At 45.5% G+C, this 144,179-nt stretch overlaps 1 protein-coding gene across 1 annotated transcript; it reads left to right on the top strand.

The window, feature by feature from the left end:
* The first annotated feature begins 35,530 nt into the window (after positions 1-35,530).
* Positions 35,531-114,334, top strand: MPZL2 (myelin protein zero like 2). The gene is made up of 6 exons (XM_078682256.1): positions 35,531-35,688; positions 37,327-37,493; positions 78,659-78,869; positions 84,430-84,571; positions 85,274-85,334; positions 111,571-114,334. Exons 1-5 carry the CDS (start codon positions 35,643-35,645, stop codon positions 85,329-85,331), a joined length of 624 nt encoding a protein of 207 aa, XP_078538382.1. The 5' UTR covers positions 35,531-35,642; the 3' UTR covers positions 85,332-85,334; positions 111,571-114,334.
* The last annotated feature ends 29,845 nt before the right edge of the window (positions 114,335-144,179 follow it).

The raw sequence follows: 144,179 nt of genomic DNA on the forward strand, positions 1-144,179 counted from the left end.
TTCTGCTTTACCTTTAGATAGTTGGCCAGCAATTTCCCAGCCTTGTTCTGTCCACCATAAAACTTGGCGCTAGATTTTAAGAGGAAATTGGAGGCATTGTACGTGGAATCTTTATTAAATTGAATTTTGTTGGCGATAAGATCATTTAAACAATCCTTTGATTTGGAAGTGTAATATAAGTGCTCTAATTTTTTAATTTTAGAAAGGAGGTCATTGGTGGCTTGTTGGGCTTTCTTCCGTTTGCGAGAAACATAGTGAATGATGAAATCTCTAGCTGATGCTTTGAAAGCATCCCAAACTACAGGGAATGGAACTTCATCCGTGTGATTGAACAAAAAATATTCATGAAAAAAGGATGTGAAAGAAGAAACAAACTGTGCATCGAGAAGGAGAGCATTATTGAAACGCCATTTTTTAATAGAAGTAGGTTTTTGTAATACATCTAAAACAATGGAGACTGGGGCATGATCAGAAATTAAGATGGAGCCAATGTCAGAAGAAATAAGGGATTGGGTAAGTTGATGAGAGATAAAAAAATAATCCAAGCGTGATTGAGTTTGATGAGGGGGTGAAAAGAAGGTGTATTCTCGCAAAGTGGGATTGCAGAGTCTCCATGCGTCAGTAAGTTTGTATTGTGTAATGAGTTGTGTAAAAGATTTTTGTGACTTATGAGGAATGTATGCACTAACTGAATGTCTATCCAAAAATGGGTCAAAAACTTCATTGCAGTCACCCACAAGGATGAAATTATCAACTTAGTATTGAGTGATAAGCGGTGCAAGGGAGGTCCAAAAAGTGGCGTCGCCACTCGTAGGAGCATAAACATTCAAAATAGAAATAGGGACGTTATCTAGAGTGAGATTCACTAGCACCCATCTACCTGAAGTGTCTGCAGAATGTGTTACTACTTTAATTGGAAGAGATTTTCGAAACGAAATCAAGACTCCATTACGCTTACCATCACCTGGGGAAAAATAAACTTCGCCTACCCAACCCCTCTTCAATTTAGCAGATTCATCAGCCGACAAATGTGATTCCTGTATACAAGCTATATCTGTGTTGAGCTTGGCCAGGTGTCTTTTGATTGGTGAATGTAAACCTCTAACATTCCAAGATAATATTTTCAAAGGCATAACATAATTTTAGAAAAGCATATCAAAAAACCAGTTGAGGGACAATTCCAATAAGAATGACATGTGAAATCAATAAAAATACAAGCAATATCAAAACAACTGCACAAAAAGTAAGAGATCTGAACTAGATATGAGAAACAAGAAAGAAAGGAAGCAAAGCGAAAATGCAACCTCTGTAAGAGAAAGGAAGATTGCAGGGTATAAAAAGGAAATGTGGAAGACCAATGAGAGAAGAGAATATGCAAAAGGAGAAAGAAAAGAAAAAGAAGAAAGAGAGCATGAAGAGAATAGAGAATAATGAAGAAAGAAAACTTACAAACAGTCCAAGACATACGAAGGGTGGAGGGATGGAAGGCCACACGGAATAATGACGTGTCCAGGACCCACAAGGGAAGGCGGAGGGAAGGGCATAACGAACATACTCTAACATGGGTATGAGAAGACACGCTACCGAAACCTGTGAAGGAAGAAAGAATGATTAGATATATTGCAAACAATGACAACGCATAGTAACTGCTGCAAACGTTTCAAGAAATAGCAAATGGAATAAAAACCAAAAGAGAAAACATGTGAATACTGCAACCAGAAACAGAGTTAAAGCAAACTAGCTGGAACTAAATGATGAAGTTGTCTCCATTGTGTCAATGTGATGAGAGTACAGGAAGCTCTTCAACTTAATTGGATCCTCATATGTGGTAGTTTTATTATTGAATGCCACTTTAAACAAGCAAGGGTGAAAAAGACCATATCTTGCACCCAACGAGCGTAATTGCGGCCGCAATGCTAAACATTCTTTGCGTCGATCAGCCGTCGATTTGGCGTAATCCTGAGAAAAGAACAAAGAATTTCCTGACCAAATTATACGATTCATAGCCCTAGCTGCTGATAGAGTCTTTAAGAGGTCAGTATATTCCAAAAAGTACAAGATCACTCCTCTCGGTTTGTGTGGCGGCGAAGAAGAAGTTTGACGCATTGGTGGGCCTAATCTGTGAGCTCTCTGTATATTTAACATGGTGCCTTCAGGTAGCTTAAGGAGCGTTGGAAGAAAGGATTTAAAGAAAGTTGGTGGATCCGAGCCTTCTGTCCCTTCAGGAAGACCATAAATTCTAAGGTTATTCCGCCTATTTCTGTTTTCCAACTGCTCAACTTGTTTGTGAAGTATGGAGACCTGTGAACAAAGAGAGTCTACTTTGGAAGTAGATGAAGATAAAGAGCCAAAGTTCTGCTCTATTGTGTTGACTCGGTGATCCATTGCTGACCATTTGTCAGAGAGCATCTGAAGTGTGGATTTGGTTTCTTCCATGAACGGACGTAGAGCTCTAATCTCCTCCAGTATTAGATCCATTGTGACAGAAGCAGTCTGTTTAGGTGGAGAGGGAGGATTTTTTTTCAATCTTTTTGTAGAAGCTTTGGAAACAGTAGAAACCGAGGCAATCTGTGAAGGCAATGCACCTTTGGACGATGAAGCAACTGAATCCTCCATGGATAAACAATTATAGCGTGAGCTGAGATGAATCAAACATTTCCGGGGAGAAGGTGTAGATATCTGTAAAGTTCTAGATGTCCTGCCCATAGACTTGAGAAAAACAATCCAAAGACATAAAACAGCAATGTGCAGGAGAAGAAATGTCGTATTAAGAGCAAAAATAATGTGAACTCAACACTAGGTCAAACTGCTCTCACTGTAGGCATAGCAATATTAAAACAATAATAACAACAAAAAAAATACTGTAAAGAATTAGCACAACGTTATGAAAATGTAGTAGAGAGTAATAAAAGCGACCAATATATTTAATGTGAGTAACTTAATAAGTAAACATACATTAAGCTAAAAGTCTTTACAGCAATGAAGTAAAACAGTATAGGAATTCATACATCTATCAGCACATAGAAATAGGGTTGCAGGAATGCCCATTCAAAACCTATTAATACAAGTACATGAAAGTAAAGTCCAAAATTACTTTCCTATATGACATCTATGATGAAACATCCATAGTCCGTGAATCAGGGACAATGAATAGAACATTACTCCTTTTGAGGAAACTCAGCACACAATGAAAATAATCTCCTATCTGTAATTAAATGAGTAAGTCACTGTCACTTTAGAAAGACACAGTGCGCAGTGAAATAATCTCCTCAGTATGCAGGCTAATGTTGTGGGATGAAATAAAAGCCAAAAGTTACTTAATGCCTTACCTTTCAAATTCGAACTTCACTGCGCTAGTTTCTTGTCACTAATGCTTCATTGCAGACTTCGAAGAAACACAGAAAAAACACAGCCAAGTTGTGAAAATAAATTCTCTAGCACTGACAACTTTAAATTAAATGCTTCTGTTGAGCTTGTTCAAAGTGTAAGGAAGAGCAGAGAGGGGTCGCTGTGTGCTAAAACAAAGTCATGACGCACTTCATTATTGTGCTTTCAAGTGGTAGCCTTTTCACGTACCGATGAAAGAATATATTTATGTGCAGCTCGATGAAATCCCTGTGCACTAAAAAAAAAGGCTAGGTTTCACTTTCCTACTTAACATCTAGTGCCAGGCAGCAATAGACATTCATCTGCGAGCAGTAAATAAATCATTGCCTCCTTTGCGCAGCTTTGAAGTGATAGTTGCTCTTATATTTAGTTAGGAAATTTCAGAGGACCAGAAAGGGGCATTGCAGGTCAAAGAGAGGCAATAAATCCTTGCAGAACATACCTTGTTAACTCTGATATTATTTCCTCGTCTTATTTCCTCGTCGAAAACTCATGCCGGCAGCAGAGACATACTGCGCAATTAAGGCTCCCTCAGCTCGAGCCACAATGGGTTAACAGCAGGCAATACCTCAGCTGTGAGCGGGAAGCGCTTTTGAAGTAAAAATCTTGTCAGAAATGAGGCGAGAGACCTTCTATTTGAAAGCGCTCATATTCCGACTTCCTTGCAGTGAAAATGCCATACATTCAGATGCGGTTGGTGCGCGAAACTTCCTCAAAGAGCCCTGACGCCCCAGGCGAGTCACGGGAGTGCCGCCATCTTCCTCGGGCGCTAGCCACGCCCCCCGTACAGTGCTTTTCTAAACAATGCTGGGAGACAGATTTAAAATATAAAAAGAACCTCCACAAGTTGCAGGTAATCATTTTAAACATGCTCAGAGAAAAAAAAACAGAAAACACAAGGTCTTGGAGAAAAGAAGGCAGCTATTTTCCAACTAATCTCCTTAAGAGAATAGCAGCAGAAATACACCTATATATCATTACGCAAATATATTTTAATTGAAGCAGTCGGTGATACAACAAAGATGGTCTACATTTACTGCTGTTCAAAACCCTTAAGAGTGGTAACTTGAATTCCCTGCGTGGTTTACTGTATAACTCACAAAAAAAGAAGAAATGCAGCATGTTCTGGCTTGAATTACAGTTGCAGGGGCAAGAATATATAAAAGGGCATCATGATATGTGTGGGCCGGATACAACACTAATAAACGGGTGATACCAAATCTGAATCTAGTGAGATAAAATGTATTGAAATGGCTAAAAGGATACAAAAGATATGGCTCAAGTTCTTCAATGGTAACCAGGGGTAAGTAGTCGGCTACCTGTTTTTTACCGCACTCCGCATATTCTCTGCGTTCACTTAAAATATTTTAAAAAATCTCTTTTTAATTGTAGTTTTGTGATAGAGATAATGTGAGAAGGGTTTGTAAAGAAATCCTGCCTCCCCATGTGAGCCAACTGGGTCTTTACATAACGAGCCATGGAATATTGTGTGCATGGTCACAGTTTAAACATTCTTGAATTACTGTTACCCAGATCAAGCGCCATAGCATGATTGGGGTACTTTGTGTTCGATCCGCAAAAGGGGATTAACCCCAATTCCTGATGGCGTATGATAGAAGGTAAGCTGGGGGGTATACAATAATCTTCTCAGGAATACATTTTCCGTGGTATGTGAGATAGATGAATAACAAAATCCCCAAACCCTAGCTCAGTGCAGGATCACAGCACAGCATCGGGTAGTATAGATGTTAATGAGGGACTTGGTTGGTCTACAGCCAAGTTGTCTAGAGAACCTGAATAGGGCTTGAAGCATTCTATCAAAGCTCCTTTTCTTGACCTCTAAGAGATGGTCCCAGGAGCCTTTTTGGTCAAATGGGATGCCTAGATAGCAAACATTTGAAACCTGGGATCATTTTTCATTATTGATGAAACAAGGTCTCATTTTACGATAAACTTTCCCCACCAACTTGACCTGTGATTTGGCGATATTGGTCTTTGGACCCAACTCACTCACTCATGAATTAAATCTGTTGACAAGGGTTTGCAGCCCCACACCTGTTCTTGAGATAATGCGCAATCATAGGCATATAACAATGCAGGGGGTTTCTCTGCCGCACCCTTGGCACATCATTTGCCCCTTCATTCAAAAAAACTCTCCAAATCATTCACATATAAACAAAACAGAAAAGGGGCTAACAAGCACCCCTGTCGAACATCACTGTTCATTTTAATCTGGGTGATAGTTCTCCATCCGCCCCGTATCTCACTCTGCACAAGACATCCCAATGTAACTGCGCTAAAAAATGAACCAGGGGAGCCTCTATGTCCATACCTAACATATTTTGACATCATTTCCCTCTCATCACACAATCAAAGGCCGATGTACGGTCCATAAAGCCCAGATATAGATTAGTGTTTTTTGCCAAAGTATATTTGCTAATTACCAGATGCAGATTGAGGCATTGCCCCACCGTGCCCAAGCCCCTTCTAAAACCATATAGCTACAGTTTCAAGCTCTATGTGCATGTGGCTTCTTTTATTAGCAAGCACAAGTTAACTAAATATCCAGCAAGTCACCCCATCTCTGTTTTTTCTACAACGGGAGGAACAGGCTGGTTAGACATTGAATTCCTAAGACAATATTGTTGTTGCAAGAACATTCTAGATATAAGCACGAACATGCATTAGCAAAGCCAATAGGTCTCACCTAAGCAAGAGCTATTGGTCTTGCCAATGTGTTTTAGATGTATTGTACACCAGCGCGGCTGCCGTTCAGCATGGCTAAAGGTTAGTGGCGTAGAGAAGTGTGCAGTGGAGTGGAGTAAAGTGAAGGGTCATTGCTTAGATTGGAGTGTTGTGTAGTATCACAGAGTGGAGTGACATGGGGTAAAGTGGTAAAGAGGTGAGTAGAGGAGTGTAGAATGACGGAGCATAGAGTGGAGTAGAGTTTCAGAGAGTGGAGTGGCATAGAGTGTTGTAGACTGGTGGCATAAAGTGACGTAGAGTGGGCTTGTGTAGAGTGATGTAGTGGAGTGGAGTAGTATGTTGTAGTGTTGTATAGCATTTTAGGACCCTAGTGTAATTTTCCTTATTCATGCCCTTATATAGGTATAAATCACTATATCCTTATATAGGCATAGAAATCATAACCATATTTAGACATAGCTCATGCAGTCCAAATACGGCAGGGCTACTTCCACTAGTTCTGAACATCCACAAAGATTTCTTGGAAAACTCGGCTTCAGCAGCTAGGGACTTCCCCTTGCTTGAATACTGACGTGTCCAAGAACTCATGGAGTTTTAAAAAAACGGAGATTCTTTGATGACGTTATTATGTCCACCTTTACGTCAATCTCGGCACCTTCCAGGTATAAATATGCCCACACTTGCTATAGCAAACACACGATGGTTTGGAGCAGTTCGACTATCTACGTGCCCGACGCATCCTGCTACAGCAAGTGCTGAAGGAAGCCGACCTTCCAGGAGACTGACTGAGAGAGACGCTGTCTTTTCTCTTGCTGAGAAATCCAGCTCCAGTGTTTCCAAGCTACCCTTGCGGGTTGTTGGGAAATCGAGTCCGGAGACAGAGAGATACCAGACCTTCATTCTAAACCAAGGTACGGAGCTGATTAGACCCTACTAGAAATCTTGGATAGATTCTTGGCAAAGAATACTAAATTTATGCTACACCTCACTTACTTCTTCCCTTGTACTAGACTTAGGTTAGGTACTTTGGGGTAGGCGTATTTTAGAAGCACCAGTTGAGTACTTTTTAGCCTTTGTTATTTATGTATGTATTTATCCATGGTCTAGGAACCATACAATGCTTTTACAGTATTATTTCATAATACTCTTCTTACTGTACGCATTATACTTTGCAACCAGTATTACGATTGTAGCAGTTCATTTCTTTTGCATGAGAAAGAAGACTGTTCAATAAATACTCTTTTATTGAAAACGCCCGTCTCTCTATTTCTCTGCACCTCTGGTGAAACGAAGCATGCACGAATGACTGAGTAAAATATCTATCTATTGTTTCCACGACTCTGAAGATCAGTTTTATCTTGGGGAAACAAAGTTGTCATGTTTATGCGGTTGTCAGAAACTAAATCCTTTCTTGTGAACTCAAGAAAGTTTCTAGTGACCTCTGAGCTAGCTGGCTCTCACAATTAAGTCCAATATATTCGATATATTCGATAGTGACCTAGTAGTCAAGTCAAGTCAAGAAACTTTATTCGGTTGTTCTTATTGACAACCATAAAAGCATTTACATTATACAATTATTAACACAATTTATCATTAAAAGAAGAAATCAATTAAAAATAGAGTCATAAACAAGACAGATCTACATTAAGCATTCAGAATATTTAAAAAAAAGTCCTTAAAAGAAACAGGGAATATCATTTCATGTATCAATACTTTTAACCTTCCATACTGTTTCTTAATTTCATTGCCAATTTTAAAAAACTACATATATACAGGGTGTATTCACTTCTTAGCAGCTGAAGGAAGTGTAGAGCAGGGCGAAATTGTAGAAAATTCAATTTTTTCAAGCAGGGTTTTAAATATAACTTCCTCGGTATAACATAATAGGGACAGAAAAACAAAAAGTGTGCCAGGTCTTGCGCAGACTTATCGTCGCAGCCGCAAGCCGGCAACACTTGCCCACGATGAGATCCCCTAGGGACAGCCAACAGTAAATGAAACAGGTTAAACCTGAACCTTGTCAATAGAAAACGGTCATAACTAGATATTTGCCATGTTAGGTATGGTTCCAAAAGCAATGTACTTTTTATTAGTACGTGATTTCGTACACTATCTTTTTTTAATTCACATGACTCCCTATCCTGGTATCTAGAATCAATAAAAGCCTTCTTGACCGCAATAACATCCGATTTAGTAATAGATTCAGGAAATAAGAAAAGTTCAGGGCGACCTAAATCAGTAAAGCACTTATGCAAGTACTTTAACCAGGGAACCTTCATCCTGTTATCCCATGTGAGTGCTTCTCTTAATATAAGCTGGGTGAGTGGTATGTTGTTATTTAGCCAACAATTCATCCAGCATATTAGAGGATTTACTGCAATTTTGTCACATATGAAGGGGACCCCCAATTCCTCGTGCACAGAGAAATTTGCTGTACCCCTGGGAACCCTTAATAATTGTTTTAGAAAGTTATTGTAAGGATTTTCAGGCAGGTTCCGCAGGAGCGTCAAGAATCCGAAGATAATTCCACAGCCTTCCCCTGCGGCCTTCCGACTCTATCAAACACTAGAGTATCGAGAGGCTCGCCAAGGGAAAACAGGGAGACAAAACAAGGAAAGGTTGGGAAGGTACAAAGAAAGCTTGACTGTAATCTTCAGTTTGGTTCCGCCACACACTGTATGGAACGTCTGGTGGTTGAAGAGCTGAAATAAATGTACACGTTATGTAACACAAGCGTCTATACTCATGTGTCTCTAATTTCCCTCTGTACCAATAGTACATACCATCAATGTTTTGTCTATGCTCCAGAACAGAGGGATGAGAGATGTGGAAGTCTTCATGAACTATATGTGGATTGACAGAACAAAGTTATAGACATCTCTGTTCGAGTAAATACTGGTGATGCAAGCACCTAAACACAATATCCTTACTTGGATTGACGTATAAGACTATCCAATGAATGTAGTAATCCAACCATATACTTGACAGTATTCCAATGCCACTCCAATACTGTGAGCTAACATCTACAATATGAAAACACATAAATTAGATTCTACACTTCTCCAATACTGTAAATAATCAAGTGGGCAGCGCATAGCGCTGTTACCATATTTCTTCTATATGAAGTATCCGGAATCCTGCACCTCGGTTGGAGTCCACACAAGTATCCCGAAACACTGAAGAATGTTGGTACCGGAAAATGGAAGGTGAAAGGACCAACCAATATACAGCCAAGTGGGAAGGGAATAATTGGGCTGAGCAAGAAGGCGGAGCACAAGCCCAACCAAAGGAAGTGTGTCAGTATGCACAAAAATAAACCTAAATACCTAATTAAGAAGGGGAAAACACACACCACCCGGCCCAATGGCGGAGAACCAATCCCGGCCGTTAGGCGGAGCAGGGGACAGGAACGAGGGCAGGGAAAACACAATGCCCGGCCGGACGACGGAGAAACAATCCCGGTCGTCGGGCGGAGCAGAGGACTGTGAGGGAGAGGGCAGGTATGTAAATCCCGGCCGGACGGCGGAGAAGCAATCCCGGCCGTCGGGCGGAGCAAGGGATAGGAGCGGGAGAAAGGACAAAAGTGCCCGGCCGGTCAGCGGAGAAACAATCCCGGCTGACAGGCGGAGCAGAGGAAGGAAGAACAATTATCTGCACCGAAACGTTTAAGCAAAAGACGAGGGTGCAATGGATGTTTGAAAAGGACAGAGAAATCCGCTCTGTCGCCGAACAGACAAACGAGATCAGAAGGTCAGGAGCCAAGAACAGGGCGGAACTCGGAGAAACGGAGCTTGACGCAAGAACGTAAAGCGTCGCTCCCAGGGTTCCGTGAAGATTTGTAGAGTGACTCTTAAAGGGGCAGTACATCTATAAACTCGGGGCATGACAGTTATTTTCAACTATCTCTAGGGCTTCCAAGGGGGATATCCCCATATTTCACTACCGTAGCATGCTATAGTAACACTTTTGGCCTGGTAAAGTTGGAGTAATGCAGCAACTGGGCTGTTTCCCATTTTCCTGGAAAAGTCCATTATAGCCGCATTTGCCCTGATAACCTCTCCCTTCTTTTTTTGAATCACGGGTCCCCAATTTAATTGAGTGTCAAAAAGGACCCCAAGGTAAGAGAATGTGTTTGTTACAGGGATTTGTACTCCATTTACATTTAGGCGATTTGGTTTTTTGCTTCCTTGGCCAACTTTCATTATGTAGGATTTAGAATTGTTAATGCTTAGATCTCTATTTTTCATAAAAGAAAAAAAAGAGTCTAATAAAATTTGAAGTCCGTTGGCGGTCCTAGATAAAAGGACTGCGTCATTCGCATATAGCAGAACCGGCAGTCCCTTTCGGCCAATGTACGGGTAGTCTGTCATAGTGCTTAAAAGGTGCTCTTCCAGATCATTTATGTAGAGGTTAAAAAGGAACGGGGCCAGGATGCATCCTTGTCGAACACCCCGATACACTCCAAAGTCTTTTGTCACATTTAGATCTTGTGTGTATCTGACATTCGCTTTAGTATCAGAATGCATATCTTCTAGCAAATTAACTAAGTTCTTGTCCACGCCCATTTTTGCCATGGCGCCCCAGAGCTTCCCGCGACTCACACAATCGAAAGCCGAGGAAAGATCCATGAACGCCATGTGGATCGTTCCTTGCCGGGCCTTAGTATACTTCCCAATGATAAGGTATAAATTTAAGCATTGAGAAATCGTAGAATGCCCAGGCCTAAATCCGTATTGGATTGAGGATATTATTTTGTTTTCCTCCGACCACCTGACCAATCTATTCAAAATTACTCTTCCCACGACTTTAACCACGGAGTTTATTAGAGATATTGGTCTATAGCAAAGAGGACTATTACGGTCTCCTTTCTTGAATACGGGCACGATAGTAGATACCCCCCAAGATTTTGGGCATCCACAAGACACGGCCGCATTAAGTACTGCTGTAAGGACCGGTGCCCAAAGTACTATACGAGATTTAAAAAGGTCGGGAGGTAGACCATCAGGTCCTGGGGCCTTGTTGTTTGTTAGCCCTTCAATTCCCTTTATTACCTCATCAATTGAGAAGAGCAATAAATTTTCACTACTTTCATTTAATCTGTTTTCTGCTTGTGACTCATTGTTTTTAAAAATAGAGCTGAAGTGGATAATCCATTCTTCCTCTGGGATGTTAGTGCCCACATTGGAAATGCTAGTGTGATCATATATAGGCTTATTAATAATCTCCCAGAACTTCGAGCTGTTTTTCAAGGTCTCGGGGTCTAACAAAGACTCCCATAGACTTTTTTTTACCGCTCGCTTGCGATTAGCACATGATTTCTTATACCTAACCCGCAGGTCCCTGACAAGCATTAGGTCTCTAGGTTTTATTTTTAGGGCTTTTTTAAGTTCACGACTGGCCTTCGAACAATCACTGTCAAACCATTTTGGATTACTGTTTGGGTTGACTTTCCCTTTGGTAGGTACCGTTAAAATTGACTCCACCTTTTTGGCAATCTCTTTGAAAGATGCTAAGATTTGTACTGGTGCTGATACAGGAGATGTACATACTGACAGTTCGTAATTACACACATTATTAATAGAGGAGTAAAACTGTTCACAATCCACCATTGACCATTTTAAGCGTCGTTTACCGTTAATACATTTTATGAGACCTCGATCCTCACGGGGATTGCGTTTTTCAAATGTATTCTCACCCATTTTAATGCATATAGGGTTATGGTCGCTATAAATGCTCAATTGAATCGAGAAATCCTGAACAATATTAGCAAGGTCTGCCGAAAGTAAAATATGGTCTATGTATGTCCCTGTCGCATGACCTTTGAATGTGGGAGTAGGGAAAACAGTTAGCTCCGATACTATTGACATTGCTATAAAGAAATTATTTTCATTCAACAGATCATTTAGTTCTGTTCCCCTCCGTGAGTGATCAAAATGTATTCCTTCCGTACTATTACAACCCATTTGACCAACAGTTATCATACTAGGGTTCCCACATAAATGTGTGTTAAAATCACCGACTATTATCTTTTGGCGAGGCAAAGAACCGACATTTGCCCTTAGGAATTCACGCAAAGACTCAATATTACAATCACCGGACTGATTCACTGCGTTGTAAAAGTTGATCAATACAAGTTTTGTTTTACCCCTCCTGAACTCTAAAACCTGAATATTACTGTTACCAGAGTGGTGTTCAACTTTATGGCATACAAGTGTCAAGCTAACAAAAATTGCCAAACCCCCTTTTGCTCTTCCACTAGCTGAAGGAACTGCAGGAATAATGAAACTCTGGTAGCCTTCAATATGTACATTTTTTCCTGCTACCCAAGTTTCTTGGAGACATATTATCGGATATTCTTTGACAAAAGACAGCCATCCTTTATCACTCAGTTTATCATGGAGTCCTGCTATGTTCCACGATAATACCCTCTCCTTGCATTTTTGCAGTTCACATTGTGTTGTATCAGCTTTCTTGTATACATCTAAACTAGTGGATATTGGACCTGTACTGCAACAAACCCGTTCTAACACAGAATTGGCCATAGTATGTACTGAGAAGGGGACTGGATTTATATCATTATGTGGTCTAGTTATATCAGTTAACTGATTCGCAACTCCCAACATCGCAACATTACTACCTTGCAATTCTAGGATTTGATTGTCATTTCCTAAACCTACATCGTCTGACAGGCAATCATTGTGGTCAGGATTAAGAGGTGTATCAGGTAGTCATTCCACCCCTTCCAGCCCACCCTCATCAAGAAAAACATCATACATGTTGGAAATGGGGATGTTAAATCGGTTATTGAAGTGGCTAGAATGTTGATGATCTTGTTGATAAGTCCGTATTGGACGTTCCCTTCTGTCCAAACTATAACCCCAGTTGTTAGTTGGTATATCAAAACCCCAGCCATTAATTGTTTCTGGCCAAATTGGCCTAATATGGGTATGACTTGGCTTAGGGTATGTCATACTCCGTTGTTTTTTGCCAAAAAATTCTAGGGTGAGAGGAATGATGGTCCCTCTCCTGCGCTGTGGCGGTAGGATGTTTGGTAGAATGTTTGGTAAAACAGCAGAGTTTACAAAATTTATAATTATACAGTCCCCTTTAAATTTTTTGGGGTTTTGCCCTATCCACGGAACCCTTCTGGCTGACTTAATGTCTCCAGCTAGCTGTTGTTTCCCCCATGGGGCCAACTGCATGTTTCCAGATAACCAATGCAGGGCCTTACTTGTTAACGCCATGGGGGATTCTGATTGATCTGTTGCTAGTGGGGGGGCATTTGCCAGTACCAGCACTAATGGTGCCGCATCTTCTATAAAGTGTAGTGTATCTTCTTCTACTCCTGGTGCGGACAGTACAGGGGGGTTTAGGGGCTGAACCTCTATTGACAATGAATGATTAGACACGGTATTTGGGGTCTGTTCCAATAAAATTGCTTGTGTAGTATTGGAATTTATGCCTCCCTCTATTCCAAGTCCAAGAGCCTCTTTTACGGGTGAAGCCAACTTTGTGACTATTACAGATATGTTTAACACCTCTTCTACTATCTTTTTCTGATCTGCGCCTAATTTCTTTACATCCGCAGATAACTTATCCAGTTTAGCCACTACTGGTTTAATTAAAGCTTTAAATTTAATATCAATTAGTTCTGCTATCCTGGATAATATCTCTTCATCCACGTTTAACTTCTCAGCATCTTCTCCTTTCCCCCTACCTTTCTCCTTGCTTCTCACGGGTGACACAGCCCTCTTCCTCCCAGAGTGAGCTCCACCACGATGTATTTGTGGTTTTCTACACTTTCTGATAGCACGAGTAGCAGGGACTTGAGCTGGGGGATCAGCGTCGCTATTTATCTGTTCACTCTCCAGCGCATTTGAATCTTGTTCAGTATCAACTAACTGGGGATCAGAGTCATTTTCCAGAGCTGAGTCTTGTCCTTGTGTTATATGAACACTCTGGTTTAAGGTACCATTATCGTGTGTATCAGTATCTAGGATTACACTTCCCTCGACCTGAGAAGGTATGTCAATCCACGGTGAGTCTGGAGATGGGCTTAGGGGGGATAGAATAGGGGATTGACTAAGGCCTAAGGATTGTCTCCTTTCGTTATTAATCTTTGACACTACATGGACCATATAATTGTCCATGGTATTACCCCCCACCACAGGAGTCTTTTTTGGCATTCTTGTTTATATTAATTATTGTTACCCACTCTATATCAATCGGAAAATAAGAGAGGGCATACGTGATACAATGCAAGTATATCCAGGATTTAAATTATAAACAGGGGTACAGAGTCTTACTGCAACCAAACGAATCCGGGTCAGCAGGGGCAGAGTGGCGCGCCCAGTCCAGTCTCAGTCTGTCTCGGACTGTCTAAGACTGTCCGCCCTTAGTCCGGGCTTTGTCCCGGGATAAGTCCCGCACACGCGTCCCGCTAACGCGTGGTCTGCCCAAGTTAAATACGAATCCTGATTTAGGGGGCGGAGACACGGGAAGAGGCAACAGGTGTGCTCGCTGGAACACGCACAGCCTGATGGGCCTCGCAGTCCCGTCCTCCAGCGCCTACACACTCCCACGCAGCTTCAATGCCCTAAGGGGCTCCTGGCAGGCAAAAACGAGGCACAGAGTTCCCAGGCGTCGGACTTCACAAATTCCTCAGCGAGCGGCACCCGCGGAGCGGGGGCCGCGAGGAGTATAAGGGCACAGGCAGGGGGGCGGAGACACGGGAAGAGGCAACAGGTGTGCTCGCTGGAACACGCACAGCCTGATGGGTCTCGCAGTCCCGTCCTCCAGCGCCTACACACTCCCACGCAGCTTCAATGCCCTACGGGGCTCCTGGCAGGCAAAAACGAGGCACAGAGTTCCCAGGCGTCGGACTTCACAAATTCCTCAGCGAGCGGCTCCCGCGGAGCGGGGGCCGCGAGGAGTATAAGGGCACAGGCAGGGGGGCGGAGACACGGGAAGAGGCAACAGGTGTGCTCGCTGGAACACGCACAGCCTGATGGGCCTCGCAGTCCCGTCCTCCAGCGCCTACACACTCCCACGCAGCTTCAATGCCCTACGGGGCTCCTGGCAGGCAAAAACGAGGCACAGAGTTCCCAGGCGTCGGACTTCACAAATTCCTCAGCGAGCGGCACCTAGTGACCTAGTAGACATAAGTTCTACGTCACTTCTATAGGATATATTATTCCAATGCGCAGAGCCTATTGGGAATATAGGAACTACACTACAGTAGAGTAGAGTAGAGTGGAGTATCGTGGAGTGGAGTAGCGTAGAGTGGAACAAAGTGGTGTGGAGTGGTATAGAGGGAGTTGCACTGAGTAGAGTAGAGTGTCGTAGATTGGCATGGAGTGGAGTAGAGTGTGCACAGAAAAGGGGAATGGAGTGGAGGATTGTAGAGTGGAGTAGAACATTGAAGAGTGGAGTGGCTTAGAGGTGAAGAAGAGTGTTGTAGAGAGTGTAGAGTGAAGTGGTGCAGAGTGGAGGGTCGTAGAATACAGTGGTATGGACTGGAGTAGATTGGCATACAGTGGAGCAGAGTGACATGGAGTTGAGTTGATTAGAGTGGCCTAGAGTGGAGTAGAGTGGCATAGAGTGATGAAGAGTGGAGTAAAGTGGCATAGACTGGAAAGAAGTAGAGTAGGGTGGCATGGAGAGGAGCAGAATGGCGTAGAGTAGCACAGACTGGAGTGTTTAAGAGAGGAGTGTCATAGAGTAGAGTGTCATGGAGCGTTGAAGAGTAGAGTGGTGTAAAGTGGAGTGGCTAGAGTGGAGTGGTGTAGAGTAGTGTGGGATAGAGTTAAGTGTCACAGAGGGGAGTGAAGTGGCGCAGAGTAGAGTGGCACAGAGTTGAGTGGCGTAGAGTGCTGTGCAGTGTGGTAGACTAGTGTGGAGTGTCGTAGAATGGCATGTAGTAGAGTGGCATAGAGCAGAGTATCGTAGAGCGGTGTGGAGTGTAGTAGAGTGAAGTGTTGTAGAGAGGAAGGTTGTAGAGTGGAGAGGAGTAGAGTAAAGGGACTTAAATAGTAGAGAGCTGTAGTAGAGTGCTGTAGAGTGGAATAGAGGGTCGTAGAATGGTGCGTCATAGAGTGGATAGGCATGAGGTGGAATTTGTGGAGCAGAGGCTTGTAAAGTGGAGTGGTGTAAAGTGGAGGGTCATAGAGTGGAGGGGCCTAGAGTGGAGAGGCCTTGAGTGGAGTAAAGTGCTGTAGAGTAGAGTGGCATAGAATAGAGTAAGGTTGGCATAGATTGGAGTGGCATAGAGTGATGTGGAGTGTCATAGAGTGGAGTGGTGTAGAGTGGAGTAAAGTGGCATAGATTGGGATGGCATAGAGTGATTTGGAGTGTGAGAGTGGAGGGTCACAGAGTGGGGTGTCTTATAGTGGAGTGTCATAGATGGAGTAGAGTAGAGTAGCCTAGAGTTAGGTGGCATAGAGTGGTGAGAGTAGTATAAAGTGTTGTAGAGTGGTGTAGAGTGTCATAGAGTGGAGTGACATAGAGTGGAGAGGAGTAGAGTGGAGAGGCGTACCGTCAGGGCTGGACTAAGGAACACAAAGCAGCCTTGGCAATTCTATCAGACCGGCCCTATGGGGTGGGGGTCATGGAGGGTCAGGGGGTGGGCGAGGGTGCTAGTGTGAAGCACTGCTGCTTAACTAAACCGACCCCCAGCACGGCTTCTTTTGTTACTGGTGGCCAAAATTGCAGGAATGTTCCAAATCCAGCACCCAGTAACAAAAACTGCCCCAAAACTCCAAAACTGGCCCCCACTCTTCCAGCCCATCAGGAAAAAACGTCCAAACTAAGTGGAATGGAGTAGAGTGGAGTAAAGTGTCAGAGTGGTGACGTGGCATGGGGCGTAGTAGATGTGAGAAGTTGGCCTGATATATGATGCTCACTAGTTCTAGTGATCACCTTGTATCAGTCTAAACAACCCTTATGGTGATTGGTTGTAAGTCAACCTTATAGACCAGCTATCCTAATGGTAGCATGGACAAAGCAGTCTTAGGCTAAACTCTTTTGGCATGTGAAGCCAGCTGTTTTACCACAATATAACCCCTTGAATACCAAGTGAAAGGACACCACACAGGTTGTTATGAAAATAAACAGTATATTTATTAATAACAACACCTCTGAACTCTTTATGAGGTCAGAGGGCTAAGCACATGACAATCTCTTACGAAAAACACTACAAGTTGCACAAAATTACAATGGTGCCCTAGGGGCACGACAAACCATATACTAAGTAAGTGGAATGTGAGAATCGATAAAAGGAATGGAGCTGTCCAGAGGCTGTAGGATCGATGGGACCACGCTATACTAACTTCAGGTAAGTAGTAGGAGGCCGACGGAACGCGTGTGCAAAGTGTGAACTCACACGCAAGATGCGTAACAACGTCTATGGACAGTACAGTTCAAGTAAAAGGTGAGTACGGACAATCTTGACTAGGTAGGACTAAAACGACTGTGGAACTGGACACTAGGACAGTTAAACTACCCTTGAGCACCAAAATGCTCTTGTTACCTCACCCACGGGCCGCGGGTGCATAGGTGTCAAAGTGCGTCGGGTTCTCGCGTTGAAGTCAATGGAGCCTGAAAGAAAAGATGCTGCAGGCGACCAGGAGGAAGATGTCCGGTGCAATCCAAGGGTGGATTGTTGAAGAAGGAGACCTGAAAGCAGAGGGGACAATGTTCACAGTCACTAGCCAGTGACTGGAGTGGAACCAGGAAGGAACCAGATGTCGTCGTCGCGATCAGGTGAAGAGTGGACGCTTGACTCTGCAGCCACGTGGACCAGGAGGTGTCTTCGACGACCAGGATGGAGGCACGAGCTGTCCCACGCAGGCTCTCGCTGCCAGCGGCGTCGGATCTGGGATTGGACTCAACAGGCCTTGGCAAAGGCAAACCACGCGGTGAGTGAAGAAAGCGTCTGGTGCGGACTAGGAGAGTCCGGGGTGCCCCTCTTTTGGAAGGGAGCAAGGGCCAATCCTCCCCAATACACAAAATCCTGTCTGGGGTGGTGCTAGCACCTCCCAAGGCAGGAAACCCTTTGTCCAAGCCATCCTCGCTGGAAGGACTCCCAGCAGCAGGAGGTCAGACTTGTGTCTGTGGTGGCAGCATCCATTTTGTGATGCTAAGGCTCGAGTTAACTTTAACCGGGGTTCACAGTTATATACATGTCGTGTCCCTTTAGAAGGGTGGAATGCTACCCCCGTCGCCAGAATTGGCGAGGGGGTAGTATTCCAAATCGTATGACACCTTACTCGACATGTTTTGATAATGTTATACCAGAGTTAGCATTTAACCGCGAGGTTGATAATGCACTTAAGAGTATATGGTATAGCGTTATCATGGAACAGCTATTAGGACTTGGTTCCGCAAGCTGCAAACGGGCTCAGCTCATGCCAGAGCACCATCTCACATAATTCCAAGCACTCTGCCTCCAGGATTGATAAGGCCTTCCATAGGAGTGACTGATAGGAATATATGTGTCCATTTTAGGGTTAGATATAGGTATACTATATCTACAGCAAAGGGTGTTTATACCACCTTGCCCCAGCTGTCATGCAGCCAGTTGTGTCAGATTTAGATGGCCAGCCAGGGGTGGCATAATACATGCTTCAGCCCCTGGTAGGCCCTGGGTACACCTATGCCCTGAGTACAGGGACTGATAAGGTGGCCCAGTACCAATTGGTAAATGCACCTAAAGTACATGGTTGTGAATTTAGAGAGAGAACAGCTAGGCTGTGGGTCTGATTAGCAGGCCCACAGCCAGGGAAAGTCGTAAACCAGTGAAGCAAAAAGCAAAAATCTGGGGTGACCATAGGATTGCAGACCCCACTCTCCTACATAACCCCCCCCCCCAAACTTAGGGACATTAAACTAACCTTGACCAGGTGAGTCTTCCTGTTCTAAGTGGAAATACCTGGAGAGACCATCTGCATTGCCATGGTTAGTCCCTGGTCTGTGCTCCACTGTAAAGTCCATCCCCTGTAGGGAAATGGACCACCTAAGAAGTTTGGGGTTTTCACCCTTCATCTGATTTAGCCATAAGAGGGGCTTATGGTCGGTCTGAATCTTGATGTGAGTTCCAAACAAGTATGGCCTCAACTTCTTCAGGGCCCAAACCACAGCAAAGGCCTCCCTCTCAATAGCTGACCAACGTTTCTCTCTAGGGGTCAGCCTTCTGCTTATAAAAGCAATGGGCTGGTCATGACCATCAATATTCAGTTGAGATAGAACAGCTCCCACACCCAACTCAGATGCATCTGTTTGGACAATGAAGGTTTTGGAGTAGTCAGGACTCTTGAGAATAGGTGCAGTACACATGGCCTGCTTTAGGTCATCAAATGCCTTCTGACAGCTAACTGTCCACTGAACTTTCTTTGGCATTTTCTTGCTTGTCAAGTCATTAAGTGGTGTCACAATGGACCCATAATTTTTGACAAACTTTCTATAGTAACCAGACAGGCCCAAGAAAGCTCTGACCTGTGTCTGGGTGGTTGGAGGAGCCCAGTCCTTTATGGCATGTATCTTGCTCTCCAGTGGTTGAACCTGGTCTCCACCTACAAGGTGGCCCAGGTATACAACCTGACTCTGCCCTATCTGGCACTTAGTAGCCTTGAAAGTGAGGCCTGCCTTTTGTAGGGCCTCCAAAACTTTCCTCAGGTGGATCAGGTGATCCTCCCAGGTGGAGCTAAAGACAGCAATATCATCTAGATATGCTGCACAGAAGTCATCACACCCAGTGAGAACTTGGTTCACCAACCTTTGAAAAGTGGCAGGTGCATTTTTCAAACCAAAGGGCATCACCACAAATTGGTAATGACCTCCTGGGGTAGAAAATGCTGTTTTGGTCTTGGCATCCTCAGCTAACCTGATCTGCCAATAACCAGCTGTTAGGTCAAATGTACTTAAGAAAGTTGCAGAAGCCAACTTATCTATCAGTTCATCTGCCCTAGGTATTGGATAGGCATCTGTCTTAGTGACAGCATTGAGACCCCTGTAGTCTACACAAAACCTCATCTCTCTCTTACCATCCTGGGTGTGAGGTTTAGGCACTAGAACTACAGGACTAGCCCAAGGGCTCTCTGAGGGTTCAATGACTCCCAATTCCAACATCTTTTGGACTTCTTTCTTAATGCAGTCCCTGACGTGGTCAGGTTGCCTGTAGATTTTACTCTTGACAGGCAGACTGTCACCAGTGTCCACCTCATGGGTGCACCAGTTTGTCTGACTGGGGGTCAGTGAAAACATTTGCCTGAAGGATTGAAGAACCTGTTTACAATCCTCTTGTTGATGGGCAGAGAGGCTGTCAGAAAAGACTACACCATCTACTGACCCATCATCAGGGTTCTGAGTGAGCAGGTCTGGGAGAGGGTCACTCTCTTCCTCCTGCCCCTCATCTGTGGCCATGAGCAAGCCCATGTCCTCCCTGTTGACAAATGCTTTGAGCCTGTTTATATGAAGCACCCTGTGGGGGCTCCTGGGAGTTCCCATGTCCACCAAGTAGGTGACTTCTCCCTTTTGCTCAATGATGGTATGGGGTCCAGACCATTTGTCTTGGAGAGCTGCTGGGGCCACTGGCTCCAACACCCACACCTTCTGTCCTGCATCGTAAACAGTTAGGATAGCCTTTTGGTCATGCCAAGCTTTTTGGAGTGTGGCTGGCCTCAAGGTTTTTAGATGCCTTCTCCATGTACTCTGCCATCCTGGAGCGGAGACCAAGTACATAGTCCACTATGTCAAGCTTAGGCTTTTTGAGAGGTAACTCCCATCCTTCATTCACAAGACATAGGGGTCCTCTTACAGGATGCCCAAACAGAAGCTCAAAAGGGCTGTAACCAACCCCCTTCTGTGGGACCTCTCTGTAAGCAAACAGGAGGCAGGGTAAAAGGATGTCCCATCTTCGCCTGAGCTTTTCAGGTAACCCTTTTATCATCCCTTTGAGGGTCTTGTTGAATCTCTCAACAAGCCCATTGCATTGTGGGTGATACGGTGTGGTAAATGTGTAATTTACTCCACACTCCTTCCACATAGCAGTCAAGTATCCTGACATGAAGTTTGCACCTCTGTCAGAGACAACCTCCTTAGGAAACCCCACTCTGGAGAAAACTCCAAGTAGGGCCCTGGCCACAACAGGAGCTGTAGTGGTCCTAAGGGGAATAGCTTCTGGATACCTGGTGGCATGATCCACTACCACCAGTATAAATCTGTGCCCAGATGCTGTTGGGGGGTCCATTGGTCCAACAATGTCTATCCCCACTCTTTCAAAGGGTACCCCCACCACAGGTAGTAGTATAAGGGGGGGCCTTTGTTGTGCCACCTGATTTGCCACTGGCTTGGCAGGTGATACATGAGCGACAAAACTCTTTGGTGTCTTCAGACATATGAGGCCAGTGAAAGTGTGGGGCAAGCCTGTCCCAAGTCTTGTTCTGGCCTAAGTGACCTGCAAGGGGAATCTCATGGGCTAAGGTGAGAAGGAAACCTCTAAGAAACAAGGGGATGACCAGCCTCCTAGTAGCACCAGGCTTGGGGTCTCTTGCCTCAGAGTATAGGAGTCCATCTTCCCAATATACCTTATGGGCACCTGTAGTATTCCCTGCAGCCTCAGCAGCAGCCTGCTGTCTGAGGGGTTCAAGAGAGGAACAATCTAATTGGGCCTGCCTCAAGTCTGCCCTGGAAGGTCCCCCTGTCCCAAGAAACTCAACCTGATCAGGTTCAAGCTCTTCTAGGACAGTTCCTTCTGGGGTCTCTGGGTCAGCCTCCTGAGAGGGCTGATCCTCAACCTGAGGCAGGGGGGAAGGCTCTGCCTTAACCCTACCATTCCTTCTCTTGGGTAGTGTCTGGTCCATTCTTCCAGGATCCAGCACTTGTTCAGCTGGGCATTTCTTGGCCTGTGACCTAGTCACAGCAAGGACATGTGAGGAGAGACCTAGCATTTCTACATGAGTCCTGTACTCCACATCTGACCACAGTGAGGATTCCAAATCATTGCCCAAAAGACAATCTACTGGGAGGTCTGAACTAACTACAACCCTTTTGAGGCCAGTTACCCCTCCCCAGGAGAAATTAACAACTGCCATACTGTGATTGGTAGTGACATTGCTAGCATTGGTCACTAGGTAATCTGAACCTAGCATGATCTGGTCAGGGTCCACAAATGTTGGTGTCACCATGGTGACACTGGCACATGTGTCCCTGTAGGCCTGAGCCATCTTTCCATTAATTAAAGGTGTTTGTCTGTATTTGCCCAGAGTACTAGGACTTACAGTAGGGGTCATATCCATGTCCCCAGTACAAACAAGAACTGCCTGAGTAGGAATTCTAACTAAGTCAGAACCCACCTCAGTTCCCAGGGTTAACCCAACTATAGCCTTGGGAGGTACACTACCACTACTAACTGTACTAGGGGGTGCATGTGTCTTAGGGACAGTAGTGGTAGGAGTTTGGCCTTTCTTGGTGCACTCACTAAACCAGTGAGTTTTACTTTTACAGTATTGGCACCATGGTTTCTTAGGACCATCATTCTTCTTCTTTTGGGAAGTTTGGGACCCACCCTCCTTAGGTTGTTGGGGCCCTGTTGAAGACTTCTGGTCATTTTGCTTATTCTCATTACCCTTCTGGTCTGCTTTCTTCTGGCCACCACCCTGGTTCTGGTTCTGCTGCTTGACCCTTGTCCTGACCCATCTGTCTGCCTTCTTTCCCAATTCTTGGGGAGATGTCAGATCTGAGTCAATCAAGTGCTGATGCAACAACTGGTTCTGACAATTATTTAAGATTTGCTCTCTCATAATTTGATTATACAATCCTGTGTAATCAGTAACTTTACTTCCCAGTAACCAGCCCTCCAGAGCCTTAGTGGCACAATCCACAAAGTCAGTCCAATCTTGAGCTTGAGTTTTTTGGGTATCCCTGAACATCAACCTGTACTGTTCAGTGGTTAAGCCAAACCCATCAATCAGAGCAGTTTTCAAGACTTGGTAATCATTTGCATCCTCATCTCTAACAGTGAGGAGCTTGTCTCTACCTTTACCTTCAAAGGAGAGCCACAATATAGCTGCCCACTGACTCTGGGGTACCTGCTGTACTTTGCAGGCTCTCTACAAAGCAGGTATCCACTTGTGGGTATCATCCCCTGTCTTATAGGGGGCACTATTTTACTCAGGTGTCTATTATCAAAACTCCTGTCTCTATCCCTAGGGATATTGCTGCCACCAGTGGGAAGTACCCCACTCAACTGTTGCTCTCTAGCAAAGGCAAGCTTCTCTTTGGCAAGGGCAAGTTCTTCCCTCTGGATCCTCAGATTAGCCTGCTTCATCCTTGCCTCATGCTCTCTCCTCTGAGGGGAAGTCATTCTCCTCTGAGCAGAGGCATGAGAGTGCACAGATCTATTGGAGTCGCTAGAATGAGACCTATCTCTTCTAACTCCAAAGTTAGGCCTGCTCAGAGTCAGTACTGGGGGTCCCCCAGATCCTTCCCTATGTAGGTCTAAGTTGGCCCTTGTGAGTCTGCTGACTATCACAGAGCCATTGTCTGCCTCATCCCCAGATGGTTCTTCTTCTTCCTCCTCCTCTTCTACATTCTCTGTTTCAGGGAGGTCTGGATCTCCAAAAGTACCTTCTAAGGCTGGCATGCTCCCATCTGTGTTAGAAGCCTTTCTAGCATCATATGTCTCTAAGAGACCTAACAGAAAGGGAGTGGTAGGGTTAGACCCCTGTTTCAATTTCCTGGAGGTACACAATTGTCTCATCTCCTGGACACTGAGAGCTGCATATCTGGAAAGGACCTGTGGAGCGTCACTAACCACAAGGGGAGTCACTGAGGTCTCTCCTGTGGTAGACATGCTTTCTAGTGAGGTGTAAGTGGTGCACTTACCTACACTATGGGTTTTCCTACTGATCCCTTGCTAAGAGTTGTAGTCAGGGTGTGCTAGGCCCTTTCTACTACAACAGCTGGTTCAGTAGAACTCAGAGTACTTCTAAGCTTGTTATATGTACCTAGGTACCTTATGTGATCTTTCAAATGATATTTCAAGATTATATGTGGTAAAAACAACAGCAAGCTCAAATCCCAACCGCTGCACACCAATGTGAGAAGTTGGCCTGATATATGATGCTCACTAGTTCTAGTGATCACCTTGTATCAGTCCAAACAACCCTTATGGTGATTGGATGTAAGTCAACCTTATAGACCAGCTATCCTAATGGTAGCATGGACAAAGCAGTCTTAGGCTAAACTCTTTTGGCATGTGAAGCCAGCTGTTTTACCACAATATAACCCCTTGAATACCAAGTGAAAGGACACCACACAGGTTGTTATGAAAATAAACAGTATATTTATTAATAACAACACCTCTGAACTCTTTATGAGGTCAGAGGGCTAAGCACACGACAATCTCTTACGAAAAACACTACAAGTTGCACAAAATTACAATGGTGCCCTAGGGGCACGACAAACCATATACTAAGTAAGTGGAATGTGAGAGTCGATAAAAGGAATGGAGCTGTCCAGAGGCTGTAGGATTGATGGGACCATGCTATACTAACTTCAGGTAAGTAGAAGGAGGCCGACGGAACGCGTGTGCAGAGTGTGAACTAACACGCGAGATGCGTAACAACGTCTATGGACAGTACAGTTCAAGTAAAAGGTGAGTACGGACAATCTTGACTAGGTAGGACTAAAACGACTGTGGAACTGGACACTAGGACAATTAAACTACCCTTGAGCACCAAAATGCTCTTGTTACCTCACCCACGGGCCGCGGGTGCATAGGTGTCAAAGTGCGTTGGGTTCTCGCGTTGAAGTCAATGGAGCCTGAAAGAAAAGATGCTGCAGGCGACCAGGAGGAAGATGTCCGGTGCAATCCAAGGGTGGATTGTTGAAGAAGGAGACCTGAAAGCAGAGGGGACAATGTTCACAGTCACTAGCCAGTGACTGGAGTGGAACCAGGAAGGAACCAGATGTTGTCGTCGCGATCAGGTGAAGAGTGGACGCTTGACTATGCAGCCACGTGGACCAGGAGGTGTCTTCGACGACCAGGATGGAGGCAAGAGCTGTCCCTCGCTGTCGGCGGCGTCGGATCCGGGATTGGACTCAACAGGCCTTGGCAAAGGCAACCCACGCAGTGAGTGAAAAAAGCGTCTGGTGCGGACTAGGAGAGTCCGGGGTGCCCCTCTTTTGGAAGGGAGCAAGGGCCAGTCTGGAGCAACCAGACCAGCAGCAAAGATTCAAAGGTTCGTCGTCTAGGAGGTCACTAGCCAGCCGGCAAGTGACCAGACAACGTGTCGAGCAACAAACAAGCAGAAGGGCCCCACGCAGATCTCGTGGAGGCTGGAGGGCTGATCTTCGGTGCAGGAGCTGCTCGGGGTTGGGGCTTCTCAGTCCCCAAAGCACTTGGTCGAGTTTACCTCGGGAGTTGTGCTAGAAGCGAAGTGCAGTTTCTTCCAAGATGGCCTGTCCCACGTGTCTCGTCGCACCCACGGGTCTCAGCTTTGCTGTAGATGTGAGTTGAGGTCGGAGAGGTCTGGGAATCCGGGTCTCGTCGGGCTCTGAAGTCTGGATCCTTGAGGGAAGACGACAAAGGGAAGCCGGTGGACGCTTGATGGTGCCTGCAGTTGCAGGGTGGACACTCCTTGTCCACAAGGGAGATTCTTCAGTCTTCTGTGGAGCAGAACGTCGAAGGACAGAGTTTCTTCTTGTTGAATAGTTCAGGATAATCTAATTTGGAATGGGACCAGCTCCTACCTTTATTCTCCTACAGGGGGCTGCACTACTGACTAGGTCCCTCCCCTGGGTGGGACCAGGAAGGGGGATGGTTACACCGCCTATCCTTTGTCCGGTTTCCCGCCAGAGCTGGGGCTGGGATGCCCCAGCAACTGGTTTGAACCGGTGTATGCACAGGACACCTTGTGTGCCCCAGGCATGTCTCATTCCTTTCAGGCCTATCCTCCCCAATACACAAAATCCTGTCTGGGGTGGTGCTAGCACCTCCCAAGGCAGGAAACCCTTTGTCCAAGCCATCCTTGCTGGAAGGACTCCCAGCAGCAGGAGGTCAGACTTGTGTCTGTGGTAGCAGCATCCATTTTGTGATGCTGAGGCTCGAGTTAACTTTAACCGGGGTTCACAGTTACATACATGTCGTGTCCCTCTAGAAGGGTGGAATGCTACCCCTGTCGCCAGAATTGGTGAGGGGGTAGTATTCCAAATAGTATGACACCTTACTCGACATGTTTTGATAATGTTATACCAGAGTTAGCATTTAACCGCGAGGTTGATAATGCACTTAAGAGTATATGGTATAGCGTTATCATGGAACAGCTATTAGGACTTGGTTCCGCAAGCTGCAAACGGGCTCAGCTCATGCCAGAGTACCATCTCACATAATTCCAAGCACTCTGCCTTCAGGATTGATAAGGCCTTCCATAGGAGTGACTGATAGGAATATATGTGTCCATTTTAGGGTTAGATATAGGTATACTACATCTACAGCAAAGGGTGTTTACACCACCTTGCCCCAGCTGTCATGCAGCCAGTTGTGTCAGATTTAGATGGCCAGCCAGGGGTGGCATAATACATGCTTCAGCCCCTGGTAGGCCCTGGGTACACCTATGCCCTGAGTACAGGGATTGATAAGGTGGCCCAGTACCAATTGGTAAATGCACCTAAAGTACATGGTTGTGAATTTAGAGAGAGAACAGCTAGGCTGTGGGTCTGATTAGCAGGCCCACAGCCAGGGAAAGTCGTAAACCAGTGAAGCAAAAAGCAAAAAGCAAAAAGCAAAAATCTGGGGTGACCATAGGATTGCAGACCCCACTCTCCTACAGTAGAGACATCAAGTGTCGTAGAGTGGCCTAGAGTGAAGTGGCATAGTGTGTCATGGAGTGGCATAAAGAACAAGTCTTTAGCAACCAGACAGCGCAGGCTTCAACCTGAAAACGAAACCGCTTTATCCAGCTTTTTGGTACTATGTGGCTGTTGGTCACTAGAGCTTTTTTTTTTGCAGAGTTTTATATAGCGCGAACTATTTCTTATTTCTGACAGTTACACATAAAATAATTCAATATTATCTGGCATTACAAGGGCTTGGATTAGCTGAAAAACTGATTTTTTGTTTAGGGCCCAAAAAATGGTTCATCCCAAGTCCCCTAAAATCCTTAAGATAGCACTGAACACTCAAAGAAGCACTCTTCGTCAGAGTCTGATTTTATCAACAGCTGTAATAAATATCACACCAATTACCGTAAAAAGAGCACGAGGCGGAACACCTACCCTTCAAGTAACAAACAGAATGAACACGTTACACCGACATTTGTTATTACATAGGCAGGGAAGGGTGTTTCTTTGGAGAAGTACTGAAAATGCACCGTTCTGGTATTTTATTTTATTTACTTATTTATTTTATGCGTTTTTATATAGCGCAGACTTTACCCAAAGGTGTCAGAGCGCTTCACAATAGGAACAGCAGCGTTACATGAGGAGAAAATTACAAGTGGGCATGTTACAAAAGCAAGCGTCACATTACATGAGGCAAAGGTAACAATAGTGCATGTATCAAAACTACGCCTGGACGCCGCGCACCGCGCATTGACCGCTCATCTCCGGACACAGCTTTCCTTCAGCCTTCCTTCAGCCTCCACGCCTCGCCGGACCCGCTCCGCGGGTCCCGCTTCGTGGCTTGAGGCTCTGTGCAGCTTGGGGGATTTATTTTACTAACACTGACACCGGCAGGGCTGCGAGGGTAGGGCGGAGGACTCCATTGTCCAGGAGTCTCCGCGCGCCCATCTCCAGCTGGGCTCCTCTCCCTGCCGGCCGCGCCCCCAACAAGCAGGATTTAACGAGCCTCAGCAGGCTGATCTGTGGATTCTACGCCTGGACGCCGCGCACCGCGCATTGACCGCTCATCTCCGGACACAGCTTTCCTTCAGCCTTCCTTCAGCCTCCACGCCTCGCCGGACCCGCTCCGCGGGTCCCGCTTCGTGGCTTGAGGCTCTGTGCAGCTTGGGGGATTTATTTTACTAACACTGACACCGGCAGGGCTGCGAGGGTAGGGCGGAGGACTCCATTGTCCAGGAGTCTCCGCGCGCCCATCTCCAGCTGGGCTCCTCTCCCTGCCGGCCGCGCCCCCAACAAGCAGGATTTAACGAGCCTCAGCAGGCTGATCTGTGGATTCTACGCCTGGACGCCGCGCACCGCGCATTGACCGCTCATCTCCGGACACAGCTTTCCTTCAGCCTTCCTTCAGCCTCCACGCCTCGCCGGACCCGCTCCGCGGGTCCCGCTTCGTGGCTTGAGGCTCTGTGCAGCTTGGGGGATTTATTTTACTAACACTGACACCGGCAGGGCTGCGAGGGTAGGGCGGAGGACTCCATTGTCCAGGAGTCTCCGCGCGCCTATCTCCAGCTGGGCTCCTCTCCCTGCCGGCCGCGCCCCCAACAAGCAGGATTTAACGAGCCTCAGCAGGCTGATCTGTGGATTCTACGCCTGGACGCCGCGCACCGCGCATTGACCGCTCATCTCCGGACACAGCTTTCCTTCAGCCTTCCTTCAGCCTCCACGCCTCGCCGGACCCGCTCCGCGGGTCCCGCTTCGTGGCTTGAGGCTCTGTGCAGCTTGGGGGATTTATTTTACTAACACTGACACCGGCAGGGCTGCGAGGGTAGGGCGGAGGACTCCATTGTCCAGGAGTCTCCGCGCGCCCATCTCCAGCTGGGCTCCTCTCCCTGCCGGCCGCGCCCCCAACAAGCAGGATTTAACGAGCCTCAGCAGGCTGATCTGTGGATTCTACGCCTGGACGCCGCGCACCGCGCATTGACCGCTCATCTCCGGACACAGCTTTCCTTCAGCCTTCCTTCAGCCTCCACGCCTCGCCGGACCCGCTCCGCGGGTCCCGCTTCGTGGCTTGAGGCTCTGTGCAGCTTGGGGGATTTATTTTACTAACACTGACACCGGCAGGGCTGCGAGGGTAGGGCGGAGGACTCCATTGTCCAGGAGTCTCCGCGCGCCCATCTCCAGCTGGGCTCCTCTCCCTGCCGGCCACGCCCCCTCGGTGCAACCCTTAAAAAGAACTATTACTCCCGCGGCGCGGGAGCGCGCGGGAGAAGCCCGGGAGAAGCCCGGGACAAGGGCGGGACCGTCTGTGGCCGTCCGGGGCCGAGGAGGCCGGGCTGGGCCAGGTTATTTTTATTTCATCTTACAATTTATAACGGTTCGGGGTACTGTGTTGTGACTTTGCTACCGTTTACTACTTGTTTTGTAGCTTTAACACTTATTGATTGGAACCGTCATGAGTCACTCCGCCCCTCCTGGTGTAGGAACTTCTGCTTTGGGTCCTTTGGATAAATTCTTTAAAAAAACCTTAAAGGATTTAGATAGGGACTTACTCCTAGCGGAAAGAAGGGCAGAACGTCGCCGCTCCGTTGAGCAGTTAAAGAAAATCTCACTGCACTCACATTCAGTCCTAAATTCCACCCATGAGACTGTCGCCCAAGGGCTGAGCACAACTGAGGACGACACCACTGACATTATCCAATCTCCAAACATTTTCAGATTTCCAAGTATCTCCCCGCTTTGTGCCGCCGATAACAGTGGTGGAAACTCTAGTCATTTGCCAATGGATCACTCGAGCCTTTTGGTATTAAATTCTCCAACTGGCAATGTAATTGGTCTAGATCCATGTCCTACGCTGCCCAATTGCCAATCAGGGGGCACATATCCTTGTGTGCCCACAGCCTCAACGAGTAAATGTAATAGTAGTCTTAAGCCTGAAGAGGCTAAAAGGATTGTGCACTCCCCTCCAAGGAAAAGACGAAGGAAGGGTGGGGTCAAAAGGAAAGGTCATAATGCCCTGATCTCTTCACCTGCCCTGCATAAGTCTAATATTGAGCTGGGGCCCTCACTAATTGTAGCCTCAGAGGTCTCAGACACACAGGTGACGGTAACTCCGGAGTCACCCAGAGAAGAGGTTCATGAGCTGTCCTACGCCAACATTGAGAAGCTAATTAAATCTTACATGCTTCCTGTGTTGGAACGTGTTAGGCTACTGGGTGATAAGTTAGATCGTATATTGGCTAATACCGACCCTGTCCATGCATCTAGTGGGGTCATGGCTATTGGCCCGTCGTCCAGTCGTCCTGGTTTACCTCAGGGTAATGGTACCTTGACTACCACTTCTAGTGTACCAACCAAGAGCGCTTCAAAAAAGGCTACTGTAAACACCAATATAGTACCAGCTATAGCTACTACAACTTCTGTAGTGGTGAATAGTGTGAAAGAAAAGCCCAGGGTGGTTCTGAATAAACCTGTTGAGAAGGGTATGGCACAATATACAAGGAAAGGGATGGGTAAAACAGTCAACCCCTCTGGTCCATCTAATAAACCCCAATCCCTTCCCCAAAAGATCAATGTTGACTTGCCACCGGATTCTTCTAACTATGTGATTGTTATGACGGATGTGCCTCCGGTTGCGGAAGGGGACAGGGAAAATAATGATAGTTTAAAAAACAAAGTCATTTTCTGGCTGAAAACAAATAGGCCCCTCCCCTCACATCTTAATGGGGACATTGTTACAGTCAGAAGATGCAGGTGGGTAGGGATCCGCCCCAAGGACATAGAGGGGGATATAATTATTATTAATTTTAGGGATCATAAGGTTGTTTCCCATCTGTCCGACTGGTATGTAGGTAGTAATGAGGGAGGGATTTCTACAAAGAACCTTACATACTTTTATCCTGAAACCCTGATTAATCCGACAGACCAACCATCTGGAAACAATCCTATCAAAACTAAAAACCCTCTCAGATGGACCAACTTTTCCAATAATTATCACGGATTCCAATTTAACCCCGAGGTGCAGTATCGCTCTTATATGCAATCCAATTACAACTGTCCTGTTCAGACTCCAGGCTGGGCTAAGATCACCACCCAGTTAAGGGGCCCCCCACCTCCACCGGACCAAATATTTCTCAACCACATCCAACAACCACCTGCCTTTATGCCTTTTGCTCCGACAATGCCACAACAGCAGTTAAGTTCCTTGTCAGTTTATCCCCCCCCAAATAGGCCTACCCGGCCCCATGAATTCTGGAATATCCCTCTAAAAAACTTGTATGATCCGTTGTCCTGGTTATCGACAAACGATTGACCAGCACGCTTATCTCGGGTTGAAGTTCCTGAATCTGTGGGATTTGGGGGCGGTAATGTATGCTGCACATTAACCAGCATACCCGGAAATATGGTAGTCCATCCTCAACCTCCCACGGAGGACTGTTCCAACTATAGTGGTGAGCGAGAAACATCAACTCCTGTATCTCCTCCTGTGTTGGTTGATGATGTGGATATTGTAAATGTTGGTTCCGGCTCTCTGTGTCATGTAGGGCCTAAGTGTTTGTCAAATGGTGGTCAGGCTATAGTTACATCGGGGCACGTTATTTCCACTCCTTTGTCTGATGTGTTCACACCTAACGTTGTAACTGAAACGAGTGATATTTTATGTAAAAAGGGTACCACCCTGGGTTGCTGGAATGTTGCGGGTATTGCATCTTGTATTAGTGTTCCTGATTGGGTGGACTTTATTCGACGGGGTGATGTCTGGTCATTTCAGGAGACCTGGGCAACTGAAGCTGTGTACTTCCCAGGCTTCCTGAATTTTAATAAACTAGCAGTCAGAGGCCACAGAGGTAGGGCTATAGGGGGGCTTATTATATGGGTTCGTCAGGTAGCAGGTGTGTCTGTGAAGGAAGTCTTTATAGACTGTCCAGATATCCTGATAATCACTGTGAAATCTAGTAGTGGGTTGGATTTACTGCTTATTAATGTATATGTTAGAGGGCTATCTGGTGGCAGAGTTTCTTTGACACTTACCTGCTTGGATGGCTTCTTGGGTTCCATACAACTAGCGGGTTATGTGGTCGTTATGGGGGATCTTAATACTTGTTTTGAACCCCTAGGTTTAGAGGATGGCATATTGACCGAGGAGGAGGATCAGACTTGGGGGATTCCCCAACTCGACCTACCCCCTATTGTCAAATGGACCCAGGCAGCTACATTTATAAAAGGTCTTTGTTTAAATTGGGGCCTGCGTGCCCTTAATGGGCGAGTCAACTCCGATAGGGAGGGAAACAAAACGTTTTTTAATGGCAGACACGCTAGCCGCATCGATTATATCCTAGTTGATATTAAAATGTGGCACGTAGTCCAGGATATGTCCATCAAACCGCGTCCAGAAAGTGACCATGAACCACTCATAGCGGAACTGAAGGATTCCAGCTTTGAAGGGCCGGTTGATCCACAGCTTAACCCTGTACAAGAGGCAGTGGTATTAACAAATGACCTAAGGAGGGTGCGCTGGCCAAAGGTTGCTGTAGATATTGATGCACGAGCTAAAATTAGGTCTTTGGTTTCAAACTCACTAATGGAAATTGATATCTGTGAAAAGCAGGATTCGACACTTTCAAAAGTCACAGATATTCATGCTGGTTTATTTCTCTCCCTAAAAACCTTGTTTGTAAAAATGGTTGCTGTTCACGGGGCCAGGGGGAAGGGCAAGAAGCCAGCAAACTGGTACAATGAAACTTGTCGGAAATCTCAGTTATCCTTGTTTAAGGCTCTGAAGTCAAAGAACCAAGTCCTAATTAAAAATTGTAGGAAGGAATATAAAGTAGTTAAATTCCGGGCCAAAGCCGCTTGGGACGAGGAGCGCTGGTGCCTCTTAGCTGAGGCATGTGGTGCCAGGAACTTACAACATTTCTGGCACCTACTCAGGTGGGGACAGTCCCATGATGACCGTCCCGGCCCAGCGTCCATTGAGCAAAGCAAATGGGTGTCATATTTTGAGGCACAATTCAGTTGTCTTGGTAACATACAAGATTCCATTAACTGGCCTATTTCCTGTGACACTTTAGTGTTTACAGCCAACGAGGTTGAATTAGTCCTAAAAGCTATCCCAAGAGGGAAAGCACCAGGTCCCGACTGTATACCTGCGGACCTTTTTCAACAGGACCATGATTTATGGATACCATACTTAGTACGTCTGGCAAACGCGTTGGCCATGGGTGCTAGGATCCCGGATTCATGGGCAGGTGCTGAAATATTGCCCATATTTAAGAAGGGTGATCGGTCGGTTCCTTCTAACTACCGACCGATCAGCTTAATTGATGCGGTCCAGAAAATAATTAGCCGTCTTGTCCTTTTAAGGGTCCAGGCATGGATTGAGGATTTTAACATCCTTACTCCTCTCCAAGCTGGGTTTAGACCCCGTGTGAGCACTTTGGACCAGGCGTTTCGATTCATGTTATTGCATTGGAAGACGGTAACCTTGGGCAAGGGCAACCTATATGCTGCCTTTGTGGATCTACGGTCAGCTTTTGACCTTGTCCCAAGGGCAGGGTTATGGAATTGCCTTTTAGATCTGGGTATGCCTCCCGCTCTGGTGCGCCTCATACTGAACCTCCACGCTGAGACGTATGCTTTTGTGCGCTGGGGCAAACCGGGCGAAGTGACAGAAAAAATTTCGGTGGCCAAGGGGGTCAGGCAGGGTTGCGTCTTAGCGCCTACCTTGTTCTCTCTATACATTAACAGAGTTACGAAATATTTTGATAATTTTTCAACGGATGCACCAACCCTGGCAGGCATGAAAATCCCCCTGCTCATGTTCGCTGACGATACTCTCCTGATTTCAAGAACCCGTCAGGGCCTCCAACGTGCACTGACAAGGTTCGAGAGTTTCTGCCGCGACCATGAGCTGGAGGTGAATGTCTCAAAAACCAAATTTATGGTTTTAAGGGGGCGCAAACGAGTTACTGCTAGGGTTTTTATGGGGGGTGTCCCCCTGGAGCAAACCAAGCACTTTACCTATCTGGGTGTCACTTTCAGTGACACCCTGAGTTGGTCCCATCAGATCGAGCTCATGGCCCTGAAACACCAACAGCTGGGCGGAGCACTGATTAAAGAACATAAAAGATCTTACACAAGGCCAATGTCCCCTCTTTTGAAGATTTATGGTGGTAAGGTTCTCTCAGCCATTCTTTACGGCGCGGAGCTTTGGGGCAGTTGTAATCTGAAACCATTAAAGCTTGCCCAAAATAAATTTTTAAGACTGTCTATAGGTCTTCCCCAGTCGACTCCAACTATTCCACTTCTCTACGATCTGGGATGTCAACCAGTGGAGGCCCAAGCGAGATTCCGGCCAGTTGCATTTTGGCGTCGTTTATGGACAACGCCTGAACTTCACCACTATGCAGCAGCATGCCTGGAGGTCAAAAACAGTTCTGGTGCTTCTAGTGTAGGATGGTTCAGAGATCTTAAATCCATCCTTCTAGCCCTGGGCCTCGGTGAACTGTGGTACTCGCCCGAGTTAGCTAGTTTTCCCTCTAAAAAGGATTTAAAGAGATGTTATTGGGAATGGGTGACCCATAATACGTTCATGGAATCAAACCCTAGCAGCCTCACTGGACTGTTCCTCGTACATAAGGATACACCCAAGTTAGAGGGGTTCTGGGATATTATATCCAAATCTTTGGATCGTAAATTATTCTTTCAGTTTAGATGCGGTTCTCTCCCAATAGGGGAGTTTGTTCAAAAATGGGGTACCGAAAAGTTGTGTTACTGCCCTAAATGCAAAGATACTCGGGAAAGTTTGGATCATTTATTGTATGTGTGTCCGCTATATTCTGCTCCCAGAGCCAAATGGTTAAAACCCGTATGCCGGCAGCTAGGAACTAGACTGGCTGTTGAAGCAACCAGACTGTTAAAAACAAATTTGGACCAACTTATTGTTGTAGGGGTTGCGAAGTTCCTTGGATGGGCCTGGGTTCTTAGATGCAGGTTTCTTAACAATATCAAATAGTAGGAGTCCTTTTAGCACATTTTAATTGATGATGTAATGTCTCATGTGTGTTATTACTCAAATTTTTTATATTTATGTTCAAGAAGCTGATTAGCTTGTCAAATGATTTAATAATTCTATTAATTGTTCAAATGTATTTATTGTATTTTTTATGTCTTTTATGATGAACTAATCGAATAAAGACTTCTTGACTTGCATGTATCAAAAGCAAACAAAATACAAGAAGAGGTAGCAAGCGATACGTTACAAGAGGAAAAAGTGACGTGTGCAAATTACATAACGTACAAGATACAAGTAGAGGTATACAACTGCAATACATGGCAGACACTCAAAACATAATAACACACTATGAAGGCACTTCTATAGGCATGGAGTACAACATTTCCTATAGTGGAAGAACTTCCTTCAGGGAATATAGAGGACCCGGATCTTATTAGGTAGTTAGGAGTAGTGTTAATGGACCCATTAAACCCTTCCCCCGCACCTCACAGTCTGAGCCTCGCAGAGTACACACACATCTGCGCAGCAGGCGCGCTGGCTCGTAGGGCTGCCTTGCTTGCTCCAGGTGAGCCGTCTGGCCCCTCCTCCCGGGAGAGCAGGAAGAGGCTGTCTCCAGTCCACTCCCTCCTCCCTTGATTTTAGTGCTCGGCCTCTGACTGCAAGTGCAGTGAAACCTCCCCCGGCCCCGGAACTCCTTCCCCCGATGGATCCTCGGCGCTGGGGGCTGCTGCTGGCGCTTCAGACTCTAGGTAAGGGGGGTTTGGGTCTGCCCCCGTTATCCTGGGATTCCTGGACTTTACAGGGACGCATCCAAACTCGAGGCTGCAGCCGGGGGGAGGAGAGGGTGAGAGCAGACCCGAGACGGCATCTGTCCCTAACAAACCTAGCCATTAACAGGTCCCGCGTAATTGGCTGGGCCCCTTTAAGACCGACTTGAAATGCACACCTCTGACTCGATCTCTAGCGTTCCGGACACGCAGCTTCCACCTGACTTGAGTATCTCCAGATGACGTTACACTAGGCTTTGCCTCGCGGTCTTTCAGATAAACTGGACTGTATGTGATTGACTCATCCTCCGCCCCATTTAACTTTCAGACGTCACAGACAAACCTGACGTAAATTATGTAGGTACCATAGTGGGCTCGTAGCCCGGCACCTTGAGTGGCAACTTAAGTCAATCACTTCTTTTTGAAACCAGCAGCGCGTTGCATTTTGGGACTTGTAGTTAATACTCTAAGTGAGGGCTGAACATTCCAGGTTGAAAGGGTAGGCGCCGCACAGATCGTGGGGGCCCCTCTACGGCTCAGCCCCCACTCGTTTCAGCCAAAAGCTATAGCATCTGCTAGCTATTGGAGTCTCAGAGGCCCCTGGCCCCATTCTGCTGGCAGGCGCCATCATTTTGCTTTACGTCACTGCCCCATATCATGAGGATTGACCTGACCTCGGCTCTTCAGAGCTGTACAGTGCACCCGACTCTTCCCTTCACTGCTGCTCTAGTTTCGAAGTACACACGCCTGCGTCTCCTGATCTCCACGTACCCCGGGGCGCCCCGGACAAGTTCTTGGCGTGAGAAAGGCGCCTCGTGGGAGTCTGCAGAACAGGTCTGGGTGTGGGAAGGATGTTCAGGTTACCACTGCACACCTTCCCGCCCCTCACTGTAGGGTTCGGAATGTCCTCCAGATTTGTGTTATTAGTACTCCTTTTTTTAATTTCAAAATTCTTTATTGATTTTCACCAAAGCAGACAAAACGCCTGTAACAGGGTTAGCATAAGATATGTAAGGCAAAGTTATAAGTATACAATCACAAAGTGAGGTTATTACGCCTTTATGGGTAACATGAGACTGACCCAAGTAATCGATAAAAAAATTGAACACAGGCATCAGCGAAGTACACATTTATTATTTTTGAAAATCATAAGGTCCTTCGTAGCAATCGCTGCCAAGTGGTCCTGCGTTACTCCCGATACCTCCAGACAGACCCCGCTGTTTTAGTCAACAACTGGAAGTGACTGACCCCTCCCCATCGCAACCGACCTGACTTGTGATTGAACTTGACCCATCTCCATCGCCCCTTTAGCACTTAATCTGACAGTTTAACCAAGCTGCTTGCTTTGTACGCCGAAAAGAGCTAAGGTGGCTCCACTGATGGGTTCAAGTACTCACCGGTGAGCTCTGCTAAAAATCGTGTTGCCGTCACAGCAGGACAGGCTTGTAGTTTCATCCTTCTGGGGTTGGTGACTGAAGACCATCATTTTATTGAAAATAACTCGTGGTATTACAAACTGCAGCTATTTTTCAATCCCAGGTGGCGGCGCTCTCGGGGCGGTCGAGGGTTAAGTGTGGGTGCTCAGCTCATGCCTGTCTCCTTCCTCCTTCCTCCTTCTAGGCGCCCTGCTGGCTGCTGCCATTGAGGTTCACACCCCGGGGGAGTTGGAGGCTGCCAACGGGACCGACACCCGCCTCAAGTGCACCTTCACCTCCTCGGTGCCCGTCTTAGACAAGCTCTACGTGGAATGGACGTTCACCCCGGAGGCAGGGGGCGCCGGCGTGCCAGTGAGTGAATACCTGCTACGCGCGTGCCCTCGCTCATGTGTATGGCAGCCACTCTCCAGCACCGCACACTTCCTGTCCGTGCCCCCTGGGCACAGCTCTCTGGGTACACTGGTCTAAGGCTGTCCTCAAGTCTACCCTCCTACACGTAATTTGTTCTTACCTGTGGGTATTCCAGTCAAGCCTGTCTCTGACTATTCTGCCCGTTCCGTGCCATCTAGAGAAGCCCTCTTGATTATATTGGCATGTACTCTCCCCTGACGTCTGCACACAAGAACCCCCGGCCCATGCCCACCCCAACCCCCCTCACCCCAACTTCTGACCCCAAGAAGCATCACATGAGACCTGTGGTCTGCACATGACTCCTGTTTTCAACTAAGACCAGTGCTTTAATTGGGCAGGTACCAGAGGCACAACTTGACCCAAACTTCTGGTGGGGGGCTAACACACTCAGCCAGGGCTGGCCTTTCCACTAGTCGCACACTGTGCAAGTCTTTTTTTGACACCTTCTCCCCCATTTCCTCCTTCTCCATGAATTCCCTCACTACCACTCGCCAACAATGCACCTCATCTCTCTATAGCACCTTTCTGACACTTCATTTTATTGTTAATAGCGCTACTCATAGTTGACACACTCAATTATGTGTTCTGCATGGTACACTTTCTTTGTATCGGGCACATTAACCCTCTGCGCTGTGTGGGTGGCAGAAGTGCCCATGTGAGTGCACGGTGAGCACTGCGACAGTGTGAGAGTAGGTCAAGAGGAGTGACTGCAGGGTGAGTTAGGTGACCATATTAATTTGGGTGCGGTAGTAAATGCAGATTGGGACAAATTAATGCATGGTTAGTGATGGGCAGATTGAGCAGTGAGGGGGACAGGTTAATGAAAAGGCACATGAGTGCGGGGTGAGTAGAGTGCTCCTGTGACTGCAGGGTGAGGTACAGGGTGAACAGCAAAGTGATCACTGTGAGTGTAGGGTGCGCAGGTGAATGGTGTGAGTGCATGTGATCAGTGTGGTCGCTGTGAGTGCAGGGTGAGCGTGAAAGTGAAGGGCGAGTATGAGGAGTGAGTTGTCTGAATGTATGGTGCATTCCGAGACACTTGATGTAACTCAGCTTGTTATTGACGGCGGCGTAGGGTTTCAGATATAAGTTAAATTATTGCTATTATGGCATTAATAAGGGATCTAGGGTGGAGGAAATAAATAATGTGCTGATCCTGCAACAAACCTTCAGTCATATAGTATGGGTTGCCAGCTCACTATTTTGATGTCCCAGACGGTACAAAAATAAACAGTCACCAAAAACTGTATTTCCAGCACTTATCTGTGCATACTTCGAACCGCAAATATAAATAGAAAGCACTTTTAATTGTGTTCTAGGGCTGCCTGAATAATCCATGACTGATAATTAAAGGGAACAAAGACAGAAAAGTCACATTACAAATGAATTCATGCTTTTTTATTTATAACCCTGTTTAGTGTCAAGACAAGGTCTTTGCAGGCTCTTTAAACAACACATGGTATTTTTCGATTGGCAACCCTACTTTATATTCCTCTTAATGAAATGCATTCTCACACTACTGCAGTAAATGTAAGGAATAGGCAGGGTGGGGGCCCAGGGGGTACTGGAACCAGAAAAAAGACTTAGCCTTGGTAACCTGTTTACAAAGGTATATAAATATGCGAATGGTCTTTAAAGACCTGTGAAAAACTTGGCAGTTCCAGAGATAAGGCTCCAGACACTGCCCAGCCAAGCCCAGAGCAGCTGACCTGCAGCAGTGCGGGCTGAGACACACGACTGAAGGGGCGGGGGGTGGAGGAGGAGGAGTGTCTAGGGGCTAGGGCTGAAGCCCTTTTAGCCCTATGGGCGTTGCACGCCTGGCAGGTGCTGTCTGGACTGAGTACCTGCACTTCTTTAATTTGAAAGGGAGAGTACCTGCACTTCTCTGCATGGGTGCAATACATTTAATGGGAGAGTACCGGCACTTCTCAAGAACAAATAGGTACTGTTGTTAGTGAGTACCAGTGCTTCTATCTTTCCATTAAATCGCTAAGACCAGCATTGCATTTCCTCTGGACTCTGTGGCAATGACACCCTCTTCCTCGAATTCTCTTACCGACATGATCTCCACCTCCGGCAGGATGCAGGGCCCTGGCTAGCGCTTGTCGACCCTATGCGAGGCTCACCGGCTTGGCCACTAGTTCAGGGCCTTTGCCACCTTCCTAGCATTTAGCGCTGGCTTGACAATAAAGCTATAATTGTTAACTAAACCGTAACACATATAGAGGATGGACTTTGTCTGCGCCCAGATGGGTATTTGCCTCTCCCTTCTTATGCTAGTGGCTGGATTAGTACATCATTCTTCCTCCTATTGATTGCACTGTAATGGATGAGGGACTATTTTGCATGCCAAATGTACACGTAGACCCGGCTTGGCAGCTGTGTAGTAAAATATTTCAAAATCGGTGGAGTAATTTTCTCTTGCTCGTGTTAATTCATGCCTGGTCGGTGTAGCATTCCATCTCATAATGAGCACTTGCATTGTAATGTATAAAGCACTAATTTACGTCGCAAAAGTACAGTAATTCACCAGAGTTTACATTGTTTATCGGGCATATACATTGTATGCAGCAAGTGATAGTTTCTGCTTTTACTACAGCCCTCTTTTTGTAATGGTTTAGGACAGTGCTTAACAGTGAACTATAGAAGTGCAGGGACTTACTATTTAGAGTACCTGCTTGCTCCTGAGAGGTGCCAGTACTCCCCAGTTAAATGTATTGCAGCACTTCTGAAAAGTGCCCTGTACTCTCCCTTTCAAATTAAAAAAGTGCAGGTACTCTGTACAGGACAGTGCTGCCCATTTAAAGCTCTGGTTTAGGACTCCAAGAGCAAGCCAAACATGCTCAGTTTGCCAAGGCTTGTTTCATGGACAGTCACAACTTGGGGCAAAATATTTCCATTTTATTTGTCAAGGCCTGACATGCTACTTTACTTCACCCTATCCAGATTAATGTCACTTTTTTATACACAATATCTGCGTGTTTTCTTTCCCTAAAATTGTCTCTGCAACTTTATTCTGAAAGTGGACAGACAGGCTGGCATGCAGGCTGCGTGTGTGCGAGTCACAACAACAGCTTCACTCTGTTCTTTATCTGCGTGCCTAGACCTGGCAGATTTGTTTGTCAATTAAGGCACAAGTCCAGGCTTGTGGCCGCGACCAAACCCCAACATGGAACCTTTGCATAAGTCTCTTCCTGAACCGCCCTGGGGGCTGTAGTTGCAAAAACGTTGATGCCCGGACAGGGCGTGAACACAAGATGCGATATGAGCACATTGGCACTCCAATGCGGTACTCTCCCGCCCTCCTTTGTGAACCTCCTCCCATGAGTCCCAGCTGGGCCCAGGTGCTCTCCATCGGCTTAATTTTTCACCAGTGAAGCGCGTGGCATCTCGAGCGCTCCCTTGTCAGCTTGCAGCAGTTCAGTCACACCTGTTCTTCTAGATTTCGTTTCCCCATATTAGGTGTGGGTACTTCACCCAGGACTGTTTTATTAGCTCTGTCCTTGACCCCTGTTAGAAGTGAGTAGTGTGATCAGACCTGCTATTTTCTAGCTCTCAAGCTGTCCTATGTTGTTGGTGGCTAGTTCAGACATGTTTTTATAGCTCTTGAGATGATCATGTCTACGGCGAATAGTTTTGCCAGACCTATGCGTTTTTTATTGATCACAAATCAACTATGTTCAGGTGTGAGAAGATTATGTTGTGTTCAGTGCTTTAAATGGGCCGGTACTTTAAATGGGCCGGTACTGAGTACTAGCACATTTTTATTTTGAGGAGAGTACCTGCACTTCTCAATGGAAACGTATTACGCTTCATTGGAGAGTACCGGCACTTCTAAGAAAAAAGTAGGTACTCTGGTTACAGAGTACTTGCACTTCTATGTTTCCATTTCAAGCACTGGTTATGTTAAATTGATTTGTATAGTGCACTATCCAACAGAGGGTAGCCAAGCACCATACATTCCTTTTCTAGACCTCAAATAGGTCCATGTCAAGTGCCAGATCAGAAACACTTCGCTATTTGAAGAACCCAAGCTCTCCTATGTTAGACATGAGTATAGAATGCAGAAATGGTGACTTTTAGATCTCAAGTTGACCAGTGTTTAACTTAACATAACCGCTGTATTTGTAAAGCGCACTATTACCCAAAGGTGTCCTGGCGCTGAATAACAGATGTTTGTTACCCAACTCAATGGTAATGATTTTATTGACCTCCAAAATGGATGAAAGGCTGAGTGGACCCGCCAGGATTTGAACCTGTGACCATGAGGTCAAACACAGGCCCCTGCAGTGGATGCATTAGTCCACTGAGCTACTAGACCCGGCTTTTAGTGCTGATAGCCTCTCTATTTTTGCAATACCGTAAAAAAGCAAAACAAGTACCAGAATGTATGTAAAACGAGACTCTGAATGTCTCGTTGGAGAAGTGTGGCTCAATGGTTAGACCAGGCAGACCTTGATGCAGAGCTCTGACCAGGGTTCGATTCCTGCCTTGGTGGGTCTCCGGCTCATTAATTCCCCTGACTGGATATTCTCGCCTCAGTGCCTGTTCTGATCATGGGTCCCACGCTGCAACTCTGGGCAATAGCTTGCTTAGTCTCCACAACGGCCCCAAAAGCGCTGGGATGCCTGGCTGCACCTGGGGGGTGCCCAGGAGTGGACATTTCCCAGGAAAGCCAGGAAGGGTTCCTAAGCGATATACGGACAGCGCCGGGACACCTCCGGTGGAGGTAGCTATGCGCTTTACAAATTCCGACATTTACTAACCTTTACATGAGTCCCATAGCCTTCGATAACATTTAAAACCTGAGACAAGGCTACATTACAGCACTCACCCTTTTAAAGGCTCACACATCTTGAAATGGCCAAATTTAGGCCTATTTTTACCATTTAAGGTCAGATTTTGACCGAAGCGGGAGCCCTGCATCCTTGTAGTCCTGGCCCCTTGATATAACTCTAAAAAAAATTCACTTTTGATTTGTGTTTTTGTATCCGAGAAATAATTTTGCTGGGGTAGACATTGCTGATCAGGCCAAATTATTCTGGATAGCATTTTTATAAATGATGGATGTGTTGCAGTAAAGATGTAACGTTTCAGGAACCATGAGACCTATATACTTTAGTTTGGTAACTCCTCTGAGCAACCCTTCCAACATTTTCCTAAATGGCGGCTCTATAATGTGTTTTAGCCATCTTCTTTTTTTTATAATTGTATTATAATATTGTTTTTGTTTCAGTTTTTCGGTTGATTCAAGTTTGTAAACATGAGTGAAGCAGGTGGTAGCAGAGGATCTTTACCTCCTGACAGAGTGTTGCTAACTACAAATTCTGACGATTTCTTGAAACAAAGAAAAATGTGTCATGTCAAACTAGTCCGAAAGAAAAGCTAACATTAACTGCGGCTGAACAGAAGAGAGTTCGAGATGCTGCTGAAATACAGAAAGACAAAGTTCTCAAAAGATTGAAACTGATGGGTGAAGAGGATCAAATATTTTATCATTGTAACAAGTGCTAAAAGACATACTATTGAAAAAGCCTGGAAAAAATTTGTCAAAAAATAGCAGAAACCAATGAATCACAATAAGCATTCCTGTCTTCTGAGAAAGCGACGACAACCAAACCCAATGCCCATCTACTTAAACCGATCGCTACCCCTGTCCATCTCCAACAACTGATCAGAAAGCGGAGGATCTTCAATGTGTTATCTGTGGTTTAGCTAGAACAAGAGCCAAAAAGATTGACGAATGAGGAGTATGTGAGTCTCAAAGGGCAAACATGTTTTTATCTGCAGCAAGTTTCTTCCACGATGAAGTTTTCAGCTAAATAGCTGATCTAAACAGCGAGGTGAATGGATTTGTAAACCCACCCGAACTGCATGCGTGCATACATATGAAAATATGAATGTACAATGAGCTCCCAGCACCAACATAACAGCCAGTTTTTAGTTAAGTTTGCACCCTTTGAAAAAGCAGAATAAGTTTTGAAGCCACTTTTGAGTGCTGGCTACGGGGTCGCAGTCAGTGAGATCAGAGAAATAATGGTCAACATTGATGAAACTGTATTGATCCATAATGATTAAATTAAGATTTTTCTGTTGAGAATGGACGACAGACTTAATTTCACTTAAGGTGTTCTCAGCAGATTGGACTCCTGAAATTGTTGCTGCCAAAAGATGATGACAGGGTGCAGTAACTTCAGCAGGAACCATTTTAAGAAACATCTTGAAAGATTTCGATTTTGGACTTGATGACCAATGTTGTGATGCCCCAGAACTCCGCAAATTGTGGGAGTCAACAAGAATGCTTGATTTTGTCTTAACATTTTTTACATCATTGTTTAATATCAGCGAAGCAAAACTATTACAAACTAAAATTCTTTAGTTCAGAACAGAAACCAACAACATTGATGGCATTGAAGATATAAGCGAAGAAGTAGAAGACAATCCCATGAACCGCCAGGCTTATGCTGTGCAAATGTACTGTCTTTTCTAAATGATATTTTATGAATTACATCATGGCAAAAAGAAAACTCCGCTACACGACTGCCAACGCAATCTATGACAAGTGCAAAAGTAGAGAGCTAATCACTTCAATGAATAGGATTAGTGTATTAACAAGTTATGACCTAGTACAGGGCAGGAACGTGTTGGCAGCTCATGCTGTAAAATTTTGTGAATTCGACAGCACACCACTTCCAAGTCACTTTTCCAGTAAAGGATTTATAATTGCTTCTCATGGTAATTTTGATGTTGAAGACCGCTGTTCTTTGTATGAAACACCGAGCACACGTGATACTGCAATGGTGCATTGTTAAGAACGTACCAATGAAGTAGCTGCGGAAAAACAAACTGTGCCAGCTGTAGGCATAAACAAACAAAGCTGTTAACTTATAACCCAACTGCCTTGCCCACATGTGCAAAATCACTACAAGCCATCAACACGTCTCAGTCTACCAGAAAGTAAAAAAATGTCTGAGGACATGAATCTTCTTTTACATGATGCTACGGTCCGCAAAGCTGATTTAACTGAATTTCATATCCCTTATTCAATGCAGACTGAAGGATGAATAAAAACCTCTTCCTCAGTGGGCTCAAATTCATGCTCTGATCTCCCAGAATCCTGTCCCACTGAAGGTTAGATTTTTACCAGTAATACCATCTTCAGTTACAAACTGCGCAACAGTATACACAGATCTAAAAATATTTCCAAAATGTGCATGCTCAGCTTGAAGACCAACCTATCCTGCCAATTTTGTGTGATGAAGCTGTTTTCCGTATTGCAGCTGACATTTTTATGAGCAATCCAGTAGAATTTGATTATATTTATCCAATTATGGGCGTTTTCCACATGATGAAAGTTGCATTGTGGTATACTGGAAATTACCTCAGTGGATGTGGCATAGACAATGCACTTATTGAGGATGAAATCTTTGGAAGCAAAACTGTCCAGTCAGCATTGAGCGAAACTCATTATTTTAGCTCGTTACAAGGTATGCTCATCATATCTGAGGCTATGGAAACATTGCTTTGGAATGCTTTCTAGAACAAGAATGAAAAATTAGGTTTTGCATATCTTCTCTCAGCAGGCATATGAACAAGGCGCATGGTACACTTTATCCAAAAGACATAATGCAAAGCCAGACAATGTTCAATACTCTCAGTTCAAAAATGGAAAACCTAGAAAACCAAGTTCGTAGAGTTTGTCAAAGAATATGAAAAAAAAACTCTGACCTTTGCAAGTACTGGGGAAATGTTTTACATATGATCTCTCTCGTAAAAAACGTTGAACATTCTGATCGGGAAGGTGACTGGGAGCTGCACGTGAGTCCCTGATTACTGTGTTTTGCAAATTTGATTCCATAAGCTACCTGGGTTGTGGGTCCTGGTATTTGGAAAGAGTGAAGAAGCTAGAGGTGGAAAAACCATACCTCTTCAGAAAATTAATCCAAAGACATTTTGTGGTGAAAGAGCAGGAAGATTCAATGCTGTGGCTCCAGATATGAAACTGTAAGAGACGATCCAGAGATCACAGAAAAGCTCCAAGGGAATTATTGGTCAGAAACGTAAAAGTGGATACGTTGCTCAATGGTAGGGAGTTTACCATGTACGTCCTTTCTATTTGCAATGTTTTCAGAGCAATGACCAATTCAAGATTAATGGACCATCGTGAAACTGTTCCTCACAACAAACATGTGGGAAAGAGAGGGGAATGTTTTAATAAACCTGTTCAGTCTTCCTTATTTCATGCAGCAGCAAGGAAACTCCTTTGAAATGACTGAGCCTGTGCGACTACACAACTTTGCGACTAAACAATATGAGGATAACGATATAAAGACATGTCTACTAGAAGTCCTGGAACATGGATCAAAACTATATGCAGAACTGAAGCAGGAGGAATTTGTATTGAAAGAGAAAAAGCTGTTTGACATAATCACTAAAGCTAAACTTCCATGCTTTGTCATGGTAAGAGTTTTGTCCAACCATTCACTACACAACTGGTTACAAAAAAAACAATGAACACAAGGACATAGAGAGATAGATGTAGCAAAAGAAAGGGTTGACTTTATCAAGGACATTTTGTTGCATGATCTTCTTCCAGCAAACGCATTATTTGATGGAGAGACTGCTGCCAAACCAGTGAATCACAAATTCTTCTAACAGCTAAAAAAAAAACTTTCACCCGAAGAATTTCAATTCGAAAAGGTGTCCCTATTGAAAACTGCTGCTGTTGTGGACTATAGGTCACAAAGGCAAATGGTCAAGATTTTACCCATGCAAAACTTGGTCATCGGGAGAGGTAATTCAGGCTGTTCCACTGATATCAAAGTCAGTGTGCACCTTGCAAGAACTGCACATTGTCTGTGACGTTTATCTTGAGCTATCAATCAAAGAATGTGAGGGAATCTGACAAATGTCTACAAGTGGAACAATTGACCTTGCCTACATAAAAAAGTTGACACGTGTATCTATGCAACTCTATTAAATTCTGGTCATCAACACCAAACAAGATAATCTTGGCGATGTTAACTCGTCCAAACTTTGCTGATGCTTACGTGACACTGAATTTCCAATTATTGAAAGTGGAATGCTTGGCAATGAGAAATTGGTGCCTGCAGAGAGGGATTCAAATGGTATGGGCTAAATTGTTCAAGAACTTAACAGCAAATTGGAGGAAGCTGACCTTCATGTTGTCACATGTTGAGTGGGCTGTTCGAAATGGTTCCAATTGAGTCATTGTATTGTCAAATAACACGTGATTTTTGTGCTACTTAGATTTGTTGCAATGTTCGTAAGTCAAGAATTGTCAGTTATTGATACATTAAGGAACAGGTGAGAAAAGACACTTAATCCAGCTTCACATTCTGTACAAAAAAACTTGACACCGAGATGCACAGTGTTCTTATCAATGAAACAAACAGTGGTCTGATCGGGAGAGGCAACCACACCAAAAGCAACAAACTGATAGTATCACTTTATCTTGGCACTATATGAATTAGTACATGTGACAGACAATGCGTTACAAACAAACAGGGGTTCGATCTGGATGATTGTATCATACATCACCCAAGACCTTTAGGTTAATATTGTATCACCCTATTGTTTGTAATTGCAGTTTTCTTATAAGTGCACATATTATTACGGGTGATGACACTATGAGCAAAATTGGAACAAAGCTTGGAGGTTTAACTGCTGAACCTGTGAAGTTTGTAAAAGGATTTCCGGAGACAGAAGAAGACTGTGACTTTAGAGACGTAGAAAAATACCTTTGACGTGTATGGAAAATGTGCTCCGACTGTCACACATTTGACGATCTTCCGTAAAGTGAGTTCAAAAGATCAGTCCCGCTTTGTGACCTTCCACCGACAACCTATTCTGTGCCTGGACACAGTAAATGAACTTTCTTCTTGATCAGAAGATGTGTAAATGTTTTGAATCCTGCATATGTAGAGAAAGATCCAGGTGAATTTGCATGGTAAGATATTGATGGGGTGCCAAAACCTACAACATGTTTTAAGCCTCTATCCTCAGAACGTACATGTACATGTACTTGGAAACTCTGTACTAGAAAAAGATGTTCCTTTCGATATGCTCTTCTCAAATGTACAATATTCTGCAAATTTACCACAAGCGGTTGCCGAAACAAATAAAGTGAACTATGAAAATGTGTCTAAAATAGGAGTGATAAACCTTTTTATTCAGATCATAAACATTGTTTGGTGTACACATAAAAGGATTAAAACCATTATGATTTTGTTTTATTTCAATATATATCTCTTCGTCATCTATTACAGCCGCCGCCTTGGAAAATGGCAGAAGGGTTGCTCTGAGGAGTTATTTTAGGTCTCTATAAAGACTACTTAACATCAAAACCTATGGTTTGGCATCAAAATGAAGTATCTAGGTCTCATGGTTCCTGAAATATTACATCATTACTGCAATACATCCGCCAATTTTTAAAAAAGTAATTCAGAAATATTCAGTCCGGATCAGCAATGTGTACTCAAGCTACATTACTTCTCTAATGATCCAAAAAGCACATTTCAAAAATGAAAAATTCTGGACAGCAATCTTTTTACAGAGGTATATAAGGGGGCCGGGATTTTGTTCCTGCACACAGTATTAAACAGCACTTCTGGGAAGCTGGTGTACTGGGATTTCACAAATTCAAGGTTTGGAAATGGAGACTGTCTGGTATCAGTATTTCTGCATTGGTTTTGCAGTTTTTAGTCCTATTTTTCATCCTGGTTTTCCCACACTTTTCATGGAATAAGGGTGAGGGGAGGCAGGGGAGCCCACTCCGTCTTTGTAGACCAGGATATGTTTGGCCAGTTGAGTACTGGTTCTCTCAGAGGGCAAAAGTTCAGGGTGGACTGGTGTCTGAATGATAAACAGTGGGTGTCTGAAAGGTGAATAGCACTCTCTGAAGAGCAAGAACAGCTGGCTGTGTCTGTAGGTATGCTGGGAGGTCCGGCTGACTGTTTCTGAAGGTACAATATGGGTCTTTCCCTACTCATTGGTCTGCTGGAGGTGTCTGAGGGCAGTCAGGGGGCTGTTAGGACTACCTGGGGAGACTAAATACAATGTGTGTCTCTTAAGGATGTCCTGGAAGTATTTGATGGCACAACAACAGTCCCACAGGGCCAAGTAGGCACGTTTAAGGACCAGGTAAAGATGGGGGCAGTCTTTGGGACTATGCAAACCCACTCAAGGGTTTTAAGGACATGCACGATCTTTTTGAGGGCATACCTAGAGTCTGAATATACCTGGTGGTTGGGTAGTTTTGCGTGGCTGGGATGTCTTTCAGAGAGTAAGCATATCTTCTGGCTGTCTGAGGGTTTCTGAAGCCTCATCTATATCTGCCTTCAATTTCAGAGGTAGCATGAGATTGCAGACCTGTCCCTGTTTTATTTTCATGGAGGTGTTAGAAACAGGATACAGAGGAAATAAAAGGACTATTGTTCACACTCTTGGATGGAGTGCACGCTGCTCGACAGCCAGGCTGATTTTATAGTTGACAGATGGACAACTAGTACAGGTGGTCGTGGGGGGGGAGGAGGTGCTTCGACTGATGGTGGCACTACAGCTGCTGCCATGAGATGATTAAAAAGTGAGGAAGTTGAGGTCTGCCTCCCAAGCCCACATTACCTCCTTATTCTATTTGTGAAGAAAAACTTGGGCACAAGCATTTTTATGCCTGGTGAAGGGCAGACTGAGGTTTGTATTGATCAACTGGGTAGTCTGAATACGGAACAAGAGTCTCCAAAGGCCTGCTGGCAGTACCTAAACATATGAAGTGTTGTGCGACATCTAGTCTAATGACTGGCTGGGTGATTGTGAACATTTCTTGAGGGCTGGCTGATGTATCTGATAACCAAATAGGGGTGCTGAAGGCTGGCTGATCTTTAAGGTCTTTAAGGATATGGTGAGGATCTCTAAGAGTTGGTCCAGCGTGTCTCTGAGGAGTCCTCTGGTGCTTGAGAGTTGGCTCGGCTGCCTGAACCTTTGCAAATGTTCTTTGTGGCATGGCTGAGGGTCTTTGAATAGCTTCTGGGCTTGTCAGATGGCAAGAGACTCAGTCTAAGTGCTATGGAATGCTGTAGGACCAGCCGAGTCAATCAAATAGATAGGCAAAGGCTTGTGATGGTGAGATGGCAGTCTCTAAGGGCTATCTGGTGGTGACTTGAGAGCCAGTTCGTAGTTTTGGAGCCTTGCTCTGGGAAGAATGGCTTGGTTACAGGACCAGCTAATAGAGTGTGTAGCAAAACCCTTATAGGGGGCAAGCAGCTGGATAATCTTTCTACAGCCTTAACGCCTCTGATCACATCCGGTCTGAGATTCATTTCTAGATTCAGAAGGACATCAAGGGTTAAAAAGCATACATCTTCCCTTTCTCTAGGCCTGGTGCTGTGCTAACAAGGAACATGTTAGCAGAAAACTGTTAAAAGATGCGTCTCTGAGCTAGGCCCCACTGAAGCTAGGGCATTTCTGTTTCACTTACCGTCGGCAGTATTGTGTGGAAGCCCTGCTGCCTGGAATCTCCATATTTTCTCTTCTGAGGTATGTGTTGTAATGCACATAAATATGGTATATCCAGCTAACAGTTTTTCCTCCCCCCTCCCGCCCCCCCAACCCCCCTTCATAATCTACCTTGGTCCTTATCTTGGAACCTTCAGGTAGAGCTTGTTTGGAATGTTAGGGTTCTGTCAGCAGGAGAGTTGAGGGGTCAGTTGGCAAGACTGGGAGACGTAGACTCTTCATCATACTTGCTTCAGCGATATCTTTTCAAATGGCGACGAGGATGGGATGCTGTGCAGGAGACGGAAAAATGTCTCTTTCCCCAATGAAATTATTCTTGCTGAAGGGAAGAGGTTGCATTTAGAATTTTGCTGCGACATTACAAGGATTTACTTGTGACGAGGAGGACTCCACTCCCTGCTTAATGGTAAGAGATTAAGCTGCTACACAATTCTAGAAGTGTTGACTTTCATCGACGTTGGCTACTAGAGACAATAGTATTTGCGGAAGTTCTGCCCTCTCCTCAGAGTTGTACCGAAACTAGCGGGAGCCTCCTGCAAAGTGCATACAGGGGGCTCCACGCTTTGGACCCAGTCAGGAGCACTCGGGCCCACCGTGCACAATGCCGGAGGCGGCCCCCTGGAGCTGATGGGAATTTTGAGGTGGAGTAGGGAATTTTGAGGCTGTTAGTGGTGTTTGACGCTCGGCGTCAGCATTCACACTGTGGCGGTGGCAGCAACAAAATACGCTGCAGATACATAAGGGGATGTGAAGCAAGTGCTGCATAATAAACGCATGTAAAAAATAAATGACAAGGCTTACCAGAGTGAATGGAGTGAGTACAGGCAATCCATTTCCACAGTCACACCTAGCAATTTCCTTGGCTGAAACTAAACAAGTCTCCTACCCTTCTCCTTTGAGCAAAGATACTAAGAGAAGACTAATCTTTGGCGAGCTGAGTATTTCAAGTTTAGGTTTAAAGTTAAGCCAACGTTTGAGACGGGACTATTTACTGTGAATGATGTACCTACTGTATAAATGTTGGTTTAAAAAGAGAAACTATAAGCTTCCAGTTAATTCACAGAAAAAACATTTACAGCTGTAATCCTTACTGTATATTTCAGCTTTTTTCCAATTCCAGTATGAACCAACCACCGCCATTCCTAAATGAAACAAGTGAACCTGAAAAACCATGGAACCGATGGATTAAAATATTGAAATCATATCATTTGGGGGTGATACGTTTTCTTGAATATGTAAACTTCATATTTTATTACATAATTTAAGGATGCTAGGAAGGCAAGTGTTTTAAGATATTACAGAATGAGTAAGTGGTGAAGAAGACCACAAGGGAGATGTTTTTTAGTTTGCATTAAGCAAATTAGAGAGTCACTTTAAAGGAGGGATAAATGTAGTACTTGAAAGACCTAAATTCTGTAATAGAGTACAGAGAAAAGGTGTCTGCCTAAGTTGCAGTTTTAAGAGGTTTGTCAACTACTTTTGATTTCGGGGCTCTCCCAGATTACTTAGAGACCACCTTAAAATTCAGGTAAAGTTATTCACGCAAAACCTGGATCTCTCAAAGGCCATTAATATAGCAAATGGTATTGAAGATACTCTTTTGTGTATTAAAGAGATGAAGTTATCTAATGAAACACATAAGGAAATATGAGGAGGTAAAAATTCCTTGGGGAGTGAAAAAAATCCTCATCAATGAGGAAAGTGTATGCAAAATTAATGAAAATGTAACGGTGAAACCTTAATTCAAATATGAAAAGCTAAAATGTTTTCGATGTGGTAACCACAATTATCTAGCCAACAGTTCCAAGTGTCCTGAATTTGGGGTTATATGTTGAAAATACAACCAAAGAGGGCATTTCGCCAAAGCTTGAACATTTCCTGAGAAAAACGTACATGTGATAAACGATGTAGAAGGAATTAGTGAGGGGAAAAAATTATTGATATTCCTAATAAATACTTATCTAAAAGGACACACAATTTGATATCCCACATGTGACACACCATTAAATGGTGTGCATTAAAGCGTATGCCGACTCATGTTCTCCATACACTCTAATAGACAGAGACACGTTTCACAAACATTTCCCAGAGTACAAATTAGAGGTCCCAGACATTCATCCAGTTGTTATAACCGAGATACCATTCCACTTGAAGGATTTATAAGAATGCATATTTCTTTCAAAGACAGACCTACTGTAGGCAAATTTAAATGACCAAACAAGGGTCTAGTCTAATGGGGATTGGAACACCAGAAGGATTTAGGAATAACCCTCGATTCAAATAATGAGTGACAAGTATTCCTAGTTGACAAGTATTTGGTGTACAAAATATTTAAAGAATTTCCTGAAGTTTTTATAGCCAAATTGGGAATGATAAACCACTATAATCACAAAATAAAGTTGAAAACCAATGCCGTTCTGGTTGTACACAAAACAAGATCCACCCTGCTGCTTATCAGAGAACTTCTAAAAGAGGAGTTGCAGTAGTTAGTAAGGCCAGGTTTCATCAAAGAGATAAGAGTTCCGAATGATTGGCCCCCATAGTCATCATAACTAAAGATGGGGAAAAAAAATATTCGCCATTGTGTGGATTTAAGGGATTTGAGTGCAAACATATGGGTGGATCACCATCCCCTGCCCAGAATACATGAAATGTTGATACCATACATGGGTCTGAATATTTTAAGGTTCTAGATCTATAATTTTCATACCATCAGGTTGCACTCGAACCTGAGTCACAAGTACTTAGTCTTTACCACACCTTTTGGTATCCATAAATTCCTCCGAATGCCATTTTGAGTGGCTTCAGCAGCTGCAACATTTCAGAGGATAATGCAACACATAATAAAAGATGCAGAGAAAACTGAGTTTCCAAAATGGTATACTGGTATATGGGTCTAATGAAGGACATAATAATTTGAGGGGTATATTAAGTAAGCTGAGAAATGTATGTATCGCCTATTTGTACCGCGTGTGCTGTCACCCGAAGGATATCCTGGCGCTTGACACTTAGAACACCGTGATGTTATGCTGTCGTGGCAATTACACTGTCCTAGGGAAAAGATACGTTTTTAAACCTTGTTTGAAGGAGGAAAGATCCTCGACGATTCTCGGAGAAAAGGGTAAAGAATTCCACAGTTTAGCCGCAGAAAATCTGAAGGCGCGCCCGCCCATCCGAGTCCTCACAATCTTGGGAACTGCCACCAGGCATGCTGATGAAGAACGTAGCGCTCTGGCCGGCGTGTACCATGAGAACAGCTTCTGCAGCGGAACAGGCCCCTGCCCATGAAGGGCCTTAAAAACCAAGCATGCTGCTTTGAAATGGATGCGCTGGTAAATTGGCAGCCAATGGAGATCAGAAAGCGCCAGAGAAGAAGAGTCAGAGCGCAGCCGTGAAAGAGCCAGCTTAGCAGCCATGTTCTGTACTCGTTGCAGTTTGCCAACCAGAGTGGCTGGCGCCCCCAGAAGTAGTGCGTTGCAGTAATCAAGCCTGCTTAAGATGATACTACGCACTACCTCTGGGCGGGCGTGGACCAGAAGCATAGGGAGTATCTTGCGTAATGTGCGAAGCAACATCATGCAGGTGGCCACTGTTTTATTCACAAACACACCCAGCTGTAGATTAGCTCCAAACATCACACCCAGATTTCGAACAGAATCTGCCGCCATAGCAGTGCCCTGGGAGGGAGACTGCCAAAAATCCGTCGGCAGAGGCCTCGGGGTACGGTCCAAAGAACAATGCAGTACCTCAGTGTTTTATTTTTTTATTTTTTTTATATATATATTTTTATTAATTATACCACAAGAGGAGAAATATACATATCGGGTATCATTTAGAGGAACATATAACGGTGGGCGGGCAAATGATGTGAGGAAATACACGATGATTACAGGCATCTAAAAGTTAAAAATACAAGCATCGAGCCGGAGCAAAGCAATTCGGTACAGATCACCTTAAGCAAACGTTGTCCGATCCCGCCCACCCATGATACAGGATATCAGAATCGTACTCTCGATACCCGGATATGAAGAACATAGCTCAGGATAATACGTCACATCTCTTGTGAAGAGAGGAAAAGGGAAAAGAAAGGCCATAGAACAAAATAAAGGAAAAATAAACAACCCCCCCCCCCCCCCCCCACAACCCCCCACCCTGCACCCCTGCGGATGGCTACGGCCTAACCCCACTAGCAGCGTGCCTGTCGCCCAGTAAACTAACCCCAAGGAAGGGAAAAGATGGAGGAGGAAATACCATACAATACAATACGAGCTCCCGGACTCCCCTCCCCCGTAAAAGCAGACAACCCCTACCATTGTACAAAGCGAGTTAAAGCAGACTAATAAACAAACGGATAGGGGGGTCACAAAAAGAGAGAAGATACTCCCGGAGCAACAGAGGCAGCAAATCCCGTATCAAACATAATTATTATATCGGACCCAGACAAGCAGACTACATTTTGGCCCCTACGATCACAGACGCCACCCAGCGGAGTCAAAAGAAAGTCATGGCATCGAAGTCAAACGGTCAAATTCAGCCCTGGCCCTTACGATCCATCGCACAATCCCCAGCCAATAAAATCGAACTAGTAGCAGGAAAATCAAAGCGATATAGAAAATGGAAATCAAAACAGCCAAAAAGGGTAAAAAATGTTAAGTCTTGAAGTCCACCAAATATGCGGAAGGTAGTCCAAAAAGTATTAAAGGAAGTCTCCAAGAAGTAACAGAAGAAATGAGTCTTGAGCGGGCGATGATTCAGCAGATCGGGCTAGTTGTTCAGGGGCTCCATTAATGTACCGCTGTGTTCGTGCAGTGACAAATGGCACCAAGTCTCGATTCTGCTCGGGGTCCTCCTGTCGAGTTAAATCGAGCTTTGCGGGGATCACCGTATGTTGCAGGTCCGACACAGGGCCGGGGTCCGGTCTGAAAGATACAGTCTCGATCCTCACAGCCAATTCGTGGAAGACGGCATCCATTTGCAAGTGAAGTGCCCCGATGGTGGCCATTACGGTCCCCAGAGATGGTCCACACTTCGTCCGATCCATCTCCGCTTGTGTGATAACGAGGCAGGTCCTTGACCCCGGAGGCCGGCTACTCCGGGGGAACAAACAGCAGCGGGATGGATGGAAGCGACGGGCGACTCGTAGGCTTGGCAATCTTTACACCGCCGCCGCGAGCGGCGGCCCACCCGCGGACCCCGAAAAACAACAGGGTCCCCGGGACCTGGCCCCCTACCCACAGCCGCAGGCCCGTCTCGTCGCCATCCGTCCAATATTCGCGGGGACCGGAAACCACCACCAGGATCAAGAATAAGTTCCTCTCCGGCAAGAACGGACTCCGCCATGTACCCGCGGCCGATGTTGATCAACTGAAACCCGGCTGGGTCAGTACTAGAGGCCCCGGCTTACACACTGGAATAGGCCGAAAATGAAAGACGATGTAACTTTGTCTCTCAAGGCGATAACTCCGGGATTGCCCCCTTAAGCTCAGCGACGATTCGGAAACACGGGAGTCGGGCGGGAGGTCAGTATTAAGTACAGGATATGTCCGCAGACGACGGAGGTCGACGGAGCCGGGAGCTTATGCGGCCATCTTGGTTGCTAGCGTAGCTCCTCCTCAGTACCTCAGTTTTTGAGCTGTTGAATTGCAGGGAGTTTTGACGAAGCCATTCCGCAGTGGCTGTCATACAGCGGTGGAAGGTCTCCTGGGATACAGCATCCCTACCTTCAAAAGAGAAAATGAGCTGCGTGTCATAAGCGTAGTTGGTGACTGCTATACCAAAGGACTTGATCAACCTGACCAGAGGGCGGAGATACAAATTAAATAAAATAGGACTGATGGCCGACCCTTGTGGTACACCCTGTTCCACTTTTTTGATGACAGATCTGTAGGGCGGCAGGGCTACCACTTGATGTCTATCACCGAGATCGGAGACCAGCCAGTCCCGGGCCAGGCCGACCACTCCGATTTCCTCCAGTCTGTTGACCAGGATGGCGTGGCTGACCGTATCGAACGCGGCCGACATATCGAGCAGCACTAAAAAGGCTGCCCGACCAAGGTCGACACGCGAACGTAGGTCATCCAAAACTAGCACCAATGCTGACTCAGTACCATGACCCGGCCTGAAGTCAAACTGAGCCACATCCAGACCGGTGTTTATCTCCATGAAACTGGACAGATGTTTGGTGACCAGTTTCTCCAAGATCTTAACAGGAAAGGGAAGCAACGAGATGGGCCTAAAGTTCGCCACGCAGGTGGGATCCAATGTTGCCTTCTTCAAGAGAGGAGAGACCACGGCCAGTTTCCAACAATCAGGAACTCGACCGGTACTGAGGGACTGGCAGCAGATGGCATGGAGGGGAAGAAAAAGCTCTTCATGGAACATTTTCCAAAACTTGTGAGGTAGCGGGTCCATAGGGGAGCCTGAGGACACCCCGTTGGCCAAGGAACAGAAATCCTCAAAAGAGGGAAGAGGAAAGCTGTTCAACTGTACCTGTCTTCCATCTTCCTCCAGTGACCCTGACATAGATATCAATGCGGGATCAGGCGAAGACTGGGGACAAGGAATGGCCGGGGCACGGAGGTTACTCAGAATAGTAGCAATCTTATCCTCGAAGGCTTGAGCCAAAGAATCTCATAAGGCTTGGGAAGCCGGAACGTCGTTGATGGCACAGGCAGGGCGAGAGAGGTCCTTGACGATCTTAAACAGGGTCTGGGATTTATTCGCTGCTTGCAGCAGCGTCTCCTCTAGAAACCTGGCTTTGGCACACTTAATCTGTGCTTTGTAGTCCAGCAGAGTCTGTTTAAACAGGACTTTGTCAGACTCAAGATACTGCTTTCTCCAAGTTCAATCCGCCCGCTTACACTGAAGTTTCAGCTGGAGTAGATCTTGCGAGTACTAAGGCCTGGCAAGCTTAGTCCTGTCCCTAGTTTTCCGCAAAGGGGCCATTTGATCCAGTGAATCTGTGATTTGCCGGCTAAGGATCTCATAGCTCTCCTCCACGCTACCTACCAGGGTAAAGCCCTCTGAGAGCAGGGTTGGCAGGCTCGAATATTTCAAGAGCCTGGACCATTGCCTGCTAAGCTTAGTAGAAGCTCCTTTGCTGCCGCCCCTCGATGCAACGGCGGGAAGAGAGAGGGAGAAATGAATAAGAGCATGGTCCGTCCAGCACTGAGGGACAATGTCCCGAATAGCAACCTGACAAGTATCCGCAAAGATCAGGTCTAAGACATGACCCTTTTGGTGGGTCTGAGAAAGCACCAGCTGCTGCAGATGAATATTACGACAGGACTGGACCAAGTCTTTATAGGCTGAATCCATAGGTCCATTCGGCCAGAGATTAAAATCTCCCAGAACCATGAACCTGGCATGGGTATTGGAGAGGTCATAAATGAGATCTATTAGCTCATGCACAGCTGACAGAGCGTTGGCCGGGGGTCTGTAACACAGCAGTCCAGAGTGCAGGACACCTCCCTGGCCTTTTAGGAAGAAACCCATTAATTCACAACCCGGGACTTCCCTAATCTCCAACTGCGAAAAATCCAGTTCTTCCCTAAAAATAAAGCCCAAACCACCTCCTCTATTTCCTACACGGGAGTTATGCCTAATTTTGTAGCCCGGAGGGCAGGCTAGACCCAGCTCTACCGTGCTATCGGCTCTGGTCCATGTCTCTGTTAAGAAGAGCACATCTAACTCAAAGAATTCAATGAGGAGTGCAATTTCTACATGATGCTTGCTAAGGGATCTAACATTGAGCAAGCCACAGACCAGTGACTCCAAGCAGCTGGCGGTGATGGTGTTTAATCTGCAGTTCATAGGGGGACATGGATCCAGACTGAGAAGTTCTCTCTAGTGTATAATTAGCGGGCCAAAGGCGAGGAGGCAGCATTCCCGGCGCCCGGCGCGACCTGTGTGTGAACGGGCGCAAACGGGCGCAAACGGGCTTACCTTTGGCGCACCTCCGTCGCGCCCCCGCTGCGCGCCTGCATTCTAGATCCTTAAGTAAGGTCTGGCAAGTGCTCCAGAAACACTAGCACGCTGCCCAAGATGGTGTCTTGGGAGCGTGTCAAACCCCTGAATACACACCCAAGATGGCGGTCGGGAACAACAGAGCACGGGGCTCACCAAAGTGGTGAGTGGTTATACCAATTATAGTGCGAGAAATGCGGCAAGAGTAGGGGTCTAGGCGCAGTACTAACAATAAAATAATATAGTGCAGAGTGATTTTTAAAATTCGCGAGTGCCGAGCGGCGATTCAGCAGGAGCAGCGTTGCACACACAGCAGCGTTACACACACAACAGCGTGGCAGTCAAGTTCTGTGTCCCACGTTGGCCTTCCAAGCCCTAAAATACCATTTGCCAAGTGTCCCAGAAACACTAGCACGCTGCCCAAGATGGCGTCATGGGAGCGTGTCAAACCCCTGAATACACACCCAAGATGGCGGTCGGGAACAACAGAGCACGGGGCTCACCAAAGTGGTGAGTGGTTATACCAATTATAGTGCGAGAAATGCGGCAAGAGTAGGGGTCTAGGCGCAGTACTAACAATAAAATAATATAGTGCAGAGTGATTTTAAAATTCGCGAGTGCCGAGCGGCGATTCAGCAGGAGCAGCGTTGCACACACAGCAGCGTTACACACACAACAGCGTGGCAGTCAAGTTCTGTGTCCCACGTTGGCCTTCCAAGCCCTAAAATACCATTTGCCAAGTGTCCCAGAAACACTAGCACGCTGCCCAAGATGGCGTCTTGGGAGCGTGTCAAACCCCTGAATACACACCCAAGATGGCGGTCGGGAACAACAGAGCACGGGGCTCACCAAAGTGGTGAGTGGTTATACCAATTATAGTGCGAGAAATGCGGCAAGAGTAGGGGTCTAGGCGCAGTACTAACAATAAAATAATATAGTGCAGAGTGATTTTAAAATTCGCGAGTGCCGAGCGGCGATTCAGCAGGAGCAGCGTTGCACACACAGCAGCTTTACACACACAACAGCGTGGCAGTCAAGTTCTGTAGGATGCAGTATAAAAGAAAGTAAATGCAAGATACTGTTGTGTAGTTCCTATATATCCTATACAGGATCTGCACGTTCGGATAACATAAACTGTGGGTTTGGTGGCAGAATGGTGTTGAGCACCCCCCACCGGATATGTTTGCCTGTTTGCATAAGCTAGATCACAGTGCCACTACAATCTCCTCTTATTGGGGAGTAAATAGTTTCTGGCAACTTCAGAACACGACAACCCCGATCCCTCAGAATTGTTGAAACCATATACTACTTTTCGCTCTATCACTCGTGCTCACTTAGTTTGTCTCAGTGATACAAAGAATAAACAGTCTGGGTGTTTCAATAAGGATTTATTGAACAGTTGTTACTCTAATGTAGAATAGATTTGCTGTAACAACTATTAGACAGTTGCAGAGATATGATTAGCAGTACTATGAAAGTAAAGGGCTGGTACAATTCTACCATTTTGCAGTAATCGTGAATATATACAAGTACATAAAACACACGATGCGCAAGTGTCTACTCCTATGATGTCTCCCTAATTAGATGTACCTAGCATCTATGTAGGTGTTATGAGTTATACAAAGAATCCCTCAAAGGTCTAGTCAACTGCATTACCTGAGTAAGGAGAGCACATGGGACCCTGTCCTGGTCTCGAGTTGGGACACCCTGCAAAGGGTGTCCAACTAGACCACTGCTAGCTGGAGCGTCTATATGCAGGAACCTCAGTGTCTCTGGTCCGTGTGTCAGCCGGGAAGTCACGGTCTCCTCTGTCTCTCTAAGCAACACATGATGTGTATATATACCCACAGGTCTCCCCAGGGATCCTACCTTGCTGTGTTACTGTGTCGGCCTAAAGGATGATGTCTGGCTTGAACTTTAACATAGATATTATACAAGAAATGTTCGTCCTGCTGTGCTTCCAAGAAGCCTCATGCATAATGTATGAGTATCGAACCAGGGAAAAACCTGCATTCTGAATGTAGTGTTTTATCTAGATAAAAGGTCAGTCCCTATGAACCGTTCTGTATGAAATGTAGGGAAGGATATAGGTGAAAGGTTGCAGTGTTACCTGTGCCTATATAGGATACCTGTATGCTATATAACAATATGAGTCACATTGGTGCACTATCTTGGGGACACTATTTCGAATGGAGGCATGAAACCCAAAATGGATCTGGTAGAATTGGTTCACATAGCCCCCCAACAACCAGTAAAGTGGAAGTTAAATAATTCCTGAGTTTGGCAGAATACATGTCCAAATTCATTAGAAGCTTTGCCAATTTCGTCCAATTCATCAGGGACTTATTAAAAAATGGTACACCATTTATTGGAATGAGGAACATACCTATACTTTCATCATCATAAAAAAGCCATTGCTACCGATCCATACATTTGGTAATTTCAATGTGAACCACAAACCCATATTGGCCACAGATGTGAGCAACAAAGGTATAGGGGCCACACTATCACAAATATTTGAGGGCAAGGAAAGAATAGATTAATTTGAATCCAGAACATTGATTAATTCAGATGTGATCTATTCAACAATAAAGAAAGCAGGTCTAGCATGTTATTGGGCATCAATCACTTCAAAGTCTACCTTTTGGTCTAACTTTTGTGTTAAGGACGGATTACTATCTATGTTATCCTAGAAGGATATAGAAAAAAATACACCCAGGATTTCTAAATGGATTTTGGGTCTCCAAGGATAGAACTATAAGATTGAATACGTACCGGGGGCAAAATAATTGTGCAGCTTATTTATTTTTGTCCAGATTACCAATTCAAAATGAAGAGTATATCACAGATCTGGACTTGCCTCTACTTATCATATCAGTCCCTGCCATTTTTAGAAACCGAATGGGCAGATAACATGCACACAGAGGACACTTTGAATTCAGTTAAACACAGAATAATAGAAGGCTGGCCTAAAAAATTTTATGAACTTCCTAATGATTTCAACCATTCTGGAATGTGAGGGACGAATTGTCCCTAGTGGGCAATCTTATTTGAAGATCAGGTAAAATCATACCCCCAGCTGGTTTAAGGGAATGCATTTCCAACATTGTCTATGAGGGTCGTTTGGGAAGAAATCTCAAGAAAAGTGAGAGCAAATTACTAGTTCCCCTACATGGACTCAATGATGAGGACACAGTAACCGATTGTCAGGCTTGCAGCCATAGTGACAAATTCAAGAACACCCGTAAATCTACTTTGATCCATATTAAAGTACCTTCTGATCCATGGGACAACATACAATTGGATATTGTGGGTCCCATTCTTGTGTGGGGTTTTCAAGACAAATTTATTCTTGTACTCATTGATTATTTTTCTCATTGGATTTCCATGAAAGTTGTAAGCACAATTAACACAAGGTCACTCATCAATTTTCTTAACCACTACGGTGCGTCCGACGGCTGGGAGCTGTACAACACAACAGTGCTCATGTGCGTCAGACGGCTTCCGCTGTCCGCGTACATGGCACAGCAAATCCCTCCAGGGAGGGCACCAGATGGATTTTCTTTGAATCACAGCAGCCGCAGGAGTTGGGGAAGAGCTTCTCCGGCTCCTGAGGCTGTTCTGATTGTTTCTCTGAAATGAAGAACAGCAGGCACGTCGCACTGAGGTAATTTCAGAGAAACTGAAATAAGCCGATCTGCTCGTTTCGGTTTCAGTGCCTTGGTGCTCATGGGGCTATTGCATCCCGCTGAGCACTGAGTCAGACAGGAGAGTTATCATTGGAAAGGGGAGAATCTCCCCTTTCCAATGGTACCCCTCCCTAGTGGATCCCTGCATGCATGGGGATCGCATCAGGAGGGCGATCCCCAAGCAGGGATCCACCCACTAGGCACCGGGGATGGCCCCATGGGCAAGGGCTTTTGCTTTCCTTGTTTTTCCCGAATATCAGTCTTTCTGCACCCCCTGGGATCCCATCAGCCCATCCTGGGGGGAGGGAGAGGGGGCGGCAGCAGGCACCCTAGGCACCAGGGATTTGTTTATGTCTACAGGGGTGGGAGCTACCCAAAATGGGAATGCAAATGCCTCCCCCAAAAAATGACACATTTTTTCTGTCCCCCTGGGAGGCCGATGGGGGCAATAGCCCAGGGGGCTGGAGAGCACACTAGGCAATAGGGATTTCATGTATATAGGGGTGGGGGCTGCCTAAAATTGGTATGCCAATGACCCGAACACCCCAAACACATTCCACAGTCTTTCTGAACCCACAGGAGGCAGATGGGGCAAAAGCCCCTGATCTGCCCCCCCCCCCCAGAAAGTCCCTAGGAGCCAGGGATTATGTTTTATTTATACATGGGAGAGCCCTGGTGTTAGAGCAAGATGGCGGCCGCCTAGTGTGGCTGTTGCAGTGCTACGGTGAGGACGCGATGGAGTAAGAGCCCGATGGCGGTATAACGCTACAGCCAGGAGCATATCGACACTAAACGGAGGAGGAGTTGATTATCGGCAAAGAAGACCGAAGGGATGCTGACGGCGTTTTCCTGTCGTGGGTCAGCCAAGCGACTTCTTTGGGTGTTGGTGCAAGCGCTGGAAAATCTTTCCCCCAGCCGGAATCGCCTCGCTGGTTTGAGTGGGCGGAGTCAGGTCCGAAGCCGTCAGAGCAGAGCGGAGCCGGGAATTGCGCTCTTCGGCGGGAGCTGCCGGCAGGAAGCCTTGAGATCACCCCGACAGCGGAGGTGGGCACGGAAGAAGGCGATGGCCCCAAATGTGAACCCGGGATTAAAAGCGGCCGCCCAGAAGAAGAGCCCCGCGAGATGGAGTTGAAGCTGAGGGAGCCGAGGACACGCGGAGGGAAGAAACGCCCCCGGTGGAGCAACAAAAAAAAGGCAGCAGGGCGCTCCGAGGACACGCTTGGCTACAGCCTCAATAGTGGAGCTATTCTCCAAAGCGGGTAAAGATAAGGGTAAGGAGGCTAAAGATTTGAGGGAGGGCATATTAGCTGCGCCAGCTGTGCCTGAACTGGCCTTATTAGGTGAAATACCCCCTAACTCAACCCCACCCGCAGTACAAGCTACCCCGGCGCGCAAAGGAGAAGTTTTGAATGAAGCTGGGTGCCTAACTGAGGGATTTACTCCAGGATTACAAAGCCCAAGCACAGAAAAGAACACTGAGACTAATGAAGGGCTTTTGGTAATGGAACAGAAGGCGGGGGTGGGCCCCGACCGGTGCCACAGGCTCTTAAAGATGTCCAAACGGTTGAGCCGTCAGATGAGGCGGCCCCGGATACTAAGGAACCCCTGGTTTCAGAGACTGAGTTGGAGGAAGGTGGGGCAGCTGGTGGAGCTGGAATGGAAAAAGAGTGTTCCGAGCGAAGCCTTTTACTCGGTCTCAGAAGGGTCTGAGTGGTCTGAGGATGAAGAGGAACATAGCTCTTATTTGGACTCAGAGAGTGATCCTGAGCCCGATCAGCCAGCGACTGCGCTGAAGTCCATTGCGGGAGCTAGGGGTCAAGCGCTTGCTCAACGGGAACTGAGCTGGGACCATTCATCCGCCATGCCCTTACAGGGCAGTCCACTTGTGGAACTTACACAAATGTCCCTTCTGGAGACAATTCACCAAGAAATACTCGCGCATAGGGAGGAAACACACCAAGACAACCGCAAGTCCCAGGCTGCAATGAGGAAGATGCAAGGCGTGGTGAGGAAGCTATCCAATGCGTGTGCCAACACCGGGGACAGAGTGTCAAACTTGGAAGAGCGGGTGGTGGCAACGGAAGCCGAGGTGGCAGAAGCGGTCACTAAGGTCGACGCCCACTGTTCTCAGGTGGTGGACATACAGTGGAAACTGGAGGAGATGGAGAATAGGCTTCGCAGGAATAACCTGCGGGTCCTGGGAATCCCGGAGGGGGTTGAGGGTTCGGACATTAGGGCATATATTATTAAACTCTTCCAGCAAGCTTTCCCTCAGTTATCCAGCTGGGATTGGTCGAATGAGATGCAGAGAGTGCACCGTACCCTGTTTAAAATATGTAGGAATGCCAAGGAAGGAGACAAACCTAGGGCAGTATTAATTTTCCTGGGTAATTATATTCTCAGGCAGGCTATCGCAGAAAGGGGCCAGGCCTGATGCCAGGAGGAGCTGTGACGGGGTTTCATTCTTTGTCCGCCCAGACTTCTGCCATGCGACCGTAGAGAGGCGCTGGCGTCTCAGGTGCATGATCAAGTCTTTTCAGGACAAAAAACTCCAAGCCTTCCTGATAAACCCGGCACAGTTAAAAATCATTAACAATGGGAGGACATTTTATTTCTCCTCAGAAATGAAGGCCAAAGAATATCTTGACTCGCTGGGCAAATAGGGTGGACCAAGTTTGAGAAGATCTATGTAGTGTATTTATAGAGTGTCGGGCAAGAGCCTCAGGCTGGGAATTTGGGTATGATTATCGTTGATGTTTGGGTTCTTTTGTCTGGTTTATATTTTTTGTTAATGCATTGTCCTCACTGCAAACACCGCAAGTCCATCACGTGCACAGACCAGGACTGTGCGCTTCACAGAGTAGGGTAGGGGGAGGGTTGCAGGGGGGGTGGGTCGAATGCTGGGGGGTGGGGGGGACTGAGGGGGGAGGTGAGGAGACGGGGGTGGGAGGGTGCTCGGAGGGGGAAAACAAGAAAATGGGAGAAAAGGGTGCCTTTTTGATGGTTTGTTTGAACCAAGGGTCTGTTCAGTAAAAGACAGAAGAGATGAGGTTAAGGCTTTTATGATTGGTCTAGATAAATGCCAGGATGGCTAACGTTAGAATCTGCACAATGAATGTAGGAGGATTAAATGATTGGAGGAAACGTCAAAGACTGGCATATTTTGTGAAATTTAATAGAATTGATGTTCTTTGTCTCCACGAGACGCATTTTCCATGGGCAAAGTGGAACCTTCTGTTCCTGAATGGGTTCGAGTTAGTGGCATGCTCATCGCAATCTTCGACAATTAGGGGGGTGGAAATTTTAGCTAGGACATCTCTGGGAGGGGTTAAAAGGGTTAAGGCAGATGGGTGTGGTAGATGGGTAATTGCAGAGATGGAAATGGGCTATACATTGTGTGTAGTCTATGGATCCAACGAAGATGACCCAGAGATTTATGATTTTTTAGAAGTTGAACTAGTCGGGTGGCATACCCCTATAATTTTTTGTGGAGACCTAAATATCTCTGCAGATTGGGATGACCGGATAACCTTTATTGGGCGGAAACCTAGGGTCAATAGGGCAATAAAGGCCCTTATGGGGTCGCTTGGATTTATAGATGTATGGGGGTCTAAAGAGCCCCAAAACCCTGGTTTTACCTACTTTTCAAATCTGTTCCAGAAATACACTAAACTGGACTATGTTTTTATCTCCTCTCCCGAAATCAGTAAAGTTGGCATAATCAAACTGCCGAGGACAATCTCTGATCATAATCCGTTGGTAGTCTCATATGATTTGGAAGTGGTGGAAAGGAAAAGAACGTCTTGGACATTTGAAAGGAGATTACTGGTGGATACTAGATTTGTTGAGCATCTCACGAGGTGGACTGGGGAATTCTTTGCAGCCAATAGATATAGCTCCTCCTGTAATATTGTTTGGGAGGCTTTTAAAGCTGCTCTAAGGGGCGAATCTATAAGCTTTTCAGCTAGGCTGAGAAAAGAGCATAGGAGGGAGGTGGAGCGACTATTGGAGAAATTAGCTGCCTCGGAAGAACAACATATAAAGGTTATTGCCCTTGGGAGGGATGGCAGCGATAGCCAAAAGACAATCCTGACTGTGAAGGCTGAACTGCAGAAGGTGATTACTCAGAAGGCGATTGGGGAGTTTCAAGGTTCTAGGGCCAGGAGGTATGAAACAAGAGAACATGCTGGTAGAGCCCTTGCACTACGATTAAGATAGGAAAAATCTAAAAATATAATCACTAACCTAATTGAGAACGATAAGGAGTATACTGAGGCCAATGAGTTTCTACAGGTGTTCAAGAACTTTTATCAAAAATTGTACGACGAGGAAGAGCAGGATGGAGGTCAAGCAGGAGGTTGCTGGGATAATGGCCCACGATTAGATGATTTATCAAGGGCGGAATTGGATAAGGACATAACCGGGATTGAGGTTACGGCTGCAATTCAGGAGCTGGCCTCGGGCAAGGCTGCTGGCCCAGACAGAATCCCCCTGGAGGTATATAAATCTATTGAGTCTGAGGTCAGCCCGCTTCTTGTGGATCTTTTTAATGGGATACTCTGTTCAGGGCTGATCCCGGATTCTTGGAGAGAAACCAATATAATAATTTTTCACAAAAGGGGGAAACCAAGAGAGAACCCAGGGTTGTATAGACCAATATCGCTGATAAACACGGATACGAAGCTGTATTCCAAGATTTGGGCTAGAAGGTTGGGCAGGATCATTGGCGGCCTCGTCTCCCCTTGGCAGCATGGGTTTGTTCCCGGGCGTGGGACGACGGATCACACAAGAAGAGCTATAGCCCTGTTTGACGCCCATGCTGCTATGGGGAGGGAGATGTCATGATCCTGCTCGACGCAGAGAAGGCTTTTGACCGTGTGGTCTGGGGCTTTCTCTGGGGTATCCTGGCAGGGAGGGGTTTCGGGGACAAAATCATTAGCGCTCTAAAGTCCATGTATTCAGACCCTGTAGCCAGAGTGGTGGTCATGGGCGAGAGGTCGGGAACAATAGCTATAAAGAGAGGAACACACCAGGGGTGCCCGTGTTCCCCAATTCTTTTCTCTCTTTATATTGACCCTCTGATTCAGGAAATCATAGGCTGCCCTAGGATTAGCCCCGTGGTCCTGAATGGCTACAAAAATAAAATACTGGCTTACGCGGATGATCTCGCGGTTTTTACTACCGATCCTCGGCAGGCGATGCCTGTTTTGGCCAAACTTGCAAAGGGATTTGGCCGTCACTCAGGGTATTTACTAAATGAATCTAAAACGCAGATAATCTGTACTAAAAAGATTAAGTCAGATTCGAGATTTGTTGATGCTGCCATTTATCTAGGTGTGAAAATGAAGGCCTCAGTGGATAAAATAATAGAAGAAAACTATATCCCGCTTATTAAATCTATAGAGGCAGATCTGAGAAAAATAGACGTGCTACATCTATCACTGATAAGGAGAGTAAATGCACTAAAAATGACTGTTTCCAAAGTGTTGTGCCTCTTCCGGGCTATACCACTATTTCTCGAGGAGAAAATAATCAAAAATCTGGAGTCTGTCTTTATCAGATTTGTCTGGCAGTATAGGAAGGTTAGGCGCTCCACCAACTTGTTGTTACTCCCTAGGGAAAGAGGTGGGCTGGCTTTACCAAATTTAAGATTATACCATTGGACCTGTCTTTTGGCACAAATGACGGTCCTTTTCCATTTTGAGGCGAGTCCCGGTGTAGGAAATATTGACGCTCAGAGGCCCCCTTCAATTTTTGAGCTGCTGTTAGGGAGAAAGGCTTTTGGCTTACTATTGTGCGAAGTAGACCGGAGATTTTATAAGAAGGCTCATCTCAAGATATTGGATGGGGCCTGGCGGGTCTGGATGTCCAGTCACATTTTCCTCACATTTCTGTGTGGATAAGCTGTAGGATCACCGCGCAGGCACACATTTCCTACTACCCAGCGTTCCCCTTGGTCTCCTGAGAAAAATTATACCTCTCTTGGGAGATCCACGCAAGCCACACGTCCCTGGACTCCAGTTTTCAGAAATGTCTGAAATTGGTAGGTTTCCCAAGATGGCCGCTGAGCCCAGGACCAAAAATGCAGGTGACTCCCTCGCAAAACCAGATCGTTTTGTGATTGAACATTTTGAAGTCTCCACAGTACACTTTGGGCCATTTCCTGTCGCGGGCACTAGGCCTACCCACACAAGTGAGGTATCCTTTTTACCGGGAGACTTTGGGGAATGCTGGGTGGGTGGAAGGTTGTGGCTCCCAGCAGATTTGAGAACTTTCCATCACAGAAAAGTGAGGAAAATGTTTGCGTTTTTTGTTTGTTTTTACAAAGTTTGAGGTTTGCAAGGGATTCTGGGTAACAGAACCTGGTAATAGCCATACAAGTCACCCCATCTTGGATTCCCCTGGGTGTCTAGTTTTCAAAAATGTGCAGGTTTGCTAGGTTTCCCTAGGAGCCAGCTGAGCAAGGATCCAAAATCCACAGCTAGGCACATTGTGAATAAAGGGTCCATTTTCACTGTAGAAATGTAATGTGCCCACGTTGCGTTTTGGGCCGTTTCCTGTCACAGGCACTAGGCCTACCCACACAAGTGAGGTACCATGTTTATTGGGAGACTTTGGGAAATGCTGGGTGGGTGGATGTTTGTGGCTCCCTGCAGATTCAATAACGTTCCATCACAGAAAAGTGAGGGAAATTTGTTTTTTCTGACAAAGTTTGAGGTTTGCAAGGGATTCTGGGTATCAGAACCTGGTGAGAGCCACACAAGTCACCCCATCCTGGATTCCCCAGGATGTCTAGCTTTCAAAAATTTACAGGTTTGCTAGGTTTCCCCATGTCCCGGCTGAGCTAGGGTCCAAAATCCACAGCTAAGCACATTGCGGAAAAAAGGTCCATTGAAAGCACAAAAAATAGTAAAAATAGTCTATGTCCCAGTAAAATGCCAAAACTGTGTAGAAAATATTTGTTTTATGACAAGTATGCCTGTCCCTGAAAGCTGTGAATATGGTGATTTTAGCACCACAAACCCATTGTTGATACCATTTGCAGGGAAAAAACTGCTGCTTTCTTCTGCAGCACCGCACCAAAAAAATAAAATGTTGCTGTAGTTTGGCTCATTTCTAGGTCCCCTCCAGGGGAGTCCACAAACCCTGGATACCTTTATGTTGGGGAAAAGTACATAAATTTGGCGTGGATACCTTATGTGGACAAAACGTTACAGGAGCCTAAGCGCAAACTACCACAAATAGCCAAAAAATTCTTAGCGGTGGGGGGGGGGGGGGGGGGGCAGGGGGGGGGGGAGCTAGCAGCGAAGGAGTTAACAGATATATTCAAATCAGAAAATATCCCTATCACTTTAATTACCGATAATGGATTCCAATTTTTATCAAAGAAATGAAGGATTTCATGTCGTATCTGTTCATCAAACATCTAAAAACTCCACTGTACTGTCCAAAAGTCAATGGGATGGTGGAAAGGGCTAATAGAATGATTAAAGAGACAATTTAGTTAGCCATTGTATCATCTAAACCGGTCAATCAAACGATTAAGGGTATGCTTTGCTCTTATCATACCACACCCAGTAGTGTCACAGGTTTAGCTCCATTTGAGATGCTGAGAAGTAGGAAACCTGGGACAAAATTATCACTGAATTGGTTATTTAAACAAATGTAGATATTTCCACAAATAAAGAAGGTTATAAACCAGCAAAACAAAAATTGGTAGAGGGGAGTGTGGATCCGAAATTGGAGAGTGTGATATTGGTCAAAAAACTAACAGTGGTCAGAACAAGTCTGACAAATATCATAATGCAGAAAGAATAAAAGAAGTAATAAAAAAATGTTGGAAAATGGTAGTATGTGGAATATGGGCAGAATAACACCATGCCCTAGAAGGTTACCTACTGATGCTGTAGAAAATTAAGCAACCACATAAAGACTGGAAGAGAGAGAAGGGCCATATGCTTCCCGGGGTCGCACAGAGACTACCATGTCAATTAATCTTTTGTTTTTTGTATTGGGTTATGTCCGCATTGTTTTTTTCCTCGCAGGATGTGGACTACCTTTCTTTATTCTTTGGACAACAGTTTTTATTTTTTATTTTTCTTCCACATTATGATAGTAATTTTAGGGATTTACCTTGTTCTTCCACACAGGTTGTGCTATGTTGCTGTATCTCTGTGTTGGTTCATCATTATTTTCATTATAATAAGAAGGAGCTGTGTTATAATACACATAAAAAGGTGTATCCCAGGTACCAGTCTCTCCCTACTCATAATCTACCTTGATCCTTATCTTGGAAAACGTTCAGGTAGAGCTCGTTGGGAATGTTGGGGTTATGTCAGAAGGAGAATTGAAGGATCAGTTGGAAAGATTTGGAGACGTCTGATGGTTATAACTTAATACTTAATAAAGACTCATCATACTTGCTTCAGAGATAGCCTTTCGGTATATCTGTAATTTTATGTCATTGTCTCGTAGAGGAGTACTTCAGTGTGTCTGTTAATCAAAAAAAGGGGGCAGAATGAACCACATATGTCAATATATTAGAATCTCAGGGAAGATTGTTTCGGAGACCCTTAACCACCCATTCACAGTTTGCGGTGTATATTATCTCCGCTCATGTGGCTTTGTGGATAGGGTCATCACTGGGTCTGTCACTTGAACGTTCCAGTGATATTAGTTATTTTTCCTTGGTGTCTCACTGGGTACATTGGGGATCGGTTTTAAATAATACTATACCCAGGTGCTGTTGCTATTCACTTTCCTGATTTCCTTACAGTTATGGGCCAATGTCTGAGCCTATAACACTGACCAGTCGGGAGCAGAACGTGCTCAATGACGAAGATTGGTGAGTGAATATACTTATCTACATTGTGTGTAGAGAGCTCAAAACGTCAGACCCCTCACTCTCTCAGGGCCTGACGAAGGCCAAAAGACCCCTAGGTGCAATGTTCGGTAAAACATGTTGACCTGGCTACTAGATGTTGTGGACAATTTACTTACCCACTGAAACAAGACTCCTTCTTTTAATCTTATTCCGATTCTGATTCTTTGTTCAATATCCTTTTCCATACAGGATAGGAGATAATTTTAGCCTCCCACTACCGTCAACATCCAGACAGTCTCCCTCCTGATGGATTACGGTGGGTCACTTGGAGAATGGAACACTCAAGTGACAAACCCGATGATGACACGATCTACCAAGCCACACGAGTGGAGATAATCTACACCGCAAACTGTGACTATGTGGTTGAAGGTCTCCGAAACCATCTTCCCTGAGACTCTGGTATATCGACATATGTGATTAATTCTCCTCCCTCTTTTCGATTAATAGACTGTCATCTGGAAGCGGAATGAACCTCTGCTTCTTTCACCCTCCAATCTTATCTGAATATATTACATTTCTCAGTTCAGATTTGGGTGTGCAACTTTAAAGCATTGCCAGGCAGCCCCATACTTTCTGATGCTCATAAAGATGACCAGTCTACTCCTTCCATGAAAAAAAAGGCTTTTCCGGTGGTCTGGTTTATATGGCACCTCCATACCAGCCAACATTTTGGGAGACCCCTTGTGCTTTAAGCTAAAAATTGTTTTGTTTTTTTTACTTTCTCCTTCACGAAACCTCCCTTACTCTAATTCAGGTTAATATGCATTATATTATACTAAATCTCCCCCGGACTTTCCCAAATGACATCTACATGACCGCTTTGTGTGTTTAAGCTGCTTTATGGCCACTTGCCAAGTGACATCTTCAGGCCGTCCTTATTTTATTTGTTTGCCAAAAACACATGGCATGCTAGGATTTTTTTTAGGACCTACTTATAAGGTGAAACTAAATAAAAACTCATGGACTGACTGCACATGCATTTGCCTAAGAAAAAAATAAAATACTGGGTGATTAACTGACTTAGGATTCGGTATGTCTTTGCAGTTCTGTCTCACTAGACTCCTTCTCACCTAAAGATATCAGTTTGTTGCTGATGTGCTGTGCTTTGTTGTGCTGTATCTGGTGGCTGCCAGGTGTGCGTTGGGGCAGAACAGATCTAGTTTAGCATTCGGAACAGCAGTGTTTGAGAGCAAGAGAGCCAGGTTGAGGTTTCTCTCCACGCCTCTGTTGTACTGTTTTTAGTGCCTTTGTTAGACTAAGCGCTGTTTTTAAATTTTTTTCTTCAGTTGGAGAAAGTGGTAATGTTACATGTCACCTGTGCCAACATGCATACGTTTAATCTTTTGAAATCCGAAAAGGGAAACCTAGTGCCTTCAAGAACGGCCAACAGCTGGATTAAACTAAGTAATGGAGGGATCATACTATTGAAATTGCAGGTGGTTTAAGATGCCAGCCTCGGGTTATACACATTAATAGATCTTAACAAGGTTGCTGCCTTGTGGCTCTTTCCTTTCGAACAAGCCCAAGCTTGGTGGAATTCAAGAAAAGCTGAAAACCTGGCTGTTCTAGCTCTTTGCAACCTACCTGCCCTACAGCACCGAGCTGTACTACGGGGATGAGGTGTACGCTATACCAAGAATCAAATAAAATAACATAACAAGTAAATGGCTGATTACTTTGTGTGCGGGGAGCAGTCCGGCACCCAATATTGTCTTGCCGGAGCGCCAAACATCCTTGTACTGTTCCTGGTCAGGCAAACTGGTCCGAACCCAACCAGAATGCTCTTTGGAATAAGCTGGCCACCTACTTTCTAAAATAATCCACCCATGTCCTTGCTAACGATCGTTGTCCGTTTAATAAAAACATCCCGATTCCCTCAGTACTCTATAGAATCAACATATGATTCGTCCCCCCTCTGTTTGCCATCCTGCTGTTACTAGACTGCCTTTCAACATTGTAGCTTTGCAAATATTGCTCGATGGGCAAGGTTGGAGACTAGATTTCCAAGATTGTAATTATTTTTGTCTTGTGGTAGGTGTGGTGCATAACTATCAGCAATTTCATGTTTTATTTTTAGTGGACTCTGTTAAGGTAAATGGATGCGTAAAGGTATATATTTGAATATTTTAAAGGTTTTGCTTTTTTTACATGTTTTTTATAGGCAGCACTTGGGTGTTTTAATAGCCCTCTGCATATGTACGGATTACCCTCACAGCGACTGGTATTTAAAAGCAATTTCAGTGGTTTAAGGAAAAATCTTTTTAAACCTGTAGTATTGGAACTGTCGGGAGAGGCTGATTAGCAGCACACATGAGCAGCAAGCATGCTATAATATAAGATCTATAGAAAGGATGGAAATACCTATATCCTTTATTTTTAACAAAGGTTGGTTTGATTGGGATATATGTGTTGGAAGATAACATTGGGTGTTGCACTGAAAAAACCCATAAAGTAATGGATGGAATGCTAGAATTTATCTCCGCTCCTGGTCATTACTTGAGGCTGCATCGAGTCCATCATATTTTTTGTTCACGATGCCACCTGAGACCAGAACCAGTCAAATGCAAATCAATCTTGGTCCCGCTCCAATAGGAACAGTCCTGCCAAAATTGCCTTCCAGGCAAGGTCCCCTCTAAACTGGAACACATGAAACTCCAGACCAACTTCAGCCTATTTTGGCCTCTTCTCTAGGATGCTACTTGGTTCCAGCGACAGTTAACATAGGACCCATTGCGGAGCTTATTTCCATTCAGAGTGGACATCGGCCAGCAGTTTGGGCCGGCCCATTGCCATTGGAGCAGGGCAAAGGATGCTTTGCAGATGGCTGGTTCCGGTTTGAAATGGTGTAGTGGGCAAATAAATGATGGACTGGGAAGTGGCCCAAGTAAAGGCTCGTGGGGAGGTGAAGTCAAGCATTCCACCCATCACTTTTTTAGTTTTCTTCAGGACGATAAAACAGAGCAGCCAAGCACCAGTTGTAGTATATCGAACCTTTTCAAGAAGACATTGACAGCCAGAAAGCACTGTCGCTCAAAATGATTAGGCTAAAGGGTATTTGAAAAGGTGCGCCTAACCCTGTAAGAGTAATACAACCACAAAAGTGAAAGCACTGGACTTAGATAATCCAAGCAGGCACCTGGTCGTTCCTGGGTTTATAGAATGTGCTGTATGACTGTACTGTTAATGGAGACTTCTCGCCAATTAGAGTTAACTTTTCAAAAATAATACATTGGTATGCTTAATGAATTCTACAGATTTTTGATTATTTTGCAGCATTAAAGGCTACTGAATCTTTTAGTAGTAGGGTAGTTTTCGGTCTTTAAGGATGTTTTTAAGTTTTATTCTATTTTAACTAAATCCAATCTGGACATTTAGGTATAAATATGATATGTAGGTGATGAAGCAGATGACCATGTATTTAGTTGAGCCTGAACGTGCTCTTTACTGTACCATGACAATTCCTTTTTAGGTCGAGCAGACCTGCATTCAATGCGAAAGCATTGATTGCTGTCTGCGTAGACAACTATTGTCAGCCGTATTTGGGAATGTAGACACGAGTCAGACGCGCGCCTGTTCATTGTCAGTTTTGACCGCGGGAGCGCGCTGCTGGCTGCTTGCTGTGTGTGCAGTGTCAGTTTCGCTTTCATCAGTTTCGTTTTCCCAAGGCTGCCTTTGAGTGAACACGCTTGCTGTGAGCATTATTTCTAAAGCTGGCTTTTAATTATTATTTGTTTTGCTTTTATTATTTTCGTTTTTCCAAGGCTGCCTTTTAAATAACATGCTCGCTGTTAGCATTATTTCGAAAGCTGGTTTTCAATAGATTTCACTGGGGAAGCATGCCAGTATACACAAAAATGCTCTGAGCCGGGTGACTTGTCCACACGCTGTCAGCATTTGAGCTAAGGCTTGCAAAAATCTGATCTCTGGAACCTGCCAGGCTGGTCGCAGAAGCCTGAGTCAGCTCCCTGTCGAAGCCCGTGGGGACATTCTGCAGGAACCAGCGGTCAACTCGCTCGACAACATATACCTCATCCCCTCAGCCCTGGGGCAAAAGGAACATAACTATCTCTATCGGGAGTCCCACACTCATCACCAGGTACCACTTAAGAGTTTTACCCACTTTATTTATTTTATTTATTTATTTATGCAATTTTATATAGCGCGGACTTTACCCGAAGGCGTCAGAGCGCTTCACAATAGGAACAAAAATGATACAAACTGAGACCTTGACATACTGAAAAGTCAAGGTCTTCCGCCATTAGCTTTTCTGTAGGGGCCTATGACGACGGCAGGGTCATTGCCCTCCTGACACATCCCTGACGTTGCACCTGCTGCCAGCGGTACATGCTGCTACCCTTGCAGGTCTCCTTGCCTCTCCCAGCTCATCACAAAGGCTGAAACGGGGACACAGACTCACGCCGCTGTACTCACACTATTAGCGGAGGGTCGTATGAGCAGAGGAAGAGTAGTTCACTGCCACTCGTGCTCACGGGTCCCGGTGCAGACTATGAATGTTTCACAATTTATACCAGGCTTTCTTATTACATGATAACATACCAAGATGTAAACAAACGCAGACGAATTCACCCAGTGCGCAGCCGAATACATATTTTTTAAAATATATTTAAAATCTATTTTTAAAACAGGTTTTTCCAAATAAAACAGTGGCAACCAAGTCATCTTTGTAAATATTAAATCATTTGGGAAGAAGTGAATACACGTCAGCAAGCACATCGAGCAAGCACTTCTATACTAGAGGGTATGTAAGGGTTGAAGGACAGTCTACGGACGAGAGGCGATATCTTGTGCTGGGATGGAGGGGCGCTGGAGGAGTGGAAAATGGTAAACGGGGGTGTTCCTCTATGTGCATTTCTGAAAGGTCGGAGAACTGGGTTAAGGGGAAGAAGACATGGGAGGAAGATTATCTGTGAGAGAGCAGGCCCACTGTATGTGGGCGGGGAGGAGAACTCCCCGCTACCCTGAGAGGTGGGGTGGCTCCCTCTGCTCTTGTCATCACATCAGCTGGGTGCAGGCGCTTACATGGACCAAGCCCCAGCACAGACGCTGACAGGGATAGCGCCCTGATAACCCTCCACTGCCACCGACCCTCTGGGCTGGTGTTCGTGATACTGAGGAGCCTCCTACCGTTTCACTGGCCGCCGCTGCTACCGGCAGGAGGGAGAGCCGCGGGGGCAGGCGGGCTGCCTGCTCCCGCCTGAGACCGGCGCCGCTCTGCAGACGCTGTCGGGTACCTCGGTTTTCGGCGGAGGCGTGGAGCGACTCCGTGGGAATATAACGGGTCCGGTATAGGTAGTAGATGGCGCAGCACACAGCCCCCGAAGCGGCACCGAGTTTGGCCATCCGCCGCACCGACCAAAGGGAGGCGGCACCGGCGCCGCCGCTGTGCACCAGGCGGGTCTCGTAGCCCCTTGAGCCGGGACAGCTCAGTCGCTGCACCCATAGCAGCCTCCGCACAGCTAGCACAGCTAGCGCCGCCATGGTACTGCAGAGCCGGGCACTGACAGCAACTGCTGGGGAGGAGATCTCGTGAGAACACGCCGCACCCCTCCCCCGAGCACAGAGTGCATGAGAACATTGTATATATACAACTACTACCACAGCACAGTCTGCCTCGGAAACACTGGATTGCAATTGCATTTATGTAGCCTTTACTGGACATGTTTAGCCCACTTATGATCCTTCGCACGGTAATTTGTTTGTCATTTATTACAGCACTCCTGTCTGAGCACTCTGCTTAACACACATCATTACAACCAACATCTTCGCATCACAAGCGTGCCTGGGGTACACACACCAGGACTCCTATAGCAAGATGCGCCTATGTGTTTCAAAATAGAAGTATTTTAGCAAACCGCAGTCTGCATGATTGTACACCATATGCCCCTTCTTCTTAGCACGGTGTATCGGGTAAAGGTGGGCAAGCCAGCGAATTAAAGGGAAGGATAGAGCCGAGCAGGCTCTCTCTCTCTTACAAATGCTATAGGTGTCACGTTTGCGAAAGTGAAAACTATTGGCATTGTAAATGACAAAGCTATTAATTTCACTATTTTCAAAACCAACACATAAATTAAAAAATTGTCATTTACAATACCAATACCTCAAACTTTCCTAATGCGAGACCTATTGCATTGCAAATGCTTGTTGTATGCATGTATTTAAATGAAAAATAGATATCCTCTTTTGAGAGACCTCTATTTCTTTCTAAAGAACCAGATTCTATGTTTTGTAATTTGCTCTTGAGTGATATATTCGTTGTTTTTCATCTCATGAAATTATTTAGGAGAACTCGAGTCCTTATGTTAAATGGTATTTCAATCCTATTAGCCTAAATGCACAATCCATTTGACTGTTGGTTATATTTTAGCATGTTTTCACCAATATACAGTGCTTACAAATATGCAATTTGTCACTTCATTTGAACTAACTCCTGATTGTCCACCAGGCACCCGGACCACCACAGACCCAAAGCACCATGACATTTTTAATATTTGCCTCCCTCGGTAATGCCGGCTACTCCCCTACCAACAGGATTTCAAAATGTGTTCAGGGAAAACCATTAGGAGTGTTATTTCGCTTTACTTGGAATCCTTCTTTGACCAGCGATCCCTGTTACTGGTAGAGTCTAGTACTGGGGCCCTGAGTAGCCAACCTGTTCTTCCCTCCAAGCGCTCAATTGGGAGAACTCCTTTGACCCTTGAGTTTGGTGCATTCCTAGAGCAAGGCTGGGTGTTTTGAAGCTGTATAGTGAGAGATTGAGAACTTGAGAAAGTGCTGAAGATGGTGATTCAAAGGGAGGCCATCTGACCTTTATAACGACCCCTACGCTTTGTGACATTTACTTCACTTTACTTACTTCAGCAGGATGTTTACTTTTTCTATCTTAACTGAGTGAAGGTCACTTTTCCCAAAGCAAATAGAAAGTGAACATAACCTAGCATTAACACAAAACCAATAACTAAATAATTAGTAAACAATGTTATATTATCATACTCCTTTGGTTTAGGTTAATTGAAAAATAATGTAATTAAAATTAAGGTTTAGTGGTAGTGTTAGAGTAAGATAACATATTACTGTAATTATGTTTAATTTCTTATATCTCAATAGTGCAGCAGCGGCGCAGCAACGGGCCTTGGATCCTAATGCGTATAACAGAAATGGATGCCCTAGTCAGTGTGGTAGTGAAAGACAGTCCTAATAGGGACGCCGCTGCCACTGAAACAGGATACACTATTAATAGATACGACCCTAAATTAGTTTAAATATTAAATTGACTGAATGCAATTAAACTAAAAGTATTTAAGGAAGTATAAAGTTGTAGAGAGTCAAAACACATTATTGCAATCTTCAATCTAGAGTTTGTAAAATTAATTTAATACAGTATAAATTCATTTGATTTGTGTTAAAATGTGATGGTAAGCATTACCATCAAATATAGTTTTTACATATTTTACTTAGATTTGAAAAATAGGACTGGACTTAGTATTTGTTATAGTGAAAACTATTTAACATTATAGTTCGGATTAGTAAGACTAAGGTAACTTATTTTAATGAATTCAAGTAATGTAATTGTATTTTTAGCCAGCATAAAGGTTAGAAGATTAAGATTAGGGAAAGACTCCGTATCATGATACAATTTAAAGTTAGGAATATGGGAAGTAGTGAAGGTCATTTCAGTGCTATGGATTGGTGGATGATGTGTGTGTAAGTAAAGGTGGCCAAAGTAATGGAAGTACTCAAGTTGTTTGAGGGGAATAATGTAATATCATCGACTGGGGCCATAGTGAGTTCATGGCAGATATCTGCCATTCTGTCACAAATATATTTAGGGAAATGTCTCAATGTTGGATTTTTTCCAGGATTAAAAACTTCTTAAAAGGACTGAAGCGGGCCCAGTTATCGACTCAAGAACTCATACAACCACTGCTTGTCTCTTCCTACAGTCCTGGCGTGCGATGTGTATGTGCAGTGAGCATAAAGACAAGCTAAAATACTATGTATTCTTTACCATCTAGGTGTTCCACTACCAGGAGCAGCCATTCCCCCCTGAAAGTGGCACCTTCCGGGGGCGGGCCGTTTGGGATGGAAACGTTAACAGAAACGATGTGTCCATCATGATCAGAGACCTCCAGCACTCTGACAGCGGCACTTTCATGTGCCAGGTACGGAATGCTCCAGATGTGTCCGGGCTGGCCGGGGAGATCCATCTGCGAGTGGTGAATAAAGGTGAGTGAGGATTTGGAGATCTAGGTAGTAGTGTTGAACACTGGCGAGTGAGAAGTGGGAGACAAAGATCCAAGTGGTAAACTTGGAAGTGGATGGCTGGGGGGGGGTATTAATGGGCGTAGAAATGACGAAATATTACTGTCACACATGGCACAGCATTATGCTGCCTAATTTGCCCTTTTTTAGGTATTATTTTGTAAATTATGCCACATAATTTCGCCCTGCTTTACTACAGGTTATGCGAATTTGTATAGCACCCTATCACCCCGGTCGATGTCCTGGTGGTGAGCACCTGTGAGTAAAGACACACTTTGGGCCTAGTGGGACCACTCGAAAAGCCAGGCCTTAAACTTCATGCAGAATTAAAGAAGTGTAGAGCCAGGTCATCCCACACTTAAGTAATGATGGAGGAGAAGGGTCAACTGCCAGATCTGGTTTTCCATATGCGTGGGATTGGTGCAAGTAGTAGTCCAGGCAAGTGGACGTGTGTGAAATGTTTATGAAAGCAGATGCGATTGCTAAGGTATGCTTGGCCTGGGTTATGTACAGCCTTCAAAGTGTGGGTGAGGAGAGTGAATTGTGCTCATTTGAGAATGGGGAGCCAGTGGAGCTCATTCAGGGTTGGTGTGAGGTGAGTGCGGCATGGGAGGTTGACAGTGATTCTAGCCGCCGAGTTCTGAATGGTCTGCTCCATCAACCCTGGATATTGTTATAAGAATGTGATGTCTTTAATGAGAGAGCTTTCCAATAGGGTGAGAACATTCATACAGCATATGTATTGGGGAGATTGCATCCTTTGGACACTGGAGATAGAGATGGTGCCAACCCTGAGAAAATAGTTTTGGACAAAGATGGCACCCAAGACACTTGGGTAAGTAATGAAGATTAGGTCCATGGAATACAGGTACAATGAAGACCACACCCATGGACATTAATATTGGAGAAAAAAGAACATCCATGGGTCACGGGTATAGAGGACGGTGAAGCCCATAGGACATTGGAGTATGAGGTAAATGAGATGGCATGCATAAATCATTGGTGAGAGAAATACAACGTCCTTGGAGCAAACGACTAAGAGGACACCCATTGATCTTTGATGTGGCGAAAAACTGCATCCATGGGATAATAAAACAGGGAATATGACATTCAGGGAAGATTGATATGCGAGGAAAATAGCATCTATGCAATTTTGGAATAATCATGCATTTCAGCAATAACTGCTGCTGAGTGCTGTCACTGGCTTGTCTGTGTTTCAAGAGATTAACAGCACCTTGCAAAGTGCAATATCTCCATTTAGATTGGATCCCCAGTAGGACTTTATTAACCACTCTAGTTTTCAGACCACAGGAAGAGACCAGGTTTGACCCTGTTCCAAAAGGAGCTTTCAGAACCCAGGAAACTTGATACAAGTTCGAAACTGATGCTAAAAATTTAATTTCTAGGAAACTATTCAGAGCTTGTGATAAATTAAAGACAATGGTTTGCAAATGGACCCTGGTATATAGAGGAACATGGCATCCATAAGACATCGGTATAGGAGGAAGACAACAGTAAATGTGTAGCAGGTGGTGGTGATATAGGGGTTGTGGGGCTGCAGTGAGTCATTCTGTGGATACTGTAGTAAAGGCTGCTGTACCAGTTCTACAATGCGGCTGCTGTGATTGCACTGGGTAGTGTGGTCAATATTATAATGGGCTCCGATAGTGGCGGTACAATAAACTTTTCGGGGTATACCATCGAGGGTGCTGCAGTTTAAGTGTACTGCATTTTGCAATAAATGGTACATCTAGTTTTGCTGTAATGTTGATAGAGCGAATGATGTGGAGCAATACTGTCCTGGCTGGATCAGCAATGCATGCTTAAGTAGAGGTGCTGGGGTAAATTGTAGTATTCGGACAATTAACTCTTCAGGTGCAGCAGTTGAGGTGGGATGCAGTATTTGTAGTAGAGGTGCAGTACTTCAGCATGTGTTGCAATGTAGTAGCTGTGGATAGGTAAGGTGGATAGTCAAAGCACTTATTCAGTGAGAACTTCTGTATTGGGGGTGCAGTAGGCATTGCTGCAGTAAGTGCTGCATTGACTAGTGCAATGGATGCGAAGTGAGTGCTGCAACGAGGGGTACAATATTGGAACAGTCGGAGGGGCATTCGATGGTGTCTGGAAGTGACTTTGAAGGGGAGTGGCTCCCTGAGATTTTTGCAGAGTAGTGTGGTGAGTGAGGCGGAAGCGATCCACTGCGAGCTCTTGTAGCTGTGCGTTGTGTAAATACAAGGGGTGGTACCTTGAGTGCTGCAATGTTGGCGCTGTAGCAGCAGTGCAGTCGATTATGCAGTTAATATTGCTACTGTAATGTCTACTGTAGTGATTATATTGCGAGTGTTGTAGAGCTGTGGTTATGGAGATGTTCGTGAGTGCAAGTTCATGGGTTGCCTCAGGTGGGGGGCGAGGGACCGGTAGTAGTGCAGAATGATGCCAAGGATGCTGGTGAACTGTTGCATTTGGGGGTATGGCTAGTCTGTAGTACTGGGTGCTGCAGTGTCTGCGTGGTGGGGTGCCTCTGTCGCAACTGTCCTAATTGTGCAATGGATGATGGCGTCTCTACTTTAGTGGACCCTGCATTAGGGTAAATCCAGTGAAATAGCAGTACAATGTGTGCTGCTCTAGATGGTGTGATAGGGGCAGATTCAAAATACTGTGCTAAGGGGTGTGCTACAATAATGGCAGTGTATGGGTTCTGCTGCACTTCACCTTGTAGCCACTCTCCTATACCAGCCCCTTAACGCCCCCCACTTTGTGCTGCCCCCGCTTCAGTATTCCAGCCGCTACTTGGTTCAGAGCCTTGGCTGCTCCTGCCCTCTCAAGCTATGAACAATGGGACTGGAGTAGCATGAGGGTTATAGACAAGAGACCATTGTACAAGAAAGAAATGAGGGACAGAGGGATCATAGGAAGAGATAACTGACAACAGGGCTGTCAATGCCCCCTCCACAACCCATGAATGAGAACTAGCGAACTGTTTATGATTTTTGTGTAATGATCCCCATTAATATGGTGGGTTTCCGAATGCATTATGGCGAACCATTCACCTCCAGCTGAAAGCACATAACTTCCTTGAATGATGTAGCACTGGTTAGAGCAATGCTTGATGACCCTCCGCAATCCCACATGGCAATGAAGGGGCTGGTCAAGCATCCACTTTGTCACGTGGGACTGCAATGTTCTCGAATCTGATGCCAGTGATCATCATTTGAGTGATGTCCTAACCCTGCCCCCGAGGGGTGGAGAATCGCCATAAACTAGCACAGTTGTAGCTGTCTGGGCAGTCAATTATGTTGCTGCGGATTAAATCCATGCAAGTCCGAGCCAAACTAAAACAAGTCTCTTAAAACAACCTATGCTGAGAAGTCAAAGGAGAGCAGAGGCAGAGTTTATACGTATTTGTTTGGTGCTTCAACTGGAGCTCAGGGTTATGCCTGCCAATGGTGTGCATCAGCCGTTTGTGTCTGCTTGTTGCGATATGCCACCAGATGCTGTGATGTTTACCTTAGACAGCTGTAAGCACAAGTGCAACAGAGCTGTTACTATTACAATGACATCCCTTTAACTAATACCTCAACTACCGATGAATTACAGCTGTCGGCTACAGAGCGGGAGGTGCAGGAAGCATGGCAGCAGCAACAGGAGGAGGAGGTAGAATGGAGGGAAGATGCAATAAATATTGGCGCAGAAGCTGGATACACACCCACAGTGTAATATAAGCAGGAAACAAATAAAAAAATAGTCCCCCAAACAACAGAAAAACAACCAAAGCATAAAAATGCAGTACTTGGCCCCTGCTCTGTGGGAGTAAACGAAAGACCAAAAGGAGTGACAAAGAGGAAGAATTGACCGCTAGCAAGCAAGTATTTTGAAAGAACACAAACAAACAAATGAGAAGGACTGAGGAATGGCTTTAAGCCTACAAAAGAAGTATATACTCCAATATATATACAAGAGTTCTCTAATGCTCAACCTAACAAGTGAGTACGAGAAAGATAAAGAAAAAGGAAGGATGCACGACTAAAGATGTGCAGATAGAAAGGAAAGAAATAACATGAGAAGAAAGGAAGGAAACTCAAAAGGAAATATGGAAGAAAAAGTGAAAGGCAGGATGGCAGAGAGAAAAGATGGATGTATACATAGATGTATTGATGGACGTACTAGTGAAAGGATGGAAAAGGACAGCTCAATGGATGAAAATATGGAATGGTGAAAGGATGGATGGAAAGATGAAAGGGTGAAGGGAGCTCTTCTAACAAGGGTTCGGTTTGTTTCCTTCGTAAGCTCACTATGATTAGAAGTATGTATGGTTCAAGTAGGAGTATTGTATTTAATTAAGTATATTTTCTGACTATTCACATGTGTTGACTGAGTAGGCATGCGCAAAATGTTCCTTTAAACTTGTAATTTGTGCGATTTTGATTAATGCAAATTATGCGAAATGGGAAAAAATGCACCAGCCTCTAATGTGATGCGTATTTTTTGATGCATAAGACTAGTTTGTGCAGAAAATGTCTCACATTTTAGCTAAAATGTGTCAAGAGATGTTTTCCATGAACCATTCGTCCTGCTGGCATCTTAAGTATCTTGCCGGCATCTCTAGTGTCTATTGAATGTCAGGAATGCCGTTGTGTTTAGTAGTCACTAAAGATACCCCAAAGTGCATTGCATATAATTTGCGCTTAATGTCATATAATTTTCCTGTCATTTTGCATAAATTGGGGGGGGGGGGGAAATTGTCTTGTTGCACATCTTTAAATTAGGACTCACTAGAAGATGGCAGAGGCTGGCAGGATACACTTAAGGCGGTCAGTCCATTATCCTGTCCAAAAGGCTGACCGCTTGAAATACTTTTATTACATTTTTTGTTTTTGCAATTTTATATAGCACAGACATGGCCCAACGGCATCAGAGCACTTTACAACAATAGCATGATATACGGGTACAACAAATTACAGTTACAATAATTACGTTCAGAAATATTGTAGTAGTAGCTACGACTAGGACAAAAGCAGCCATTGTACAGGGATGTACACGGTTCAAGCATTGGTTAAGATGGTGGGGATACACAATGAAGGTAATGAGTCTCCTGAGTAGAGTACTTGGTTATGGTCGAGGGTGATTAACCCAGTTGTTTGGCAAATAGGTGGAACTTGAGGCCCTTTTTGAAGGTGACTATGCAGGTGCTTGGACGAAGGGAGGGAGATGAGGAGTTCCAGAGTCTTATGGCACTGATCGAGAATGACTGGCTCTTGTACCGTTCTCGACTGAAGGTGGGGGGCTTCAGGAGCACGGATTGGGCATTTATGGAACCCTTTTTGCTCCAGAGATTTTCAGTTTATCACTTAGATAGGAGGGTGAAGAGGAGTGCAGTGCTCTGTGGTTAACTTAGGCGGTTTTGAATTGGACCCGAGCTTCAATGGGAAGCCATTGGGGGTTAGCAGGGTAAATGATAAATGCTAGTAAATGATATTGACGTTATCACTGATAGTCACCAGTGCCCTTTCCTCTTTCTCCCCAGTCACCTGGTCAGAAATGTACATCTTGGCCTTGGCAGTAGGCGGGGCTTGTGTCGTTATCATTATACTGGTGCTGGCGGTGGTGCTGATAAGATACCGGATGAAGAGTAGAAAAAGGAGCACCGAGATATCTATGACCGAGAAGTAAGTACAGCGCGCCTCCTGCTGGATTCCATGTCCTACACCCTAAAGCCTGTTTGGGATGGTCACTCAGTCTAATCCTGATGAGAGCGGTGCTCCTCCCCCGGGACTCGTTGCCCAACGCCCTATGGGTCGCTGAGAGGGTCATGCAGACTGCTTGTTGCTGCTGACACTCCCTGCTGGACTTGCTGCCCTGCATCACCAGGCCTGGCGGGGATGGTCAGGCAGCCTGCCTCTTGTCCACAGGGTTCACTATAAGAGGGTAGCATATAGTGGACTCTGTGGCTTACATGTTGAATGTGGGTATTATACAATGGTAGGTGGGTACCAGCTGTGGAAGGAGTGTTAACCTCTGGATGCTGGTGCCAATTTTGGGAAGTGGGTATGAGGCTGCAGGGGAAAAGAAGTAACCAGTTACAAAAGAGGATGCTAGCCATAGTGGGCCCTAGTAGTGTCAGCTTGGTGCTAGGGCCTTGCACTGCCTTGCCACACACCTACCACTTCTCGGACATCACATTAAAGTAGCAGTGCCCTACCAGCTCACCACAACCCCCTCTTACCATCCTTGCGAGAGCCCCAGTAAACTCTTAGCCGTGCAGACACTTTTGGTTACTTGTCCATATGGCCATTCACATTCATCCCAGCAGACCCTACTGCCAGTGGCTGCCTCTCATTGAGTTTTTCTTGTCTTTTGTTTGGTTGCAGCAAAGAGAAGGAGACAGTGAGGGAGAAAATGATGGATTCTTCAGACACTGGCCTCTAGCAGGTAGGTCCAATAGTCTCTCTCTAGGCACTGAGCAGATGTGGCACAGAGCTACCCCAGGGCATTTTAAGGGTGGATGCTATCCTGCCCATGAGCATTTATGTAAAGCCTTCCATGCACACAGGCTGGCATGGTGGAGGGGGCGGGCATTGTGCTGCTGCTGCACACCTGCCAAATGATAGATGCAAAGCATGTGTGCCCCTCCACGACCCCTTCCACCCGACACATCCCTTGAACATATAATAAAAGGTGTATCCAAGTTTTTTCCTGCTCGGTAGGTAGCTCCACTTCACCTCTCCATTTGTCATTCCTATAACGTGCATGTACAGCAGACGCGTAGAGCATTGTGGGTACCACGGCCTTGCACTGGGAGTACGGCAGGCGGGGACCATGACCACTCGATGCACATACTGCGATACCCCTCCTGGGATGAGTTGTGCGCATTATAAATTATATTGATTGATATTGATTGATTGATTGAAATTAACATAACACAACTGAGACCTAAATCTGGTGGATTCCATGTCCTTTCAAAACACTCACTGGGTGTGTAAGGGTTGTGATGACAATCTTCCCCTTACTAGACATTTAAAAGTGTTTGGCACCATAACTTCTATATGCATCTAAAAGTTGGGCACAGCACCCTCTCGGCACATAGGGCATATAAACTCACTGGTACAACTTGCTCCTTCCTCCTCGACCCACCCGCACATAACTTGTAGGCCACATCTAGTGGTGCACCTACAACTGAGCAGGAAGGCAGCCTACCTTCATGCGAACAAGAAACCAGGACTTTTTGAGATTTCCCTAGCAGATTCTCCTATCCCCCAACTTTCCTCCCAGATCCTGAAGGTTATGCCATATATTCTTAGAAGCATGGGGGCAGATCGAGTTTTTGACTGTTACAGTGAGAGAGGATTTTAACAGCACATTTCAACGGTTGGTTGCTTCCATTTTCACTCACCGTTCCAATGATGTTTGGTATCACTCGCAATGGAGTTTATGCTTGGTTGAGAAATAACAAAGTTCCTAAAGCAAAAAAAAAAAAAACCAGCAAAATAACTTGTGAAGTAATTGGTAAGTGAACAAAGGCATTTGTTTAATCTGGTTTTGGACACTAATGCTGGGGCGTAGCTATTAATAGTGTAACAGGTGTAGTGGCACCTGGGCCTAGGGGCATTAGGGGCCCACTGCACCCAACCTATGGCTGTGTTTTGCAATCCAGTAATTTGGACTGGGGCCCATTTTTCTTTGCTTCCACCGGGCCTTTAGCACCCACTATGCATTTTGAAATAAAAATGTACGCCAACTTCAAAATGTAAATGAAATAAAAAAACATGCATGAGGCAAATTCTATTACAGAAACCCATAGCATGAAATGACGCTTTGTAGTCCCCATGGCCACGCCAAAAACCTAAGCAGATCTTGGTTTGCAGAACTCTGAAAGTATCAACAAGCAGGGACAAGGACCTTAGAATGATGAAGAAGGTGCTCTAAACCTGTACAGTCGGTCTCCTAGGCTTGCTAGGTTGTGTCCTCTCAAGGATTTTGGGGGTCCTGGGCAAAACATATTTTGGGGACCCGTCTTTTCCCCCTATTTTAAGCCTGCATGATGCCAAACAATACTGAATATAGGTTAAAATTTCAGAAACAAGATCACACCAACAGCTGAAAATATGTTGTTTAGTGCCCCAAAAATCCTTAAGCTGACACTGGGTCGAGAGAGACTGAGTCAGCAGGGCCGGACTGGGAACCAAAACCGGCCCCGGCAAAATGCTCGGCCGGCCCCCCTCCCCACTCGGGGGTGGGGGGGGGGTTGGAGGTGCCGCTGAGCTCTTTGCCGGGGCCGGTTTTCGGCCGATTTTGGTACAGGACCGATTTTGCAGCTATTTGCCCGCTATGGCCACTCCGGCCCTGGGAGTCAGAGGTAAAAGAAGGCAGAGAGCGGTCTAATAGAGAGTTCACCTTCTACGGGGGTCCATTGGAAGGTGGAGGCCCTGGGCAGTTGCCTACTTTGCACATGCCTTTAAAGGTCTCTGTCTCACCTGGTTCTAGTAACTACAGGCGCTCCTAACGTGCCACGCGCTATGGGCTGCAAGTGCTGCACGAGTCTGCCTTGATCAGACCCAGAAATCTCACATCTGGTGAATCCACCTAAAGGTGTGAGTACTGTAGGACTGATAAACTCAATGGACCTGCACATGTCTGCACAGCATCTTAGTACTGAGGTCCTCTTCAGGGCACCTATGGCGTCATCGCCTGACAAGATGGCCGTGTAGCTGCACTTCAGTGGAGCTCCAACCCTTGAAAACTAAATCCTACCCACATCCTGGCGGAACCGGCAATAAAGGCACGGGAAAAGATACTGCAATGCACCCTGACCCCAGTGACAAGTAAAACGGCGGCCCTTCATTGAGAAACGGCAAAAACTAAGCCCTTCGGGAGTCGACAAGCGAGCGGCGTGCCTGGTGCAGTGATGGCGCGCCTGACTTCAATACCAATGAAGGCCGGAGCGATCGAGCAGGCCTGTGTCACAGCCTGTAACTGCTTGAATCTCTGCATAGGACGCTCCGCCCACTGAGGACTGGGCCCCCGGGGACATTGCCGCTGGGCTGACGGTAGCGCCAGGTGGAAAAACTAAAGCACGAGTGGCCGCAGGGCAGATAGGTCTGACTGGGTGTGATCTCCAGCGTGCCCAAGTGAAAAGGAGGACAAGCGGTGCGGCCCTCCCAGGCCTTGAATGCCTCGGCTAATAACGGAACAGCTCCAGAAGTACCTGCGAGAACTGGAGCGGCCGAGTAGAAGTGCAGGTAGTGGATTTGGAAGTGTCCCCACTCCTGCAACATCGAAAGAGAACCTGGCCTTGGAAACGCTGCTGAGAGGCTGTTCGTGGCCCCGGCCGCAACGCAGCTCTGAGGCAGGGTGTGGGCGGCCTGAGAGTGAGAGGTCCAGTTGGGGAATGGCCCGCATCTTACTTGGACACATCGCTCATCGTACTTTTTTTTTTCTTTTTCTTTCCACTTTATTTAGCATTTTCACATATCACTGAACAATTCCATGATACATGGACAGTAATCGAGTTACGAAGAAATAGGGAAGTTACAGTCTAGGTAAATGGGCAGTACGCTACAAGCATAGTGCCAATATCGGCCCACTCACCAGCCTTCCCGCAGCAACATGCATGTAACATAAATAAGCAGACAAGACAACTTTTTGTTGGGATAAAATTGCTGCAGGTTTATTAGCATAACAAATGCCAACAAGGTGGGTTATCTTACAGACGATCCAAAGGCAAGCCGCCCCTGGCGGCCTACCACCTGATGGGCCAACTTGCATCGTGGCCTTAGCCAATCAGTGCTTAGCGGTTGTGGGAGGGGATAGCCACTCACACTTCCGGTGAACCATCGGTCCACCCTCTTGCTCACGCCCCCCTCCTACGAGGGGCGGAGCATTCAAGCGACCCCCGGTTGTTCAGGTTTCCAACCGCCCATAGGATAGACGGGGCGCCATCGCACCCCAGGGTCCACCGCACAGACTTCCTGGGGATTTTAGGTCTCGGCACCCTTTGTGCTCCTGAAGAGGGTACCCCGGAGTACCTTTCTGCCTCTGGATCGCCCTGTAACTCAGCCTGCAACACAAATAAAAAGGATTAGAACAGTGTTTCCCAAACTGTGGTCCGCGGACCCCCAGGGGTCCGTGACACATTCCCAGGGGGTCCGCAAGAGGCAGTTTTAAAAGCACTGCAAAGTTCCTTGTCTAATTAGCAGTTTTAGAGGAACAATAAAAGTGTCAAAATAACGCCAGTGATTAATGCACTTCTGGAGAGATGAGAGTTTTGTCCAGTTGCAGCTTTGAGTTATCTAACATAGCACAGAACTGAGGGTGCAAAGAACGTGTACCATGCATTTTAAAAAAACAGAGTTTTATGTGCATTGGTCAGTGGGTGGCTGCTTTTGTCACAGATTTTTTTTGTTACACTGCAGTTCATGAGTGACAATCATAATCTAGCACAGTGACCTATAAACTGTCATCAAAGAGCTGCTTGCAAACTGCATGGTACAAGTTAGTAACTTATGTTTTTTCCCAGTATTTCATTATCCTGAGGCCGCTAAAAAGGTTATATGGGCAGAAATACATTTTCATTTTTAAAGTCAATGCTAACCACTAGCTGATGTTCTGAATCCCAAGTTTGCACTTCTCCGGATCAAGCACTCTTTAAAAATGCCCACTAGTATGAATGACATGTGAATCCTATACATTGTAGTACTCTTTGCCTTATGTAACAATTTCTATACACTGATTTACACGTATGATTCATTGTCTATATATGTATGTGATGTAAAGTGCTCAGACATCCTACAATGGTATGAGACATACTATAAAACAAATTAAATACATGTGACAGAGAGACTGTGGAAAGATGAGAGGCACTGCTGAAGGATGATAATAAGGGACTCATTGAAGAACCCCAACAAAGATTGTCGTATCCTGGTGTATAGTAAGGTCTTCATTTACTTTTCGTTTAAAGCCAATACAATTTAATATATAATGATATGTGTTTTAGACTGCGCCAATGTTTCCTAAAATTCTTGGAGGGAGAGCCTCCCAAAGCCCCCTTTGTAGTGGTCAGGCTGACTCACTGCACTTGGTGTGCACCGGATGGCGACTGGTCTGAAAATATTTGTCAGGGCGGCTTTGGGTTTCCAGTCTGGTCCTAGCAGGAGCCTTGTACTGCGAAATAAACCCAACCATTTAAAAGTTAGTCACGGAGATGCAGCACCAACTTTCCCATTAAAATGTTTTGTTTTTTTGCAAATTCTGTAAATATAAAATACTAAGGGGGATATTTACAACAGAAGTGGCAGAGCGTGTCTTTAGCCTCCTTGGCTTAACGACACGCTCCGCCACTTCGGAAACAGCGGGCTGCACCATATTTACAAGAATATGGTGCAGCCCTGCGTTTCCCCCTTTTCTGGCACTACACTTAGCAGTGTAGTGCCAACGGGGAACCCTTGCACCATAGTGCAAGGGTGTGTGTATGCAGTGGAAGATTGTTTATGTGCAGGAAGGTCCCGCTTCAATCTTGAAATTCCGTTTTGTCACTTCTATGTGTGCTGCTTCATGCAGCACACATGGAAATTACAAAATGGCATTTTTTTAAAAGATTGTGTATGTGCAGGAAGTGTCACCTTCCTGAACATAAACAATCCAAGGCGTTTTGCTTTTTCCATGTGTGCTGCACAAAGCAGCACACATTGAAAAAGCAAAAACGAAGAGAAATAAAGGATTTCTCCTCATTTTGCCAAGTGAAGACCTGGTTTTCCCTGGCTTAATTTTGGCACTACCTCCTATTTATGCTGCCCTTGTAAATAGGGGGCAGCGTCAAAATCAATGGATTTTGCGGTGGAACGCCCACCGGAACACCCACTGCCCACCCCTATCACGGTAGGCATTGTGTGACAGGGGACCTTATGTACAAGGCAGCGTTAAGCCACGTTAAGTGGCTTAACGCTGCCTTGTAAATAAGGCAAAGCTTCTATCACCACAGGAACGTTGCAAAAAGTGATGTTCCCATGGAGATAGGGGCTTCTGAATATGCCCCTAAAATCCTTAGTAATTAGAGTATTTGTTTTGTGTGCACGCGTGCTTATTTTTTCTGAATTACTGTTTTAATGTTTGAAATTTAAATCATACTAATTGCTTGGGGGTCCCCGGCTTCCAGTGGTGACTCAGTGGGGGTCCTCAGGAGTTAAAAGTTTGGGAACCACTGGATTAGAACATATATCCCCCCCACCCTGAGACGCCGGGTAAGCTGTAGGGAGGGAAACCGCGTCAGGGTGAGGAGACAAAGAGGCTGCCAGGTGGGCGGGGGAGGAATATATACCTCTCCCCGCCTCCCACCATGGCCGAAAGTGACATCCAGGACCCCTTAGGTTCGTGGAATACTGGGCTGCCCTGTGTGCCATCTTGTGGCACTCTTATGAGTGTCCCATGCGGGGACGTATCGGTCGGCCCGCATAGTGCCAATATCGGCCCACTCACCTGCCTTCCCGCAGCAACATGCATGTAACATAAATAAGCAGACAAGACAACTTTTTGTTGGGATAAAATTGCTGCAGGTTTATTAGCATAACAAATGCCAACAAGGTGGGTTATCTTAAAGACGATCCAAAGCAAGCCGCCCCTGGCGGCCTACCACCTGATGGGCCAAATTGCATCGTGGCCTTAGCCAATCGGTGCTTAGCGGTTGTGGGAGGGGATAGCCACTCCCATTTCTGGTGAACCATCGGTCCACCCTCTTGCTCACATCCCCCCTACGAGGGACGGAGCATTCAAGCGACCCCCGGTTGTTCTGGTTTCCAACCGCCCGTAGGATAGACGGGGCGCCGTCGCACCCCAGGGTCCACCGCACAGACTTCCTGGGGATATTAGGCCCCAGCACCCTTTGTGCTCCTGAAGAGGGTCCCCCGGAGTACCTTTCCGCCTCTGGATCGCCCTGTAACTCCGCCACAGCCCTGGGTGTGGCGACCGTCGCCGCCAGGGCCCCCCAGCAAGGCCGGCATTCCTACCTACATCCTGCTATTTCTAGGGCCTCTCCCCTATCCAGCAAGAACCGGTCCATACTTATACTGGGCAGATGTACCCTTTTGGTCACCAAACACCCTGTGAATTTGGCGTGTAGCACCCATGTCTAATGCAGCCAGGTCTCCTCTGCCCAGCGAATTTACGCATAGCGCAGAACTTCCTGCGCGCAGGCTCCATAGCCTCCCCTGCCAAGCTCCCTGCCATCGGAGCCAGGGGTGATTTCTGACCACTGAGGAATACCTATCGCCCACTGGTTGCGAATTTGCCCTGTGTGGTCATTGTGGTCTTCATCCCCTGTTCATACTTTGCCACATTGACCAGACAACTTCATAGGTATTTACAAATTATCCCTGGTGCCCATAGCAATGGTGTCACAACAGGTTCGAGGGAATAAGTGTAAGATGTCCATCATTAGACACTGCACTATTTCGTAAAGTGCCAACCTACAAATGCCCGGACCCTGTTATCCACCTGTGACCCTTGATACCTATACCAGTAAAGGTGTCGAACTACCAGTTGGTGTGTCACATGTTTTGCTATAGTCCTTTTTGGTGGATTCGCTGGGACCCATCTATGTCCCTGCCAAAGCTGTTTCACACACTTCAGCTCTAAATTCCCTAGCCCGTCCCGCAAAGACACCTCCCAGCCTGAAATCCCCCGCTGACTTTGTGAGGGGGGTTAGGGCCCAGCACACTCCTTCTATGTTACTAACCTTTATCTCCTTAAAAAAGGCTCCAGCTAGTGTGAGCGGCTATCCCTGTCCTGGCGAGGCGCAACAACGGCCATTTCCAACCTGGGGACTATCCTGCCATGGGATAAGTGACATAGAAACGGGTTTCCATGTGTCCTTGTCGTAGAAAAGGGGGAGCCACATGAACGCAAACACTTGACCCGTTTATGGGCAGTCGGACCGCCAAAACAACCTTCTACAAACATTGTAGCCAAAATATGTTGACCCCACGTTCTCCTCCTGTTCTCGCACCCCAACCCACAATTTAACTGGCAGCTACCACCACTGCCTAGCTCCCTGGCATTTGCCAGGTGTTATTGTCTGTTTTGAATGCACTTGAGCATCCATCACTTGGTGCATGCTTGCCTTCAATGAGATCACCTTGGTTGTGCAGGTCCCTGCCTGGCCGCAAGCTTAGCTAAGCTACTGCGGAAATCACCTGCCTGTGTAGGCCGACCAAGCTACCTCCCTTGGCATCCCGTCCCTACAACACAAGGCTTACCTCTTAGGCATGGCACTAATTGTCTCCAATATGCGTATAAGGCTATTTGGGGCCTTCTTAGGCAATCACCCTTCTAGTACACCGTTCCAAGTAACTATTAATGTCTGTCTCTTGACCAGTTATCCTGATAGGGCACTCGTTGGACCTAAGGACCTAACATATCACATTAGTTGGACAGCCCACTGCCTGGCCGCAAGCTTCTCCATCTTGCATATAAGGCCAGTTTTAGGTTCGTATAGGCAACCTCCCTTTTAACACTGTGTAGAGAATCTCCTCTTGTTTGTCACTTGTACAAGTCGTCCCCCTTTGCCTGGCCTTCGTTGGACCCTATGAAGCTTTTAACAAGCAGCCTAAACAACTGCATATACATGTTGTGCAACTAGGGGAACTATTACTTACTCACTCTACTTCCTGGCATGTGAACACTGCAAAAGGAAAACCTACTTTAGCCTGAATAACCACCAAATAAAATACTGTCTAGGTAAAAGCTTACCAGTGGACCTAGCCAAGGGCCCTCCACTGAGTGTCAACCCTAGTTGTTGAATTTGACTGTTAAAAATGTGCCTGCCAGTACACCATCAATCCGATGCGCAAATGGAAAAAACACCCCGTCCGCCCAACAAATGCAGAGCAATCCTCTGCTGTGAACACCTTGCCAGACAATGAACGCTCTCTAAATCAAAGTTGGCTCCTAGAACCGGGCCAAACTAACGACATGAGGGATTCCACCTGGCCAACTGCATGCCTGTGCTCCCTGCAGCCATATTCTCGGCTGCGGGTGGGATAGAATGTATGGCAGCAGGTCATGCATTGACCCCACACCCTTTGTCTTGTCTGTTTCCCCCGGATAAAAGGCATAAAGTGTAGCTCCCTTACTTGAGCACGAAGGGAGACACAAGGGCCTCCAAAACCGACTGTCTTCCCCCGGGATAGACTCGACTGGTGCGACCGAAATGCGCAAAGGCACACAACTCCCGTGTCATTGCGAAATGCACAATTTATTTAATGTTGCGAGGCGCACCTCCCCGATTCCACCGACATAGGTGAAGGCAAATCCCAAAGAATCCCGCTGCCGAGGCACGAAGCTGCCCTCCGAAAGCCAAGCGGTGCGATGAGCAGGAGCCTCAAATGCACCACCCTTGTCCTGGAGCAACAGCTCCTGGGCTGCTCTGCTCTCACTGTCACCCCATGCAAAGCGAGACCAGGCGTGCCCCAAGACGCCCGGAGCAGGACCAGTAGGCCCAAAATGGCGCTGCCCACCAAAAGCTCGTAGTACAAATCAACTAAGACACCCACAGAGCCACGCTCTGAGCGAGCCCTTTCTTAAAGCTGAGTACAGTGTCACTGTGAAAGTGATATTAAACTGTACAGCTAATCCAAATTTGTAAACCTTGCCCTGCGGCTGCTCATATTGTTGCTCCACATATCGCTAGACCAGGCGCACCCCAAAACGCCCGGGGCCGTATGAATTGGATAAATGGCGCCGCCGGACATATAGGGGTTTTTAAACCTTTGTCACGCAGTGCCCAATGCTCCCTGTACAATATCAATCAGCCAACGTAGGACGCTGAAATGCCCCAGTGGGCCCCGCACTCACCGCTAGAAATCACCGACACTGCTCCCTGGCTAAACGGCGCTATGCAACACAACACACCAAAGGCGACACCTCAGAGACGGCGCACGGGGCACACAACGGCGTCAGGGTGAGGGGACAAAGAGGTCGCCAGGTGGGCGGGGGAGGAATATATACCTCTCCCCGCCTCCCACCACGGCCGAAAGTGACGTCCAGGACCCCTTAGGGTCGTGGAACACTGGGCTGCCCTGTGTGCCATCTTGTGGCACTAAGGGGCCGCCCTCTTATGAGTGTTGGTCGGCCCGCAATCATGGCAGGACATCAAAAAGAACCAATAAAAACTCTCATATCGCTCGTCCACCTCAACCTCCGGCGACGCTATGTGACTACGTGCGACAATTCACATCCAGTATGCCAAATAATTCCCTCCCGGGTACACCCCGCAACCTAATAAGCATATCTGTGTACTACAACAAGGAGGGACGGCATAGATGATGATGCCGTTTACCCAACTCCTGTAGGGACAATTCCCTGTTCCTGCTGCGTAGTGGGGTCTGTTTGCTTCCCTGCTGATCTCCTCATGCACGTCCATGAATGTACAGGTGGAGGCAAGAAGAGTGTATAGGACTGATACCCAATCTGCAGAAATAATTTAGAAGTATGTATCTCTGGAGAAAAACCTGTGACGTTCCACCACTAAAGTTACTTTAGCTTTAAAATGTTCTTCTAGAGCACACATGGCCTACATGGCCATGCAGGCCATTCTGATTCTCTTTATTTTCTTTAAGTGGATGTTCCTGCCTTTCCACTCCAAGGTTGTGTTTCAAAAGTGATAATTTGAGTTTAGAAAGCAATATATCCTCACCATAAAAGCTGCGTGTGCATGTAGTATCACCGTGTACTTTTTTTTATGCTTTGTGTAAAAATTATGTAGACCAATTTTCTTTACTGCCTGACTGCATCATTGCCGTGAAAGTGTTGTACTTCCTGGCATTGGGTTGATGCCAGATGCAGTGAATGACAATACTTTTCAGACTGGCTCAGTCTCCACCATATCTGCACATTCAATAGAGATCAAACCAGAGTCACAGCCAGCTCCCAAACTGGGCTCAACAGTTTTCCACCTAGTGGACGGCCTATTGGTGTAAACCTGACCTTGGTCGTGATGGGTGGCAATCGGGTCAAGGTGAAGGTACAACTACTTCGGTACATCTGGTAACCAAGGCTATTTTGTTCACACTGTAGTAACACTGTTAACTGTCAGCATCCCAAGTTATATCCTAATGTGATCCCATTCCTGCCACCGTAGAAATAACTGGAATACTAACCCAGAAGAAGTTGATACTGTGTAGTTCGCGCAAGTTGGGAAGCAAAACGCCAGAATCGCAGTTGGACAACAAGTGAACTACATTGAATCTTTATGCTGTTTTCAGGTGCCGCATTACCATCCTACACTAAGTACCATACATTTAAAGCAATACGCCTACAGCATCAGAACTCCATTATGCTAGATCTAACATGTATGTTCAAAAGGACCTTCACATGCCTAGGATTCTTTTCGTACACAACTTACTCATTAGCTCTGTTCAATTGACTCTGCATTTTTCTATTAGAAGTAGTATCTAAGCAGCACCGAGCAGGCCTATGTTCAGGCAGAAAAGCGAAACCTGTGAGTTATGTGGGCCTGTGAACACTTCCATGTCTTCATTATTGGAACTCAAAATAACATAAGAACATGAACTGTCACATGAATACAAGGTGCACTCTACTGTACCTGACAGGAGCTGGTTGGGGTAACGAGGTGGCATCATTGAGAAACATTGTTTAGATGATTAAATAAAAGTGTATACTTCAGGTGTGCAGATAATAATTACTCTATTTATTCGTTATTGGAAAGCCAGCTACTGTTATTACAGATTATCGGCTTTGCTCATTATCTTTGGCAATTCAAGGGCATAATGTTTCCCTGTATGAGGTCTCCACTTACAGCGCTACAAATTGAAAATAGCACGGGTTTGGTCATTCCCAGGCCAGTGTACTGACTCTGTCTCCAGGTTTCCCATTACTTTCTGTGAATTAAAGCCAACGCTTGCTGAAGAGTATCATTAATACATCATTAAGCAAACATAGTAAACTTGCCTGCGTGTGTGTGGGACGAGACAGGACCCCACTCGAAATGCAGTATCTAATCTCATGCTCCCCTAAGGTGGAAAGACTTCGGAACACGGTAGCAAGATGCACAGGGACAGCCACATAAAAGACCATTGTGACATGTACAGGGCTCCTAGTTAGGGGAGTTTGTCATTCCTTGTGCTCTGCAAAATCAAGTGGTGGGTCAGGCTTATTTGGTCCAGAATCCACGAGTTACTTTGTCAAAATGTCAGATTCCTTTGCCCTTTACTCCGATTTAAAAGATGGTGGGAGAGTGCCATGTTTGTCAGCTCTGGGGAAAGATAATACTCCGGAAAACCGCAGATGTTGGAACTTCCAAAACACATCTGGGATGAAGGAGCAATTGTATTCTTTGGGTCTGTTGCCATGGACTGCATCTGCTTGTAATAAATGACTGTTCTTGTTTTCAAGGAGTTACCGCTGTCCCCAATACTATGGTCAACGTGGTTATACCTGCTCTTAAAGTCTTTTCCACATTTGTCACATTTTCAGTGATGAAACTGGTAAATGGATACCCATTTAATGGGAGTTAATTCAGTGATTTTACAACGTGTCTAAGTTTTGAATACTGGAAGATAATGCCTTTGTAACCCTAATCAAACAGTATAGTTGAGACACATATCTATGGTAACGGATGCATTACAAATTGCCATGGCTACTTAATCACCCATATCTGAAATTGTTTGTCAAACTCTATGGTTCGAGACACTCCAAACAGCGCCAATGGTCTTTCACCTGTTAAATATGTTTTGGAAGAAAATCGAGACTACGATCCTATGCCTTTACATAAGGCCTGTTGCTAAAAGAACAGATGATGGACAGAATGCTGAACAAATCAACAGTTTTCTCACAGTCACAGATCCGGGATAAATCCATAGTTTTTTTTTGCTCGCCACCCCATTCCAGTTTGGACACAGCCATATGGAAATCAGTCTTGATTCTGCTCCCCATGGGAACAGTCCACCCAAACTGCCAAGCCAGGTCCATTCTGGACCAGAAACAAGCATCCTGGGACCGGTTTCGGGATATCACCCCTCATCAGCCAGGCTAGCTTGAATCTGGTGGCCTAGCGAGCATGGGACCCACGTCTGGGATACCCTTCCCTCTTAGGGTAACAATTACAAAAAGAACATGTGATGGACTGAATGCTGAACACACCAAACATTCACCCTCAGTCACAGATCTGGGTTAAATCTTTTGTTTTCTTTGCCCACCACGCCATTCCAGTTTGGACCCAGCCGTATTCAAATCAGTCTTGACCCTCTCCCCACGGGAAACAAGCATCCTTGGAGCGGTTTTGGGGTGTCATCCTTCATCAGCCAGGCTAGATTGAATCCGGTGGCATAGCGAGCACGGGACCTATATCTGGGTTTTCCCTTCCCACTTAGGGAGACAATGGCCTGGAGTGGGCGCTGAGGGCAAGTTTTGAAAAAATGCAAGTATTCTCGAATTTAAGCTGTTCCTCTACTTTTAAAAAGAGTGGCATTTCTCCTTTTAGATTTATCAACTGTCAGCGCAAAGGTTCTTTGAAGCATATGCTTTTCAACCGACTAAAAGAGTCCTAGATTGTGCTTCAGTTTGTTACTTCTACATGCAATACAAAGGCTGGTAAATGAGCTGTTGTATTTACTTTTTTGACCAATTGTAAATGGCGGATAGTCGCGGCCAGGGATGCTCATTTCTTGCTCCTTTTTCACTGGGAAGCAGGGCCGGACTGGGAACCAAAAGCAGCCCTTGCAATTTTGTCAGACTGGCCCCCACCCACCGCGGGGCAGAGGGGGTGTTTCAAGCATGAAGCACTACTGCTTAACAAAACCGGCCAGTACTGCTGCTTATGTGACTGGGGGCCGATATTGCCGCATCGCTGCAAAACTGGTCCCAAGTAAAAAAAAAAAGTCCCCCACTGCTCTAAAAACTGTCCCCACCCTTCTAGTCTCCCGGGCAAATGCCCGCTACAGCCAGTCCGGCCTTGCCATGAAGTGTTTTTCTTGTAAAAGAATACAGCTGAAAAGTTAGTGATTTTGCCTTTTAAAAAATAAATGAATAAAAGCGCAGGCTGGGTCAGAGACTGGTCTTTCTTTCACCTTTAATCTGCACCGGCCAGAGTTCAGAAGGTGTCCATTTCAAACTGATGTTAGTGGGTTCCACGATATACCAAACACTACACATATGGATAATCCCAGCAAAAAACATATTGCATTGATTTTGCTCATCGTTTTCTTTTGAACGAATGGGGTTTGATAGTGCCACATTTTACCATTTTCCTTTCACTCCTTATTTTACTGGTCATTTGATGCATGTTTTTTAATAGATGCATTATTCTCCTTCATTTCCTGTATCTCTTCTAACCTGGGCGATTTTCTCTTTCACTCGGTCTTCAACCATATTCTTCTAATTTTATATATTCACCCTTTTGCTTACTGTGTATCTCTGATTTTTGTATTACAATCGCTCAGTCATTTTAACATATATCTAAGTCACTTTAGCTGTATATTTTACAATTTCCTCGTCCTACACTCTCCCTTTCACTATGAGCTTGTTACATTTTTCTGACACTAACTCTGTAACACGGTCTTTCCTCCAGTAACCTCTTATCAGCCTCCCTTGGGTCTCAGGTGCAGACTGTGTGTATCTGGTGCCATGGGATGGCACTTATTGAAGAGCAGTGCTACATTTTGCACCTCATCTGTTTTCTGATCTCACACAGTGCAAACTTTTAGGTGAACACTCAGGGAAAAATAATTCTGAATTTTTCTACATGTAGTAATATTGAAGCATCACAGCCATACCTAACCAAATACTACTACTTCATGCTGACAACATGGTCAATTCAGTTAATGCTCACTGTAGACATTTTGTGACTTTCTGGTCGTGAACACTGGCAAAGCCAACTCACCCTTCCGAGGTTAGTGAATTGCGTGCCGTGAAATAACAGTAACGAAGGTTGTTTACAGCACTTACAAATAAGTGTGAAGAGCTATTTGAAAAAACGGTGTTATATTCATATGTTATGCTCAAAAACCTGGATCTATTTGTTTTTATACCTCTGCATCCTCACTCTTGGTGTTGAATTTCAAATAAATATTTCCTCTGGCTCAGTGACACGTTTTTTACAGAGATCAAGCATAGTTCTCGGTCTAGAAAAAAAATCCTGTGCTTAGGTTTTGCCTTCAAACAGTTTTGAGCTACTTTTGAAATTACTCTTGTGTACAATAACAATACTTAAAGTTGGCTTCGGTTCAGCCCTTGCTTATAATTGGTTGGCTTTCTTCATTTCATTTGCTTCTTTTTTGATGGCTTTGCTTTTCTTCTCCTTCTTGTATTTGCCCATCCTCGAGCATAGTTTCTATACCATTCTTTTGATTGGATGATTTGTATCCTTCCTGGCCTGGCCTCCGAGAACTAATTTCTTCTTTTGTTTTCAGCACTTCATGAGAGTGCGTGTGTATCTGCTTTCTCTCCTGGAGGCTGCTTGCTTTTCTCATTACTGCACCTGCGCGGTCGATGTTGCCTCCCCACCTTGGCTGTCCTTCTCGTCACACTTGGCTTTTTTTCTTACTTCTCCCCCCTCCTTACTTCTCCCCCCAATTCTTCAGATGCTCCTGGTCCCTCACTGCTCCCCGTTACTCCTGGTGGTTGGTGGCCTTGACTTGCTCAACCTCCAAACCCCCTCCTCTGTTTGTCCTGCACCCGTTTTTTGTAACAGATTTTTTTTTCCTTTTTGGAGAGCCAACAGCTGCAGTTTATCACGGGCTACTCTTTTCTTTCTTTCTTTTTTTTTTTTTGTGGAAAACCTTTATTGTTACTTCAAACGATTACAGGTATGGGCCTACAACCCCCAGGGCCGGCCGCTAATCCGTTTCCATCACAGCAAGTCAGTTACGATACGACTCGGCAGCCCGTGAATCGGGGGTACCATAGATTCGGTTAAAACTTGGTATTGAGCGTACCAACGAAATTACAGGATTCAAAAGGTTCCATTTTATAATAGAAAAAATGAAAGGATCAGGTGCCATACAATAACTCAGAGTCACACAAAGGGCGGGCAAAATAGTAGAACATCCACAGTGAGAACGATCGCAGTTAGAACAATGGCGCTAAAACACATGATCCAGGATAAACAAGCATACAATCACAGTTCGCACCAGTTAGGCGCCCGCCCATTGATACCGATAATACTGTTGGAGTATAGGCACAGAAGAGGAAAGATCGATAATAGGCACAAAAGTGGACCCGCTATGCTGACCCGAAAAATGAAGAAACAAAGAAAGGGCAAAAGAAAGGAAACGAAAGAAAAAAGGCCATAGATACAAAGAATGGCAAAACAAAAAATCCCCACCCCCAACCCCCCACCCTGCACCCCTGCAGAAGACTACGGCCTACCCCCCCTAGCAGCGTGCCTGTCGCCCCAAAGAACTGAGACCCGAAAAATAGAGAGAACGAAGACATATAAAGAGTAACTAGTAGAGATGGAGGAGGGCATTGTCATACACGTTCCCGGTCTCTCGCCCCTCCGCCCTAACAAAAATTCCCCCACAAAGCAGACGCAATCGAGCAAAACACAATAGAAGATTACTCTGGAGGAAACTATATACCCCGCCCGGTGTCCGTTAACCTAATAAAGCAAATCCCGTTACTAATTGGACCACAATAGTAAACCCAAAACAACAGTCTCAGCCCAGACCCAGTCGATCAAACATGTTGACTCCCTTTGGTGAGTAGAACTCCATCCACAAATTGTCAAAATATACACAGGGGTTGCCGAAATATAATCTGCTGGATGGAGAAGAGATGGCAGACCCCAAAGTACCTGGCCGGTTCCGACGATACCCCTCCCCGACTCCAAGGCCCGACACTGTTTCCCTTGCCAACTTGATGAACCAGCCGGGAAGGGGGTGCGACACAATCCAACGCAGTTCACAGTCTCGACCAAAAAGTACCAGAATGGGAACAGCAGGTAAATGTTCCACTGGTAGTGAATCCGAGAATTCCAACAATACAGTCGATTAACAGATCACAGCACGTTCGATCAGGTCCACTTCTGTAGGGGCAGGCACAGCTCCATGCACAGGGTCTGAATGTACCGCCGGGGTGTCTATCGGGAGTAGAGCTGGCCGTCGAGTCCTGGGCGATGTATCAGGGTCCGGTCCCGATTGTCTAATTCCGTCTGCTGCTGACATCATTTTACAGACCCGGGCCTCCACAGTCACCCGAAGTGCCTCGAGGGCTGCCAGCACAGACCGCAGTGACGGGCCACCATCAGCCCGCTCCGCCGGTTCTCGCACGACATCAGGCATAGTGATCCCCTTGGAGAGCACGCTTACCCAGGGGGAAGATTAGGTGAAGCAGGGATGAGCCGTGAGGAACAGATCGTCAACAGGCGGCCGTGCGCGCCAAGCCCCCAACCCAAAGGCGCCGGCGAGGCGAACACCAGGCCTCCGGGTCAGGGACCCCCGCAACACCGCCCCGGGCGTCACACGTCTCCTCACCTTCGATACGAGACCAGACAGCAGATCGGCAGCAAAGCAGGTCAAAAAATGTTGAAAGTTACACGGACCGGACCCTGCCGCCCTCAGCAGTCCGCTGTTGTTCAACTGGGACCCCGGCAGGACCAGCACTCAAGACCCCGGCTTCCAGACTGGCTTAGGCCTCAAGTCAAACCTCGACATTACTCCACTCCACCATGCCGGAAAAGTCTCGGGATCGCTTCATCGGACTGCAGATCAGTTCATAGACACGGACATGTGGCGGAAAATCAGGATAGACGACAGGATCTGCGAGCGAAAGACTGAGGTCAGTGGAGCCGGGACACTAAGCGGCCATCTCGTTTGCTGTCGTAGCTCCTCCGGCTACTCTTTTCTTGATAAAATATACCACATTTTGTATTTAATGATTTATTGCCCCAAGATGGATATCCCACCATCTTGGAATGTTAAACTTAAAAAATGGCTGCTGCAGTGTCATGATTCATATGTGCTTGCATATGTGTGGTTATGTACACATGGGTGGTGATGCGTGTATTATTCATCATGCTGGCTCTGGTTCTTGGCTTTTTTTTTTACCACTGATGCTCCATGTCTGAAACAAGTGTTTCAAAGGTGAGACCTATTGGCTTTGCCAATGCTTGTTACAGTAATAGCGAATAATATTCACCATTAGTATATTGAAAAAAGGGAAGATACCTGCCTACTTGAAGAACAATCTCACTGAGAGGAGGGGGGGGGGGTAGTGAGGCCCCTATGGCATGAGCTTAGACGTCGTCGTCCGTGCTTACCCATTGTTTGGGTACTAAGTTCTTGAAAACTCTGAGTCCCTCCGGACCTAGGTTAAGTAGTAGAATGCGTCTCTTCCTCTGGCTTGTGAATTTCTCCTCATTTTCATCCTCCAGTACTTCTATGAAGTTGTCTATGTATTCTCTCCAATCTTCCCACCGCATGAGGGGTTCCCCTGGTTTGGGTAGGAAAGGCACTGGTGCCATGGCTGAAGACGTTTGGGCGCACATCCTCTCGCGCTTTACTGGGGGGCTAGTCCCGCTGTGATTCTTGGGGCTGCCTGGCGAGTCGTCCTCCTCCTGTTTCTTTGGGTGTCTCTGGGGGCTCTTGTTGTCTTCCCCTTCGCCTTTCCCTGAGGTCGCCAGCTCTCCCTCCTTAGGGTGTGGGGTCGGTGGGGTCCTACTCTGTCTTGTCCCCTTGTTTCGGCCCTCTCACCTTCTGTGGCGGCTATGTGGCTCCTTAGCACGTGGGTGGGCTCTGCCACGCTCTCTGGTGTCCTTGTTCCTTAGAAGTGGTATTGGGCGAGCACGTCGTGTTGTTTGGGAAGTGCTCCTGTCCCTGGGGCTCGGTGGTCAGTATGTCTGTGGTTCATTTTTTTTTTTTTTTTTTTTCCCTCTTGTCCCTTATTTTCCATCATCCCACTCTCGTCGCCATTGTGGTGTCGCCTGTAACCCCCGAAATGATGACAGGAGCCGTGTTGTAATTGAGCCTTTAATTACTTTAAGAGGCACCAGAGAGCGCCGAGCCGCAAGTCTTACCGGCTCCGACGCTCGCGCTCTTTTCGTTAGGATGCGCGCGCATCCTGTCATGGCCGCGGGCGTGCCGCGTCATCACGCGGCTGACGCCAGCTAGAGCGCCGACTCTACACCCATGATGAGCTGCTAAGTGTTGCTTGGAGGTGGATGAGTGGGAGGGGCTGCAACCCAGGAGGGGTCTGTACAAAAAAAAATTCGGGACCAGGGCAATCTACTGAGATGCAAACAGTCCTGAATGTGTAAGGCCGTATGCAAATAGGGCCCCCAAAATCCTAGAACCGGCCCTGGTTGTGGGGACGGAGAAGTGGCACCCTGAATTGCACCTAGCCGGCTCATCAGTTCCTGAGCGCTTCACCCGCGCTCCCTCGGGATGGAACAGTCTGGCGGCAGAAGGAAGGGCGCGAGAGAGGCCAGTGGCGCGCGCTGGAGAGCGGCTGCAGCAATGCCTGCCACGTGACGTTACACCTTGATCGAATGATAAAATTACTCTGCATTATATAGTTTCATGCTAATATCAGGGCTTGTTGGTACTTCACCAGAAAACAAACGACACGCTTTATAAAGTCGTCCTGCTATTCTGAATGCGTTTCCTGTGTCGGAGTCTCCTCGGGTATCAACTCTTGTTCCTCGACCTGTCCAGACCCCGGCGCTTCTTGACTCCGCTTTGTGTCGATGCCCCTTGAATGCATCTTGTAAAATAAATAGACTTAAGGTTAATTACTTTAAAATTGCATTGTGGTTGTGTTAGAAAAGCAAGATGAAAGGATAGTCTGAGAATAGACCTACAGACCTACAGATTACAGGCGTTTCTTGCAGGGACACAATGGGGGCTTTGGGTCCCCGAGGGCGGCCTGAGTTAAACAAAGAACTAATAATTTACCTCTTGCTTTCGATGTGCCTGGCTGCGGCCATGAGCGCTGTTAGTAAAATATGTATAGATTTCCTTTTTTTTTTAATAAATCTGGCAACCTAAATGAAGGAAAACTGAAACATTCGTTGCAAAAGCCACCCACGTACTGTTATTACGTGCCTATTTGTGTGTATGCACGCAGACAGTTGATCGCGTCTGCCCCTACGCTGTCCTTTTACCATAAGCATCGCTGGCATAAAATCACAGACCTCTGAGATTTCACAGCAATATGGAGTAAAAATGTTTTAATATAAAAATAGTTGTATTTTCAGTGCAAACGGCCTCGACAAAATTATGAGGCGAGTTTACCAACACCCCAGTAACCATCTACGGGTTACTGAGACAGCAATTCCCAATATGCATCAGTGGCTTTAAGGGGTGTATTTCTACGATGTGATTGCCTTCAGTGGATCAGTGGTACAATGTGGGTAGCCAAACTACTCCCCCCCCCCCCCCCCCGTACGGTGTATTTTTTCATTCATTCATCTATATATGTGAGACGAGGAGCCTTTCAAAAAAATCTTCACATAGCTGCAAATAATGGAAAGTTTTGGGTGGTTACAAAACCTATACAGCTTGGTTATGGCAGGTGATGTTTTGGTGTGCAATTAATGGTTTGGTGAGCAACCATAAATACGAAGAGTCATCTGGATAGCGCAGAAGCACCTTTCAAAAAGTGGATGACCCTGTGATGGTCTGGGCGTTTGAAGTACTCCACACCAGGCCAATTGGGTCCCTTATTCCTTTCCCTGAGGGAACTGGATCACAGCCAGGCATACCCTTCAGCCATTAATCCAAAGGGTATGTGTCACTGGTCACCATCTGGGCTCCATCTGGGCTCCAAGTTGATTCAGAGATTCCTTGCTTAAAAGGAACATTTTAAGGGGCATATTCACCATGAACATTACGATAGCATAGATCCTTATTTCAGTACCTCTGCACCTTCGTTTTCAGGCCTCATTTATCTGGTGTAGGTTGCTGGTTCTCGGTTGGACCCTTACACTCTCTGTCCCAGTAGTGTCTTCTAGGGTGTGTATCACTTACAACGCAACTTTTACGTCGTAATGCTGTTACAACGCAGCTATTACAACGCAGGATCCATTACATCGGATGCCATTACAACGCATGGCATTACAACGCAGATGCTATTACAACGCATACCATTACATCGTAAGTATTGGTAAGTATATAATTTTTTTTTATTTTATTTAATATTATATAATTGATTTAATTATTATTAATTATAAATAAAAATATTTAATTATGTTTTTAAATATTATAAATTAAATTTATTAATTTAAGTAATTTTTTTAATAAGTATGAGTATAGGAGTATATGTTTTGGTGTACTGAGGTATATGTTTTGGGGTGTTTGGGTATTTTTATGTTTTAGGGCAGGTTTTGGGTTTTGGGGTACAGGGGTGTTTTTAGGTTTCAGGGTAGGGTTTGGGTTTTGGGGTACAGGGGTGTTTTTATGTTTCAGGGTAGGGTTTGGGTTTTGGGGTACAGGGGTGTTTTTAGGTTTCAGGGTAGGGTTTGGGTTTTGGGGTACAGGGGTGTTTTTAGGTTTCAGGATAGGGTTTGGGTTTTGGGGTACAGGGGTGTTTTTAGGTTTCAGGGTAGGGTTTGGGTTTTGGGGTACAGGGGTGTTTTTAGGTTTCAGGGTAGGGTTTGGGTTTTGAGGTACAGGGGTGTTTTTAGGTTTCAGGGTAGGGTTTGGGTTTTGGGGTACAGGGGTGTTTTTAGGTTTCAAGGTAGGGTTTGGGTTTTGGGGTACAGGGGTGTTTTTAGGTTTCAAGGTAGGGTTTGGGTTTTGGGGTACAGGGGTGTTTTTAGGTTTCAGGGCAGGGTTTGGGTTTTGGGGTACAGGGGTGTTTTTAGGTTAAATTAAATTAATTATATTATATTAATTACATTTCTTAATTAAAATAATTAAATTAAATACATTATTTTAAATAATTTAATTTAATTACATTAAAAAAAATATTTAAATTAAATTAATTTAATTATATTAATTAAATAAAATTAATTAAAATTTTTATTACAATTAATTTAAATAAATAAATTTAAATTTATTAAATAAAAATAATTACTATTTTAAAATGTATTTTAATTAAATTAATTTAATTATATTAACTTAATTACATTTTTTAAAAAAAAGGTATACTTACATATACTTACGATGTAATGCCATGCGTTGTAATAGCATCTGCTATGTAATGACATGCGTTGTAAAGGTTTGCATTGTAATGGTTCCTGCGTTGTAAAAATTGCGATGTAACGGTCTGCGTTGTAAAATAACGCGTTGTAACATCATAGATCCGTCTTCTAGGTGTCCAAAATAGAAGGGGGTAGATCTGGGTTGCTGCCAAAGTGTTTTTAAAAAGGCAAACCTTTTAATAGGCCTTTGTAAGTTGCCCACAATGTAAGACCCAGTTGAGCCAGAAAACAGGCAAAATACAAGCCCTGTTACCATTTACTGGGCGTGGTGGTCTCCATCGCCAATCTTTGTAAGTCTTGATGGAGCAGAAAAGCTGCTGTTTGCCTGCTTAATCAATCTCAAGGTGTATATTTAAAAAAAAAAAGGCCTACGAATATTTTGAACTGCTTTGGAAACAGAACGAAGGTGCAAAAGCATGTCAGCCGGGTTTCCCTTCTCGTGAAAGGTTTGTTGAATGTCTTAGAACCTCCCCCCCTCTCCCCCCACACACACTCAGTCTGGTGAGTTGGCCTCTGTGTTTTGTAATCTGTCTATTTTACGAAAATTCCTTTATTTTGGGTGGCTGGAGAGATATAAGTTATTTTGTTAAATGGTCTACCAATCTCTCTTATCTTTTTTTTTCCTGCACCTGTCGGGACCATAAATGCTACCCTAACTGATGCTTTTAGTGCATCCCAATTGTGTGTCAGGCTGTATCACCCGTGATATTAACAAAGAAATCTTATGCTTTCTGCTGCTTCTCTCCCATGTGAAGAGTCCCTGGAGAGGTCTGGTCTCAATCTCTTTAGTGATGGAGTCTGTCACTTCTCTAATTCTACCAATCTGTTATCTTGTGACGTATGCATCGTCTGAGATGGAAATGTCTGATATCATGTGGGCAGAGTCCCCAAATATTGCTGACCCATGAACGGATAATCTAGATATGTGTAGAATCAGCAGACATGATAGTAGAAAGAAGCATTTCTCCTCTCTGGGTGCGGAAAAAGCCAAGTGTTCATAAGCTCCAGTTCCTTAGGAGGGTCTTCGCCTTCTTACCCACTGTTAGAGGGGATTGTTCTGAGAGTTGTGATTATCCCACCTTGACTTGAGGTTGTATCCCACCACGACCTCCCGGAGAAGTCTGGCAAGCAGTCAGTAAGGACATTGAAAAAAGAATATAGCACCGTGTTTGGGTCGCAGAGGTTACGCATTATCCTCCTGGCTCCTGCTCTGAGTGGACCAAGATGAACCTCCTTTCCAGACCCTTTTTTTTTTTTTTTAACCTTAGCGATAGTTGCCTGAAAGTTGTGTGTATGCAGGATTTTGCAGGAAATGTAGGGATAAGACTTATGACTCATTTGGAATATGTTTTTCTTACCCAAATGCATCTCTTGTAAAAAATCTAGAGATTTTCTACTCTCTTGTGGGTTCACAATATGTGCTGTTTATTGGGCGAGTTTAGGCTCTTCACATTGAGGGACATCATTTTGGAATATTCCTTCTCCACCTACCTTCTCTTAGCAATTAAAGAGCAAGAGTCCCCCTCCTACAAAACCTGCACTAAACCATATGAGCATTGCAACAAGGCCAAATGGTAATCACCCTTGAGGTGTCCTAGAGGAGTGGTATTTGCATCCAACCATGTTACCCGTTATCTTTTACCTTCCGGAATCAGTTTGTGGTAGGCTGCCACTGAAGCTTACTGCACGGACATACCCAAAACCATATTTTCATTACACTGAAACCTATCGGTCTTCAAGTGGTGGTATTCCCTCTCCACACCACATTTCTATTTAGGTATTGATCAGGATTAGTCTCTTAACACAGTTTGTGTGCACCCTACTATCTATCTCTCTATCTCTATCGCTCTATCTATCTATTGCTCTATCGCTCTATCTGTCGCTCTATCTATCTCTCTCTATCTAGCTCTCTATCTAGCTCTCTACCTCTACCTACTAGTTAATTCCATTCCTTTTCATCCATTTTCCTTGTCCAGTATGTTCCCTCTTGCACCCAGTCCCTCTGCCTTTACCAGTCTTATTCAAATCCTCTTTCCTCAAAAATTCAAGTTATCCCACGTCAGCAGTGAATTTATGTTTTGAATGCAAAACTTCAAATGCCAAAACCCAAGGACAAAAACTGTAGTGTTTTAAGCTTCTTGCACCAGATTTGACACAACTTTAGATTCCCTGCCTCTCTTTTTTCTAACCTCCAGTACATCCTCTGTATTCCCTTATCCCACTTTGTCTCTAGCCTTCTCTCTTTACTTCCCCTTCTCTTCCAGTCACTTACTTACCCTTGTCTCTAATCTTCTGCCTCCATTTCCATTGGATCTCTCACTTCAGTGGTTTCAAATGACCACATGTGAGGTGTAAGCAGATAATCTATTCCTATTTTCTTTTCATTCCATTACTTGTAGTTTTTGGTTTTCAAATGAAAAAGGAATGCAACATATACCAGAAGGCAAAGTAAAACTAGGTGAATTACTTGCAATTGTCACTTGAGAGATCTTAAACTCTCTGCCCCTCAGCTGTCTGCAACTTCCTTCGGATCCCTTTTTAACTTGCCTCCTCTTCTTCCTCTTTGTGCTATGTATGCATTTACTTCTCAAGGCAACTGCCTTATGCCTCTATCACTCCCCCAGTCTACTTCCCCTGCTACTTACCTTCTTCTGTGCCTTTGTCTCTCTCACTGTAAATCTCCTCTTACCTCAGAGATGATCCAACTGCTGGACTCCAGGGATCAACTGCAGCAGAAAAACACATTTTTCCGCTGCTTTACAATGCTAGAAACTAAACTGCACAGCAAACTGTGAATATCTGGTCTTCCCTATATAAATCGCCTTGATTCATGACTTCTTATGGGTTATGCTTTGATCTTGATTTCCTGAATGGCATAACATAGCATAACAAATGAGCTCTTTCTGTGGCAGGCAGCAGGTCATGGACAGCAAACACTGTGCTTTGTAGCTTGTAAGGCTGAGATTGGTAATACCAGCTCGTTCAGAACACAATTTACTGCACTGAGGTCTCGTTGCAAGGCCTAACCAGCTTCCAGCCACTCCGAATAGTTAGTTATCAGGGCATTTTCAGAGGAGTACTCTAGTGTTGTTTTTTTAATATAGTGTGAAATCGACCCAAAGGTACTGGAGTGCTTTACATGAGAACCAGTTAAATTACTCACCCAGTGAACGGGTTACGGGCTCTAGACCAGTAAATCCAGGCCAGCGTGACAGCATGACAAACACCAGCATACCAAACTAATCTTTTAAAACGTGTGACCAGGTGTCCTTAATGACGCCTGTTGATTGCACTGTTATTTGCCCCCCTGCCTTCTCTCCTTCCCTCTTTGCCAACGGCTGGCGTGGGATAAGCAGATCCCACCAGTGGTGGCTTCTCCACTAAGGCGGAGGAGTGCCGCCCAACTGCTTTTAAGCAGTGTGAAGAAAGAAAAATTAAAATATTATCATTTTATTCTTTCCAGCTGCTTTGTGGGCTGGGCTCTCAGGGCAGGGGAGGAGTGGTTTGCCCACTCCAAGTGAGCATGAATACTTGGCCGGCCCGAGAGGGCCGCTCAAGCATTCATGCGCACTTTGCATGTTCTCCACGCAGACTGCATTGCAGCCTGCATGGAGAACATGCCCAGGCTCCCATTCCCTGGCTGAGTGCCGAACCACGGCACTCGGCCCAATCACAATTCTGCATTGCAGCAATGTGATTGATCAGGGGAGCCTGGGTGCTTACCAATCATAACACTGCATTGCAGCGTTGTTATTGGTCGGGGCGCTAGGGCTTGCTGTTTGGCAGGAGTCCCATGGAAAAGAGACTGAGCAGAGACGTGGAACGAGGCAACAAGGTAATTGGTTTGTTTGTTTTATTTTTCACATTCCCCTTCCTCCTCCGACCCCCACCCCCCCCCGAACCATGCCGGCACCCACTCAATCTGATTTAGGAGGTGCACCCTTGCTGAGTAACATACAGCACAGGGCTTAAACCTCAGCAAGGGTGCGCCACGTCACAGATCATTTTGTTGATTGAACAAAACAGAACGCTGAAAATATGGGAGGGGCAGAGCCCCCACGCCCTTAAAAAGTAACTGCCCATGTGTACTACCATGTATTGGAGCTCCATGGTTTCACTCTTTGTCAGCCACGATCTTTGGTCGAAAGGCTCCATTAATTTTTAATTGTTAGTGTTATTCAGAGCATATTGTTTCTGTACAGTTAACATTTTCTCACATTTATTTTTATAGTGTTTAAGAAAAGTGAAAATAAATCCAACGTCTCCAGTTCAAGCAGCTTGCTGACTTACAGCCTTGTTTTCTATGTGTACAGTCATGAATTGACTAGGCTTTTATTCTGTGGTTCTTGGGACTTATCTATTCATATTGCACACTTTGGATCTGGCCTATAATTAAAGATTAGGTCAGCACTCCAGCAGTTGCTGCCTGAGTAATGTCTTGCTGGGTTGTTCATTTGCTATTTCCTCACCTGCTTCCATCATTAGCTGCAATGACTAACCCTTTTCTTGTTGACTTTACAGATATGGTCTTCGATGAGAACTGTCCTCGAGACTGTAGTCAAATAATGGAAAGAGGGATCAAGGTTGGTCATTACGAATAATGGTATGCCATCCTTACCACTCTCAGCCAGCCAGGCATCTTGGATTTTAGATTGTTACATGGGCACTGATGCCCCCCCAGCTTTGGAAATCTCGCCCAGTTGTGCATGGTACCGAGATGATCATTCTAGTCATCTTCGACATCCTGGAAACTGAAGAGGATTCCATGACATTGCTCTTAAATCATGAATGACGAGTTTTCCCGGCCCTCTGGTATACCTGTTACCTAGTATTTTTAAAGATTCAACCATATTTTAAGGTGTTGATTACGTTACTGCCAAAACAAGAAAATGTGGATAAAATGTTATGCTTTAATGTAGATAAGAATATGTTCTAATTCTCTTTGAGATGAAAATGCGCTATATCAGTATATCTCAGATGTAATGAGAAATGTTTTTTAAATTTCCGAGTCAATTTATCGCTTTGAAAAATGCAAGGTTAGGTTGAGTTCTCAGTGAAAAATCAAGACTTTGCTGTTAAGGCTTGTGGCGAGAAAGTGCAAATCTGTGGAAATAAAGATGGAGGAATAATGGAAGAAATTCAAACAATCAGGCATATTATAATTCAAAAGGATTATCCAGTGTGTACAGATTTTAATGTAATCCAACAACAACTGCGAAGCAGATACTTCAAGAGCAAATGGATGGTTTAACCTGTTATTTGTCATTTTGATTCACCAGTAAACTCACAAAAGTCTGATGCGTTTAATCATACAGTCTTTCCCAAGACTTCTATTTTTATAATACAAGTATAATGTTGCACTTTAGAAGAAAGATTTGCATTAGCGTAGAGATGTTTACCTTACAGAGAACAAGATATTTCTGGGATGCTTGTAGATGAAAATGTGTGTATTGGAGGATCTTTGAAAAATGTTTTTTTTTTAAATGTTATGTGTTTTCTCTTCTCAAATATATTTTTTTATCGTTATTCTTTTTTCTGAATTTCCTATTGTTTGCCTGTGCTGACAGCTGTCTCACACTCTGGTGATCAGTTGTATTTTCTCCAGGGGAATGTGCCCATTGTGCTTTTTCGCCTGACTACAGCAGAGCAATGACGCAGTGTGACATTGAGATGGTAGTGCGACGAGATTTTATGTTGACACGCTAGGTATCTAGGAATTGGATTGGAAATTACATCAGTGTGAGATAACTGCATATTCTCAGAAGGCCTTGTCAACGTGCGGCGTTTGTAAACATTTAAATGACCTACTCAGGTGAGACAATTCAAGATTCTCAGATGGAACTATATCATATTAAAACAAAGAAGCACACATCTGAATATATTATACTGCAACACAGAATCTCGGATGTTACCTTATCAAACTCGGAAAATGAAAAATTCTCAGTATTGAACTCACCTGCTTATAGTAAAGAATTTCAGAGAAAATCGATAGGATTGAGACAATTTGAGATTTCAGAGAAGATTCCATGAGACTGGAATAACTGAAGTGTCTCAGCTAAAGAAAACAAAGTGGAGCAGTTGAAAATTATAGAATGCCATGTAATTAAACTTTGACAAAAAAGATTCTCAGATAACTTCATCAGACATACGGGCGAAGATTCTCAGATCATATCAAACTGAGATGTTTATAGATTTTATCATGAAATCTCAGCAAACTGAAATGGTTTCTTTAAAATGGTCTTATTAGACCGAAACAATTCTCAGATGAACTCATTAGAATGTGACAGATAAAGATTCTTCAATATGATCTTGTCATACTAGAACCTTAAAACAGTCCCAGATACTTTCATCAGAATGAAACAATTTGACTTATTTTCATATGGTTGCAATTACAGATTCTTGGATATGACTTTTCACGATGATATTTTTAAAGATTTGCATCAGCACTTACCAGACTGAGACAAAGATTCCCAGGTGCCTTTTCATAATGAAACCATGATTCTCATTCGGGCTCATACTGTCGGATTTGTGTTTTTGGTGAACAGCTGATTGTCTAAAAGTTTCATTCAATGTGTTTAAAGGAAAATGTGAGGAATGGCATCAGAACAAGATGTGAAAAGTCTTGGACAATGTGTTTGCTAGAACTCTTCCAGTAGGCAAATCTATCTCAACATCTTGAAACTCGAACACTCCCAAAGATATGTGGTCTGCATGACACGAATCTTTACTTGGTAAGGAAACTCCTCATTTTGAGCTCATCATGTCCAATAAAACCAGCCTGCTCGATTTTCCTACACAATAATAAATAGCATTATGAGCCTAATCTTCAAAGGACTTTAACTCAGACTACATGTTGCCTGACGGTGAAAAGCTACCAACAACCTATATGACCCATAGTAGCCAGAACATAATGCGGAAGATGATTTTCACATTGGAACTTGTGACTTTAACACAAGAGTTATTTCTGAATCTTGCAAAAGGCATATCAGTCCTGTTGAAAGCACCCAAAGTGAACACAGACAAGACGACAAACTGAAATAATCAGTGTCTACTCTTTTTTTCCTTACTGCCATCTTGCACTTTTAGAAGTGTTCTAAATGTGTAGTTAACAGCACATAAACATGTATCAGTACTTAAATATAGCGACTTCCTACAAAAGAGACTGGCATTTTTATGTGTGGGCAAGGATACGACTAGAAAAAATGTTAACAAATTACAATGAACCTGTTATGATTTTTACAAGGTTTCAAGTTTTATATTACAATTAAATGTATTTGATGCTAAATCCTTTTAAAGAAATGTGAGTTTTGTTTGCTTATAAAGTGAAAATAAGTTTTGCCAGCCTGGAGGGAGATTATTTCCTGTGTTTTAAAGGTTCTCTCTGGCCCTGAAGTTGCTTTGTATTGGTGCATTTCAACAGTAATAAGTCACTCCAATAACCCAGTAGGACCAGGAAAAGAACTAATATATAAAAGAAAGGATTGTCCCAAAGGCAAAAGTAGTTGACACATTTATTGTAAATTTAACAAGCAGAGGTAACGGTCACCCACTGGGGATTATTAGTTATCTGCTTGTTAACCAGCAATCAAATGTGAAAATGGTCACTGTTGCAGTATCGCTACAGACTGCTCTAGCTGTCTGCCTGGGGTCAGCATTCAGGGCTCGAGTCAAGGGTAGACGTCATCTACCCACTATTTTCAGAGGGTAGACCCCGTCTACCCTGCCAAGAAAAAGGTTGGGCCCCACAGAAATATGCTGAACTCATCCCGGTTCAATTTTCTGACACTGGGACTATTTCAGCAGCGCCTGCACGATGTCTGCTTTTGTTCCGATCATCAAAGTGCAGGGCCAGATGGGGAAGGGGCTTATCCGATGCAAGCTGGGCCCATAAATGAGGCCGAAGTTAATGGGCCATTGGGCCTTTTTGTGTTGAAGTATTAATGCTGAGAGCCTCACATCTAGATGCATTGGAGGGGAACAAAGGCACCCAGCTTATCACTACATAGGTACTTAAGAGAGGCATGCTTTTGACTTTGTGCAGTCACTGTTTATAAGAGATATGCATGCACTGTAAGAGTGTCGGCTGTGTTGGCCGCCCCAGTATTTACAAAAATAATTTAAATACCATTGTTTTGTTTTATTTCTTTTATAGCGCTTTAACACCATATAGCTATAAAAGAAAGAAAACAAAATAGTGGTATTTAAATTGTCATTTGTGTACATGTGATGTAAACTGCTCTGACAATGTGCACTGGAATAAGTAGTGCCACTACTCATCCCAATGCAGGATGTCAGAGCGCTTTACATTACATGCACACATGATACATTCACAATAAATCATATATGTGAACATCAATATAAAGGATGTGTTACATAAGACAGTGAGGGTTTCGAGGTGTGGGAGCCATGTGTCCTTCATACCTCCCTGTGCTATATGAGAAGGATTACAATTTATGAACTGCAAGTAACGAAAGGATTTATGTCTTAAAAGTATTAACCCAGTTACCCATTTACATAAAATACAAATCTGTCATCAGTGTTTTGCATGCTGTGCTTTGCAGGAAACATATTGACCCTCTGGTCTAATTTGATTTAAAACTAGGACTAGGCAAAACACAGATCTCTCCAGCAAATATGCTCCTCCAGAGTTATCTTACCATTTTTCCCTGAGATTTAGCTGGCACGCAAAGATCTCTGCAGCAGGTGCCTTAACCCTATAAGATATTTTCAAGTACAGACATTGCAACCAATTTCGCAGAAAAGATTTACTGCCGCATTTCTCCTTGATGCCAATTTCTTTGTGGCAGGGTTTAAAAAATGTAAATGTATAAGTTGAAGCCCAGATTTTGTGTCTGGTTTGCTCAATATTTTGGCACAAGCCCAATGCAAAATCTAATTTGTTAAATAAATCAAATCAAAATTCCTTTATTCGGTTTTTTGTAAAGTGTACAAAACCATAAAAGTACAAAGAATACAATTAAGATAAAAATATGTGAACAATAATTATAAACTTCATCATATTCAATTTGTTAAGATAAAAAGAGGGGTGGCAAACTGGCCATCCCACTATTAAAATCCACATTAAAATGACTATATATATATTAAAAAAAAGGGAAAACAGGTTGTAAATTAACAAATAATATAACATTTGTTTAAACAATTTTAACGGCACAAAATGTAATCAAGATTTAATCTGTGCTTGACACAAAACAGGCAATATTTTTGGCAAAACACTCTACTTCCAAAAATTGTAAGGGGAGAAAAGCACGGCGGCATCTGCGAAGCCCCAAAGTTTTTAAACTTGGCAGTAGCCAACATTTCCTGGGTTCTTTATAAAATTTACAAAATAGAGCTGTGTGGTTCGGGGATTGGGGAGATACTCCATCACATGGACAAAGCGCTAGGTTCTTAGACCAATCATTTGTACGAGGAAAGGTCACCAATCGGTGAAATATATTTAATCTAAAACTAGTCCATAAAAATCTTTCATAACCACTCAGCTTAAATGTTAAATAAGGTTGAATGGTCATAGTGGACTGAATGGTTAGAATATGTTGAACCGAGGGTTTACTTGCCTCTGCAGTGAGTCGTAGTTGGTCAAGGTGTGATATACATAATTTTTTCAACTCCTTTCTAGATATCTCTAAAATCGTTAAAGGGGAGTGATAATACTGGGGCCCGCCTAAATCATAAAAGAATGTTTTAATATAGGCAAGCCAAGTTATCCTGTGCCCGTTGTCGAGCAAAAGGCAATCACGTAAAAGACCCTGGCATAAATCAGTTTCTGTGGACGACCAAACACGATGTCACAAAAGAATTGGCTGAAGTTTAATAATGTCTGATACATATGTCAAGCCCAATTCTAAATGGCAAGAGTAAGTTGAAGAACCCTGCGGAACTGCGAGAAGGAATCTCATGAAACTGTTTTCAACTTTTTGGAGGGCTTCCACCTTTCCATGTCCCCAAACCCCGGCTACATAAGTCGCTACACTAATGCATTTAGCTTGGTAAATTTTGACCATTTCAGTTGGTGGTCTTTTTCCTAGCCTTTGTGCAAAGGCTATGAGTGCCCTGGTTGCCCTCATAAAAAGCGGCTTTCTTGCCTCGATTGCCTGTTTCCACGAGGACTTGTCGTCTATTAAAATTTCCGAATATGAATTAGTATTTGTTTTTTCCAGCTTTGTGTTATCGATAAAGACACCCCTCGTTTTTTTTTGTCTGGATCCTGAATGCATAATGAATGTTTGTTTTTTTAATATTAATTTTAAGGTCCAGGCTAGCCATAAAACCACGATACCTCTCCACAGCATGTGAAGTTCCAGAGGAGTTCTGGCTAAAATCACGGCGTCATCGGCGTAGAGGAGGGCCGGTATGGGACAATTTCCAATGCAAGGCAGATTCCGGCACCCCTCCACCATAGCGGATTCCAAACCGTTAGTATAAAAGGTGAAGAGGAAGGGTGCCAGGACGCAGCCCTGCTTTACCCCCCTCTCCACGCCGATTGCTATCGTGAGTTCCCCCTTTAAACCGTACCTCACTCTTGCTGTGGCACCAGAATAGAGTTCACGAAGAAAATGAACTATAGATAATTCTACCCCCATTGCTGAAAGTTTAGACCATAATTTGGAATGGCTTACGCAGTCAAAGGCTGCTGTTAAGTCAACGTAAGCCATAAGTAAATGTCCACCCTTTGCATTAATATATTTGTCAACTAAAAGTGACAGGTTAAGAACTTGTTCCACTGTCCCTAGTCCCACTCTAAACCCAAACTGGAGATCAGATACTATATTCAAATTGTCTGCCCAGGTTTGAAGGCACTCTAAAACTATACGACCAGCAACTTTACCCCGGGAATCTAGAAGGGAGATGGGGCGGTAACATGCTGGAGATTGACAATCTCCTTTTTTGAAGATGGGGACGAGAATAGAAGCTGACCAGGAGTCAACAAGCCCCACCGCACATGAGGCAGCAAGGACCTTGATCAATATGGGAGACTAGAGTTCCAGATTACATTTAAAAAAGTCGACTGGAACCCCATCGGGGCCAGGTGCTTTTCCCCCCTTACTTGCTAATAGCGCATTTTCCACCTCAGTGTGTGTAAATTCAAGAGAAATGGGATACACTGATTGAGTACAATCGAGAGCTAAGCTCTCATTTACAGATCGCATTAGGTGTTCCTGTGGTTGCAAGCTAAATATCTGTGCGTAGTGTTGTACCCACGTTGGTTCATCAATAGCTACAGCTATTTTAGGGTGGTCCTTCACACCTAAGAGGAAAGGAGATTTAACAATTTTCCAAAAGTCCACATAGTACAACTTTTGTGAAGTTGTTCCCATAGGTCGTTTTTTAATTCGACTTTACGGGATTTTATTGCCTTGTTCTATGCCTTTCTAAGGCTAGCGATTTCCTCTTTATCCCGATTTGTTTTATGGAGGGCAACCATCAGAGCAGAATATGATTTTGTACTCGCTGTGTTAAACCACCCCTTAGTAGATTCCTTTCTAGAAGCTAGTTTTAAGTGAAGAGCTTCCTTTACTGCACTTGTTATATTAGAAAAACTAGCCAAGATCTCTTCATTTGAGGTGGCAGAATTTAAGCATTTTTCGATCGATAGCAACTCTTTCTTCACTACTTTAGATGTAATTTCTATTGGGTCTATTTGTGCCCACATAAGGGAAAACCCATTTAATCTATCCAGGTTTAAAGTATTTTGTCCAAGGATACTAACAGGGTTAGATCTTACTGGCCTGTCAGGTACAGAAAGTGAAAGGCTATTAGGGAAATGGTCACTGACAGCGTTGTCAAGGGTTCGAAAGTACTGGATACAACTGGCCATATTACGTGAGACAAAAATATAATCAATAGTGCTAAAAGCCCCCCTACCATTAAATGTATAGGAAAGTGGAACTGCAGGAACCACTAATTCATTGGCCAAACCAAGTTCTAGAAAGAATATTGTTTCATTCAAAAGGTTACCGATAGTTGTATGGGGAAAGTGGGTTAGGGCGATGTTATATTCATCCTGTATGTCGCAGTTTTTGGTATTTGTATACTTACAAATTGGCAAATTAAAATCACCACCCCAGATTATTGTTAGGTCACTATTAGAATATTTGTTCCTTAATTCCTGCAGTGAGTAGGAAATGTCACTTATTACTTTTATATCCTCTGTCTGCTAGAGGTTGTTATAAAAAATTAACCAGCACAAATGTAGCAGTTTTATTTATTTTAAACATCAGAATCTGAAAATTAGGTTCTAATTTTATAGGAACAGTTTCCTTTATCACTAGGGAATTTGAAACCAATATTGGTAGACCCCCTTTTGCTCTCCCCGTAGATGAAGCTAACACATATGAATTATATGTTTTATAACCCTCAATGTGTATGGGCGACTTAGCCCATGTCTCTTGGAGGCACAAAATCTGATATTTACTGATGAGTTCTAACAAAATTTCATTAGTCACTTTAGAGCGCAGACCAGCCACATTCCAGTAAATTACATGAAATTTAGATTCCCGAGATTTACGCGAGCCAGTAGGAACCTGGATAGATGGCTTTTTGAAAGCGTTATGGACCGTTGGTGATAATTGTTTTTCCCCCTCAAATGGCACCTCACTCACTATACTAACTATATTTACATTCTCTACCAGTTCACTAATCCTGGTAGGACGACAGGGCTTAGGTGCCGACAAAGATCCATCTAGGGGAACATCCGAGCAAGAAAGGACATATCTTTCCTCTGAAGAAGATGAATTTGGTTGGACCAGTCAATCATTGTCCTCCAGTCCAGAGAGCAAATTATATCTGTTAGAGATGGGAAAAATGGGACAAATCTGGCTCTGGCTATGGCCTGGTCCAATAGGTCCGGTCTTAATGGGGCCAACATTTCTGGTTCATGGAGGATAAAAAAGCCAAGGCTGTGCTGGGCTCACTGTAAGGAGCAGCGAGGATGGTAAAATCAGCCCGAGGTCCCCAGCATAAAGGGCAGAGTCAGCAGCTACAAACAAGGTGAAAAAGCTCCCCTGTGGTATTTGTTAAATATTATAATGCACTCAAATGTACTCATGATAGACCTGCTAAACATATGTGAGGTCTTAAGATCTGATGTCACTTCCTGTGAAGTCATGGGTTAGCATGCCACTTCCTTTGATGCAATGCTGTCACTTCCTGTGATGTCACCACACACAGTGATGTCTCTTCCTGTGATGTCTCGCACAGTGCCGTCACACCCATTCTGCCGAACTTGGTGAGCCCCCCCAATTTTTATTTTTATTTTAAGGACTTGAGACCTGTCAGCATTGTGGACCATACCAGATAGTCATGCCTTGCTCCGTATTGGATGGCTTTCATGTCACTTTCAATTACCTTGCTCCTATTTGTTGCTTTCTGCACTTTTTGTGTTTGACCTGCCCACTGGAGCTTTTTTGGCTTTCCTTCGGTGGATTCGTCATTTGTCCTGCTTGAATGCAGTAAATCAAAGAAAGCAACATTTAAGTACAAGTTTGCAGCCTTTCATTGCCACCTAATGACGACTATGAAAACTGCAACAGAAATGTGAAATATACAACATTGATGTTGACAGACACTGAAGACTTGTGTAAAAGAACACTGCCAATGCCATTCGGCCACACATGTAGGTAAAGGTAAGCAAGAATGCTGATTATTTTGACATTAATGATATAATAAGATTTAAAAAAATCTGTAGATGTTCGGTTACTGAAAAACCTCAAGCTAATTATTATATGGACTTGCCAGTTATTTGCTATGTTTTGTCAGTAGTATTTAGATACAAAATTCTTAGATAATCAAAATGAAATATATGAAAGATAGAGTTAAGATAACCAAGTAGGAGAAATGAAAGTAACCAACAAGGTATCCCATATTTAGTAAGAAAAAAGTGGGGAGACATTTAAAACCATTCTTTGTGATGACCTAAGGCCGCCTTTTTAGGTCTCGCCTAGCGACACAGTGCATGCGCGTTCACCTAAGCGAGATCTATTGTGGATTTTGCTTGCGAAGGGGGACAGGAGATGTGCACGCGCCCGGACAGGCGATGTGCACGCATAGGGCTCCTGGCTTTTCAACACAGCGCAAGCATGGCGCGCTTTCACTTTCCCTCCCTCCCCCGTCGGCTCCAGATCATCTCTCTCGGAGATTCAGAGGCTGGGAGCAGGCAGACAGCTCTGGCGCGGAGGTAGGCTGGGAGCCTCTGGGTGGAAGGCTGGGGCTGTTAATGGTTTGATTATTGTCTCTTTTCATGCTCCTTCACCCCCGCTCTCTGCTCTCCCCTCCCTCCTTGTTAGGGAAGTGTAACGGTATGCAGCCCTTATGGTAATTTGATCTTTTCCAAGCAGCATGGGACCTATACTGTAAATTTTACTTACTCAGTGCCTGCTTTCACTTTTACATATGAAGCACAACACTCTCACCTTAACTTTTAATTACCAATAGCAGCACCCATTTACACTTTTAAATACTCTGTGTGGGCCCGCTTTCACTTTTAAATACTAAGTGCAGCATCAGCTGCCTTACGTGGTTATGTGAAGGTAAAGTCGGAAGATAAGGAGACGTACATCTGTTATCGCTGTGTGCTGTTACTTCCTCTGTGTGCACCAAGAGAAGCTCTGCAGCAACAACGTCAGCAGAACAACTCATACCATTCACAGCACTCTTCCAGATCACCCAAAATCATTTAACATGGCACCCAGGATGTTCAGTTTCAGAGCACGCTGAAAAATACAGCAGCATTTTTTCCATTTCCTTGGCAAGGTTACTCTACCTTTTTTCTACAAGCTTTATTAATAACAACTAGATGAAAAGTTGCTGGACCCATTAGGTTAGCCGCCTCAGGGGAACCCATTGTTTCTTAAGATCTGTACAATATTATGCTACGCTGGTTCAGTTTTCCTAACAAATTAGAGAAAAGTAACTTTATGTCACTTAAAACACACTAAACAGGGCTACAACTATCTTCCCTAAATGCATTTCCCAACTTTGATTTCCTGCTCTTAAAAACGTTTTTGGTTACTAGTCTAAAATGTTCTTTTAAAAACCCTATGTAATGTCACGAGTAAAGCACCCAGCAGATATTTTGTCTGAAATTGTGGCACTCACTATATAAGTAGTGCAGCTGCATTTTGACTATTTTTCGTCTTTAGAGTTTCTCTTTAAGTTAGGTGTTTATTTTGCACTTTTCTGCTACATTTTTTTTTTTTAAGATAATCAGAAGGTTTGCAGTGACCGTGACTGGGAGTTTAGTCCATCCTTCACATTCCTCTAAAGAGCATGTTCTTAACAATAATGTTAGACCCCCTTTTGCTCTCCCCGAAGATGAAGCTAACACATATGAATTATATGTTTTATAACCCTCAATGTGTATGGGCGACTTAGCCCATGTCTCTTGGAGGCACACAATCTGATATTTACTGATGAGTTCTAACCACATTTCATTAGTCACTTTAGAGCGCAGACCAGCCACATTCCAGTAAATTACATGAAATTTAGATTCCCGAGATTTACGCGAGCCAGTAGGAACCTGGATAGATGGCTTTTTGAAAGCGTTATGGACCGTTGGTGATAATTGTTTTTCCCCCTCAAATGGCACCTCACTCACTATACTAACTATATTTACATTCTCTACCAGTTCACTATTCCTGGTAGGACGACAGGGCTTAGGTGCCGACAAAGATCCATCTAGGGGAACATCCGAGCAAGAAAGGACATATCTTTCCTCTGAAGAAGATGAATTTGGTTGGACCAGTCAATCGTTGTCCTCCAGTCCAGAGAGCAAATTATATCTGCTAGAGATGGGAAAAATGGGACAAATCTGGCTCTGGCTATGGGTCCGGTCTTAATGGGGCCAACATTTCTGGTTCATGGAGGATAAAAAAAGCCAAGGGGCAAGATGTTAATCCCAACCGCATCCAAAAAGTTGGTAGCTCTCTCCTCAAGAATTCTCCTAACCAGGAACGGCGAACCAAATGTTAGAACAATACAATCTCCCATTACCATTTTTTCGCAACTACCCACCCTCTGAACCCTTCTCGCCATCTTGAACTCGGCGAACAGGTGTTTAGTCAAACCCGTCTTATTGCCTAACCAATATAATGTTTTGTTCCTAAGAGCTTCCCGGGATTCAACTTCTGTAGGATCCCTCTTTGGTACATTTGCCAAGACTACAACGTATGGGGTAGCTTCAGGGGGAAGACCTAGATGGGAGTCAGAGACAGGGAACTAATGTGATAAAGATGTAGCTACATGGGAGTGAATTTGTGCGTAATGAGATGGTAGAGTGGGACCTAAAGGTCCTATAATCCTATTAGGGGCACTAGTTCTATCAATGGGCATCTTGGTGGTTGTTGGTTGAATATTCTCATCTTGATTCGTACTACTTTCTTGGCCAATTAAAGCGTCTTTCTGAGAAATACAACCATTCCCACACGACTCAGTAGCCTTATCACTAAGGGCTCCTTTTTGCAAGAAGTGTTGTTTCCTAGTTGGTGGATTACTGCTCTTGTTTTTAGCATCTTGTGCTCCAGGGGGGAAAATTGTAACCAGCTCTTGTTTCAAATTATTAGTGATGAGATCTTTGATAACGGACAGTCTGGACGATAACTGGTCCAGCCTGACTCTCAAATAGAGATATAATCTTTCAACCAAGGTGAATAGTTTTTTGATATCATCACTGGGCTCAAAAGGATTATTAATTGTTTCAGCTTTCCCTCGACTAGAGCCTTTCTTGCATCCAGCCCGTTTATTCCTGTGTGAGTGCTGATTCGTTGTTTTTTGAGAGAAGGGGTGCCGAGGATTGAATAGATTCCTGGGAAGTACTTATGTTCACAACCTGGACATTGGCGGGAACAGGGCTCTTGTGCTTTTTTTGAGGGGGTTGCACTGGGGATCCACTATCATTAAGTTCTATCGTGTTTTGACTGGGCTGTATACAGCCATTGGAAACTTTTTTTGTGGCATTGTCTAGCTCAAGTGTGGGACTATCATCTGGGCGGGAAATTTCGTGGCTTAGCCTGGAGGATCCCGTTTCTATAGATTCTTCTACGGAAGAGATCTGTTTGTCTAAAACACCCACTGCCCCTGTGAGGTAACTCAGTAGAGTTTGCTGAGAGTCAACCACAGTTAGAGTACCTAAGGAGGGTTTTGGGCTTGGTAACTTTCTTTTACCCATTACTACACAGTGAGTCTAAATTGGGGACAGTTTAGACAATAAAACTCCAATTTGAGACCCACACCATTCGCCCGTATTTATCCGGATCCAAACCGGGGACTTTACCGAAATGTTAATCAGTGAGTTAAGAACAGGGTTTCCTAAGTACAAAAAATGCTTACTAATCAAGTCCAAAGTCAATACAGGGAACGGTGCAGTCAAATTGAAGAAACCAAGGGAATAGGCCCAGCCCGGCCTCAGTCGGTCACAGACGAGTAAGGATGGGCCCGTCCTTGGCCCAGGCTTCGCCCGGCGCGCGTCCCGCACTGCGGGATTGAGGCAGCGCTTTGTAGCGCGATCTCCACGCCTCCCCCTGCGGCAGCTGGGAGCAATTCAGCAAATGAAGGGCAGGTGCAGCCTGGGACAGCTAGTAACACCAGGCTGTGCTGGGCTCACTGTAAGGAGCAGCGAGGATGGTAAAATCAGCCCGAGGTCCCCAGCATAAAGGGCAGAGTCAGCAGCTACAAACAAGGTGAAAAAACTCCCCTGTGGTATTTGTTAAATATTATAATGCACTCAAATGTACTCATGATAGACCTGCTAAACATATGTGAGGTCTTAAGATCTGATGTCACTTCCTGTGAAGTCATGGGTTAGCATGCCACTTCCTTTGATGCCATGCTGTCACTTCCTGTGATGTATTACAAAAAACAGGGGTCCCTAGTAGTTCAGGGATCTTTCGCAAAAATGATAGACATACGCTCAATAGTATGTATGACCTTTGTCCAGCCGGACAGGAATTTTAATTAAAGTGATAAGCAAGAATAAAGAGGATTTTTTACACAGTGGGTGCAGCCAGCAACCCACAGGGGACAAGACAAAACAAGGGGATGGGGTTAGAACGAACAAGGCGGTCTGTATACTAGTAGTTCAGTGAACAGACAAAAATACATTTTAGAAGCATCATTGTATACAATTTATACTTTTCATTTTACATATGACGCTAAAATGTCGACGACGTTTCGATGCCTATTGTGAAATGAGTGGCATCATCTTCAGGACAGAGAATAAAAAAGCTTGTCTTGAAAATCTTTAGGCAATTTTTGGCCTACACATATATTTATACATACAAATTTTTGGAAAAAAGGGGGGAGGAAAAATGAAAACAAGGGTAAGTACTAGCATTAGCATGTAACATATCTGAACATCCAAAACAAAAGTGTGTTTTCCATGTGCAACAGATGGCAATTAAAATCAAGTGAAGTCACATGCGATTTCCGGCGCAGTGGGGGGACTGGTAGGGGGGTTGCATGAAATAAAATGACCAAATTGTTTTACAGTTACTGTGCCTAAGTATATACAAGAGAAGCACGTGAAGTGAAATGGTTTAGGATCATGGCGTTTCATGCCGTCAGTGCCGGGCGGGTCTGTAATGCGCAAATACGTCTCACTGCATTGAAATGAAAGGTGACGTGCAGGTTGATTTGGGGCCATTGTTTTCTGGACACTGTGCACGGACGGGGCGGGTACCCGGGCAAGCTTATTTAAGATTCCGCGGTGAGGTCTCGAGTGAGATAAACATGCTGCGCAGTAGTGAACAGACGGTTAAATGACATGCTTATCGTACGAATTACCAGATTTAGGTCCAAACATTGTTTATTTCCAGGGGGCGGTGCCCAATATCAAGGGACATATGGTGGGGTACTCCATTATCTGAGCATTTTCCTGCCAAAAAGCGGGTAGAGAGGGGTAAATACGAGGGTTAAAGTGAAAATTGAATCGCATAATAAGTACACACAATATAATTACCAAACCAGGGCAAGAAATCCTCTTCATAGGAGACCGGACCGATCGTGTCTCACTAGGGAAAATAGTTGAAATTAATTTTTATTACAGTTACAGCTACTGAAGGGTTTTAAAGTTTCAGGAAGAGGCGAGAGAGCTACGCTTTAGCGAGTACTTACTTCCTGGTTGGGTTGCTCGATGGCAATTCTGGGCTCAGATGGGCGGGGATCGCTGGAGTGCTCGTGAGTGAAGTGAAGATAAAGTGGTGTTTGGAAATAGACAAGGGACTCAGCATGTGGTGTTTGGAAATAGACAAGGGACTCAGCATGGTCAGCAAGGCGGCCATATTGGCGTGGGTTTCGGACAGTGTGGGGGACATTTTGGTGTGGGTGAGTGGTGAGTTTAAGTGACATTTATATTATGCAGAATATTTACATGGTTACGTATTTACAAAGATGCACAAAATAAAATCAAGAGACATTTGTGTAGGCCTGAAGGAAGTAAGGATTACGATAAAATTGTTCAAGGATTCATTTGATCACAGGAGGGATGCCCAATCTTCAAGGCGATTAAGTCCTGAATGGATACTGTTGGTACGCAATATCCAATGAAGTTCCTCCTTATTCAATAATTGCGATACATCTGCTCCCCGAGGTGGTGGTTTTACCATGGTGATGATTGTCCAAGTTAAGTCATTTTCAGTATGGCCTTTGTCCTTAAAATGTTCAACGAGGGGAGCATTAGGGGTGTTGCATCGGATTCTGCTTCGGTGTTGTCCGATGCGCAACTTTACCTTTTGGCTACTTTGACCGACATATATCAACAAACATGGACAAAATATGGCATACACTACATTGGAAGAATTACAATTAGTGAAGTGCTTTCTCTCAAAGGTGATTGTGCCGTAGGTAAATGTTTTTCCTTCAATGGTAAAGTCACATACTACACAGCTACCGCATTTAACATGGCCTGTTAGTGCCGGTAAACCCCATGCATCGTTGATTGTAGTTTTTAGGTTAGGTTGTGGTAGGGATGCCCTTACCAAGTGATCTTTAACGTTTTTTGCTCGCTTGAAGGCAAAAATAGGGTGCTCCAGATTTAATGTACCTGCGTTTAACACAGGCCAGTGTTTAAGGACACTTTTCCTTATGGCATTGGAAGCTGGGGTGAAGGTGGTCACGCACACAAGTCTATCCTGATTTTTCTTTTGTTTTGGTTCTAGCAAGGTTTCTCTGGGGCAGTACCAAGCCCTTTTGAGAGAACGCCGTACTAGCTTTCGCGGGTATCCCCTATTTCTGAGCTTGTTGCTCAGGGTTCTGGCCTCAGAGAAATAGTCCTGTTTAAAATAGCAGTTTATGCGTATGCGGAGGCATTGCGAGAATGGGAGCGAGTCTCTGAGGGCCCGGGGATGGTGACTGCTATAGTTCAGCAAGGTGTTTCGTTCAGTGGGTTTTCTGTGGAGGCTGGTGGTCAAGCGGCCCTCTGTGTGTTTGATTTCTAAGTCCAGGAAGGGTATCGAATCTTTGCTCGTGGCCAGTGTGTATTTCAAGCCGTTACTGTTGTTGTTTAGCCAATGTAATAGGTGTGTTATCGATTCGAATGATTCGCTCCATATACCCGGGGAGCCTTAGTATTAAGGAACTCATGTTCCTTCTTGGAAAGGTATCCCTGTTCTAGGGCATCATTGGTAACCTCGGTGTTAGAACCGGGCGTCTCTGGTTGGCAGAGGTAAGTACCTTAGCCCAAGTAGGGACCCCTGGTTCTGGTCAGGGCGACGGAATAACCCTCTGAAATAACCCCTGCTCACCCTCTAGGTAGCATGGCGCGAGCAGTCTAGGCTAAACAGAGGCAATGTGGATAACATTTGCACTTAACACAACAATAACCCCCAATCCACCACAAACTGAGACCACACAGGTAAGTATATTTTATAAAAATATATAGCTTTATCTAGTTTCAGCATGTAAATGAAGCAGTTGCATGATAATCACTTCTTTAGACAACTTAGCATTTTATCTTACAGGTTGCACTTAATTTCTAGGATGGTACTTGTAAATAGGCAGTTCTTGTCATTTAAAACAATAGTCTCAGGTTCCAAACAAAAATAGTCTCTAGTCTCTCAGATCAGGAGTCTAACAATAATGCCCCCTGGTTTCTCTTCGATCCGCACTAAAAACGAGCAGTAAACACAAGGCCCACGTGTACTTATAGCTATGGGCTTCAAGCGCTGTCCATCCACTCCCTCGCGAGGCCCAGGGACTCTTTCTCGTCCCCGGGGCAGCCTCGCGTCTTCCTGGGATTCAGGCGCACCAGCCGTGCAGATTGCACGCGTCCCCGCCCCGGCCGGTCCCCTTTCCTCTCCCGCCCGCTCTCGACAATCCAACGAGCGGCGGGGGAGGCGGTGAGGCTCACCTGGTGGGGGGACGGCTGGCCAGGGGTGCGGGACGCTTCCAAGTCCCTCGGCGGGGTCAGATCTCTTCCCCGGTCCCGGCGGTGATTACTCGGCAGCTGCAGCGGTCCCGATGACGGGGACCAATCCTGTCGCTGCGTTTGGTCGAGCCTCCAGCAGCACCCGGGAGTCAGCCAATGGCAGTGCGGCTCCCGGGAGAGGCCTTCAATGACGCTCGGCTCCTCCACCAATCACAGCTCCGCGATGACGCTGCGCCGCACGGGCCAATCCCGTCGCGGCGTTAGTGAGGGGGCTCGGCTCTCTCCACCAATGGGGGCGCGGCAGCTTCGTTCTTCGCCGCGGCAGCTCCTGGACCTCGGAGCAGATAGCGGGGGGTTTTCCTGGCCCCAGGCCGCGGTGGTGATTTGGCGGCAAAGCGTTTTCAAGGGCGCTGGTCTCGACTAGACCCCCCTCTCGACCTTGCCACCACCTGGGAGCGGATTTCACGAGGGGAGGCTCCACAAGCCTCCGACCCTCACGATTAATGTGCCGATGAGCACACCGATCCCTTCCTCACGCTCCGCAGTCCAGCACCACGCGTCTCGGGTCCCAACAGCACGATTTTCCAGCCGTTTTCTGGGATAGCTTTAGGAACCTTTAGTCCTGGGTTCCCAACAGGAGGCCAGCTCTTCTCAGGCCCTTGGAGATTCAGTTGTAGACACAGCACACAGCAGAGTCTTGGCAGTTTCAAGTAGGCAGGGTCACAGCACACAGCAAAGCCCCTTGCTTCTCCTCAGCTTCCAGGTAGACAGTAGAACAGGTCAGCCCTTAGAGCACACAGCAAGGCAAGCTTCCTTTGGTTCTCTAGCCGTCCTCCTTCCAGCCGAGGTTCCTACTTGGTTGCAGAGTTTCAGAATCTAACTCTCTGTAGTCAGGGGTCCTTTCCTTATACCCTTCAATGTCTTTGAAGTTCTTTGAAGTCTTTGTGCATGGAGGCCCTTGGTCCAGTCTAAACCAGTTCTGGGGGTTGCGCAGCACTGAGGTGTCTCTGGCTCTCTTCTTCCTGTCAGCTTCAGGGCCAGAGGTGTCCGTTGTCCATCAGGAGGGGGCTAGCAGTGGGAGGCAGACCAGCACAGCCCAGCACTTATCAGGCATTCCTTCCTCCCACCTCCCAGGCAGGCAGATGTGCCCTTTCATCCCCGGGATGGCTCCGACCCTCTCCTCTGGGGCTCTGCAGCCCCCCCCTGTCACATCCAGACCAGGCAGGCATTCCACAAACCCAGGCACACAGAAAGGTTTAGACAAGAGAACAACCACTTTCTAAAAGTGCTATTCTCCCACACAGGATTTAAAAACACCCTTCACTAAAAGATGTGTCATTAAATTCTGAGTTCAGGGATATCTTTCACTTATGTCCCATCTTGTTCCTATGGGAAGATAGGCTGGTATCACATGGGCCCAGCCTCCTCCATGTTAATCTATGGAGCAAGATAGCCTCTCAGCAGTGAGCACATAAAATGGCTGCAGCCCACTACCAGAGCATATTACCTGCACTAGTACATGCTCTACCTTATCCATACACTGCACCCTGCCCAGGGGGTACCTTGAGCCTTCCATAGGGGTGACTGATGTGCACAGACAGGGAAGGGTTAGACCTAGCCAGTGGGGACACTGGCCAGGCTGACATGGCAGTCACTGACTGCACACAGGCTCTGCGCTGGCAGGCCTGAGTCACCATTTTAAAGCTACTCATGTGGGTGGCGCAATCTGCGCTGCAGGCCCACTAGTAGCATTTGTCATCACCAGCCCTGGCACACACAGTGCACTTTACTAGGGACTTCGTGGTGATACAAATATGCCAATCAGGTATATTCCATCAATATTACAATTTACAGAGGGAGCACTTACACTCTGACACTGATCAGCAGTGGCAGAGGGTCCAAAGCATCTAAATCAGCAAAAACGAAATCCAGCACAGCATCAAAACACATGAGTCAGAGGCAAAAAGATGGGGGAAGAACCACGCCAAAAGGTGTCAGGTCTAACACGTGTCCCCTCCAGCTGAAAGTGGGGAGAACTACCCAACCTCTTGGGAGTCCTCATCACTAAGGCGGAAGAATCTGGACAGACCGTCAGCATTGGCGTGTTCTGTACCAGGGCGGTGCTCCACCGTAAAGTCCATCCCCTGTAGGGAAATGGACCACCTCAACAATTTTGGATTCTCACCCCTCATCTGCATTAACCATCTGAGGGGCCTGTGGTCGGTCTGAACACGGAAGTGAGTCCCAAACAGGTAGGGCCTCAGCTTCTTCAGAGCCCAGACCACAGCGAAAGCTTCTCTTTCAATGGCACTCCATTTTTGTTCCCTGGGGATTAGCCTCCGGCTAATGAAAGCCACTGGTTGATCTCCTCCCTCCTCATTGATCTGTGAGAGCACTGCTCCCACGCCTTGCTCTGAAGCGTCAGTTTGCACAATGAACTCACTGGAAAAGTCAGGTGCCTTAAGCACCGGTGCTGTGCACATGGCAGTTTTGAGGGTGTCAAAAGCAGTTTGACAGGCCTCCGTCCAATTCACTTTCCTGGGCTGATTCCTAGATGTCAGCTCTGTCAAAGGGGCCACGATGGTGCCATAGCCTTTGACAAACCGTCTGTAATACCCGGTGAGACCTAAAAAGGCTCTCACCTCAGTCTGGGTCTTGGGGGGTTCCCAAGCCAGAATGGTATCAATCTTCGCCTGTAGGGGCGCCACCTGGCCGCTCCCCACCTGGTGTCCCAAGTACACCACAGATCCCTGCCCTATCTGGCATTTACTGGCCTTGATAGTGAGGCCTGCCTTCTGCAGAGCCTTCAACACTTCAGTGAGGTGTTGCAGGTGTTCCTCCCAAGTGGAGCTGAACACCGCAATGTCATCCAGGTAGGCTGCGCTGAATTGCTCCAGCCCTGTCAGTACCTGGTTGACCAATCTCTGAAATGTGGCGGGGGCATTTTTCAACCCAAAGGGCATGACACGAAACTGGAAGTGTCCTTCTGGCGTTGAAAATGCTGATCTCTCCTTTGCCCCGTCAGTTAAGGCAATCTGCCAGTACCCTGAAGTCAAATCAAAAGTACTCAGGTACTGGGCAGCTCCCAACGGATCCACCAGCTCATCAGCTCTGGGGATGGGGTGCGCGTCAGTCTTGGTGACCGCATTGAGCCCACGGTAGTCCACGCAGAACCGAAGTTCTGGGGTGCCACCGGGGGTAGCAGCTTTCTTAGGCACTAAGACCACTGGGCTAGCCCAGGGGCTGCTGGAGGGCTCAATAACCCCTAGCGTCAACATCTTGGAAACTTCTTCCTTGATGCTGGCTTTGACCTTGTCAGCCACTCTGTAAAACTTCTGTTTCACAGGCAGACTGTCTCCAGTGTCCACGTCGTGGACGCACCATTTGGTGACACCTGGGGTCAGGGAGAACAGCGGGGCGAACTGACCCAAGACTTGGCGACAGTCCTCCTGCTGTTCTGAGGTCAGGGTGGGGGAGAGGACCACACCATCCACTGACCCATCTTGCTCCTTGACTGCCAGGAGGTCAGGGAGAGGATCACTATCCTCTTCCCCTCCAGCATCTGTAGCCATGAGCATAGTCACTTCCGTCCTCTCAAAGTGGGGTTTGAGGCGGTTCACATGCAGCACTCTCAGGGGCTGCCTGGGAGTCTTCAGGTTAACCAAATAGGTAACCTCGCTCTTGCGCTCCACCACCTCATATGGCCCAGACCACTTGTCACGGAGCGCACAAGGCTCCACTGGCGCCATCACCCCCACTTTCCGACCAGGTTGGAACTCAACCAGAGAAGTGTTCTGGTCATACCACCTCTTCATTTCCTCCTGGCTAGCCTCCAGGTTCTCTTGAGCGAGCTTCCTGAAGCGCTTGGTCTGGTTGCGAATGGCCAGCACATAGCTGAACACATCCTGAGGGGTTTTCCCACGGGATTTCTCCCACCCCTCTTTCACCAGAGTCAGAGGCCCTCTGACAGGGTGGCCATACAGCAACTCAAAGGGACTGAACCCTAAGGATTTCTGAGGCACCTCCCTGTAGGCAAACAACAGGCATGGCAACAAGACATCCCATTTCCGCCTCATGGGCTCTTCCAGGCCCATAATCATGCCCTTCAATGTGCGGTTGAATCTCTCAACCAAACCATTTCCTTGAGGGTGGTAAGGAGTGGTGAATTTGTATGTCACCCCACACTCACTCCACAGGGACTTCATATACTTAGAAATGAAGTTTGTCCCGCGGTCTGAGACGACCTCCCTGGGAAATCCCACCCGGAAAAAGATCCCCATTAGGGCACGGCCCACCACTGGGGCGGTGACTGTCCTGAGCGGGAGGGCTTCCGGGTACCGAGTGGCATGGTCCACCAAGACCAGGATAAACCTGTTGCCTAGGGCTGTCTTGGGATCCAGGGGCCCCACGATGTCAATGCCCACCCGCTCGAAAGGGGTGCTCACCACAGGAAAGGGCTGGAGGGGAGCCACGCGCTTCCTTCCACTCTTGCCACTGGCCTGACAAGTCTGGCAAGATTTACAAAAGGCAGAGACGTGTGTCTTCATCTGGGGCCAGTAGAAATGGGTGACAAGCCTGTGATAGGTCTTGTCTTGCCCCAGATGTCCTGCGAGAGGCACGTCATGAGCCAGACCCAGTAGGAAGTTCCTGAAGCGCTCAGGTACCACCAGCACACGGGCTGCACCGGGCTCAGCGAACTTAGGCTCACTATATAGTAAGTCATCCTCCCAGTAGATCAAATGCTCCTTGGACCCCAGGCCTGCGGCCTGGTCGGCAGCCTGCTGCCGCACACCAATGAGAGAAGGGCACTCCTTCTGAGCCTGGCAGAATTCCTCCCTGGAGGGACCACCCTCTTGCTGCCACTGGGACAGCTCAGGCAATTCCCCTAGTTCGGCCACCTGCTCCCCAGTAGGTTCCAGGGCATCCCCCTCTGGGTCTGCCTCCTCCTGGACCGTGGGAACAGTGGGGGCCGGTTTCCCGCGCCCTCTACCCCTTCCTCTCTTGGCAGGTCCCTGGGCCATTGTTCCAGGCTCCAGTTCTGCTAGACCGCCCTCTCTGGTTGTCATTGCACGGGTGGGGACACAGATCCACGCAGGCAAACCCAACATCTCCAAGTGAGTCCTGTGCTCCACCTCTTTCCATGGGGAGCTCTCCAGGTCATTACCTAATAGACAATCTACAGGCAAGGCATCACTTACAACAATTTCCAAAATACCGGAGACTCCTCCCCATTCAAATGGAACTTTCGCCAACTTGCAGTAGCGCACTGAACTGTCAGCTGCCACCACAGGCCGGAGTACCTGGGGAATAATTTGCTCTTCAGACATCCACCGACACCGGACAGATGTCACGCTGGCCCCTGTGTCTCTCAGAGCCTCCACCTCCCGTCCATTGATGGTCACCTTCTGCCCGTACTTCTTAGTGTTTTGGGGCAGCAAGGTTTCCTGGACCATCTCTTGGTCTCCTAGAGAGACAAGGGTCATCAATGCTAACCCCTCCTCCCCACTAGAAATCAAATCCCCTCCCAAAGCTACACTGGCCAACGCCGGAGCTGGAGCTGGAGCACCAGTGGGTGCTGATTTCTTCTTTGGACAGCTTGGAGCAATGTGCCCCACCTCCCTGCATGAATAGCAAGTAAGGGTCTTTTTGTCCTGCGGGCCCTTATGGGGCCAGGACTTCTTAGGCTTGGGGGGTTGAGACACCTTCTCCTGGGAACTACTTTGGGGCCCTTTAGAAGACTCCTTTTGATTACCCGTGTCCCCCCCACTCTTCTGCTGGGGACCCTGTCCACCTTTGGCTGGGGTACTTACCACCCCCTTGTGGACCCTGGTGCTCGTCCACCGGTCCGCCTCTTTAGCAAGCTCACTGGGATCAGTTAACTTACTATCCAAAAGATGCTGGCGCAGCTCTGGGACACATAAACTACTTAAGTGCTCCCTACTAATCAAGTGACACAACCCCACATAATCAGTAACCTTGCTGCCCTTCATCCAACCTTCCAGTGCACGCGTGTACATGCTCACACACTCCACCCAAGTACTTGAATCAAGCTTCTTGAAGTTCCTAAACTTCTGGCGGTACTGTTCAGCAGTGAGCCCATACCTGAGGCACAAAGCCTCCTTCATGGCGGAGTAGGATAAAGCATCTTTTGCTTCTAAGGGTGCCAAAACATCCCTCCCTGAGGCCTCAAAATGCTTCCACAATCCTGCTCCCCAATTCTTCTCAGGCACCTCATTCATCTTTAAGGCAAGCTCAGACGCTCTGAACCACGCATAAATATCCTCACCCCTCTGATAATTCTGTACCAGATCCTTTGGTATGTATACCTTACCCGCCTGTACTGGTTGTGCGCTGCCACCATTAGAACTGGACACCCTCTCTTTATATTTGAAGTCCAACTCCTTCATGCTCCTCTCATGAGCCAATTGGAGCTTCTTCTCCTCCAAAGCGAGAGTATGTCTTCTCTCCTGCGCCGCTCTCTCCTGCGCCTCTTTCTCAACTTCTAGGCGCAGTCTCTTCTCGTCGGCTTCTGCTCTGAGCTTCAAAAGCTCAATCTCATGGGCCCTAACTCGCTGATTCTCCTCTATTTCCTCTGGAGACATACCCCTACTGGAGTGGTCGCTGCCGGTCCTAGACCCTGGCTTCCTCACTGGCAATTCACTGGGCAAAAACCCATTCTCCTGTGTGTCTCCCTCTCCAGGAGCAGCTTCCGGGGCACCATGTTTGGCCTCCCACCAGGCCCTCAGAGCTGTCCGTAGCTCTTCCTTATTTGCGCCGCCCCTTACTGGGCATTCAAGCAGTCTGCAGAATTTCCTCAGTTGCTCCTTGTTATAGGTGAGCAACTTCTGGACTTCAAATTCCACTTCTACTTCTCCATTCACGCTTGGCGCGTTCTGAGACATGATGCTTCCTAACCTTTTCAACTACAAAGGTTTCACCAAAAAGAAAAAAATCTTGTGCAACCTGTGCCGCTAAACTAGACTAGTGATGTACAAGAGATCACTGCCGGTCAAGTGCAATTATTAGTTCAAAATCCGCACCACGAGCCACCAATGTTAGAACCGGGCGTCTCTGGTTGGCAGAGGTAAGTACCTTAGCCCAAGTAGAGACCCCTGGTTCCGGTCAGGGCGACGGAATAACCCTCTGAGATAACCCCTGCTCACCCTCTAGGTAGCATGGCGCGAGCAGTCTAGGCTAAACAGAGGCAATGTGGATAACATTTGCACTTCATAAAGAGTCGTGTGCACATGGAACATGCGGGTACATCCCAGGGAGGCACACCTGGGTGGCTCAAAGAACTATGATTCCACTGTGAGTTGAAAGTATTTATTAGTTCAAATTATTCTTTTTTAGTAGATGATATTAAAGTTCATATCAAAAACGTTGGATATATGATCAACATTTCATTTCAAGCATGTAGCTCCGATGCATTTCGGGCTAAAAACGCCCTTTATCAAGGAGCGCTGAAAGAAGAAGAAATTAACGATAATTAGGATCGTGCGGGTGGGTTACATAATGGAAAGCATTATTGAGTGGATTACCAAATGAGAGGGTTTGTGAAGTTTAAGTGACTAAAAAGGCAAATAGATTGAGAACCATGATTACATATCGCGGTGGTGAAGCAAACGTGACTGGTGAAGGTACCGTGCCCGTTAGTCTGTTAAGGTGTGCCGGTTGGTTCAAAATAAAGAGCTAAAACGTATAGAGGCTAAACAGGGTGAAACAGACTCGGAAAACAGATCAGGTCATGCTGCCATGTGGCGTGCTCGGGGAATTCAGGTGTCAGCGTTCGGCGCGGGGATGCGAATTAATGGTATGCAGACTTACTTCATGCAGGAAAAATATGCGTCTCGCTGTTGGCGTGCTTGGTGTGTTAGGGTTACGGGAAGTGAAGAATAAGAAGGCGGGGAGTGTGATCGACATAAACGAGGGGTTAAAGGACTAGTGGTGGTGGCCATCTTGGAACGGGAAACCAAAAGGTGAAGTGGCTGTTAACCAGTGGATACAAGTGAACAATGCGTCTGATAACATCCATATATTGCAAATAGATTACAAAAAACAACTATATTCTGCCCGATCATTGAGTCCATTCGGTTTAAGGGTCTGCAATCTGTAAATCCATTCTAATTCTCTTTGTAGGAGAAATTTGCGAATGTCAATTCCCTCTTTTTTAGAAGCTGTTTCTAACACGATGAACTGCAGTTGAGCGATGGTATGGCGAAATTCATTAAAATGTACGGCTAAATTGGACCTTTCATTTCTGGTGCGAATATTCGATTTGTTTTCGTTCATGCGTGTTTTCACTTTTCTTTCTGTTTTTCCAACGTATAATTGTCCACATGGACATTTAATGGCGTAGATCAGATTCATTGAATCGCAAGTTGCGTTGACATGTAACTTGATGGGATTACCTTTCATCGGATGTGGTATGATGTTGCCTTTAATAATGCAGTTGCAATTATTGCAATTTTTACATGGTATGGTTCCTTTATATTCAACATGGCTGTCAGGTGTTTTTGAGAGAATTTCTTTTAGATTCTTACTGCGAGAGTATGCAAACAATGGTGGATCTTGAAAGCATTCCCTGAAGTCGGGTTCCGTCTGGAGAATGAGCCAAAATTTAAGGATGATTTTTTTGAAAATGTGGCTGGTGGTTGAATACTTAGATACGAGAACCATCCGTTTGGTGGTATTGACTGGTGGTTTTTTTTGCAGGCTTTCTTGTCTGCTAATGGTTGCAACACGTGTTAGGGCATCATTCAGGATGGTATGTGGGTAACCTCTTTCGGTGAAGCGATTTTGTATTTCTTTCAATCTAATTTTGGATGTGGCTTCTTCTGAAACTATACATTTTATGCGTAACATTTGAGAGAAAGGGAGATGTTTTTTTTAGAGATTCTTGGTGGAAGCTGGAGTAGTGCAATGTATTATTGCGATCAGTGCTTTTACTGTACAAATCTGTGGTGATTTTCTTATTGATGATCTTTATGTTAACATCCAAAAATGAAATTTCGTTGTCGCTCATAAGCCATGTAAGCTTAATTTGTTCATCCTTGGTATTGAGGGTATTCAAAGCTGCATTGAGAGAATCCTTGGTGTCGGTCCACAAGAAAAACAGATCGTCAATGTACCGAACGTACATTTTGATTTTGTCAAAGAAGTCGGGGTTATCATAGATGTGTCGTTGTTCGTAGTAATGCATGTATATATTAGCGTACGTGGGAGCCGCACAATTTCCTCTCAAACTTAGTCACTAATGCTCATCAAGCAGACATCATTGAAGATCGCACGAAAAATTATTTGCTCTGCAACTACCCCAAAAGTCCTGTCATTCACATGACACCGAAAATACACAAAAATCTGCAAAAACCCCCTTTTCGGCCCATCGTATCCACTAAAGGATCCATTCACGAACATGTCGGTAAATATATCGACAAATACCTACAACCTTCAGTTACCAACATGACGAGTTACATCAAGGATACTACCGAATTTCTTTTGAAACTACAACAAGTGGACATCAGCACCCTTGAATCCATCACACTGTGCACTGCAGATGTCAGTGCATTGTACACTTCGATACCACACCAGGGAGGTATAGAAGCGATCGAACAAACCTTGTTACAAAGTGACATTGAACCATCCATGCAATCGTTCTTAATGGAACTCATGGTATATACTTTATACCACAGTTACTTTCAGCACGACAAAAAATGGTATTTACAACTCTCAGGAATGGCGATGGGAAATTGTGCGGCTCCCACGTACGCTAATATATACATGCATTACTACGAACAACGACACATCTATGATAACCCCGACTTCTTTGACAAAATCAAAATGTATGTTCGGTACATTGACGATCTGTTTTTCTTGTGGACCGACACCAAGGATTCTCTCAATGCAGCTTTGAATACCCTCAATACCAAGGATGAACGAATTAAGCTTACATGGCTTATGAGCGACAACGAAATTTCATTTTTGGATGTTAACATAAAGATCATCAATAAGAAAATCACCACAGATTTGTACCGTAAAAGCACTGATCGCAATAATACATTGCACTACTCCAGCTTCCACCAAGAATCTCTAAAAAAACATCTCCCTTTCTCTCAAATGTTACGCATAAAGCGTATAGTTTCAGAAGAAGCCACATCCAAAATTAGATTGAAAGAAATACAAAATCGCTTCACCGAAAGAGGTTACCCACATACCATCCTGAATGATGCCCTAACACATGTTGCAACCATTAGCAGACAAGAAAGCCTGCAAAAAAAACCACCAGTCAATACCACCAAACGGATGGTTCTCGTATCTAAGTATTCAACCACCAGCCACATTTTCAAAAAAATCATCCTTAAATTTTGGCCCATTCTCCAGACGGAACCCGACTTCAGGGAATGCTTTCAAGATCCACCATTGTTTGCATACTCTCGCAGTAAGAATCTAAAAGAAATTCTCTCAAAAACACCTGACAGCCATGTTGAATATAAAGGAACCATACCATGTAAAAATTGCAATAATTGCAACTGCATTATTAAAGGCAACATCATACCACATCCGATGAAAGGTAATCCCATCAAGTTACATGTCAACGCAACTTGCGATTCAATGAATCTGATCTACGCCATTAAATGTCCATGTGGACAATTATACGTTGGAAAAACAGAAAGAAAAGTGAAAACACGCATGAACGAACACAAATCGAATATTCGCACCAGAAATGAAAGGTCCAATTTAGCCATACATTTTAATGAATTTCGCCATACCATCGCTCAACTGCAGTTCATCGTGTTAGAAACAGCTTCTAAAAAAGAGGGAATTGACATTCGCAAATTTCTCCTACAAAGAGAATTAGAATGGATTTACAGATTGCAGACCCTTAAACCGAATGGACTCAATGATCGGGCAGAATATAGTTGTTTTTTGTAATCTATTTGCAATATATGGATGTTATCAGACGCATTGTTCACTTGTATCCACTGGTTAACAGCCACTTCACCTTTTGGTTTCCCGTTCCAAGATGGCCACCACCACTAGTCCTTTAACCCCTCGTTTATGTCGATCACACTCCCCGCCTTCTTATTCTTCACTTCCCGTAACCCTAACACACCAAGCACGCCAACAGCGAGACGCATATTTTTCCTGCATGAAGTAAGCCTGCATACCATTAATTCGCATCCCCGCGCCGAACGCTGACACCTGAATTCCCCGAGCACGCCACATGGCAGCATGACCTGATCTGTTTTCCGAGTCTGTTTCACCCTGTTTAGCCTCTATACGTTTTAGCTCTTTATTTTGAACCAACCGGCACACCTTAACAGACTAACGGGCACGGTACCTTCACCAGTCACGTTTGCTTCACCACCGCGATATGTAATCATGGTTCTCAATCTATTTGCCTTTTTAGTCACTTAAACTTCACAAACCCTCTCATTTGGTAATCCACTCAATAATGCTTTCCATTATGTAACCCACCCGCACGATCCTAATTATCGTTAATTTCTTCTTCTTTCAGCGCTCCTTGATAAAGGGCGTTTTTAGCCCGAAATGCATCGGAGCTACATGCTTGCAATGAAATGTTGATCATATATCCAACGTTTTTGATATGAACTTTAATATCATCTACTAAAAAAGAATAATTTGAACTAATAAATACTTTCAACTCACAGTGGAATCATAGTTCTTTGAGCCACCCAGGTGTGCCTCCCTGGGATGTACCCGCATGTTCCATGCGCACACGACTCTTTATGAATTAATTGGGCGTTTTTGACGGAAACGCAACCAAGGAGTGCACCCCACCGGATAATCATCTTCTTTAAAGAATTTTCTCGACACCGCTGTGCACCCTCTACACCTACTGTAGTAACATTTGCACTTAACACAACAATAACCCCCAATCCACCACAAACTGAGACCACACAGGTAAGTATATTTTATAAAAATATATAGCTTTATCTAGTTTCAGCATGTAAATGAAGCAGTTGCATGATAATCACTTCTTTAGACAACTTAGCATTTTATCTTACAGGTTGCACTTAATTTCTAGGATGGTACTTGTAAATAGGCAGTTCTTGTCATTTAAAACAATAGTCTCAGGTTCCAAACAAAAATAGTCTCTAGTCTCTCAGATCAGGAGTCTAACAATAATGCCCCCTGGTTTCTCTTCGATCCGCTCTAAAAACGAGCAGTAAACACAAGGCCCACGTGTACTTATAGCTATGGGCTTTCTAGCGCTGTCCATCCACTCCCTCGCGAGGCCCAGGGACTCTTTCTCGTCCCCGGGGCAGCCTCGCGTCTTCCTGGGATTCAGGCGCACCAGCCGTGCAGATTGCACGCGTCCCCGCCCCGGCCGGTCCCCTTTCCTCTCCCGCCCGCTCTCGACAATCCAACGAGCGGCAGGGGAGGCGGTGAGGCTCACCTGGTGGGGGGACAGCTGGCCAGGGGTGCGGGACGCTTCCAAGTCCCTCGGCAGGGTCAGATCTCTTCCCCGGTCCCGGCCGTGATTACTCGGCAGCTGCAGCGGTCCCGATGACGGGGACCAATCCTGTCGCGGCGTTTGGTCGAGCCTCCAGCAGCACCCGGGAGTCAGCCAATGGCAGTGCGGCTCCCGGGAGAGGCCTTCAATGACGCTCGGCTCCTCCACCAATCACAGCTCGGCAATGACGATGACGCTGCGCCGCACGGGCCAATCCCGTCGCGGCGTTAGTGAGGGGGCTCGGCTCCCTCCACCAATGGGGGCGCGGCGGCTTCGTTCTTCGCTGCGGCAGCTCCTGGACCTCCGAGCAGATTGCGGGGGGTTTTCCTGGCCCCGGGCCGCGGTGGTGATTTGGCGGCAAAGGGTTTTCAAGGGCACTGGTCTCGACTAGACCCCCCTCTCGACCTTGCCACCACCTGGGAGCGGATTTCACGAGGGGAGGCTCCACAAGCCTCCGACCCTCACGATTAATGTGCCGATGAGCACACCGATCCCTTCCTCACGCTCCGCAGTCCAGCACCACGCGTCTCGGGTCCCAACAGCACGATTTTCCAGCCGTTTTCTGGGATAGCTTTAGGAACCTTTAGTCCTGGGTTCCCAACAGGAGGCCAGCTCTTCTCAGGCCCTTGGAGATTCAGTTGTAGACACAGCACACAGCAGAGTCTTGGCAGTTTCAAGTAGGCAGGGTCACAGCACACAGCAAAGCCCCTTGCTTCTCCTCAGCTTCCAGGTAGACAGTAGAACAGGTCAGCCCTTAGAGCACACAGCAAGGCAAGCTTCCTTTGGTTCTCTAGCCGTCCTCCTTCCAGCCGAGGTTCCTTCTTGGTTGCAGAGTTTCAGAATCTAACTCTCTGTAGTCAGGGGTCCTTTCCTTATACCCCTCAATGTCTTTGAAGTTCTTTGAAGTCTTTGTGCATGGAGGCCCTTGGTCCAGTCTAAACCAGTTCTGGGGGTTGCGGAGCACTGAGGTGTCTCTGGCTCTCTTCTTCCTGTCAGCTTCAGGGCCAGAGGTGTCCGTTGTCCATCAGGAGGGGGCTAGCAGTGGGAGGCAGACCAGCACAGCCCAGCACTTATCAGGCATTCCTTCCTCCCACCTCCCAGGCAGGCAGATGTGCCCTTTCATCCCCGGGATGGCTCCGACCCTCTCCTCTGGGGCTCTGCAGCCCCCCCTGTCACATCCAGACCAGGCAGGCATTCCACAAACCCAGGCACACAGAAAGGTTTAGACAAGAGAACAACCACTTTCTAAAAGTGCTATTCTCCCACACAGGATTTAAAAACACCCTTCACTAAAAGATGTGTCATTAAATTCTGAGTTCAGGGATATCTTTCACTTATGTCCCATCTTGTTCCTATGGGAAGATAGGCTGGTATCACATGGGCCCAGCCTCCTCCATGTTAATCTATGGAGCAAGATAGCCTCTCAGCAGTGAGCACATAAAATGGCTGCAGCCCACTACCAGAGCATATTACCTGCACTAGTACATGCTCTACCTTATCCATACACTGCACCCTGCCCAGGGGGGTACCTTGAGCCTTCCATAGGGGTGACTGATGTGCACAGACAGGGAAGGGTTAGACCTAGCCAGTGGGGACACTGGCCAGGCTGACATGGCAGTCACTGACTGCACACAGGCTCTGCGCTGGCAGGCCTGAGTCACCATTTTAAAGCTACTCATGTGGGTGGCGCAATCTGCGCTGCAGGCCCACTAGTAGCATTTGTCATCACCAGCCCTGGCACACACAGTGCACTTTACTAGGGACTTTGTGGTGATACAAATATGCCAATCAGGTATATTCCATCAATATCACAATTTACAGAGGGAGCACTTACACTCTGACACTGATCAGCAGTGGCAGAGGGTCCAAAGCATCTAAATCAGCAAAAACGAAATCCAGCACAGCATCAAAACACATGAGTCAGAGGCAAAAAGATGGGGGAAGAACCACGCCAAAAGGTGTCAGGTCTAACACTCGGAAATCAGTTTCTGTATTTCTTCTGTGGGATTACGTGGTAGTTTGCAGTAGTGTTCGGTATTAGCGAGTTGGCGATGGATCTCATTTTTATAGTTATCCATCTCCTGAATCACAATACCCCCTCCCTTGTCAGCTGGTTTTATTACAATGGAGGGGTTAATTTTCAAGCTGGTCAGGGCTTTCTTTTCTTCAATTGTGATATTGTACGGAATAAATGATTTTTGTTTTTCTAAAGCGGCAAGGTCGTTGAGAACAAGTTTCTCAAAGGTTGGTATTTCCGGGGGGACCATGCTGCCGGTAGGTGAAAATTTCGATGGTGGTTTGAAAGGAGTGTTCGAATGCTTCATGGGGGTAGGGTTCAACAGAAAAAAACTGTGAAGTCTGATCTTTCTGAAAAATCTTAAGAGCTCGGTTTGAGCATCAATGAAGTTAGGGCGAATAGTTGGGACAAATGAAAGACCTTTTGTGAGTAATGACAATTCATTACCCGAAAGCTCATGTGAGGCAAGATTAAAAATTGGTAACATTTCATCATTTTGGGGAACAGGAATTTGGCTACCGTCTACCATTGGTAGTGTTGTCGGTGGGTGAACTGTTCGCCTGAAGGATTCTGGCGATTGGGCCATCTCTGTGGCTGTTTTCCTCTCCCTGCCCCTGGGGGTTCTGATTGGCCTCTGCCTCGCCCTAAAAAAAATCCTATGGGAGGGACCTGGGCTATCACTTGGATCTGATTGTTCAGAAGAGTCCCCCGAGCTGTCAGACAAACCTAAAAAGTTTTGTTTTCTGTTGAACCTTCCCCAAGGTCTTTGGTTTTGAGGGCCACTATATGAACGGTTGATATAATATTCCTTATTTAAGTAAGGGTATGCTCTTTCCTGTGAGAAGTTTTTAATGTCTTTTTTGACTTTGGTGGCTTTTTTGTTAAATTCAAGTTTGTGGAATTCCTCAATAGTTTTGGTTATTTTTTCGAGAAGTTTCTTAGCTTCAGTATTGGTGTTCTTGTCTTTAAGTTGTTGTCCTAGGTCACGAATTTCAACAATGACTTTTTCCAGCTCCTCTGTAGCGATATCAATTCAAAGCACCATCCAGTGCCTGGAACAGGTTGTGCTAATGTAGCTAAATCCGTTTAAATACTTCGGGTTGTCCGCGAAGACCCCCGGAATATTTCGAACTTGGAGACCGACTGGTATTATGTTGGCTTTGAGATAGTCTGTAAGAAGTTTTATCATTAATGTTAGTCTTACTTCCTTTTTCTTTATTTTCTCTAGTTCCTCAACTACTGTGGTACCTGTCTCAGTT

This window comes from Lissotriton helveticus, chromosome 3_1, assembly GCF_964261635.1.
Source record: "Lissotriton helveticus chromosome 3_1, aLisHel1.1, whole genome shotgun sequence".
NCBI classification, from domain to species: Eukaryota; Metazoa; Chordata; class Amphibia; order Caudata; family Salamandridae; genus Lissotriton; species Lissotriton helveticus.

Bases quoted from the DNA above. Each gene is read 5' to 3' on its own strand.
- MPZL2 (XM_078682256.1), top strand. From the start codon at position 35,643: ATGGATCCTCGGCGCTGGGGGCTGCTGCTGGCGCTTCAGACTCTAG. The intron at 37,494-78,658 runs GTGAGTGAATAC...TTTACCATCTAG, and splicing joins CAGGGGGCGCCGGCGTGCCA to GTGTTCCACTACCAGGAGCA. The intron at 84,572-85,273 runs GTAAGTACAGCG...GTTTGGTTGCAG, and splicing joins GAGATATCTATGACCGAGAA to CAAAGAGAAGGAGACAGTGA.